At 47.1% G+C, this 144,179-nt stretch overlaps 1 protein-coding gene across 1 annotated transcript; it reads left to right on the forward strand.

The window, feature by feature from the left end:
• Nucleotides 1-68,366: 68,366 nt before the first annotated feature.
• LOC138383624 (conserved oligomeric Golgi complex subunit 5-like) lies at nucleotides 68,367-114,783 on the forward strand. Its single transcript, XM_069468622.1, has 3 exons — nucleotides 68,367-68,412; nucleotides 112,424-112,527; nucleotides 113,242-114,783. Exons 1-3 carry the CDS (start codon nucleotides 68,367-68,369, stop codon nucleotides 114,781-114,783), a joined length of 1,692 nt encoding a protein of 563 aa, XP_069324723.1.
• Nucleotides 114,784-144,179: the final 29,396 nt, after the last annotated feature.

Below are 144,179 nucleotides of genomic sequence, written 5' to 3' on the forward strand. Positions count from 1 at the left end.
TACTAAAGTCTGGTTTGGACGAAGTACGAGAATGATATATTGGAAATCTTACATTCACACAGAGAAAGCAATTATGGGGTGGTGTTTTTGTAGCCTTACTAATCTCTAGTTTGGAGAAAGTTCAAGAGTAATATAAAGGGAAGCGTACACTTATAGAAAGCAACTCTTTGGGGATGTTTTGTACGCCTGCAAAACTCAACTTTGGAAGAAGGGCGAGAGTCATATAGGGGACCGGGTACAGTCATTCAGAGAAATCAATGAAGGAGTTGTCATTTGTAGGCATACTAAACTCTAGTTTGGATGAAGTACGAGAGTCATATATAGGAATGCTTTCATTCACGCAGAGAAAGCAACTACCGGGTGATGTTTGTATGCCTGCTAATCTATAGTTTGGAGGAAGTTCGAGGGTCTTCTCTGGGAAGCTTACAGTCACTTAGAGAAAGCAACTCTTGGGGGTGGTTTGTCGGCCTGCTATACTCTATTTTCAATGAAGTGTTAGAATCACACATGGGGACGCTTCCGTTCACTTAGAGATAGCAACGTTTGGGTGGTGGTTCCTAGGCATACTAACCTGTAATTTGGAAGAAGCAATAGCATCACATACACAACGGCTTACATTCAAGCACTGAAAGCAAGCATGGGGTGGTGTTTTGTAGGCTTGCAAACTCTAATTTGGACGAAGTTTGAGAGTCATATATAGGAAAGCTAGAGTCACTTTTAGAGGAAGCAACTCTCTGGGTTTAGAATGTAGGCCTGCTAAACTCTATTTGGTTTAAGTGTGAGAATCAGATATAGGAACACTTACATTCACTCAGAGAAAACCACGTTGGGGTGGTGGTTCGTAGGCATACTAAACTCTAGTTTGGAAGAAGTGCGAGAATGATAAGTGGGAAAGCTTACATTCACACAGAGAAAGCAATTATGGGGTGTTGTTTTTGTAGTCATACTAATCTCTAGTTTGGAAAAAGTTCAAGAGTAATATATTGGAAAGTGTACAGTCACTAATAGAAAGCAACTCTCGCGGGATGGTTTGCATGCCTGTAAAGTCAACTTTGGAAGAAGGGCGAGAGTCATATATGGGAACGCTTATATTCACTCAGAGAAAGCAACGATAGTGTGGTTCTTCACTGGCATGCTAGTGTTCGGAAGAAGTTGGAGATTCTTATATAGGAAAGTGTACAGTCACCTAGAGAAAGCAACTCACAGGGGGTGCTTTGCAGGCCCGCTAACCTCTAATTTGGATGAAGTGAGAGAGGCATATATGGAAACGCTTACATTCATTCAGAGAAAGCAAAGCTGGGGTGCCGGTTTGTAGGCATAATAAACTCTAGCTTGAAAAAAGTACCATAGTCATATATACAAACACTTATACTGACGCAGAGAAAGCAACTGTGGGGTGGTGTTTTATAGTTTGGAAGAAGTTCAAAAGCTGACAGTCTCTTAGAGAACGCAACTCTCAGCGGGTGATTTTTTAAGGTCTGCTAAATTGTATTTTGAAAGAAGTACCAGAGTCATATATACAAGCGCTTACATTCACGCAGAGAAAGCAACTATGGGGTGATGTTTGTATGCCTGCTAAGCTATAGTGTGGAGGAAGTTAGAGAGTCGTATCTGGGAAGCTTATAGTCACTTAGAGAAAGTAACTGTCAGAGCTGGTTTGTAGGCCTTCTAGTCTCTATTTTCAATGTAGTGTTAGAATCATATATGGGAACGCTTCCATTAACTCAGAGAAAGCAACGTTTGCCTGGTGGTTCGTAGGCATGATAACATGTAATTTGGAAGAAGCAAGAGAATCACATATAGAGCCGCTTACATTCAGGCACTGAAAGCATATATTTGGTGGTGTTTTTGTTGGCTTGCAAATCTCTACTTTGGACCAAGTTTGAGAGCCATGTGTAGGAAAGATTAGAGTCACTTAGAAAAAGCAACTCTCTGCACGTGGAATGTAAGCCTGCTAAACTCTGTTTTGGTTTTACAGTGAGAGTCCTCTGTGAGAAGCCTTATATTCACTCAGAGAAAGCACCGACGGCGTGGTGCTTTGTAAGCATACTAACTCTAGTTTGGAAGAAGTAGGAGAATGATATATGGGAATGCTTACATTCACGCAAAGAAAGCAATTATGGGGTGGTGTTTTTGTAGCCATGCTAATCTCTAGTTTGGAAGAAGTTCAAGAGTAATATATAGGAAAGCTGACAGTCACTTAGAGAAAGCAACTCTCGGCGGGTGATTTTTAGGTCTTCTAAATTGTATTTTGAAAGAAGTACCAGAGCCACATATATATATACACAAACTCTTACATTCACGCAGAGAAAGCAACTATGGGGTGACGTTTTGTGGGCATGCTAAACTGTAGTTTGGAAGAAGTTCGAGTGTCTTATAGAGGAAAGCTTACATTCACCTAGAGAAAGCAACTCTCGGGAGACGGTTTGTAAGCCTGGGGAACTCTAACTTGCACCAAGTGTGAGAGACATACATGGGAACTCTTACATTCACTCAGAGAACCCAACTTTTGGGTGGTGGTTTTTAGACATACTAAACTGCACTTTAGAGGAAGTACGAGAGTCATTTGCAAATGCTTACATTCACGCAGAGAAAGCAACTCTGGGGTGGTATTTTGTTGGCATGCTAAACTGTGGTTTGGAAGAATTTCGAGTCTTATATAAGAAAGATTACAGTGACACGGACAAAACAACACTCTGTAGTTTGTCGGTAGACCTGTTAAACTCTAATTTGGATGGTGTGAGAACGCTTGCATTCACTCAGAAAAAGAAACGTTGTCATGGTGGTTTGTAGGCATAATAACTGTAGTTCGGAAGAAGTAGGAGAGTCATATATACGAACGGTTACATTCACGCAGAGAAAGCAACTGTGGGGTGGTGTTTGTACGCATGCTAATCTATAGTTTGGAGGAAGTTCAAGAGTCATATTTGGGGAAAATTACAGTCACTTAGAGAGCAACCTTCGGGGACTGGTTTGTAAGTCTAAATTCTATTTTGGAAGAAATGTGAGAGTCATACATGGGAACGCTTATGTTCACTCAGAGAAATCAAGGATTGGGTGGTGCTTTGTTGGCATGCTATACTGTAGTTTGGAAGACGTTCGAGAGTCTTATATAGGAAAACTTACAGTCACCTAGAGAAAGCAACTGGTGGTTTATAGGCCTGGTAAACTCTAATTTGGATCAACTGTGAGAGTCATATATGGGAGTTCCAAAATACAGTTTAGTATGCCTACAAACCACCAGCCCAACATTGCTTCTCTGAGTGAATGTAGGCATTTCCATAGTGAGCTCCTACACACATCCTCAGGGACTGTGTGCACATTATGATGCTAGAGCTATTCCCTGACCAGGCAACACAGCTAAAATGCAACGTTCAGTTTTGCCTGACGATCTCGCCCAGCGCACCACCGATTGCACCCCCTGGGACGCCTGCTGTGGTGCTGAAATCCAAAATGCTATTTTTTCTTCAGCTAACTCAGAAAACATCGGTCCCTCCCCAAGAACCTGTTAGTATTATAGTTCCAATCATTTATGACATGGTTTCAGGTACAACCCAGCAGGCAGACATTCTCAGACAGCAGAACTCTTCTGTTGCTGCTCCCATGATGGTCAGCAAGATTCTGAAGAGGTTTGCAGAGATGAATCCACCACGACAAGGTGAATGCACAATGTTTGCAGTTGTTCGTGATTTAATGGCTAATCTTACACTGCTCCCTGGTGGGCGGCCATAGACACTATTGTTTTTAAACCAGGAAGGCTGACAAATGACAAAACAATAACAAAAAAAATCTGAATTCAGCCTTCAGTTTAAAAAAGAAAAAGGACTTTTTTTTTGTCTTCGTCTTCTTCTTCTTCTTCTTTTTTTTACATTAAGAGCTAAATATTCTAAACTGGCCAAAATTTTCATGGTGCACTTCTTTTATCAAAAAGAGCATCAATCTTTTGTATAGTGAACTTGTATAGTGTGTTTAAATGGGACACATTTTAAGCTAGGAAATACATCACTGTCTGTTTGCCAGTAACAGATTTAATATTCTGTTTTATACTATAAAATTATGAAAATGCCAATCTTGTTTATTTAATTGTTTTCTTATGTTTTGGGTGTAATAGGATCCTTTTTTGGTTTTTATTTTGTTTTTTTAAGGCAGGTCTATCATTTTTGAATACTGTAAAACTGTGATAAACTTTATATTGAAGCTGTATTTTAATATGACCACTTTGAATCTTACATGAAAATGTTCTGGGAGTTGTTATAAACACATCCCAAAGGAGCGATATTTAACGAAATTAGGTTAAAAAAATGAAAAATATTTCATCCAAATTAGTGTTTAGCAGGCCTACAAACCACCCCCCTTGAGTTGCTTTCTCCAGGTGACTGTAAACTTTCCTATATAAGAATCTCCAACTTCTTCCAAAGTATAGCATGCCAACAGAACACCACAGCATAGTTGCTTTCTCTGAGTGAATATAAGCTTTCCCATATATGACTCTCACACTTCTTCCAAAATAGAATTTAGCAGACCTGCAAAGCACCCCCCGAGAGTTGCTTTATCTAGGTGACTGTAAGCTTTGCTATATATTATTCTTGAACTTCTTCCAAACTAGAGATTTGCATGCCTACAAATCACCACCCCATAGTTGCTTTCTCTGTGTGAATGTAAGCGTTCCTATGCATGACTCTCGTACTTCTAAACTATAGTTTAGAATGCCTACAAAACACTACCCCATAGCTGCTTTCAGTGTGCGAATGTGAGCGTTCCTATATGTCATTCTCGTGCTTCTTCCAATCTACAGTTTAGTATGCCTAAAAACCACCACCCCAACGGTCCTTACTATGCATGAATATAAGCTTTCCCATATATGACTCTCACACTTCAACCAAAATAGAGTTTTGCAGGCCTAAAAACCACCCACCAAGATTGCTTTTTCTAAGTGGCTGTTACTTTTCCTATATAGGACTCTGGAACTTCTCCCAAACTAGAGTTTAGGATGCCTACCTAACACTACCCTGTAATTGCTCTCTCTGAGCGAATGTAAGCATTCCTATATATGAGTCTCGTACTTCTTCCAAAATAGAGTTTAGCATGCCAAAATAACACCCCCCCATAGTTTTCTCTGAGTGTATGTAAACCTTCCTATATATGACTCTCACACTTCTTCCAAACTAGACTTGAGTAAGCCTACACACCACCCCCCATTCATTGCTTTCTCTAAGTGACTGTAAGCTTTCCTATACATGGCTCTCGAAATTTTTCCAAACTAGAGTTTAGCATGCCTACTATATTCCCACTAACAGTTGCTTTGTCTGAGTGAATGTAAGCCTTCCTATATATGACTGTCGCACTTTTTCCAAACTAGAGTTTAGCCAGCCTGAAACTATCCCGATTGTTGCTTTCATTGAGTGAATGTTAACATTCCTATATATGAATCTCGCATTTTTTCCAATCTAAGATTTTAGCAACGCTACAAATCCCCCGCAGAGAATTACTTCCTCTAAGTGTATGTAAGCATTCTTATACATGAGTTTCCCCTTTTTCCAAATGAGAGTTTAGGAAGCCTAGAAATCACCCCCCCCATAGATGCTTTATGTGAATGTAAGCGTTCCTATATATGACTCTCGACTTCCTCCAAACTAGAGCTTAGCAAGCCTACTATCCCACACCCTATAATTGCTTTCTCTGAATGAATGAAATTGTTCCTATATATGATTCTCAAACTTCTTCCAAACTAGAGGTTAGCAAGCCTAAAAAGCACCAGCCATAGATGCTTCCTCTAACTCAATGCTAACGTTCTTGTATAGGAGTCAGCCACTTCATCCAAACTAGAGTAAGGCAAGCCTACAAAGCATACCTCAATAGTTGCTTTCTATAAGTAAATGTAAGCATCCCTATGTATGACTATCGCAATTCTTCCAAACTGGAGTTTAACAAGCCTACAACCCCCAGGACCAAACTCCATGGTACCCTGGGCATTGGCCCCTGCTTGTCACGCAGGACACAGGGGCGGAGCCTCATCTCACACATGGCATGGGTGGATTGTAGGCTTCCTTAACTTTTCGAATTGAAGAAGTCTGAGAATTAGATTTCAGTTTAAGGTAAGGGGTTAAGATTAACGTTAAGGTTAGGTGTTAGTGACTAGGATTAGGTTTAGGGGTTAGGGTTCGAGGTTACAATTAGGGTTAGGGTTATCATTAGGGTTAGAGATTAGGATTATGTTTAGTGGTTAGGTTTAGGTTTATGTTGAGCGGCAAGGGTGAGGGTTAAGAATTAGGGTTACTGTTAGGAGTTAGATTCAGGGCTTACGGTTAAGACTAGGGGTTTGGGTTAGTGTTAGTGTTAGGGCTTAGGTTTAATGCTTAGTGTTAGGGCACAGGCCCTGTCTAATCTACAGGGCACTGTCGGTGTGGAGCAGGGCTGCATCCCCACTCCATCGTACCCTGGGTTTTGAGCTCTGACTGTCATGCAGGATTCAGGCAGAGCCTCATCTCACGCATTGCATGGCTGTATTGTAGGCTTCCTAACTCTGAGAATGGAAAAAGTGTGAGAAATCGGGTTAGGGTTAGAGTTAGGTGTTTGGGGTTAGGGGTTAGGTATAGAATGAGGGTTAGGGGTTAGGGATTAGGGGTTAGGGTTAGTGTTAGGGTTAGGGGGTTAAGTGTTAGAGTTAGGGTTAGGGACTAGGGTTAGGCTTAGGGTTGGGGGGTTAGTGTTAGGGTGAGGATTAGGGGTTACTGTTAGGGTTAGGGTTAAGGAATAGGGTTAGGGTTAAATGTTAGGCTTACAGTTAGGGTTAAGGGCTAGGGTTGGGGCTAAGGGTTAGGGTGAGGGTTAAAGGTTAGGGTTAGGGGTAGGGGTTAGGGTTAGGTGTTAGGGTTAGTGTTAGGTTTAGGTCTAGTCGTTAGGGTAAGAGTTAGGGTTAAGGTTTAATGTTAGGCTTAAGTGTAAGGGTTAGGATTAGGTTTAATGGTCAGGGTAAGGGAGTTAGTGTTAAGGATTAGGGTTATTTTTAGGTGTAGGTTTAGGGTTAGAGGTTAGAGTTAGGGTTAGAGTTAGAAGTTTTGGTATGGTTAAGGTTAGGGTTAGTGGTTTAGAATGAGGGTTATGGATTAGGTGTTAAGGTTATGGCTAGGAGTTAGGGTTAGAATTATGGGATAGGGGTTGTTCTCAGGGTAAGTGTTATGCATTAAAGTTAGGATAAGTGGTTAAAGTTAAGGTTACAGTGAGGTTTACATGTTAAGGTGAGCAATACGATCAGGGTTCAGTGTTATGTTCAGGGTTAGGGTTATGGGTTAGGGATAGTATTTATGCTTAAGACATGTCCTCTTTCTGCACTAGGCGGGGAGTTAGGGGGCTGACATTGTGCCGGGAACCCACTCTATCGTACGCTGGGTATGGGCCCATGGATTTCATGCAGAACACAGTGGCAGAGCCTCCTTTCACGCATGGCATGGGAGGATAGTAGGCTTTCTAAACTCTCAGAAAGCAAGAAGTCTGAGAATTATATTTGTGGTTAGGGTTAGGGATGAAGTTTAGTGTTAGGGTGAGGCCTTAAGGTTCGGGTTAGAATTAGGGTTAGGGTTAAAATTTAATGTCAGGTTTAATGGTTACAGTTAGGTTTAGGGTTAAGTTTTAGGGTTAGGGTTAAGGTTAGGGGTTAGGGTTTGGTATTGGGTTAGGTTTAAGTTTTAGGTTTAGTGTTAAAGATTAGGATTAGGGTCAGGGTTAAGGGTTAGTGTGAAGGTTAATCGTTAGGGTTAAGGTTAAGTGTTAGGGTTAGGAGTTAAGGTTAGGGTTAATGGTTCGTGTTAGGTTTAGGGTTAGAGTTAAGCATTATGGTTATGGGTAGGGGATAGGGTTAGGTTTAGGTTTCATGATTAGGGTTATGTTTAGGGGTTTAGCGTTCGGGTTCAGGGTTAGCTTTAGGGTAAGCATTTAGAGTTAGTGTGGGCATTAGTGTCAGTGCTTATTTTTCTATGTTAGGGGTTAGGGTTAGTGTTAGGGCTGAGATTTAGCAGTTAGTTTAAGGGCACAGGACCTGTTTAATCTATGGTGAGAGGCATGTGGACAAGGTCTCTGTGACACCACACAATCGTACCGTGGGCCTTGGGCGAAAACCTACATGCAGAAGTCAGGCGGAGCATCTTCTCACTCATGGCATGGCTGTATTGTAGACTTGCTTAAGCCTGAGAATGCAAGAAGTGTGAGAAATAGGGTTAGGGTTAGGGTTAGGGGTTTGGGGTTAGCGGTTAAGGTTAGAGGGAGTGTAAGGGGTTAGGGGTTAGGGATTAGGGTTAGTGTTAGGGTTAGTGATTGGGAGATAGGGTTGGGTTAGGGGATAGGGTTAGGTTTAGGGTTGGGGTTAGTGTTAGTGTTAGGGTTAGGGGTTAGTGTTACGCTTAGGGTTAAGGGATAGGATTAGGGTTAAGGGTTGGGCTTAGGGTTAGGGTTAAGAGTTAGGGTTATGGTTAAGGTTTACGTTTAGAGTCAGGGTTAAGGGTTAGGGTTAGGGTTAACGGTTAGTGTTGGGGGTTAGGGATAGATTTAGGGTTAAGGTTTAGGGTTAGGTTTAGGTTTCAGGGTTAGGGTTAGTATTAGGGATTAGGGTTAGGGTTAGGTGTTAGGTTAGTGTTAGGGTTAGGTTTAGGCGTTAGGGTAAGGGTTAGGGTTAGTGTTAAGAGGTAGGGGTAGGTTTGATGCTTAGGATTAGGATTAGGGTTAAGGGTTCAGGCTAAGGTTAGGGGTTAGGGTTAAGAATCAAGAGCTAGAGATATTTTTAGTTATAGGAATAGGGTTAGGGTTCCTGTTAGGGTTGATGGTAGGGTTAAGTTTAGGTTTAGCAGTATAGAATTAGGGATTAAGAGTTACGATATGGCTAGGAGTTAGGGTTAGGATTATGGAATAGGGGTTGTTCTCTGGGTAAGTGTTATACATTAACGTTAGGATAAGGGGTTAAGGTTAGGGTTCCGGTGAGGTTTATGTGTTAAGGTGAGCAAGAGGATCAGGGTTAGGAGTTATGTTCAGGGTCAGGGTTATGGGTTAGGAGTAGTATTTATGGTTGGGGCACAGGACCTGTCTGCACTAGGCTGTGGGGTTAAGGGGCTGGCATTGTCACTGAGAACCCACTCTATTGTACGCTGGGTATGAGCCCCTGGGTTTCATGCAGGACACAGTGGTACAGCCTCCTTTCACTCATGGTATGGGAAGATTGTTGGCTTTCTAAACTCTGAGAAAGCAAGAAGTCTGAGAATTAGATTTAGGGTTAGGATTATGGATAGGGTTAGGGACAAAGGTTACTGTTAATTTTAACGGTTACAGTTAGGTTTAGGGTTAAGGTTTAGGGTTAGGGGTTAGGGTTTGGTACATGGTTAGGGTTAAGTGTTAGTGTTAGAGTTAAAGATTAGGATTAGGGTTAGGTTTAAGGATTACTGTCAGGGTTAATGTTAACGGTTAGTGTTAGTGGTTAGTGTTAGGGTTAAGGGTTCGTGTTAGGTTTAGAGTTAGAGTTAAGTGTTATGGTTAGGGTCAGGGTTTAGGTTTAGGTTCAGGGGTGCGTGTTCAAGTGAGGGTTAGTAATTAGGTGTTTCGGTTATGGCTAAGAATTACGGTTAGAATTATGGGATAGGGGTTGTTCTCCCATCAAGTGTTATGCATTAACGTTAGGATAAGTGGTTAAAGTAAGGGTTACGGTGAGGGTTACATGTTAAGCTGAGTAATAGGATCAGGGTTAGGTGTTGTGTTCATGGTTAGGGTTATTGGTTAGTGGTAGGCTTTATGGTTAGGGCACGGGCCCTGTGTGCACTAGGCAGGATGTTAGAAGTCTAGGATTGTCACCGGGAGCCCAATCTATCCTTTGCTGGGTATGGGCCCCTCGGTTTCATGCAGGACACAGTGTCAGAGCCTCCTTTAACGCATGGCATGGGAGGACTGTAGGCTTTCTAAACTCTGAGAAAGAAAGAAATCTGAGATTTAGATTTAGGGTTAGGATTATGATTAGGGTTAGGGATGAAGGTTAGTGTTAGGGTGAGTGCTTAGGGTTCAGGGTTAGGGTTAGGGTTAGTGATAAAGGTTAGTGTTAGGTTTAAAGGCTACAGTTAGGTTTAGGGTTAAGGTTTAGGGTAAGGGTTAAGGTTAGGTGTTAGGATTTTGTACACGGTTAGGGTTAAGCGTTAGGATTAGGGTTAAAGATTAGGATTAGGTTTAGGTTTAAGGCTTAGAGTGAGGGTTAATGGTTAGGGTTATGGTTAAGGGTCAGGGTTAAAGTTTAGGGTTAGGATTAAGGGTTGATGTTAGGTTTACAGTTAGGGGTAAGTGTTATGGGTTGGGTTAGGGTTTAGGTTTCGGTTCAGGGTTCATGGTTAGGGTTACGTTTAGGGGTTAGGGTTACGTTTAGGGGTTAGGGTTAGGGTTTAGGTTTAGTGTAAGGGCTTAGAGTTAGTTTTGAGTGTTAGGTTCAGGGTTTAGGTTTAGGGTTGGCCGTTAGGGACAGTGTTAGGTCTTAGATTTAGTGGTTAGTGTAAGGGCACAGGACCTGTTTAATCTATGGTAAGAGGGGTGTGGACAGGGTCGCCACGACACCACACCATCGTACCCTGGGCCTTGGGCCCAGAAGTACATGCCGGACTCAGGGGTAGCCTCTTCTCATGCATGGCATGGCTCTACTGTAGGCTTTGTTAATTCCGAGAATAGAAGAAGTGTGAGAATTAGGGTTAGGGGTTTGGGGTTAGGGGCTATGGTTCGAGTGAGGGTAAGGAATTATGGATTAGGGGTTAGGGTTAGTGTTAGGGTTAGGGGTTAGGTGTTTATGTTGGGTTTTGGGCTAGCGTTAGGTTTAGGGCTGGGGTTAGTGTTAGGGTTAAGGTTAGCGGTTAGAGTTAGGGTTGGGTTAAGAAATAGGATTAGGGTTAAGGTTTAGTCTTAGGGTTAGGGTTAGGGTTAATGATTATTTTTAGAGTCAAGGTTAAGGGTTAGGGTGAGGGTTAACGGTTAGGGTTAGGGTTAGGGTTTAGGGTTACTGTTAGGGGTAGGTCTAGGCATTAGGTTAAAGGTTAGAGTTAGGGTTAAGAGTTAAGGTTAGGTTTAATGGTTAGAATTAGGATCAGGGATATGTGTTAGGGTTAGGGTTAGGGATTATGGTTAGGGTTAAGTGTCAAGTGTCAGGGTTATTTATAGGCACAGGGTTAGGTTTAGTGGTTAGGTTTAAGGTTACTGTTAGGGTTCTTTGTACAGTTAAGGTTAGTGTTAGTGGTTTAGAATTAGGATTAGGCATTAGGTGTTATGGTTATGGCTAGGTGTTAGGGTTAGAATTATGGGATAGGGGTTGTTCTCAGGGTAAGTGTTATGCATTAACGTTTGGGTAAGTGGTTATAGTTAGGGTTACGGTGAGGTTTACATGTTAAGGGGAGCAATAGGATGACGGTTAGGTGTTATGTTCCGGGTTAGGTATATGGGATAGGGGTAGAGTTTATGCTTAAGACACGGGCCCTGTCTGCACTAGACGGGGGTGTTAGGGAGCTGGGATTGTCGCCGGGAACCCACTCTAATGTACGCTGGGTATGGGCCCCTGGGTTTCATGCAGTACCCAGTGGCAGAGCCTCCTTTCACACATGACATGGGAAGATTGTAGGCTTTCTAAACTCTGAGAAAGCAAGAAGTCTGAGAATTATATTTATGGTTAGGGTTAGGTATGAAGTTTAGTGTTAGGGTGAGGCCTTAAGGTTAGGGGTTCGGGTTAAGGTTAAAGTCTAGTGTTAGGTTTAAAGGATACAGTTAGGTTTAGTGTTAAGGTTTAGGGTTAGAGTTAAGGTTAGGGGTTAGGGTTTGGTACAGGGTTAGGGATAAGTGTTAGGGTTAGGGTTAAAGATGAGGATTAAGGTTAGAGTTAAGGGCTAATGTGAGGTTTAACGGTTAGTGTTAAGGTTAAGGTTAGGGTTAGGGTTTAGGGTTAGGGTTTAGGTTTAGGGTTAAGGGTTCGTGTTAGGTTTAGGGATAGAGTTAAGTGTTATGGTTAGTGTTAGGTGTTAGGGTAAGGGTTAAGGGTTAAAGGGTTATGGTTATTTTTTGGCGTAAGGTTAGATTTAGGGGTTAGGGTTAGGGTTGGTGTTAGGTTTGTTTGTACGGTTATCATTAAGGTTAGCGGTTTAGAATTGGGATTATGTGTTAGGGTTATGGCTTGGAGTATGGTTTAGAATTATGGGATAGGGGTTGGATCCGGGTAAGTGTTATGCATTAAGTTTTGGATAAGTGGTTAAAGTTAGGGTTAGGGTGAGGTTTCCGTGTTAAGGTGAGCCATAGGATCAGGGTTAGGTGTTATATTCAGGGTTAGGGTTCTGGGTGAGGGGTAGAGTTTATGCTTAGGGCACGTGCCCTGTCTGAACTGGGCGGGGGAGTTGGGTGACTGGGATTGTCGCCGGGATCCCACTCTAGAGTACGCTGGGTATGGGCCTCTGGGTTTCATGCAGGACACAGTGGCAGAACCTCCTTTCACCCATGGCATGGGAGGATTGTAGGCTTTCTAAACTCTGAGAAAGCAAGAAGTCTGAGAATCAGATTTAGGGTTAGGATTATGGTTAGTGATAGGGATGAAGGTTAGTGTTAGGGTCCGTGCTTAGGGTTAGGTGTTAGGGTTAGGGTTTGGGTTAAAGGTTAGTGTTAGGTTTAATGGTTACAGTTAAGTTTAGGGTTTAAGGTTTAGGGTTACGGTTAAGGTTAGGCATTAGATTTTGGTACAGGGTTAGGGTTAAGTGTTAGGATTAGGGTTAAAGAAGAGGATTAGGGTTAGTTTTAAGGGTTAGTGTGAGGGTTAACATTTGGGTTTAAGTTTAAGTTTTAGGGTTAGGGTTTAGTGTTAGGGCCAGGATTAAATGTTCGTGTTAGGTTTAGAGTCAGAGTTAAGTGTTATGGTTAAGGTTAGGTTTTAGGTTTTAGGTTTAGGTTGAGAGTTCATGATTAGGGTTACGGTTACGGGTTAGTGGTAGGGGTTAGTTTTAGTGTAAGTGCTTAGAGTTAGTGTTGGGCATTAGGGTCAGGGTTTCTGTTTAGGCTTAGGGGTTATGTTTTGCATTAACGTTAGGGTAAGTGGTTATAGTTAGGGTTACGGTGAGGTTTATGTTTTAAGGTGAGCAATAGGATGAGAATTAGGTGTTATGTTCTGGGTTAGGTTTAACTTAAGACATGGGCCTTGTCTGCACTAAGCGGGGGTGATAGGGAGCTGGGATTGTCGCCGGGAACCCACTCTAACATACACTGGGTATGGGCCCCTGGGTTTCACACAGGACACAGTGGCATAGCCTTTTTTCACGCATGGCATGGGAGGATTGTAGGCTTTCTAAATTCTGAGAAAGCAAGAAGTCTGAGAATTAGATTTAGGGTTAGGATTATGGTTAGGGTTAGGGATGAAGGTTAGTTTTAGGGTGAGGGCTGAGGTTTAGGGGTTAGGGTTAGGGTTAGGGTTAAAGGTTAGTGTCAGGTTTAACGGTTACTTTAGGTTTAGGCTGAGGGTCAGGGTTAGGGGTTAGGTTTTGGTATAGGGTAAGGGTTAAGTGTTAGGTTTAGGGTTAAAGATTAGGATTGGGGTTAGGATTAAGGGTTAGTGTGAGAGTTAACAGTTAGGGTTAATGTTAAGGTTTAGGGTTATGGGTTAGTGTTCAAAGTTCGTGTTAGGCTTAGGGTTAGAGTTAAGTGTTATGGTTAGGGTTAGGGGTTAGTGTTAGGGTTAAGGGCTAAGGGTTAGGGTTATTTTTAGGCATAGGGTGAGGGTTAGGGGTTCAGGTTAGGGTTACTGTTAGGGTTCTTGGTAGGGTTCAGGTTAAGGTTAGCTGTTTAGAATTAGGGTTGGGGATTAGATGTTATGGTTATGGCTGGGAGTTAGGGTTAGAATTAAGGGATAGGGATTGTTCTCAGGGTAAGTGTTATGCATTAACGTTAGGATAAGTGGTTAAATTTAGGGTTATGTTGAGGTTTCCGTGTTAAGGTGAGCCATAGGATCAGGGTTAGGTGTTATGTTCAGGGTTAGGGTTATGGGTGAGGGGTAAAGTTTATGCTTAGGGCACGTGCCCTGTCTGCACTAGGCGGGGGAGTTAGGTGACTGGGATTGTCGCCGGGAACCCACTCTAGCGTACGCTGGGTATGGGCCCCTGGGTTTCATGCAGGACACAGTGGCAGAGCATCCTTTCACCCATGGCATGGGAGGATTGTAGGCTTTCTAAACTCTGAGAAAGCAAGAAATCTGAGAATTAGATTTAGGGTTAGGATTATGGTTAGGCTTAGGGATGAAGGTTAGTGTTAGGGTCAGTGCTTAGGGTTAGGTGTTAGGGTTAGGGTTTAGGTTAAATGTTAGTGTTAGTTTTAACAGTTACAGTTAGGTTTAAGGTTTAAGATTTAGGGTTATGGTTAAGGTTAGGTGTTAGGGTTTGGTACAGGGTTAGGGTTAAGTGTTAGGATTAGGGTTAAAGATGAGGATTAGGGTTAGTTTTAAGGGTTAGTGTGAGGGTTAACATTTAGGTTTAAGTTTAAGTTTTAGGGTTAGGGTTTAGTGTTAGGGTTAGGGTTAAGTGTTCGTGTTACGTTTAGGGTTAGAGTTAAGTGTTATGGGTAAGGTTAGGTTGAGAGTTCATGGTTAGGGTTACGTTTAGGGGTTAGTGGTAGGTGTCAGTTTTAGGGTAAGTGCTTAGAGTTAGTGTTGGGCGTTAGGGTCAGGGATTCTGTTTAGGCTTAGTGGTCAGGTTTAGTATTAGGTCTGAGATTTAACAGTTAGTTTAAGGGCACAAGACCTGTTTAATCTATGGTGAGAGGGGTGCAAATATGGTCGCCACGATACCACAATATCGTACCCTGGGCCTTGGGCCCAGAAGTACATGCAGGACTCAGGCAGATCCTCTTGTCACGCATGGCATGGGTGGATTGTAGGCTTGGTTAACTCTGAGAATGAAAGAAGTGTGAGAATTAGGGTTAGGGTTAGGGTTAGGTGTTTGAGTTTAGGGGTTAGGGTTCGAGTGAGGGTTAGGGTTTAGGGATTAGAGGTTAGGGTTAATGTTAGCGTTAGGGGCAAGGTGTTATGGTTGGGTTAGGGGCTATGGTTAGATTTAGTTTGGGGTTAGTGTTAGGTTTAGGGTTAGGGGATAGGATTAGGGTTAAGGGTTAGGCTTAGGGTTAGGGTTAGGGTTAAGTGTTAGGGTTAGTGTCCGGGTTAAAATTTAGGGTAAGGTTTAATGGTTAGGGTTAGCATTGTGGTTTAGGGATAGAGTTAGGGTTAAGGGTTAAGGCTTAGGTTTACGGTTCAGGGTTAGGGTTAGCATTAGGTTTATGTGTTAGGATTATGGTAAGAGTTAGGTCTGGACGTTAGGGTAAGTGTTAGTGTTAGGATTAAGAGTTAGGTTTAGGTTTAATTGTTAGGATTAGGATCAGGGATTAGAGTTAGGATTACCGTTATGTGTTCTGGTTAGGGGTAAGTGGCAAATGTTAGGGTTATATTAGGTGTAGGGTTAGGGTTAGGGTTTAGGTTTAGGTTTACTGTTAGCGTTTTTAATAGGGTTAAGGTTACACTTAGTGGTTTAGCATTAGGGTTAAGGATTAGCTGTTACAGTTATGGCTAGGAGTTAGGGTTAGAATTATGGGATAGCGGTTGTTCTCAGGGTATGTGTTATGCATTAGCGTTAGGATAAGTGGTTAAAGTTTGGGTTACGGTGAGGTTTACATTCTAAGGTGAGAAATAGGATCACGGTTAGGTGTTATGTTCGCAGTTAGGGTTAAGTGTTAGGGTTAGTGTTTATGCTTAGGAAATGTCCTCTTTCTGCACTAGGCGGGGGGGGTGTGGGTTACGGGGCTGGCATTGTCACCGGGAACCCACTCTATCGTACGCTGGGTATGGGCCCATGGGTTTCATGCAGGACAGAGTGGCAGAGCCTCCTTTCACGCATGGCATGGGAGGATTGTAGGCTTTCTAAACTCTGAGAAAGCAAGAAGTCTGAGAATTAGATTTAGGGTTAGGATTATAGTTAGGGTTAGCGAGGAAGGTTAGTGTTAGGGTGAGAGGTTAGGGTTAGGGCTTAGGGTTAAGGTTAGGTATAAGGTTAGGGGTTAGGTTTTGTTACAGGGTTAGAATTAAGTGTTAGGTTTAGGATCCAAGATTAGCATTAGGTTTAGGGTTAAGGGTTAGTGTGAGGGTAAACGGTTAGTGTTAAGGTTGAGGTTTAGGATTAGAGGTTAGGGTTAGGCTTAAGTGTTCGTTTTAGGTTTAGGGTTAGAGTTAAGTGTTAGGGTTAGGGGCTAGGGTTAGGTTTAGGGTTCATGGTTAGGGTTACATTTAGGGGTCAGTGTTCCAGGTTAAGTTGAGGGTAAGGGTTCAGTGTTAGTGTTGGACATTAGGGTCAGGGCTTAGGTTTAGGATTAGTGGTAGGGTTAGTGTTAGGGCTTACATTTAGCGGTTATTTTATGGCACAGGACCTGTTTAATCTATGGTGAGAGTGGTGTGGACAGGGTCGCCATGACACCACACCATCGTACCCTGGGCCAAGGGCCCTGACCTCCATGAAGAGTTCACACAGAGCCTATTCTCATGCATGGCATGGCCGTATTGTAGCGTTGCTGAACTCTGAGAATGGACTAAGTGTGAGAATTAGGTTTAGGGCTAAGATTAGGGGTTCGGGGTTTGGCGTTAGGGTTTGAGTGAGGTTTAGGTGTTACAGATTAGCAGTTATGGTTAGTGTTAGGTTAGGTGTTAGGGGTTAGGTGGTAGGGTTGGGCTAGGGACTAGGGTTAGGTTTAGGGTTGGGGTTAGTGTTAGGTTTAGCGTTAAAGTTTAGGGTTAGGGTTAGGTTTACAGTTAGCATTAGGGGTTAGGGTTCGGGTTAGGGGATAGGGTTACTGTTAGGGTGGGTCTAGGCGTTAGGGTAAAGGTTAGTGTTAGGGTTAAGAGTCAGGGTTAGGGTTAGGGGTTAGGTTTAGGGTTAAGGGTTTGTGTTAGGTTTAGGGTTAGAGTTATGTGTTATGGTTAGTGTTAGGGTTATGGTTTAAGGGATAGGGTTATTTTTAGGCATAGGGTTAGGATTAGGCGTTAGGGTTACGGTTACTGTTGGGGTTTTTGGTAAGGTTAATGTTAGGGTTAGCGGTTTAGAATTAGGGTTAGTGATTAGGAGTTATGGTTCTGGCTAGCATTTAGGGTTAGAATTATAGGATAGGGGTTGTTCTCAAGGTAAGTTTTATGCATTAAAGTTAGGGTAAGTGGTTAAAGTTAGGTTTACGGTGAGGTTGACGTGTTAAGGTGAGTCATAGGATCAGGGTTAGGTGTTATGTTCAGGGTTAGGGTTATGGTTAAAGGGGAGTGTTTATGCTTAGGTCACGGACTCTGTCTTCACTAGGAGGGGGGTTTAGGTGGCTGAGATCATCGCCAGATCCCACTCTATTTCACACTGGGTATGGGTCCCTGGGTTTCATGCTGGACACAGTAGCAGAGCCCCCTTTCACGCATGGCATGGGTGGATTGTATGCTTTCTAAACTCTGAGAAAGCAATAAGTCTGAGAATTAGATTTAGGGTTAAGATTATGGTTAGGGTTAGGGATGAAGGTCAGTGTTAGGGTGAGGGCTTAGGGTTAGGGGTTAGGGTCAGGGTTAGGGTTAAAGGTCAGTGTTAGGTTTAATGGCTACAGTTAGGTTTCAGGTTAAGTTTTCGGGTTAGGGTTAAGGTTAGGGATTAGGGTTTGGTACAGAATTAGGGTTAAGTTTAGGTTTAGGGTTAAAGATTAGGGTTAAGGGTTAGTGTTAGGGTTAAAGTTTAGGCTTAAGGTTAAATGTTAGGGTTAGGGGTTAGGTTTAGGGTTAAGTGTTCGTGTTAGGTTTAGGGTTAGAGGTAAGTGTTATGGTTATGGATAGGGATTAGGGTTAGGGTTAAGGGTTAAGGGTTTGTGTTACTTTCAGGTATTGGGTTAGGATTAGGGGTTAGGTTTAGGGTTAGTGTTAGGGTTTTTGGTAAGGTTCAGGTTAGGGTTAGCAGTTTAGAATTAGGTTTAGTGATTAGGTGTTACTGTTATCGCTATGTGTTAGGTTTGGAATTATTGGATAGGGGTGTTCTCAGGGTAAGTGTTCTGCATTAACGTTAGGATAAGGGGTTAAAATAGGGTTACAGTGAGGTCTACATGTTAAAATGAGCCTTAAGTTCAGGGTTAGGTTTTATGTACAGGGTTACGGTTATGGGTTAGGTGTAGTGTTTATGTTGAGGGCACGGTCCCTGTCTGCACTAGGCAGGGGGGTTAGGGGTCTAGGGAGACCACTCTATCGTATGCTGGGAATGGGCCCCTGGGTTTCATGCAGAACACAGTGGCAGATCCTCCTTTCATGCATGGCATGAGAGGACTGTAGGCTTTCTAAAATCTGAGAAAGCAATAAGTCTGAGAATAAGATTTAGGGTTAGGATTATGGTTAGGTTTAGGGATGAAGGTTAGTGGTAGGGTGAGGGCTTAGGGTAGAGGTTAGGGTTAGAGTTAGGGTTAAAAGTTAGTGTTAGGTTTAACAGTTACAGTTACGTTTAGGGTTACAGTTTAGGGTTAGGGTTAAAGTTAGTGGTTAGGATTTTGTACAGGGTTAGGGTTAAGTGTTAGGTTTAGGTTTAAAGAGTAGGATTAGGGTTAGGGTCTAAGGTTAGTTTGAGGGTTATTGGTTAGGTTTAAGTTTCTAGGTTAGGGATAGGGTTAAGTTTTCGTGTTAGGTTTAGGGTTAGATTTAAGTGTTATGTTTAGTGTTAGGGGTTAAGGGTTAGGGTTATTTTGAGGCATAGTATTAGAATTAGGGGTTAGGGTTAGATTTACTGTTAGGGTTTTTGGTAGGGTTAATGTTAGGGTTACCAGTTTAGAATTAGGATTAGGGATTAGCTTTTAAGGTTATGGCTAGATTTTAGGGTTAGAATTATGGGATAGGAGTTGTTCTCAGGGTAAGTGTTATGTATTAACGTTAGGATAAGGGGTTAAAGTTAGGGTTATGGTGAGGTTTACATTCTAAGGTGAGCAATAGGATCAGGTTTAGGTGTTATGTTCATTGTTAGGGTTATGGGTTAGGGGTAGGGTTTATGCTTAGGACATGGGCCCTGTCTGCACTATGCGAGGTGGTTAGGGGGCTAGGATTGTAGCCGGGAACCCACTCTATCGTACCCTGGGTATGGGCCCCTGGTTTTCATGCAGGCCACAGTAGCAAAGCTTCCTTTCACGCATGACATGGGAGGAATGTAGTCTTTCTATACTCTGAGAAAGCAAGAAATCTGAGATTTAGATTTAGGGTTAGGATTATGGTTAGGGTTAGGGATGAAGGATAGTGTTAGGGTCAGCTCTTAGGGTTAGGGGCTAGGGTTAAAGTTAGGGTTAAAGGTTAGCATTAGGTTTAACGGTTACACTTAGGTTTAGGTTAAAGTTTAAGGTTAGGGTTAAAGTTAATGGCTAGGGTTTGGTACATGGTTAGGGTTGAGTGTTAGAGTTAGGGTTAAAGATCAGGTTTAGGGTTAGGGTTAAGGGTTAGTGTGAGGGTTAACTGTTCGGGTTAAGGATAAAGGTTAGGGTTAGGATTATTTTTAGGCATTGGTTTAGGATTAGGGGTTAGGTTTAGGGTTGTTTGCAGGGTTAATGTTACGGTTAGCGGTTTAAAATTAGGGTTAAGGATTAGGTGTTATGGTTATGGCTAGGAGTTAGGGTTAGAATTATTGGATAGGGGTTACTCTCAGGGTAAGTGTTGTGCATTAACGTTACGATAAGGGGTTAAAGTTAAGGTTACGGTGAGGTTTACATGGTAAGGTGAGGAATAGGATTAGGGTTAGGTGTTATGTTCTTGGTTATGGTTATGGGAGAGGGGTAGTGTTTATGCCCAGGGAACGGGCCCTTTCTGCACTAGGCCGGGTGGTTAGGGGTCTAGGACTGTCACCGGGATCCCACTCTATCGTACGCTGGGTAGGGGTCCCTGGGTTTCATGTAGGACACAGTGGCAGAGACTCCTTTCACGCATGGTATAGGAAGATAGTAGGCTTTATAAACTCTGAGAAAGCAAGAAGTCTGAGAATTAGATTTAGGGTTAGGATTATGGTTAGGGTTATGGATGAAGGTTAGTGTTATGTTTAGGGCTTAGATTTAGGGGTTATGGTTAGGGCCAGTGTTAAAGTTTAGTGTTAAGTTTAATGGTTACAGTTAGGTTTAGGGTTAAGTGTTTGGGTTAGGGTTAAGTTTAGGGGTTAGGGTTTGGTACAGGGTAAGGGTTAAGTGTTAGCTTTAGGGCTAAAGATTAGGATTAGATTTTGGTTTATTGTTAGTGTGAGGGTTAACGGTTAGGGTTAAGGTTAATTGTTAGGGTTAGGGTTTAGTGTTAGGGTTCAGGGTTCGTGTTAGGCTTAGGGTTAGAGTTAAGTGTTATGGTTAGGGTTAGGGGTTAGGGTTAGGTTTAGGGGTCATGGTTAGGGTTAGGGTTAGGGGTTGGTGTTAAGGTGTAGGTTTAGTGTAAGGCTTTAGATTTAGTGCTGGGCGTTAGACTCAGGGATTAGGTTTAGGGTTGGGGTTATGGTTAGTTTTAGGGCTGAGATTTAGCGGTTAGTTTAAGAGCACAGGACCTGTTTAATCTATGGGGAGAGGGGTGCGGACAGGGTCACCGCAACACTACACCATCGATCCCTGGGTCTTGGGGCCAGACTTAAAAGCAGGACTCTGGCAGACCCACTTCGAACCCATTTCATGGCTGTATTGTAGCCTTGCTGAAGTCTGAGAATGGAAAAGTGTGAGAATTAGGGTTAGGGTTAGGGTTAGGGGTTTGGGGCTTGGGGTTAGGGTTCGAGTCAGGGCTAGGGGTTAGGGGTTAGGGATTAGGTGTTAGGGTTAGTGTTAGTGGTAGGGGTTAGGTTTAGGGTTGGGTTAGAGCCTACAGTTAGGTTTAGGGTGGGGGTTAGTGCTAGGGTTAGGGTTAGGGTTAGGGTGAGGGTTCACGGTGAGGGTTAGGGTTATGTGTTAGGGATAGAGTTAGGCTTAAGGGTTAGGGTTAGGGTTAAGTCTAGGGTTAGCATTAGGGGTTTGGGTCAGAGGTTAGGGTTACTGTTAGGGTTATGGTTGTCAGGGTTAGGTTTAAATGTTAGGACTAGGTTCGGGGTTAAGGATTAGGTTTAAGGTTAGCGTTTAATGTAGAGTTAAGGGTCAATTTTTAGGGTTATTTTTAGGCATTGGGTTAGGGTTAGGGGTTAAGGTTAAGGTTAGTGTTAAGGTTGTTGTTAGGGTTAAGGTTATAGTTAGCAGTTTAGAATTAGTGTTAGGGATTAAGTGTTACGGTAATGGCTAGGAGTTAGGGTTAGAATTAAGGGATAGGGGTTGCTCTTAGGGTAATTGTTATGCATTAACGTTAGGATAAGGGGTTAAAGTTAGGGTTACGGTGAGGTTTACGTAGCAAAATGAGCAATAGGATCAGGGTTAGGTGTTATGCTCAGGGTTAGGGTTATGGGTGAGGGGTAGTGTTTATGCTTAGGGCACGGGCCCTGTCTGCATTAGACGGGGGGCTTAGGGGGCTGTGATTGTCGCTGGAAACACACTCTATCATACTCTGGTATGGGCCCCTGGGTTTCATGCAGGACACAGTGGCAGAGCCTCCTTTCTCTCATGGTATGGGACAATTGTAGGCTTTCTAAACACTGAGATAGCAAGAAGTCTGAGAATTAGATTTAGGGTTAGGATTATGGTTAGGGTTAGGGATGAAGGTTAGTGTTAGGGTGAATGCTTATGGTTAGGAGTTAGGGTTAAGGGTTAGTGTTAGGTTTATCGGTTACAGTTAGGTTTAGCGTTAAGTTTTAGGGTTAGGGTTAAGTTTAGGGGTTAGGGTTTAGTATAGGGTTAGGGTTAAGTGTTAGGTTCAGGGTTAAAGATTAGGATTAGTGTCAGGGTTAAGGGTTAGTGTGAGGGTTAACGGTTAGTGTTAAGGTTAAGGTTTAGGGTTAGGGTTCAGGGATAGGTTTAAGAGTTTGTGTTAGATTTAGGGTTAGTGTTAAGTGTTATGTTTAAGGTTAGGGGTTAGGGTTAGGTTTACAGTTCATGTTTAGGGTTATGGTTAGCGGTTATGCTAGGGGTTAGGTTTAGTACATGGGTTTAGAGTTAGTGTTGGGCGTTAGGGTCAGGTCTTAGGTTTAGTGTTATTGGTTAGGGTTCATGTTAGGGCTTAGATTTAGTGGTTAGTTTAAGGGCAGAGGGGCTGTGTAATCTATGGTGAGAGGGGTGCGGACAGGGTCGCCGTGACACCACACCATCGTACCCTGGGCCTTGGGCCCAGACCTGCATGCAGGAATCAGGTGGAGCCTCATCTCATGCATGGCTTGGCTGTATTTTATGTTTGCTTAACTCAGAGAAAGGAAGAAGTGTGAGAATTAGGGTTAGGGTTAGGGGTTTGTGGTTAGGGGTTAGGGTTAGAGTGAAGGTTAGGGTTTAGCGATTAGGGATTAGGGTAAGTGTTAGGGTTAGGGCTTAAGTGTTACAGTTGTGTCTCGGGCTAGGCTTAGGTTTAGGTGTGGGTTTAGTGTTAGGGTTAGGAATACGGATTAGGGTTAGGCTTAAGGGATAGGATTAGGATTAAGGGTTAGGGTTATGATTAAAGGTTAGCATTAGGGTTAAGGGTTAGTGTTAGGGTGATGGGATAGGGTTAGGGTTAGGTTTAGGGTTCAGGGTTAGGGTTAGCATTAGGGGTTAGGGTTAGTATTAAGGTTAGGTCCAGACGTTAGTGTAAGGGTTAGTGCTAGGGTTAAGAGTTAGGGTTAGGATTAATTGTTAGGATTAGGGTCAGGGTTAAGGGGTAGAGTTAGGGTTAGGGTTAGTGTTTAGGATTAGGATTAGAGTTAGGGTAGATGGTAGGGTTAAGGTTAGGTTTAGCAGTTTAGAATTATGGTTCGGGATTATGTGTTACGGTTATGGCTAGGAGTTAAGTTAGAATTATGGGATAGGGGTTGTTATCAGAGTAAGTGTTATGCATTGACGTTAGGATAAGGAGTTAAAGTTAGGGTTATGGTCTGGTTTACATGTGAAGGTGAGCAATAGGGTCAGAGTTAGGTGGTATGTTTAGGGTTCGCGTTATTGGTGAGGGGTAGTGTTTATGCTTCGGGCCTGGGCCCTGTCTGTACTAGGAGGGTGGTATAGGGGTTGGGATTTTTGTCAGGAACCCACTCTATCATACGCTGTGTAAGCCTAAACCTAAACCCTGACCCTAACGCCAAACACTAACTCAAAACCCTTACCCTAAACCTAACCTGAAGCCCAACACTAACCGCTAAAAGTAACCCTAACAATGAACCCTAAACCTAACCATAACCCCTAACCCTAACCATAACACTTAACTATGATGCTAAACCTAACACGAACACTAATTCCTAACCCTAACCCCTAACCCTAACACTTAACCTTTACCCTAACCGTTAATGCTCACACTAACCCTTTACCCTAATCCTAATTCTAATCTTTAACCCTAAACCTAACACTTAAAACTAACCCTGTACCAAAACCTAACCTGTAACCTTAACGCTAACCCTAAACCTTAACCCTAAACCTGATTGTAACCATTAAAACTAACACTAACCTTTAACCATAACGCTAACCCTAACCCTAAGCCCTCACCCTAACACTAACCTTCATCCTTAACCTTAACCATAATCCTAACCCTAAATCTAATTCTCAGACTTCTTGCTTTCTCAGAGTTTAGGAAGCCTACAATCCTCCCATGCCATGTGTGAAAGAAGGCTCTGCCACTGTGGCCTGCAGAAAACCCAGGGGCCCATACCCAGCATACCATAGAGAGCGTTCCCGGCAACAATCCCAGCCCCCTAACCCCCCTGCCTAGTGCAGACAGGGCCCATGCCCTAAGCATAAACACTACCCCTCACCTATAACCCTAACCCTGAACATAACACCTAACCCAGATCCTATTGCTCACCTAAAAATGTAAACATCATATAACCCTAACTTTAACACCCTATCCTAACTTTAATGCATAACACTTACCAGGAGAACAATCCCTATCCCTGAATTTTAACCCTAACTCTTAGCCATAACTGTAGCACCTAATACCTAACCCAAATTGTAAACCACTAACCCTAACCCTAACCTTACCAACAACCTTAACCCTAACCCTAACCCTAAACCTAACACTAACACTTAACACTAACCCCTAACACTAACACTTATCCTTAACCCTAACCGTTAACCCTCACACTAACGCTTAACCCTAATCCTAATCTTTAACCCTAAACTTAACACTTAACCCTAACCCTGTACCAAACCTTAAACCCTAACGTTAACCCTAACCTTAAGCCTTAACCCTAAACCTAACTGTAACTGTTAAACCTAACACTAACCTTTAACCCTAACTCTAACCCTAACCCCTAAACCTAATCCCTGACTGTAACCCTAATCTTCTCCCTAACCCTAACCACAATCCTACCCTAAATCTAATTCTCAGACGTCTTGCTTTCTCAGAGTTTAGAAAGCCTACAATCCACCCATGCAATCCGTGAAAGGAGGCTCTGCCACTGTGTCCTTCATGAAACCCAAGGGCCAATATGCACCATAGGATAGAGTGGGCACCCTGCGCCATTCACAGCCCCCTAACCCCCGGTCTAGTGCAGCCAGGGACTGTGCCCTCAGCATAAACACTACCCCTAACCCATAACCCTAACCCTGAACATAACATCTAACCCTGATCCTATTGCTCACTTTAACACATAGACCTCCCTGTAACCTTAAATTTAACTTCTTATTTTAGTGTTAATGCGTAACACTTACCTTGAGAACAAACCCTATCCAATAATTCTATAACTAACTCATAGCCATAACTATAACACCTAATCCCTAACCCTAATTCTAAACCGCTAAACCTAACCTTCACCCTACCAACAACCCTAACACTAACCCTAACCCTAATAACTAATCCAAAACCTATGCCTAAAAATGACGCTAAACCTTAAATCTTAACCCTATCCCTAACACCTAACACTAACCATAACACTTAACTCTAACCCTAAACCTAACACAAACCCTTAATCCTAACCCTAACCAGAAACCCTAACCCTTAAACTTAACCCTAACCGTTAACCCTCACAGTAACCCTTAAACCTAACCCTAATCCTAATTTTTAACCATAAACCTAACACTTAAACCTAACCCTGTATGAAACCCTAACCCCTAACCTTAACCCTAACCTTAACACTAAACCTAACTGTAATCCTTAAACCTAATACTAACCTTTAACCCTAACCCTTACCCTAACCCTTAAACCTAAGCCCTCATCCTAACACTACCCTTCATCCCTAACCCTAACCATAATCCTAACCCTAAATCTAATTCTCAGACTTCTTGCTTTCTCAGAGTTTAGAAAGCCTACAATCCTCCCATGCCATGGGTGAAAGGAGGCTATGCTACTGTGTCCTGCATGAAACCCAGTGGCCCATACCCAGCGTACGATAGAGTGGGTTCCCAGACACAATCCCAGCCGCCCAATCCCCCCGACTAGTGCAGACAGGGCCTGTGCCCTAAGCATAAACAGTACCCCTAACCCATAACCCTAACCCTGAACATAACACCTAGCTCTGAACCCATTTCTCATCTTAACATGTAAACCTCACCATAGCCCTAACATTAACCCCTTATCCTAACGTTAATGCATAATACTTACCCTGAGAACAACCCCTATGCCACAATTCTAACACTAACTCACAGCCATAATTATAATACCTAATTCCTAACACTAATTCTAAACTGCTAACCCTAATCTTAACCCTATCCACCACATTAACACTAACCCTAACCCTAACCCTAACCCCTAATCTTAACCTAAAATACACGTGCACCTAAAAATAACCCTACCCCTTAATCCTTAACCCTAACCACTAATGCTAACCATAAAGGGGCCCTGTCTGCACTAGCTGTTTAGAATTAGGGATTAGGTGTTACAGTTATGGCTAGGGGTTAGGGTTAGAATAATGGGATAAGGATTGTTCTCAGGGTAAGTGTTATGCATTAACGTTAAGATAAGGGGTTAAAGTTAGGGTTACAGGGAGGTATACGTGTTAAGGTGAGCAATAGGATCAGGGTTAGGTATTGTGTTCAGGGTTAGGGTTATGGGTTAGGGGTAGTGTTTATGCTGAGGGCACGGTCACTGTCTGCACTAGTCAGGGGGTTTAGGGGTCTAGGGTTGGCACCAGGAGACCACCCTATCATACGCTGGGTATGGGCCCCTGGCTTTCTTTCAGGAAACAGTGGCTAAGCGTCCTTTGATGCATGGCATGGGAGGATTGTAGGCTTTCTAAACTCTGAGAAAGCAAGAAGTCTGAGAATTAGATTTAGGATTAGGATTACGGTTAGGGTTAGGGATGAAGGTTACTGCTAGGGTGAGGGATTAGGGTTAGGGGTTTGGGGTAGTGTTACATTTAAAGTTTAGTGTTACGTTTAACGGTTACAGTTAGGTTTAGGGTTAGGGTTAACGTTAGGGGTTACGGCTTGGTAGACTGTAAGGGTTAAGTGTTAGGGTTAGGGTTAAACATTAGGATTAGGGTTAGGGTTAAATGCTAGTGTGAGAGTTAAAGGTTAGGGTTAAGGTTAAGAGTTTGGGTTAGGTGTTAGGTTTAGGGTTAAAGGTTCGTGTTAGGTTTAGGGTTAGAGTTAAGTGTTATGGTTAGGGTTAGGGGTTATGGTTAGGTTTAGGGTTCATGTTTAGAGTTACGTTTAGGGGATAGTGTTAGGGGTTAGGATGAGAGTAAGGGTTTAGTGTTAGTGTTGGGCATTAGGGTCAGGGCTTAGGTTGAGGGTTAGTGGTAGGGTTAGTGTTAAGGCTTAGATTTAGCGATTAGTTTAAGGGCACAGGACCTGTTTGATCTATGGTGAACGTGGTGCAGACAGGGTAGCCATGACACCACACCATAGTACCCTGGGCCAAGGGCTCAGACGTACATTCACGAGTCAGGCAGAGGCTGTTTTCATGCATCGCATGGCTGTATTGTAGGCTTGCTTAACTCTGAGAATGGAAGAAGTGTGAGAATTAGGGTTAGGGTTAGGATTAGGGGTTAGGGGTTAAGGGTTAGTGTTCCGGTGAGGGTTAGGGTTTAGGGATTAGGGGTTAGGGTTAATGTTAAGGTTAGAGGAGAGGTGTTATGGTTGGGTTAGGGGCTAGGGTTAGGACTAGGATTGGGGTTAGTGTTAGGGTCAGCATTAAGTGTTAGGGTTAGGGTTAGGGTTAAGGGCTAGGATTAGGGTTAAGGGTTAGGCTTAGGGTTAGTATTATGGGTTAGGGTTAGGGTTAAGTGTTAGGGTTAGGGTCAGGGTTAAGGGTTACGGTGAGGGTTAATGGTTAGAGTTAGAGTTATGGGTTAGGGATAGACTTAGTGTTAAGTGTTAGGGTTAGGGTTAAGTTTAGGGTTCAGTTTTAGGTTTAGAATTAGGGGTTACTCTTAGGGATTGGGGTTACTTTTAGGGTAGGTCTTGGTGTTAGGGTAAGGGTTAGTGTTAGGGTTAAGAGTTAGGGTTAGGTTTAATTGTTAGGATTAGGATCAGGGTTAGGGTTAGGGTTAGGGTTAAGGGTCAAGTGTTAGGGCTATTTTTAGGTGCAGGGTTAGGGTTGTCATTTAGGGTTAGGGTTAGTGTTAGGTTTTTGGTTGGGTTAAGGCTATGTTTAGTGGTTTATAATTAGTGTTAGGGATTAGGTTTTACGGTTATGGCTGGGAGATAGGGTTAGAATTAAGGGATAGAGTTTTGTCTCAGGTAAGTGTTATGCATTAATGTTAGGATAAGGGGTTAAAGTTAGGGTTACCATGAGGTTTATGTGTTAAGGTGAGGAATAGGATCAATTTTAGGTGTTATGTTCAGGGTTAGGGTTATGGGTGAAGCGTAGTGTTTATGCTTAGGGCACGGGCCTTGTCTGCACTTGGAGCGGGGGTGAGGATGCTGTGATTTTTGCTGAGAACCCACTCTATCATACGCAGGGTATGGGCCCCTGGATTTCCTGCAGGACATTGTGGCAGAGCCTCCTTCCCGCATGGCATGGGAGGATTGTAGGCTTTCAAATCTCTGAGAAAGCAAGAAGTCTGAGAATTAGATTTAGGGTTAGGATTATGGTTATATTTTGCGATGAAGTTTAGTGTTAGCGTCAGGGCTTAGGGTTAGGGGTTAGAGTTAGGGTCAGGGTTAAAGTTTAGTGTTAGGTTTAATGGTTCCAGTTAGGTTAGGGTTAAATTTTAGGTTTAGGGTTAAGGTTAGGGGTTATGGTTTGGTATAGGGTAAGGGTTAAGTGTTAGGTTTAGGGTTAAAGATTAAGATTAGGGTTAAGTTTAAGGGTTAGTGTGAGGGTTAATGTTACTAGTTAGGGTTAGGGTTCAGGGATAGGGTTCAGGGTTCGTGTTAGGTTTAGGGTTAGAGTTAAGTGTTATGGTTAGGGTTAGGGGTTAGGGTTAGGTGTAGGGGTCATGTTTTGGGTTATGTTTAGGGGTTACGTTAGGGGTTAGGTTTACGGCATGGGTTTAGAGTTATTGATGAGCATTAGGGTCAGGGCTTAGGATTAGATTTAGGGGTTAGGTTTAGTGTTAGGGCTTAGATTTAGCGGTTAGTTTACGGGCAATGGGCCTGTTTAATCTATGGTGAGAGGGGTGCGGACAGGGTCACCGTGACACCACAGCATCGTACCCTGGGCCTTGGGCCCAGACTGACATGCAGGTTTCAGGTGGAGACTCATCTCACGCATGGCTTGCCAGTATTTTAGGCTTGCTTAACTCTGAGAATGGAAGAAGTGTGAGAATTACGGTTAGGGTTACGGGTTTGTGGTTAGGGGTTAGGGTTAGAGTCAAGGGTAGGGGTGATGGATTAGGGGTTAGGATATGTGTTAGGCTTAGGGGATAAGTGTTAGGGTTGGGTTGCGGGCTAGGCTTAGGTTTAGTGTTGGGGTTAGCGTTAGGGTTAGGGATAGGGGTTAGGGTTAGGGTTAAGGGATAGGATTAGGGTTAAGGTTAGGGTTAGGGTTAAGGGTTAGGTTTAGGGTTATGTGATAGGTTTAGGGTTAAGGTTATGTTTAGGGTTCAGGGTTAGGGTTAGCAGTAGGGTTTAGGGTTAGTATTAGGGTTAGGTCTAGGCTTTAGAGTGAGAATTAGTGTTAGGGTTGAGTTAGGGTTAGGTTTAATTGTTAGGATTAGGATCGGGGTTAAGGGTTAGGGCTAGGGCTTAGGGTTATTTTTTAGGCATGGGGTTAGGATTAGGGTTTAGGATTAGGATTAGGGTTAGGGTTGTTGGTAGGGTTAAGGTTAGGGTTAGCGGTTTAGAATTAGGGTTAGGGATTAGATGTTATGGTTATGGGTAAATGTTAGGTTTAGAATTATGGAATAAGGCTTGTTATTAAGGAAAGTGTTATGCATTAACGTTAACAAAAGGGGTTAAATTTAGGGTTATGGTGAGGTTTTCGTGTGAAGGTGAGCAATAGAGTCACAGTTAGGTGTTATGTTCAGGGTTAGCGTTATGGGTGAGGGGTAGCATAAAGCTTAGGGCACTGGCCCTGTCTGCACTAGGAGCGGTGTTTAGGGGGCTGAAATTGTCGCTGGGAACCCACTCTATCATACGCTTTGTAACCCTAAAGCTAAACCCTGACCCTAATGCCCAACACGAACTCTAGGCCGTTATCCTAAACCTAAAAGCTAACCCTAACCATAGCACTTAACTCTAACCCTAAACCTAACACAAAGCCTGAACCTTAAGCCCTAACCCTAACTGTAACCCTTAACCCTAATCGTAAGCCTAACTATTAAACCTATCCTTAACTCTTAACCCTAACACTAACCTAACAGCTAACACTAACCCTAACCCCTAATGCTAACCCTAACACTGAGCCCTAAACCTAACCCTTAACCCTAACACTATCCCTAACCCCAACCCTAACCCTATCCCTAAGCCAAAGCATTAACCCTAATCCTATCCCTTAACCATAACCCTAACCCTAACCACTAACCCCAACACTAAACCTAACCCTAGCCCCTAACCCCACCCTAACGCCTAACCACTAACCCTAACACTAACCCTAACCCCTAATCCCTCTCCCCTAACACACACTCTAAACTTAACCCTTAACTGCAAACCCCTAACCCTACCATAACCCTAATTCTCAGACTTCCTCCATTATCAGAGTTAAGCAAGCCTACAATATAGCCATGCCATGCATGAGATGAGGCTCCCCTTGAGTCCTGCATGTAGGTCTGGGTCCAGGCGCAGGGTACGATGGAGTGGTGTCTCAGTGACCCTGTCTGCACCCCTCTTACTATAGATTAAAAGGGTCCTGTGCCCTTAAACTAACCACTAAATCTAAGCCCTAACACTAACCCTAACCCGTAACTCTAAAACTAAGCCCTGACCCTAATGCCCAACACTGACTCTATACCCTTACCCTAAACCTAACCCCTAAGCCCAACCCTAACCCCTAAAAGTAATCCTAACCATTAACCCTATACCTAACCCTAACCCCTAACCCTAACCATAACACTTAACTCTAACTCTAAACCTAACATGAACCCTTAATCTTAACCCTAACCCCTAACCCTAACCCTTAACCTTTTTTTTTTTTTTTTTTTTGAGACAGAGTCTCACTCTGTTGCCCAGGCTAGAGTGAGTGCCGTGGCATCAGCCTAGCTCACAGCAACTTCAAACTCCTAGGCTCAAGCGATCCTCCTGTCTCAGCCTCCCGAGTAGCTGGGACTACAGGCATGCACCAGCATGCCCAGCTAATTTTTTCTATATATATATATATTTTTTTTTTTTAGCTGTCCATATAATTTCTTTCTATTTTTAGTAGAGATGGGGTCTCGCTCTTGCTCAGGCTGGTGTCGAACTCCTGAGCTCAAACGATCCGCCCAAGTCGGCCTCCCAGAGTGCTAGGATTACAGGCATGAGCCACCGCGCCCGGCCCCTAACCCTTAACCTTAACACTAAAAGTTAACCCTCATATTAACCCTTAACCCTAACTCTAATCCTAATCTTTAACCTAAACCTAACACTTAAACCTAACCCTCTACCAAACCCTAACCCCTAACCTTAATCCTAACTCTAAACATTAACACTAAACCTAACTGTAACCGGTCAACCTAACACTAACCTTTATCCCTAACCCTAACGCGAACTCCAAAACCTAAGCCCTCACCCTAACACTAACCTTCATCCCTAACCCTAACCATAATCCTAAACCTATATCTTATTCTCAGAGTACTTTCTTTCTCAGAGATTAGATAACCTACAGTCCTCTCATGCCATTCGTGAAAGGAGGCTCTGCCACTGTGTCCTGCATGAAACCCAGGGACCCATACCCAGTGTATGATAGAGTGGGTTCCCGGCGACAATCCCAGCCCCCTAACCTGCCTGCCTAGTGCACACAAGGCCCATGCCCTAAGCATAAACACTAACCCTCAACCATAACCCTAACCCTGAACATAACACGTAACCCAGGTCCTATTGCACATCTTAACATGTAAACCTCAGCGAAACATTAACTTTAACCCCTTATCCGAACATTAATGCATAACACTTACGTTGAGAACATCCACAATCCGATAATTCTAACCCTAACTCCTAGCCATAACCGTAACACCTAATCCCTAACCTTAATTCTAAACCAGTAAACCTAACCTAAACCCTACCAACAACCCTAACCCTAACCCTTAACCCTAACACCTAACCCTAACCATAACACTTAATCTAATGCTAAATCCAACACGAACCCTTAACACTAATACCAACTCCTAAATCTAACCCTTAACGTTAACACTAAACCTTAACACTCACATTCACCCTTAACCCTAACACTAATCCTAATCTTTTACCCTAAACCTAACACTTAACCCTAGCCCTGTCCCAAACCCTAACTGCTAACCTTAATCTTAACCCTAAAACTTAACTCTAAACTTGACTGTAACAGTTAAACCTAACACTAAACTTTAACCCTAACCCCTAAACCTAAGCCCTCACCCTAACACTAACCTTCATCGCTAACCCTGACCATAATCCTAACCTTATATCTAATTCTGAGACTTTTTCCTTTCTCAGAGTTTAGAAAGCCTACAGTCCTCTCATGCCATTCGTGAAAGGAGGCTCTGCCACTGTGTCCTGCATGAAACCCAGGGGCCCATACCCAGCGTATGATAGATGGGGTTCCTGGCGACATTCTCAGACCCCTAACCCCCCCGCCTAGTGCAGACAGGGCATGTGTGCTAAGCATAAACTCTACCCCTCACCCATAACCCTTACCCTGAACATAACAACTAACCCTGATCCTATTGCTCACCTTAAAACGTAAACATTACCGTTACCCTAATTTTAACCCCTTATCCTAATTTTAGTGCGTAACACTTACTGTGAGAACAGCCCCATTCCTTAATTCTAACCTTGAATCCTAGCCATAACTGTAACACCTAATCCCGAACCCTAATTCTAAACCTCTACCCCTAACCTTAACCCTACCAACAACACTAACACTAACCCTAACACCTAACCCTAACCCTACGCCTAAAAATAACCCTAACCCTTGACCCATAACCCTACTCCTCACCCCTAACCCTAACCCTTAACCATGATCCTAATCCTAACAAACCTAACCCTAACTCTGAACCCTAAACCTAACCCTTACCATAACGCCTAGACCAAAGCCTAGAAATAACCCTAACCCCTAACCCTAACCCTAACCCCTAATGCTAACCCTAACCCTGAACACTAAACCTAACCCTAACCCTTAACCTTAACCCTATCGCTAAACCCTAACCCTAACACTTACCTATAAACATCACCCTAACCCTAATCCTAACCTTTAACCCTAAACCTAACACTTAACCCTAACCCTGTACCAAACCCTAAACCCTAACCTTAACTCTAGCAATAAAACTTAACCATAAACATAACTTTAACCATTAAAACTAATACAAACCTTTAACCCTAACTCTAAACCTAACACCTAAACCTAAGCACTCACCCTAACACTAACCTTCATCCCTAACTCTAACCATACTCATAACCCTAAATCTAATTCTGAGACTTCTTGCTTTCTCAGAGTTTGAAAAGCCTACAATGCAACCATGCCATTCGTGAAACGAGGCTCTGCCACTGTATCCTTCATGAAACCCAAGGGCCAATACCTACCATATGATAGAGTGGTTTCCCCGTGACAACTGCAAACCCCTAACCCCCTCGCCTAGTGCAGACAGGGACCGTGCCCTAATCATAAACCCTACCCCTCACCCATAACCTTAACCCTGAACATAACACCTAACCCTGATCCTATTGCTCCTTTTAACATGTAAATATCACCGTAACCCTAACTTGAACGTCTTATCCTAACGTTAATGCATAACACTTACCTTGAGAACAATCCCTATCCCCTAATTCTAAAACTAACTCATAGCCATAACGATAACACCTAATCTGTAACCCTAATTCTAAACTGCTAAACCTAACCTTAACCCTATCAACAACCCTAACACTAACCCTAACCCTAACCAATAATTCTAATCCTATGCCTAAAACTAACCCTAACCCTTAAACCTTAACCCTAAACCTAACACCTAACACCAACCACAACACTTAACTCTAATGGTAAACCTAACATGAACCCTTAACCCTAACACCTAACCCTAACCCTTAACATTAACCCTTACTGTTACCCCTCACACTAACCCTTAAACCTCACCCTAATCCTAATCTTTAACCATAAACCTAACACTGAAACCTAACCCTGTACCAAACCCTAACACCTAAACTTAACCCTCACCTTAAAACTTACCCATAAACCTAACTGTAACCCTTACACCTAACACTAACCTTTAACCCTAACTCTAACCCTAAGGCCTCACCCTAAAACTAACCTTCATTCCTAACCCTAACCGTAATCCTAACCCTAAAAGGTAACCTTAAACCTAAATGTAACCGGTCAAGCTAACAGTAACATTTTACCCTAAACCTAACCGTAATCCCTAACTCTAAGCCCTCATCCTAACACTAACATTCATCGCTAACGCTAAAAATAATCCTAACCCTAAATCTAATTCTGAGACATCTTGCTTTCTCAGAGTTTAGAAAGCCTACAATCCTGCCATACCATGCGTGAAAAGTGGGTTTGCCACTGTGTCCTGCATGAAACCCAGGGGCCCATACCAAGCAAATGATATAGTGTGTTCCCTGCAACAATCCCAGCCCCCTAAACCCCCAGCCTAGTGCAGACAGGGCCCATGCCCTAAGCATAAACACTACGCCTCACCCATAAACCTAACCCTGAACATAACACCTAACGCTTATCCTATTGCTGATCTTAACATGTAAACCCCACCGTAACCCTAACTTTAACCCCTTATCCTAACGTTAATGCATAACACTTATGCTAAGAACAGACCGTATCCAAATTCTAACCCTAACTCCTAGCCATAACCGTAACTCCTAATCCCTAACCCTAATTCTAAACCACTAACCCTAACCTTAACCCTACCAAAAACCCTAACACTAACCCTAACCCTAACCCCTCATCCTAACCCTACACACCTAAAAATAACCCTAACCGTTAACACTTAACCTTAACCCTAAATCCAACACACACCCTTAACCCTAATCCTAAACACTAACCATAACACTTAATATTAACACTAACCATTAACCCTCACATTAACGCTTAACCCTAACCCTAATCTTTAACCCTAATGCTAAGTCTTAACCCTAATCCTGTACCAAACCCTAACCCCTAACGTTAACCCTAACCTTAAGCCTTAACCCTAAACCTAACTGTAATCATTAAAACTAACACTATACTTTAACCCGAGCTCTAACCCTAACCCCTAACCCTAAGCCCTCACCTACGACTAAACTTCATCATTAACCCTAACCATAGTGCTAACCCTAAATCTAATTCTCAGACTTCTTGCTTTCTCAGAGTTTAGAAAGCCTACAATCCTCCCATGCCATGCGTGAAAGGAGGCTCAGCTACTGTGTTCTGCCTGAAACCCAGAGGCCTATAACCAGCATACGATAGAGTGGGTTCCCAGAGATAATCCCAGCCTCCTAATCCCCCCGCCTAGTGCAGACAGGGCCCTTGTCCTAAGCATAAAAACTACCCCTAATCCATAACTCTAACCCTGAGCATAACACCCAACTCTGATCCCATTGCTCATCTTAACATGTAAACCTCACCATAACCCTAGCTTTAACCCCTTATCCTAATGTTAATGCATAACACTTACCCTGAGAACACCCCTATCTCATAATTCTAACTTTAACTACCAGCCATAACTGTAATACCTAATTCCTAATTCTCAACCGGTAACCCTAATCTTAACCCTACCAACAACACTAACACTAACAATAACCCTAACCACTTATCTTAACCTAAAAATAATCTATGCCTAAAAATATCCCTAACCCTTAACCCTTAACCCTAACCCCTAAACCTAACCAAAAATTGGCCCTGTCTGCACTAGACAGGGAGGTTAGGGGCTGCGATTGTCACCGGCAACCCACCCTATTGTACGCTGGGTATGGGCCCCTGGTTTCATGCAGGACACAGTGGCAGAGCCTCCTTTCACGAATGGCATGAGAGGACTGTAGGCTTTCTAAACTCTGAGAAAGGAAGAAGTCTGAGAATTAGATTTAGTGTTACGATTATGGTTACTGATATGGATGAAGGTTAGTGTTAGGGTGAGGGCTTAGGGTTGGGGTTATGGTTATGGTTATGGTTAAAGGTTAGTGTTAGGTTTAACGGTTACAGTTAGGTTTAGGGTTAAGGTTTAGTGTTAGGGTTAAGGTTAGGGTTTAGGGTTTGGTACAGGGTTAGGGTTAAGTGTTAGGTTTAGGGTTAAAGATTAGGATTAGGGTTAGGGTTAAGGGTTAGTGTGAGGGTTAACGGTTAGGGTTAACATTAAAGGATGGTGTTAGGGGTTAGGGTTAGGGTTAAGGGTTCGTTTAGGTTTAGGGTTAGAGTTAAGTGTTATGGTTAGGGTTAGGCATTAGGGTTAGGGATAAAGGTTAAGGGTTATGGTTATTTTTAGACATAGGTTTAGGATTAGGGTTAGGGTTAGGGATGTTGGTAGGGTTAAGGTTAGGGTTAGCGGTTTAGAATTATCATTAGGGTTCAGGTGTTACGGTTTTGGCTAGGAGTTAGGGATAGAATTAAGGGATGAGGTGGTTCACAGGGTAAGTGTTATGCATTAACATTAGGATAAGGGGTTAAAATTAGGGTTATGGTGAAGTTTATGTTTTAGTGTGAGCAATAGGATCAGGGTTAGGTGTTTTGCTCAGGGTTAGGGTTATGGATGAGGGTTAGCATTTATGCTTAGGGCATGGGCCCTGTCTGCATTAGGCGGGGGGGTAAGGGGGCTGCGATTGCCGCTGGGACCACACTCTAATATGCACTTGTATGGGCCCCTAGTTTTCATGCAGGACACAGTGGCACAGCCTCCTTTCACTCATGGCATGGGAGGAATGTAGGCTTTCTGAACTCCGAGAAAGCAAGAAGTCTGAGAATTAGATTTAGGGTTAGGATTATGGTTACGGTTATGGATCAAGGTTAGTTTTAGGGTGAAGGCTTAGTTTTAGGGGTTAGAGTTAGAGTTAGTGTTAAACGTTAGCGTTAGTTTTATCGGTTACAGTTAGGTTTAGGGTTAAGTTTTAGTGTTAGGGTGAAGGTTAGGTGTTAGGGTTTGGTATAGTGTTAGGGTTAAGTGTTAGGTTCAGGGTTAAAGATTAGGATTAGGGTTAGGGTTAAGGGTTAGTGTGAGGGTTAACCGTTAGGTTTAAGGTTTACGGTTAGGGTTCCTGGGCACGTATAGGGTTAAAGGTTCGTGTTATGTTCAGGGTTAGAGTTAACTGTTATGATTAGGGTTATGGGTTAGGGTAAGGTTTAGGGTAACTTTTAGGGGTTACTTTAGGGGTTAGGTTTAGAACATGGGTTTTGAGTTAGTGTTGGGTGTTAGGGTCAGGGCTTGGGTTTAGAGTTAGTTGTTAGGGTTAATGTTTGGGCTTAGATTTAGCGGTTAGTTTAAGGGCACCGTGCCTGTTTAATCTATGATGAGAGGGGTGCGGTCAGGGTCACCGTGACACCACACCATCGTACCCTGGGCCTTGGGCCCAGATCTACATGCAGGACTCAGGCAGAATCTCATCTGACGCATCGCTTGGCTGTATTTTAGGCTTGCTTAACTCAGAGAAAGGAAGAAGTGTGAGAATTAGGGTTAGGGTTAGGGGTTTGTGGTTTGGGGTCAGGATTACAGTGAGGGTTCAGGTTTAGGGATTAGGGGTTAGGGTAAGTGTTAGGGTTAGGGCTTAAGTGTTAGAGTTGGGTTTGAGGCTTAGCTTAGGTTTAGGAATGGGTAGGGTTAGGGTTAGGGATAGGGGTTAGGGTTAGGGTTAAGGGATAGGATTAGGGTTAAGGGTTAGGGTTAGGATTAAGGGTTAGCGTTAGGGTTAAGGGTTAGGGTTATGGGATAGGGTTAGGATTAGGGTTAGGTTGAGGGTTCAGGGTTACAGTTAGCATTAGGGTCTAGGGTTAGTATTAAGGTTAGGCTAGGCATTAGGGTAAGGGTTATTGTTAGGGTTAAGAATTAGGGTTAGGTTTAATTGTTAGGATTAGGATCAGGGTTAAGGGTTAGCGTTAGGGTTAGGAGTTAGGGTTACTTTTAGGGGTTAGGTTTAGGGTTAAGTGTTAAGGGTTAGGCTTATTTGTCAGTGTACGGTTAGGATGAAGGTTTAGGGTTAGGGATAGTGTTAGGGTTGTTGGCAGGGTTAAGTTTAGGTTTAGAGGTTTAGAATTAGGATTCGGGATAAAGTACTACACTTATGGCTAGAATTATGGGATGGGGGTTGTTATCAGGGTAAGTGTTATGCATTAACGTTAGGATAAGTGGTTAAAGTTAGGGTTCCGGTCAGGTTTACTTGTGAAGATGAGCAATAGGATCAGAGTTAGGCGTTATGTTCAGGGTTAGCATTATGGGTGAAGGGTAGTTTTTATGCTTAGGGCATGGGCCCTGTCTGTACGAGGAGGGGGGTTTAGGGGGCTGGGATTGTCACCGGCAACCTACTCAATCATACACTGTGTAACCCTAAACCTCAACTCTGACCATAACGCCCGACACTAACTCTAAACGCTTACCTTAAACCTAATCCCTAAGCCCAACACTAACCCCTAAAGGTAACCCTAACAATGAACCCTAAACCTAACTTTAACCCCTAACCATAACCATAACACTTAACTCTAACACTAAACCTAACACAAACACTTAATCCTAACCCTAAACCCTAACCCTTACCCTTAACCTTAACCCTAACCATTAACCCTCACAATAACCATTTACCCTAATCCTAATCCTAATCTTTAACCCTAAACCTAACACTTAAACCTAAACCTGTACCAAACCCTAACCCCTAACCTTAACGCTAACCCTAAACCTTAACCCTAAACCCAAATGTAACCGTTAAAACTAACACTAACCTTTAACCCTAAACCTATCCCTACGCCCTCACCTTAACACTAACCTTCATCCCTAATTGTTACCCTAATCCTAACCCTAAATCTAATTCTCTGAGTTCTTGCTTTCTCAGAGTTTAGAAAGGCTACAATCCTCCCATGCCATGCGTGAAAAGAGGATCTGCTACTGTGTCCTGCATGAAACCCAGGGACCCATACCGAGTGTACGATAGAGTGGGTTCCCAGTGACAATCGCAGACCCCTAACCCCCCGCCTAGTGCAGACAGGGCCCTTGCCCTAAGCATAAACACTACCCCTCACCCATAACCCTAACCCTGAACATAACACCTAACTCTGATCCCATTGTCATCTTAACATGTAAACCTCACCATAACCCTAACTTTAACCCCTTATCCTAATGTCAATGCGTAACACTTACCCTGAGAACACCCCTATTCCATAATTCTAACCCTAACTACTAGCCATAACTGTAATACCTAATTCCTAACCCTAATTCTCAACCAGTAACCCTAACCTTAATCCTACCAGCAGCACTAACACTAACAATAACCGTAACCCCTAATCCTAACCTAAAAATAACCTATGCCTAAAAATAACTCCAACCCTTAAACCGTAACCCTTCCCCCTCAACCTAACCATAAATCGGCACTGTCTGCACTAGGCGGGGAGTTAGTTGGCTGAGGTTGTCACTGGGAACCCATTTTATTGTACGCTGGGTATCGGCCCCTGGGTTTCATGCAGGATACAGCAGCAGAGCCTCCTTTCACGCATGGCATGGGAGGTTTGTAAGCTTTCTAAACTCTGAGAAAGGAAGAAGTCTGAAAATTAGAATTAGGTTTAGGATTATGGTTAGAGTTGGGGATGAAGTTTAGTGTTAGTTTTCATGGTTACAGTTAGGTTTAGGGTTAAGGTTTAGGGTCCATGTTAAGATTAGGGGTCAGGGTTTGGTACAGGTTTAGGGTTAAGTGTTAGCGTTAGGGTTAAAGATTAGTATTAGGGTTAGGGTTAAGGGCTAGTGTGAGGGTTACCAGTTAGGGTAAAATTTCAGGGTTAGGATTATGGGTTAGGGTTAGGGTTAAGGATTCGTGTTAGGTTTAGGATTAAAGTTAAGTGTTATGGTTAGGGTTAGGGGTTACGGTTAGGTATAGGGTTCATGGTTAGGGTGACGTTTTGGCATTAGTGTTAGGGTTAGGGGATAGGTTTAGGGTAAGTGGTTAGAGTTAGTATTAGGCGTTAGGGTCATGGGTTAGGTTTAGAGTTAGGGGTTAGGTTTAGTGTTAGGGCTTAGATTTTGTGGTTAGTTTAAGGGCACAGGACCTGTTTAATCTATGGTGAGAAGTGCGTGGACAGGGTCACCGTGACACCACATCATTGTACCCTGGGCCTTGGGCCTAGACTTACATGCAAGACTCAGGTGGATCCTCACCTCACGCATTACATGGCTGTATTGTAGGCTTGCATAACTGTGTGAATGGAAGAATTGTGAGAATTAGGGTTAGGGTTATGATTAGGTGTTTGGGGTTAGGGGTTAGGGTTAGAGTGAGGGTTAGCGGTTAGGTATTAGGGGTTAGGGTTAGTGTTAGGGTTAGGGGTTAGGCTGAGGGTTAATGGTTAGGGTGAGGGTTAGGGGTTAGGTATAGGGTTAGGGTTAAAGGTTAGGGTTAGTGTTAAGGGTTCGTGTTAGGATTAGGGTAGAGTTAATTGTTATGGTTAGGGTTTAGGATTCATTGTTAGGGTTACATTTAGGGTTAGGTGTTAGGGGTTAAGTTTAGGGTAAGGGTTTAGAGTTAGTGTTGGGCATTAAGGTCAGGTCTTAGGATTAGGGTGGGTGGTTCGGGCTAGTGTTAGGGCTTAGATTTAGTGGTTAGTTTAAGGGCACAGGACATGTTTAATCTATGGTGAGAGGGGTGCAGACACAGTTGCTGCAACACCACACCATCATACCCTGGGCCTTGGGCCCAGACCTACATGCAGGACTCAGGCGGAGCCTCATCTCACGCATGGCATGGCTGTATGGTAGGCTTGCTTAACTCTCAGAATGGACGAAGTGTGAGCATGAGGGTTAGGGTTAGGGTTAGGGGTTTCGGTTAGGGGTTAGGGTTCGAGTCAGGGATAGGTGTTAGGGCTTAGGGGTTAGGGTTAGTGTTAGGGTTAGGGGTTAGCTCTTAGGATTGGGTTAGGGGGTAGGGTTAGGTTTAGGTTTGAGGTTACTGTTAGGGTTAGGGTTAGGTGTAAGAGTTAGTGTTAGTGTTAAGGGTTAGGGTTAGGGTTAAGGTTAGTGTTAGGGCCAGGGTGAAGGGTTAGAGTGAGAGTTAACGGTTAGGGTAAGGGTTATGGGTTAGGGATAGAGTTAGGGTTAAGGGTTAGGGTTAAGGTTAGGTTTAGGGTTAGCATAAGGGGTTAGGGTCAGGGTTAGGTGTTAGGGTTACTGTTAGGGTCAGGTCTAGGCGTTAGGGTAAGGTTGGTGTTAGGGTTAAGAGTTAGGGTTAGGTTTAATTGTTAGGATTAGGATCAGGGTTAAGGGTTAGGATTAGGGTTAAGGGTCAAGTGTTAGGGTTATTTTTAGGTGTAGGGTTAGGTTTAGGTGTTAGGGGTAGGGTTAGGGTATTAGGGTTAGGGTCAGGATTAGGGTTAGGGTTAAGGTTAGTATTAGGGGCTAGGGTTAGGTTTAGGGGTTAGGGTTAGTGTTAGGGTTAGGTCTAGGAGTTAGGGTAAGGGATAGGGTTAGGGTTAAGAGTTAGGATTAAGATCAGGGTTAAGAGTTAGCTTTAGGGTTACGGGTTAGGGTTAGGTATAAAGGTGAAGAGTTAGGGTTATTTTTAGGCACAGGTTTAGGGTTAGGGGTTAGGGTTAGGGTTAGTGTTAGGGTTGTTTGTCGGGTTAAGGTTAGGGTTAGCGGTACACAATTAGATTTACGGAGTAGGTGTTACTGTTATGGCCAGGAGATAGGGTTATTATTATGGGATAGGATTTAGAAAGCAAGAAGTCAGAGAATTAGATTTAGGGTTAGGATTATGGTTAGGGTTACGGATGAAAGTTAGTGTTAGGGTGAGGGTTTAGGGTTAGGAGTTAGGGTTAAAGGTTAGTGTTACATTTAATGGTTACAGTTAGGTTTAGGATTAAGGTTTAGGGATAGAGTTAAGGTTAGTGTTTAGGGTTTGGTACAGGGTTAGGTTTAAGTGTTAGGATTTGGTTAAAGATTAGAATTAGGGTTAGGGTTAAGGGTTAGTGTGAGGGTTAATGGTTAGGGTTAATGTTAAGGGTTAGGGTTAGGGCTTAGGGTTAGCATTAGGGGTAGGGTTAGGGTTAAGGTTTAGGGTTACATTCAGCTTTAAGGGTTAGTGTGAGGGTTAATGGTTAGGGTTAGGGTTAGGGGTTAGGGATACAGTTAGGGTTAAGTGTTAGGGTTATGGTTATGTTTAGAGTTCAGGGTTAGGGTTAGCATTAGGAGTTAGGGTTAGGTTTAGGGGTTAGGGTTACTGTTAGTGTTAGATTTAAGTGTTAGGGTAAGAGATAGGGTTAGGGTTACGAGTTAGGATTAGGTTTAAATTTTGGGATTAGGATCAGGTTTAAGGGTTAGGTTTAGTGTTAGGGATTAGGGTTAGGTTAAGGGTCAAGGGTTAGGGTTATTTTTATGCGTAGTGTTAGTGTTATGCGTTAGGGTTAGGGTTTTGTTAAGATTCTTGGTAGGGTTAATATTAGGGTTAGCAGTTTATAATTAGGGTTACAAATTAGGTGTTATGGTTATGGCTAGGAGTTATGGTTAGAATTATGGGATAGGGGTTGTTCTTAGGATAAGTGTTATCCATTAACGTTAGGATAAGGGGTTAAATTTAGGGTTAGGGTGAATTTTATGCATTAAGGTGAGCAATAGGATCAGGGTTCGGTGTTATGTTCAGGGTTAGGGTTATGGGTTAGGGGTAGTGTTTATGCTTAGGGCACTGGCCCTGTCTGCACTAGTCGCGGGGCTTAAAGGGGCTGGGACTGTCGCTAGGAATCCACTCTATCATACCCTGCGTATGGACCCATGGGTTTCATGCCGGACACAGTGCCAGAGCCTCCTTTCATACATGGCATGGGAGGATTGTAGGCTTTCTAAACTCTGAAAAAGCAAGAAGTCAGAGAATTAGATTTATGGTTAGGATTATGGTTAGGGTTAGAGATGAAGGTTAGTGTTAGTGTGAGGGCTTAGGGTTAGGAGTTAGAATTAGAGTTAGGGTTAAAGGTTGTTGTTAGCTTTAACGGTTACAGTTAGGTTTAGGGTTAAGTTTTAGTGTGAGGGTTAATGTAAGGGGTTAGGTTTTGGTACAGGGTTACGTTTAAGTGTTAGATTTAGGGTTAAAGTTTAGGATTAGGTTTAGTGTTAAGGGTTAGTGTGAGGGTTAATGGTTAGGGTTAAGGTTTAGTATTATGTTTAGGGGATAGGATTAGGTTCAGGGTTCATTGTTAGGGTTACATTTAGGGGTTAGCGTTAGGGTTTGGGGTTACGTTTAGGGTAAGGGTTTAGAGTTAGTTTTGGGCGTTAGGGTCAGGGCTTCGTTTTAGGGTTAGGGGTTAGGGTTAATGTTAGGGCTTAGATTTAGCGGTTAGTTTAAGGGCACAGGACCTGTTTAATCTATGGTGAAAGGGGTGCGGACAGGGTCACCACGACACCACACCATCATATCCTGGGCCTTGGGCCTAGACCTACATGCAGGAGTCAGGCAGAGCCTCATCTCATGCATGGCATAACTTTATTGTAGGCTTGCTTAATTCTGAGAATGGAGGGAGTGTGAGATTTGGGTTAGGGTTAGGGTTAGGGGTTTGGGGTTAGGGGTTAGAGTTTGAGTGAGTGTTAGGGTTAGGGATTAGGGGTTAGGGTTAGTGTTAGTGTTAGCAGTTAGGTGTTAGAGTTGGGTTAGGGGCTAGGGTTAAGTTTAAGATTGGGGTTAGTGTTAGGGTTAGGGTTAGGTGTTAGGGTTAGGGTTAATGGATAGGATTAGCGTTAAGGGTTGGACTTAGGGTTAGGGTTAAGGTTTAAAGTTAGGGTTAAGATTTAGGGCTAGGGTCAGGGTTAACAGTTAGGGTTATGGTTAGGGGTTAGGGATAGAGTTAGGGTTAAGGGTTAGGGTTAGGGTTAGGGTTAGTGTTCAGAGTTGGGGTTAGCATTAGGGGTTAGGATTTGGTTTAGGGGATAGGGTTAGTGTTAGGGTTAGGTCTAGGAGTTAAGGTAAGGGTTACGATTAGGGTTAAGAGTTAGTTTTAGTTTTAATTTTTAGGATTAGGATCATGGTTAGGCGTTAGGTTTAGGGTTAGGGGTTAGGGTTAGGGTTAAAGGTCAAGGGTTAGGGTTATTTTTAGGCATAGTGTTAGGGTTGGGGTTAGGGTTAGCATTAGGCTTGTTGGTAGGGTTAAGGATAGGGTTTGTGGTTTAGAATTAGTGTTAGGGATTAGGTGATACAGTTATGTCCAGGAGTTAGGGTTAGAATTATGGGATAGGGGTTGTTCCTAGGGTAAGTGCTATGCATTAACGTTAGGATAAGGGGTTAAAGTTAGGGTTATGGTGAGGTTTACATGTTAAGGTCAGCAATAGGATCAGGGTTAGGTGTTATGTTCAGGGTTAGGGTTATGGGTGAAGGATAGTGTTTATGCTTAGGGCACGGGCCCTGTCTGCACTAGGCGTGGGGTTTAAGGGGCTGGGAACCCACACTATTGTACGCTGCATATGGGCCTCTGGGTTTCATGCATGACACAGTGGCAGAGCCTCCTTTCACGCATGGCTTGGGAGGATTGTAGGCTTTCTAAACTCTGAGAAAGCAAGAATTCTGAGAATTAGATTTAGGGTTAGGATTATGGTTAGGTCTAGGGATGAAGGTTAGTGTTGGGGTGAGGGCTTAGGGTTCGGGGTTAGGGTTAAGGTGAGGGTTAAAGGTTAATATTAGGTTTAATGGTTACAGTTAGGTTTAGGGTTAAGGTTTAGGGTGAGGTTTAAGCTTAGGGTTTAGGGTTTGGTATAGGGTTAGCATTAAGTGTTAGGTTTAGGGTTAAAGATTAGTATCAGTGTTAGTGTTAAGGGTTAGTGTGAGGGTTAATGGTTAGGGTTAAGGTTAAGGGTTAAGGTTAGGGGTTAGGGTTAGGGTTAAGGGTTCATGGTTAGGGTTACGTTTAGGGGTTATTGTTAGGGGTTTGATAGAGGGTAAGGGTTTAGATTTAGTGTTGGGCATTTGGTTCAGGGCTCAGTTTTAGTGTTCGGGGTTAGGGTTAGTGTTAGGTCGTAGAGTTAGTGGTTAGTTTAAGGGCACAGGACCTGTTTAATCTATGGTTATAGGAGTGTGGACAGGGTCTCCTTGACACCATGCCAATGTACCCTGGGCCTTGGGCCTAGACCTACTTGCAGGATTAAGGTGGAGCCTCATGTCCCGCATGGTATGGCTGTATTGTAGGCTTGCTTATCTCAGAGTGAAGAAGTGTTACAATTAGGGTTAGGGTTAGGGGTTTGGGGTTAGTGGTTATGGACAGGGGAGTGTTAGGGGTTAGGTATTAGGGGTTAGGGTTAGTGTTAGTGTTGGGTTAGGGGCTAGGGTAAAGTTTAGGGTTGGGGTTAGTGTTACGATTAGGGTTAGGGGTTAGGGTTAGGGTTAGTGTTAAGGGATAGGGTTAGGGTTAGCATTTTAGGGTTAGTGTGTTTGTGGTTGGGTATTATGGGTTTGATTATGCGTTAGTGTTAGTGTTACGGGTTAGGGGTTGAGTTTAGGGTTAGAGTTAGGGGTGAGGGTTACAGTTTGGGGTTAGGTTAAGTTTAGTGTTAGGTTTAGGGGTTAGGGTTACAGTTAGGGTTAGAGATGGGTGTTATTATTGGGGTTAGAGTTATGGGAGAGTTAAGGATTAGGGTTAAGGCTTGGGCCTTATCTGCTCTATGCGGGGTCGGGACTAGGTGTATCACTGGGACACCACTCCATTGTATGCAGGGCATGGGACGCTGCCTCTCATCTGGACACATGGGCGGAGCCTCAACTCATGCATTGCATAGGTAGGATGCAGGCTTGATATCTCTGCGAATGTAAGAAGTGTGAGAATTACATTTCAGGTAAGGGTAAGGGGTTAGGATTATAGTTAGTGTTAGGGTTGGGGTTCAGGGTTAGCCCTAAACCCTAACCCTAACGCTAACTCTAACCCCTAACTCCTAACCTTAACACTAACCATAACGCCTAACCCCTAACCCTAACCCTAACCCTATATCTCATACTTCTTCCATTCTCAGAGTTAAGCAAGCCTACAACCAACACAACCCATGCATGAGATGAGACTCCACAACAGGGTCAAAAAGAGGCAGGATCCCATGCCCTGGGTACAATGGAGTGGGGTCCGGGTGATACTCCCTGTCCCTGAAGCCACATAGAGCAGATAGGGCCCATGCATTAACTATAATCCCCAGCCCAAACTGCTACCCCAGATACTAACCAAAAAAACTAACCCTAACCTTATTGCAAAACCTAACCCTAACCCTAACACTAAACCCAACCCCTAACCCTAGCCCCTAACACTAACCCTAACCTTACCCTAACCCTAACACTACTGTAACCCTAACCCGAACCCAAAACCCTAAACCCATCCCCTAACCCTGACCCTAACCCCAACCCATATCCCTACCACGAAACTTACCCTTAACCCTAACCCTAACCCTAACCCCCTAACACTAACCCTACCCCTACACCTAACGCCTAACCCTAACCCCTAACCCTAACCTTAAACTCTAACCCTATCCGTAACCCTACTCTAACCTTACCCTACCCCAACACTAAACCTACCCTAACCCTACACTTACCCTAATGCTAATCCCAACCCTAACCCTAACCCTACCCTAACCATAACCCTAACCCTAACACAAACCTACTCCTACACTAACAATAATCCTAACCCCTAAATTTAACCCCTTACCCATACTCTAACCCTAAACCTAAACCCAGACTCTGCCACAGCCCCAAAACTAACACAACCCTAACCCTAACCCCAACCCAAACCACAACCCTAACACTAACCCTACCATAAACCTACCCTCGCCCTAACCCTTCCCTACGCCTATCAATACCTTAAACCTACCCATAACCCTAACCGTACACCTATGCCTAACACTACCCCTATGCTACCCCCTAACCCTAATCCTAACCCTACCCTAACACTATCGTAACCCAACCCTAACCCTACCCTAACACTAACTCTAACCCTAACCACTAACACTTAACCCTTACCCTAACCGTAACCTGACCCTAACCCTACCCTAACCATAACGCTAACCCTAACTCTATCCTACTTATATGCTACCCTATCCCTACCCCTGACACTGACCCTGACCCTGACCTCTAACCCTAACCGAAACCACTAACCCTAAACCTAAACCTACGCCTAACCCTACCACCACACTAACCCTAATCCTAACACCAACCTCAAACTCAACCATAAACCCTAACAACCTAACCCTAACCCTACCCTAAGACTATCCCTACCCTAACCCTAACCATAACCCCCAAACCCTAACCCTAACCCCTAACCCTAACTTTGATCCTAACCCTAACCCTACCCTAAACATAACCCTCCCCTACCCCTAACACTAACCCAAACACAACCCCACCCTAACCCTACACTAATCCTAACCTAAACCTAAACCAACCCTAACCCTAACCCGAACCCCAGCCCCAACCCCTAGCCTAACCCCTAACACTAAACCTAACCCCAACCCCAACCCCAACGTGAACCCCAACCATACACCTACCCTTAACCCTACCACTAACCCTAAACCCTAACCCTAACACTAACCCTACACCTACCCCTACCCCTAACACAAACCTTGCCTCCCTACTCATAACCCTAGCCATACCCCTACCTTATGCCTAACCCCAACCCCCACCCCAAAGCCTAAAGCTAACCCTACCCTAATCCTGTCCTAACCTAACCCTAAACTTACCTTACCTTAATGCTAACACTAATCTCTAACCCTAAACCTACACGTACCCTAACCTAACCACAACCCCAACCCTAACACCTAACCCTAAAGCTAACCCTACCCAACCCTACCCAACCCTATGCAAATCTTACGCCAACACCAACCCCAACACCGAACCCCAACCGTATACCCAAACCCTAACCCAAACCCTACCCTAACCGTAACCTTACCCTTACCCTAACCCTTAACCTATCCTACCCAAACCATAACCCTAACCCTAACCCTACCCTACCCTTAACCCTAACCCCTAACCCTAACCCTAAACCCCTACCCTAACCCTACCCTAATGCTAACTACAACCCTAGCCTCAACCCCAACCCCAACGAGAACCCTAACTCCACCGCCACCTCTAACCCTAACCCTAAACCCATAGCACCCTAATCCTAACTCTAACCCTACCCCAGCAATATCCCTAACCTCTACCCTCTGCCCTCTACCCTTTCTCTAACCCTAACCCCAACCCCAACACCTACCCCTACCCCTAACCCTAAACCTACACCCTAACCCGAACCCTACCGGTAACCTCACCCTACACTAACCCTAACCCTACCCTAACCCTAACCCTAAACTTAACCTCTAAACCTAACCCTAACCCTACCTTGACCCTAAACCTAAACCTAACCCTACCCTGACTCTACCCTAACCCTAATCCCTAACCCTAAACCTAACCTGAACCCTAATCCCAACCCCTAACAGTAACCCCAACCCCAACACCAACAGTAACACAAACCCTATCTCCAACCCCTAAACCTAACCCTAACCCTGTCCTTCAATCTAACCCCTAACTCCAACCCCGGTGCCGACCCTTACCCTAACCCCAAACCCGAACCACTCACCCTAAACCCTAACCCTAGCCAAGCCTAGGCAACCTACCCTAACCCCTACTACCCTAACCATAACCCTACCCTAACCTTAATTTCCACTTAGCCGAACCTGAAACCTAACACTACCCCAACCACAAACCCCATCCCCCACCCTATCGCTTACACTAACTCTAACCCTACTCTAAACATAATCATCACCCCTAACCTTAACCCAGCCCTACCCTGCCCTACCTTAACCCTAAACCATAAACCTAAACCTAAGACTACCCCTACGTCAACCCCAACCCTAAGCCCCAAACATAACTGTATCCCTAGCCCTAAACCTACCCTTATCCTTACCCTTACCCTAACCCTAATCCTAATACCAATCATACCCTACCCTAACCACAACACCAAACACTAACCCTCAGCCTAACCCCCTAACACCCTAACCCTAACACTGACCCCTAACTGTAACTTCTAATGCTAACCCTAACACCAACCCCAATTCCCAAATCCAACCCCTAACCCTAAACCCTACCCTAACCCTAACCCTAATGCTAACACCTAACCCTAACCCAAACCCCAACCCACCCACCCCTAATCCTAATCCTAACCCAATACCTAAGCCAAACCCGAAAATCGACCCTGACCTCGACCCTGACCCTAACCCATAACCCAAACCCCTAACCCCTAACCCTAACCCTAATCTCTAACCCTAACCCTAACCATACCATGCACCACATATGCATAACGAGCATTTTGCGCACCAAGTGCAACACCGGAATAGCACACGATCTGCCCACCGAGCATGACACGGACATACTGCACACAGCACACTGCATGCAACACTCGAATATAGAGCACTACATGCACCGCTCGCAACATGCGCATATTGCCTGTCCAGCAAACAGTGCACTACATGTGGATACCAGGCACCGCACACCACGTGTGAAACACGCATAATGCACCCTTCGAGGACCATGCATGACACTTGCACATAGCACGTTCCACGTACCATGTGCTGCACGTGCATACCACGCATTCCGTGCACCGTGTCCGACACACACATACTGCATGCGCCGCCCGCCACATGTTGCCCACGCATACCCCAAGCTCCGTGCACCACGTGCCACATGCGCATATGTGGGATCTGTGCACCAAGCGCTGCACATCACAGGCGACACATGCATAATGCACGCACCATGCACTGCGTGGGACAAGCACATACTGCACGCTCCATGCATTGCGTGCGATACTCACATACCATGTGATCCTCACACCATGCACCAAACACGCATAATTCCCACACCGTGCACTGTGATAGAAATGCACTTGCTGCGCACCAAGCGCCACATGTGCATACCGCATACCGATCTCCGAGCGCAACACATAGTTACTGCACACTGCATACTGTGCATGACCACAGCATACCACGTGCTCTGTGCACCCCGCGTGACAGGCACACACAGCGCAGTCTGTGTACCATGAATATCTGTACACTGTGTGCCACACACGCATAACACACATCCCACACACCGCATGCAACACTCACATACCATGTGATCCAGGCACCGAGTGCGACACACGCATACTGTGTGCTGCACCCTGCGGACCACATGCGCATGACACACACTCTATGCACTATGTGGGACACACACATACCATGTGATCCATGCACAGTGTGCCACATGTGCATAACTCATGCTCTGCGCCCCGTGTGCAACACCCACATACATGTCATCCATGCACCAAACTCTGCACACCGTAGATGATATGTGCATAATGCATGATCCACGCACTGCATGGGACATATGCATACCGCGTGACCTGTGCACCACGTGAGACACGCACATACCACGCGATCCTCACATCATGCACCAAACACACATAAGTTGCGCACTGTGCCCCATGAACCAAACGCACTTATTGCAGACCATGCACCATGAGTGACATGTGCATACCGACAGCACAACATACCATGTGTGATGCGCGCATAACACATGCTCCGTGCACTGAGCGCGACATGTGCATACTGCACGCTGCTCTCTGCATGCAACACGCACTTACTGCACACTCTGCATACCATGTGCGACCACAACATACTATGTGCTCCATGCACCAAGCGTGATAGGCGCATAACGCATGCTCAGTGCAACATACATGACACGTGCATACCACGTGATGCACGCACTGTGCACCACACACACATAACGCATGTTCTGTGCACCGTGTGCAACACCCGCATACCACACGATCCGTGCACCATGCACCACAAGTGCATAACACCTTTTGCACGCACTACATGCAACACATGCATACCACATGATCCACAAACCCAGCATGACATGTGCATAATGCACACCATACAGCATTGGCAACACGTGAATAACGTACGCCCCATGCACTGCGTGTGACACACACCTACCATGTGCTCTGTGTACTGTGTGTGACACACACCCACCACACGATCCGCACACTGTTAGTCAAACATGCATAACATGCATTCCATGCACCACATGCAAAATGCGCATACCAGGTGATCAGGGCTACAAGTGCAATAGGCACATACTGCGTGCTCAGAGCACCACGCCCATAACGCAAGCTCCATGTACCATGCACCACCAGTCCATACCACATGCTCTGCATACTGCGAGCAAGAGGTGCATACCACATGCTCAGCCCACCACGTGTGACACATGCATATCACACGATTCGTGCACTGTGTACTGCATGCACATAATGCGTGTTTTGTGCATCACGCGCATTCTCGTGATCCACCTACTGACTGTGACACATGCATACCAAGCACCAGACACTGTGGGCGACATGCACATAACGCATGCTCCATTTGCTTCGTGGGACATGCCCATACTGCATGCTCTGGCACCATGTGTGACACATGCATACCACGTGATCCATGAACCATGCACCAAACACACATAATGTGTGCAGCATGCACTGTGAATGAAATGTGCTTGCCGCACACTGCGTATGACATGCACATACCAAATACACCACACAATAATGAGTGACACATTCTTAACGTGTGCTCTGTGCACCGACTGTGACATGCATATAGCACACACCACACTCCGCATGCAATACACACATACTGTGCACTCCGCATATCATGTGTGACCAGAGCATACCACATGCTCCGTGCACCATGCATAACAGGCGCATAAAGTGCACACTGCACACTGTGTGCAACAGGCACATACCACGCCGTGAGTGCACCTCTCATGACCAGCTCATAATACATGTTCTACCACCGTGCGTGACATGTGCATAAAACGCAATCCGTACCAGGTGCACCAAACATGCATTATGTGCATTCCACATACTGTGTGCTACACGTGCATACCACGTGATGTGTGCACTGAGCATGACATGCGCATGCCATGCACCGCACACCATGGGCAAGACGCACATCACACATAATCCATGTACTGCATGGGACACACACATACCATGCACTCTGTGCACAGTATAGCCACAGGCATGCATACCATGAGATCTGCGCACCATGCACCAAACATGCATATGGCGAGTTCCATGCACTGCATGCCCAATGAGCATACCACGTGATCCGGGCACTCAGCGCGACAGGCACATATCGTGCGCTCAGCACACCACAAACGACACATGCATAATGTGCGCTCTGTGTAAAATAGGCAACCAGTCAATACCGTCTTCTCTGTGCACCGCACAAGACAGGCACATACCACACACTCAGTGCACATCATGCTACATGCACATACCACATGCACTGCACACCCTAACACCACCTCAATGCCAACCCAAACCGCTAGGCCTACCACTGACCCTGACACTTACCCTTATGCTAACACTAACACATATCCTTACCCTGACCCCAACTGCGACCCCGATCCGGAACACAACCGCTAACACTGAACCACAAAACTAACCCCAAAAGCCAACACTAACCCTAACCCTTAACCCTAAACCTAAGCCCACTCTACCCCTGACCCTAATCCTACCCTAACCCTAAACCTAGGCTTAGCCATAACCCTAACCCTAACCCTAACCCCAACGCAACCCTACCCTTAACCAACCCTAACCCTAAACCCAACCTGAACCCCAACACTAACACTAACACCTAACCCTAAACCTACCCTAACCCTAACCCTTACCCTACCCCCTACTCCAACCCTTACACTAGCCTACCATAATGCTAATCCTATCCCTAACCCTAACCCTAAATGCAACCCCCAACTCCAAACACTAACCCTAAACCTAACACCCTAACATCCTAGCACACTATCCCTACCCTGACTCTAAACCTAAGCCTACCCCTACCCTTACCCCTAACCCTACTGTAACCCTAACCCTAACCCTAACACCAACCATACCCTACCCTACACTAACCCTATTCCCAACACCAACCCCAACCCCTAACCCTAACCCAAACCCTGTCCTTCACCCTAACATCTAACCCCAACCCTGGCCCTGACCCTGACCGTTGCCCTGACCCTGACCCTAACCCAAATTCGAACCCCTCACTCTAAACCCCAACCCTAACCAAGCCTACCCACCCTACCCTAACCCACCCTACCCTAACCTTAACCTTCCCCATACCCGAGCCTGAAACCTAACACTAACCCCACCACCAATCCCAACCCCCCACCCTATCACTAACACTAACCCTAACCCTACCCTAAACATAACCCTCAACCCTAACCCTAACCATACCCTACCCTAGTTAACCCTAACCCATAAACCTAAACCTAAGACTACCCCTACCCCCAACCCCAACCCTAACCCCCAAACATAACTGTAACCCTAGCCCTAAATCTACCCTTAACCTTACCCTTACCCTTACCCTAACCCTAACCCTAATACGAATGCTACCCTACTGTAACCCTAACCACAACCCCAAACACTAACCCTCAGCCTAACCCCTTAACACTCGAACCCTAACCCTAACCCCTAGCCCTAACTTCTAACACTAACCTTAACACCAACCCCAATCCCCAAATGCAACCCCTAACCCTAACCATAACCCAAAACCCTAACCCTAATGCTAACACCTAAGCCTTTCCGAAACCCCAACCCACCCACACCTAACCCTAATCCTAACCCTATATCTAACTCAAACACCAAAGCCAACCCCGACCCCGACCCTGAACCTAACCCATACCCCAAACCCCTAACCCCTAACCCTAACCCTAATCTCTATCCCTAACCCTAACCATACCATGTGCCACATGTGCATAATGAGCATTTTGTGCACCATGTGCAACACGCGAATAGTACAGGATCTGCCCACCGAGCATGACACTCACATACCACACACAGCAAACCTCATGCAACATGTGAATATAGAGTGCTACACGCACCACTTGCAACATGTGCATATTGCCTGTCCAGCAAACAGTGTGCTATACACAGATAGCAGGCACCGCACACTGTGCGTGAAATGCGCATAACCCACCATTTGTGGACCACATGTGACACACACACCACGAGTTCCAAGCGCCGCGTGCTGCAGGTGCATACCATGCATTCCGTGCACCACTCCTGGCACACGCATACCGCATGCGCTGCCCACCACATGCTGCCCGTGCTAACCCCAAGCTCTGTGCACCACATGCCACATGCGCACACACGGGATCCATGCACCGAGCACCGCAAACCACAGGCGACACGTGCATAATGCACGTGCTGCGCACTGCGTGGGACAAGCACATACCACACGTTCCGTGCACTGTGTGCGAAACACACATACTACATGATCCTCGCTCCATGCACCAAACACGCATAATGCTTGCACCAAGCACCGTGAATGCAACACGCTTGCCGTGCACCATGATCTGAGCACCACACATGCATACCGCACACTGCTCTCTGAGTGCAACACACACTTACTGCACACTCTGTGTACTGTGCGAGAGCAGAGCATAATGCATGCTATTTGCACCCCATGTGACAGGCACACACAGCGCAGTCAGCGCACTGCTAATGACATCCGCGCACCGTGTGCCACGCGTGCATAAAACACGTCCCACGCACCGAGTGCAATGCACGTTATATACTTGTGGCGCATGGTGCATGGATCATGTGGTATGCGGGTGTTGCACATGGTGTGCAAAACGTGCGTTCTGTGTGTATGGTGCATGGCACAGGGATCACATATGCACATGTCACGCATGTTGCACTGAGCGCGTGATATGTGCGTGTCACACGTGGTGCACAGAGCATGCAGTACGCTGTGGTTGTGCTCGGTATGTGGAGTGCGCAGTAAGTGCATGTTGCACGCGGAGAGTAACGTGCGGTATGCACATGTCGCACTCGGTGCATGGAGCATGTGTTATGCACGCATCACGCATGGTGCGTGCTGCAGTTGGTATGTGCATGTCACTCACGGTGCGTGGTCTGCGGTAAGTGCGTTTGGTTCATGGGGCGTGGTGCATGCCTTATGTGTGTTTGGTGCATGGTGCAAGGATCGTGTGGTATACACATGTCTCACGTGGTGCACGGGTCACGCGGTATGTGCATGTCCCATGCAGTGTGTGGATGGTGCATTATGCACGTGTCGTCCACAGTGTGTGGTGCTCGGTGCATGTATGACATGTATGCACGTGTTTTACATGGTGCGCAGAACGCGAGTTATGCACATGTGGCTCACTGTGCACTGATTGCGTGGTATGCACATGTCCCACATACTGCATGGAGTGTGTGTCATGCGCGTGTGGTCTGCAGGGTGCAGCACATGGTATGCACGTGTCACACTCCGTGACCAGATCACGTGGTATGTCAGTGTTGCATGCGGTGCGTGGGACATGTGTTATGTGTGTGTGGCACACGGTGCATGGATGTCGTTCACGGTGCATGGACCACGCTGTGTGTGCCTGTCACATGGGGTGCACAGAGCACACGGTATGCTCTGGTCGTGCACAGTACATGGAGTGTGCAGTGTGTGTTGCACTCAGAGAGTGGTGTGCGGTATGCATGTGTGGCACTTGGCGCACAGTGCACAGCAAGTGCGTTTCGTTCACGGTGCACGGTGTGGGCATTATGCATATTTGGTGCATGGTGCAAGGATCACGTGGTGTGTGCATATCGCATGCAGTGCACAGAGCGTGCGGTATGTGCTTGTCCCACGCAGTGCACAGTGCGCGTGTTATGCGCATGTCGTCTGTGGTGTGAGGTGCTTGGTGCACAGATCCTATATATGCACATGTGGCACGTGGTGCGCAGAGCTTGGGGTATGCATGGGCTGCATGTGGTGGGTGGTGCATGCAGTATGCATGTGTGGGCACGATGCATGGAATGCGTGGTATGCACGTGCAGCATGCGGCGCATGGAACACGTGGTGTGTGTGTCACACATGATCCTTGAAGGGTGTGTTATGCGCATTTCACGGGTGGTGTTCAGTGCCTGGTATCCGGGTGTAGCGCACTGTTTGCTGTTCAGGCAATATGTGCGTGTTGCGAGCAGTGCATGTAGCACTCTATATTCGTGTGTTGCATGCAGTGTGCTGTGTGAGGTATGTGCATGTTGTGCTCGGTGGGCGGATCGTGTGCTATTTGTGTGTTGCACACGCTGCACAAAATTCTCGTTATGCACATGTGGCACACGGTATCATTAGGGTTAGGGTTAGAGATTCAGGTTAGGGTTAGGGGTTAGGGGTTTGGGTTATGGGTTAGGGTCAGGGTCGGGGTCAGGTTCGGCTTTGGGGTTTGGGTTAGGTATAGGGTTAGGATTAGGGTTAGGGGTGGTGGGTTGGGGTTCAGGTTAATGTTAGGTGTTAGCTTTAGGGTTAGGGTTAGGGGTTGGATTTGAGGATTGGGGTTGGTTTAGGGTTAGCATTAGAAGTTAGGGTTGGGGTTACAGTTAGGGTTAGGGTTAGGGTGTTAGCAGATTAGGCTGAGGGTTAGGGTTTGGGGTTAGGGTAGGGTAGGGTTGGTATTAAGGTTAGGGTTCGGGTAAGGGTAAGGATAAGGGTAGGTTTAGAGCTTGGGTTACAGTTATGTTCGGGGGTTAGGGTTGGGGTTGGGGTATGGGTAGTCTAATGTTTAGGTTTATGGGTTAGGGTTAAGGCAGGGTAGGGTAGGGTTTGGTTAGTGTTAGGGGTGAGGGTTATGCTTAGGGTAGGGTTAGGGTTAGTGGTAGCGATAGGGTGAGTGTTGGGGTTGGTGATGGTGTTAGAGTTAGGTTTTGAGTTTGAGTAAGGGTAAGGTTAGGGTAGGGTTACGGTTAGTGTAGGGTGGGTTAGGCTAGGGTGGGTATGCTTGGTTAGGGTTAGAGGTTAGGGTGAGGGGGTCGGATTTGGGGTTAGGGTCAGGGTCAAGGCAAGAGTCAGGGTTGGGGTTGGGCTTGGATTTAGATATTAGAGTGAAGGGCAGGGTTAGGGTTAGGGTTAGGGGTTGGGGTTCGTGTTAGTGTTAGTGTTAAGGGTTAGTGTTACTGTTACAGTTTGGGATTAGGGTTAGGGTTAGTGTTGGTGTTGGGATTGGGTTTAGGGCTAGGGGTTGGGGTTAGGGTTAGTGTAGGCTAGGGTAGGGTTGGTGTTAGGGTTAGGGTTTGGGTTACGGTAGGATTAGGGGTAGGGGTAGGGGTAGGGTTATGGTTGGATTTAGAGTCACGATAGGGTCAGGGTGTTAGGGTGTTAGGGTTAGGGTTAGTGGTTGGAGTTGGGGTTGTAGTTAGGGTTAGGGATAGGGTTAGCGTTAGGGTAGGGTAGTGTAAGGGTAGGGGTAGGGGTAGAGTAAGGGTTAGGATTAGGGTATGGGTTAGGGTTAGGGGTTAGTGTTAGGGTTGGGGTTGAGGTTGGGTTTAAGGTTAGGGTTTCATAAGTTTAGGGTTGCATTGGGGTTAGGATTAGGGTTAGGGTTATGGCTAGGGTGAGGTTTAGGTTTAGGGTAGGCTTAGTGTCGGGGTAGGGTAGGGTTAGGTTTAGTGTTGGGGTTTGGGGTTAGTTTTGCGGTTTGGTGTTAGTGGTTGTGTTCCGGGTTGAGGTTGCGGTTGGGTTCAGGCTACGTGCATATGTTATGGTTAGGGTAAGGGTAAGTTTCAGGGTCAGTGGTAGGCCTAGCGGATGTGATTGGCGCTGGGGTTGGTGTTAGGGTGTGCGGAGCGTGTCCTATGTCCATGTAGCGTGAGGTGCGCTGAGCGTCCGGTATGTGCCTTTCATGAGCGCTGCACAGAGCAGGTGGTATGGTCCGGTTGCCTATTTTACACGGAGCTCACGTTATGTGCATGTCGTGTGTGGTGTGCCGAGTGCACGGTATGTGCCTGTCGTGCTCAGTGCCCGGATCATGTGGTATGCGCATTTGGCATGCGGTGCATGAACGTGCCATATGCATGTTTGGCACATGGTGCACGGATCATGTGGTATGTGCCTGTGGCACACAGTGCGTGGAGTGCACGGTATGCCCATGTCCCACGCAGTACGTGAATCGTGCATGATGTGTGTGTTGCCCATGGTGTGTGGTGCGTGGTTTGCACATGTCATGCTCAGTGCACACATCATGTTGTCTACACTTGTTGCACATGGTACGCGGGAGGCGTGTCATGTGTGTTTGGTGCATGGGGTATGGATCGCATTTTATGCACATGTCATGCACGGTGGCAGAACGTGCATTATGAGCCGGTCATGCGAGGTCCGTGCATGGCTTGGTATGGCCTGTTGTGCACTGTGCGCTGTGTGCATGTTTTGTGCCTGCTGTGCATGGTGCACGGAGCATGCGTTATGCTCAGGTCGTCCATGATATGCAGAGTACACAGTATGTGCGTGTTGAGTGCGGAGTGTGGTGTGTGCTATATGTGTGTCATGGTCGGTGTGCAGAGCGCGTGTTAAGCGTGTGTCCCACATCGTTGTGTAGTGCAGTTGGTATGTGCATGTCATACGCAGTGCGTGGTGCACGGCAAGCACGTTTTGTTCACAGTGTACACTGCACAGGTTATGTGTGTTTGGTGCATGGTTCGCAGATCAGGTGGTATGCGCGTGTCGCACGCGGTGCAAGAGCATGTGGTATGGGCGTGTTCCATGAAGAAAATGGAGCATGCATTATGCGCATGTCGCCCATGGTGTGATGTGTGTGGTATGTGCATGTCACGCTCGGTGGGTGGATCACATGTATGTGCGTGTTGCACACAGTGCACACAATGTTCATTAAGAGCGTGCGCCACATGGTGCGTGGATCGTGTGATATGCATTTGTCGCACATGGTGGTCTGAGCCCACAGTATGCGCTTTTTGCTTGCAGTTCATGGAGCACGTCGTATGGCCCGGTGGCACACGGTACATGGAGCATGCATTATGGGTGTGTCACTCATGGTGCACCGAGCGCACGGTATGTGCCTATCGCACCTGTAGTCCTGATCACCTGGTATGTGCATTTTGCATGCGGTGCACAGAATGTACATTATGCATGTTTGGTGAACAGTATGCAGATTGCGTGGTAGGCATGTGTTACACACAGTGCACAGAGAACATGGTAGGTTCATGTCCCACACAGTGCATGGGGCGTACGCTATTCATGTGCTGCCCACGCTGTATGGTGCGTGTTATGTGCGTGTCGTGCTCGGCTCATGGATCACGTGGTATGCACATGTTGCATGCGGTGCATGCAATGTGCGTTATGTACTTGTGGCACACAGTGCATGGATTGTGTGGTTTGTGGGTGTTGCACACGGTGTATGGAACGTGTGTTATGTGTGTGTGGTGCACAGTACGTGGATCACGTGGTATGCACGTGTCACACGTGTTGTGCTGAGCATGTGATATGTGCCTGTTGTGCGTGGTGCACAGACCACGTGGTACGCTATGGTCACGCATGGTACGCGCAGTGTGCATTAAGTGCGTGTTGCACATGGAGAGCAGCATGCTGTATGCACATGTCGCTTTCTGTGCATGGAGCATGCATTATGCACACGTCATGCATGGTGTGTGGTGCAGTCAGTATGCGCATGTCACTCACAGTACATGGTCTGCAGTAAGTCCATTTGGTTCATGGGGCTCAGTGTGCACCTTATGTGTGTTTGGTGCATGGTGTGAGGATCATGTGGTATGTACATGTGTCATGTAGTGCACGGGTCATGCGGTATGTGCATGTCCCACGCAGTGCTCAGATCATGCATTATGCATGTGTTGTCCACAGTGTGTGGTGCTCGGTGTGCAGATGATGTGGATGCACGTGTTGCACATGGGATGCAGAATGCGAGTTATGCACACGTGGCACACTGTGCACAGATCACGTGGTATACACGTGTCCCACGTAGTGTGTGGAGTGTGTGTCATGCATGTGTCATCTGCAGGGTGTGGCACACAGTATGCGCATGCCACATGCCATGCCCGGATCACGTGGTATGTGCATATTGCACACAGTGCGTGGGACGTGTGTTATGCATGTGTGGCACATGGTGCATGGATGTTGTTCATGGTGCACAGACCATGCTGTGTGTGCCTGTCACATGGGGTCCACAGAGCATGTGGTATGCTCTGGTCACGCACAGTAAGCGGAGTGTGCAGTAAGTGTGTGTTGCGCTCGGACAGTGGTGTGCAGTATGCACGTGTGGTGCTCGGTGCACGGTGTGTGGCAAGCGCGTTTCATTCACGCTGCATGGTGTGGGCATTATGCATGTTTGGTGCATGGTACAAGGATCATGTGGTATGTGTGTATCTCACGCAGTGCGCGGAGTTGCGATATGTACCTGTCCCATGAAGTGCACGGTGCGTGCATTATTCACGTGTCACCTGTGGTGTGCGACGCTCGGTGCACAGATCCCATGTATTCACACGTGGCATGTGCTGCACGGAGCTTGGGGTATGCGTGGGCAGCACGTGGTGGGCGGCGCATGCGGTATGCGTGTGTTGGGCGCGGTGCATGGAATGTGTGGTATGCACGCGCAGCATGCAGCGCGTGGAACGCGTGCTGTGCATGTGTCACACGTGGTCTTTGAAGGGTGCATTATGCATGTTTCACACGTGGTGTGTGGTGCCTGGTATCCGCGTGTAGCGCACTGTTTGCTGGACAGGCGATATGTGCATGTTGCAAGCGGTGTGTGTAGTGCTCTGTATTTGCATGTTGCATGTGGTGTGCTGTGTGTGGTATGTGCGTTTTGTGCTCAGTGGGAGGATTGTGTGCTAATCATGTATTGCACACGGTGCACAAAATGCTTGTTATGCACATGTGGCACACGGCATGGTTAGGGTTAGGGTTAGAGATTAGGGTTAGGGTTAGGGGTTAGGGGTTTGGGTTATGGGTTAGGGTGAGGGTCGGGGTCAGGGTCGGTTTTCGGGTTTGGGTTAGGTATAGGGTTAGGATTAGGATTAGGGGTGGGTGGGTTGGGGTTCGGGTTAGGGTTAGGTGTTAGATTAGGGTTAGGGTTAGGGTAGGGTTTAGGGTTAGGGGTTGGATTTGGGAATTGGGGTTGGTGTTAGGGTTAGCGTTAAAAGTTATGGTTAGGGGTGAGTGTTAGGGTTAGGGGGTTAGGGGGTTAGGCTGAGGGTTAGTGTTTGGTGTTGTGGTTAGGGTTAGGGTTGGAGTAAGGGTAAGGATAGGGTAGGTTCAGGGCTATGGTTACAGTTATGTTTGGAGGTTAGAGTGGGGTTGGGGTAGGGGTAGTCTTAGGTTAAGGTTTATGGTTTAGGGTTAAGGTAGGGTAGGGTAGGGTTGGGTTAGGGTCAGGGTTGAGGGTTATGTTTAGGGTAGGGTTAGGGTTAGCGGTAGTGATAGGATGGAGGTTGGGGTCGGTGGTGGTGTTAGTGTTAGGTTTCGGGTTTGGGTAAGGGTAAGTTTAAGGTTAGGGTAGGGTTAGGGTTAGGGTTAGTGTAGGGTAAGTTAGGGTAGGGTGTGTATGCTTGGTTAGGGTTAGAGGTTATGGTGAGGGGTTCGGGTTTGGGGTTAGGGTCAGGGTCAAGGCAAGGGTGAGGGTCGAGGTTGGGCTTGGATTTAGATGTTAGAGTGAAGGACAGGGTTAGGGTTAGGGGTTGGGGTTCGTGTTAGTGTTAGTGTTAAGGGTTAGTGTTATTGTTACGGTTTGGGATTAGGATTAGGGTTAGTGTTGGTGTTGGGGTTGGGTTTAAGGTTAGGGGTTGGGGTTAGGGTTAGTGTAGGGTAGGGCAGGGTTGGTGTTAGTTTTAGGGTTAGGGTTATGGTAGGGTTAGGGGTAGGGTTAGGGGTAGGTTTAGGTTTAGGTTTAGAGTCAGGGTAGGGGCAGGATGTTAAGGTGTTAGGGTTAGGGTAGTGGTTGGAGTTGGGATTGCGTTTAGGGTTAGGATTAGGGATAGGGTTACCGTTAGGGTAGGGTAGTGTAACAGTAGGGTAGGGGTAGGGTAAGGGTTAGGGTTAGGGTAGGATTAGGGTTAGGGTTTAGTGTTAGGGTTTGTGTTGATTTTGGGATTAGGGTTAGTGTTGGTTAAGGGTAGGGTTGCGTTATGGTTAGGGTTAGATTTAGGGTTATGGCTAGGTCTAGGTTTAGGGTTAGGGTAGGATTAGGGTCGGAGGTAGAGTAGGATTAGGTTTCGGTTTAAGGGTTAGTGTTTAGCCTAATTATACTGAGTTACAGAAATGCCACCTATATTTCTGCAGACAAGATTTGATTTCAGAAGTCAAATAAGGCTTTTCCTTACAGAAAAAATAAATGTGTTAGTACAAAATCTGCCTCGTCTCAGGAGGGCATCTCATTGGTCAGTAATAGCTGCACTTCAAAGAGACAGCTGTAAACTGGGCCTATGGTTCTCACCTGTTTTGAAAGACAAGGCAGGCCTCTCCCTTAGAACCAAAAGTTTGCCGGAGCTGACAGGTGTAGACCCCCAGAGATGAGAGTTGATGAGATAGATATGCTAATGCCCAAGCCGGGCCCAGGCAGGAACCATGTGGTTAAAGTAATTAACACAAAGCACAGCCCATGTTGACTTCTGGGATCATCTCTGTCTCCAAAGACACAATCACCGGAGCCAAGATGTCTCTGTTTTTTGCTAAAGTAATAGCCCTATCATAAAACTTAGAAGTTTGCCCCAAGAAGGTTTTATAACTCATTGTTCCCCTAGTTAGAGTTAGTTAAAGGATCTGTAGTAGCCTTTTAGGAGACTTTGACCCTAAAGCAAACTGCCTGTTAGTATGTAAATCCCATTACCCTTGGCAATGGGAGCCTGTATCTACCCTATAAAATACCTGTGTGGTGTTTCAGTCACGGATATATTTTATGCGGGAAGAAATATATCCATCGGGATACTCTCTTTTTATCTATTTTTATAAACCTTTACTTTATAAACTATATCTTTGGCTGTGTGTATTACTATCATTATTTTACTTTTATTTCTGTTTCCTACTATTTTTTCATCCTTTGTGATGACCACTGCCTGAGAGACCTAATCGGAAGAAAAAAACCTCCTTGCAGGGAGCATAGCTAACTCCCCGCAGGTTAGGGTTAGTGTTGGGGTTTGTGGTTAGTTTTGCGGGTTGGTGTTAGTGGTTGTGTTCTGGTTCGGGGTCACGGTTGGGGTCAGGGTAAGGTAAGGGTAAGTGTCAGGGTCAGTGGTAGGCCTAGCGGTTGGGGTTGGCGTTAGGGTTGGTGTTAGGGTGTGCAGAGCATGTTGTATGTGCATGTAGCGTGAGGTGCGCTGAGCATGTGGTATGTACCTGTCATGTGCAGTGCACAAAGCAGGTGGTATGGTCTGGTTGCCTATTTTACATGGAGTGTGCGTTATGCACGTGTCATGTGTGGTGTGCCGAGCATGGGGTATGTGCCTGTCACCCTCGGTGCGTGGATCATGTGGTATGCACATTTGGAATGCAGTGCACGGAACGTGCCATATGCATGTTTGGCTCATGGTGCGTGGATCGCATGGTATGCGCCTGTGGCACACTGTGCGTGGAGCGCACGGTATGCGTGTGTCCCACGCAGTACATGGATTGTGCGTGATGTGTGTGTTGCCCACGGTGTGCGGTGCATGGTTGCGCATGTCATGCTCAGTGCATGCATCATGTGGTATGCACATGTAGCACATGTTATGCAGAATGCGCATCATGTGTGTTTGGCTCACGGTGTATGGATCACATTTTATACACATGTCACGTATGGTGATGGAACCTGCATTAAGAGCCAGTCATGTGAGGTGCACGCACGGCGTGGTATGCGCCTGCTGTGCACGGTGCACGGATAATGCAGTATGCTCCAGTCGCGCATGATATGCGTAGTGCACAGTATGTGCATGTTGCATGCAGAGTGTGGTGTGCACTATATGCATGTCACGTTCGGTGCACGGAGCGTGTGTTAAGTGTGTGTCACGCATCATCTGGTGCAGTCAGTATGTGCATGTCATACGCAGTGCACGGTGCGCGGCAATCACATTTCATTCATGGTGCGTGCTGCACACATTATGCATGTTTGGTGCATGGTTTGCAGATCACGTGGTATGCACATGTCACACGCGGTGCCAGAGTGTGCGATATGGGTGTGTACCACGAAGCAAATGGAACATGTGTTATGCGCATGTTGCCCACTGTGTGCAGTGCACAGTATGCACGTGTCACGCTCAGTGGGCAAATCACATGTATGTGTGTGTTGCACATGGTGCACAGAATGCATGTTATGAGCATGTGGCACACAGTGCATGGTTCGTGTGATACGTGTGTGTTGCACGTGGTGGACTCAGCATGCAGTATGCGCCTCTTGATCGCGGTGTGCAGAGCACGTGGTATGGACCAGTGGTGCACGGTACACGGAGCATGCATTATGGGCGTTTCGTGCATGGTGCACCGAGCACGTGGTATGTGCCTATCACGCTTGTAGTCCTGACCACCTGGTATGCGCATTTTGCATGCAGTGCACGGAATGCACATTATGCATGTTTGGCAAACAGTGTGTGGATCGTGTGGTAGGCGGGTGTCACACACAGTGCACAGAGCACATGGTAGGTGCGTGTCCCACACAGTGCATGGGGCGTACATTATTCACGTGTTGCCCACGCTGTATAGTGTGTGTTATCCGCATGTCGTGCTCGGTTTGCAGATCATATAGTATGCACGTGTTGCACGCAGTGTGTGGATTGTGCATGATGTGTGTGTTGCCCACAGTGTGCGGTGCGTGGTTTGCACATGTCATGTTCAGTGTGTGTATCATGTGGTATGCACATGTACCACAAGGTATGCAGAATGCACGTCATGCATGTTTGATGCACGGGGTATGGATCGCATTTTATGCACATGTCACGCACAGTGATGGAACATGCATTAAGAGTGAGTCACGCGAGGTGTGCGCACGGCGTGGTATGTGCCTGTTGCGCACGGTGCACAGTGTGCACATTATGCACCTTTTGTGCATGGTGCATGGAGCATGCAGTATGATCCGGTTTTGCATGATATGTGGAGTGCACAGTATGTGCATGTTGTGTGTGGAGTGTGGTGTGCGCTATACGCGTGTCACGGTTGGTGCGCAGAGCGTGCGTTAAGCATGTGTCGTGCATCATTGTCTGGTGCAGTCAGTATGTGCATGTCGTATGCAGTGCGCGGTGCGTGGCAATCACATTTCGTTCACGGTGCACGCTGCACATGTTATGCATGTTTGGTGCATGGTTTGCAGAAAACGTGGTATGTGCATGTCACACGCGGTGCCAGAGCGTGCGGTATGGGTTTGTCCCATGAAGCAAATGGAACATGCATTATGTACATGTCGCCCACTGTGTGCGGTGTGCAGTATGCACGTGTCATGCTCGGTGGGCAGATCACGTGTATGTGCGTGTTGCACAAGGCACACAGAACGCGCATTATGAGTGTGTGGCACATGGTGCACAGTTCGTGTGACATGCGTGTGTCACACATGGTGGACTGAGCGCACGGTATGCGCCTCTTGATCGCAGTGCGTGGAGCACGTGGTATGAACCACTGGTGCATGGTACGCGGAGCGTGCATTATGGGCATGTCACGCGTGGTGCACCGAGTGTGTGGTATGTGCCTATCACGCTTGTAGTCCTGACCACCTGGTATGCGCATTTTGCATGCAGTGCACGGAATGCACATTATGCATGTTTGGCAAACAGTGTGTGGATCATGTGGTAGGCGGGTGTCACACACAGTGCACAGAGCACATGGTAGGTGCGTGTCCCATGCCATGCATGGAGCGTACATTATTCATGTTTTGTCCATGCTGTATGGTGCGCGTTATGCGCATGTCGTGCTCGGTTCACAGATCATGTGGTATGCGCATGTTGCACGCATTGTGTGCAATGTGCGTTATGTGCTTGTGGCACACAGTGCACGGGTCACGTGCTTTGTGTGTGTGGCACATGGTGCATGGATGTCATTTGCGGTGCGTGGACCGTGCTGTGTGTGCCTGTCACATGGGGCATACAGAGCACGCGGTATGCTCTGGTCACACACAGTACATGGAGTGTGGTGTGTGTGTTACGCTTGGAGAGTGGTGTGCGGTATGCACATCTGGTGCTTGGTGCATGGTGCGTGGCAAGCACTTTTCGCTCATGGTGCGCGGGGTGGGCATTATGCGTGTTTGGTGCATGGTGCGAGGATCATGTGGTATATGCGTATCACACGCAGTGCGCAGAGCATGCAGTATGCGCTTGTCCCACACAGTGCACGGTGCATGGGTAATGCAGGTGTCGCCTGTGGTGTGCGGTGCTAGGTGCACGGATCCCGTGTATGTGCATGTGTCACGTGGTGCGCGGAGCTTGGGGTATGTGCAGGCAGCATGTGGTGGGCGGTGCATGGGGTATGCATGTGTCGGGCATGGTGCACAGAATGCGTGGTATGCACCTGCAACACGCAGCACATGGAACACGCGGTGTGCGTGTGTAACATGTGGTCCTCGAAGGGTGCGTTATGTGCATTTCACACGTGGTGTGTGGTGCCTGGTATCCACGTGTAGCACACTGTTTCCTGGACAGGTGATATGCACATGTTGTGAGTGGTGCATGTAGCACTCTATATTCACATGTTGCATGTGGTGTGCTGTGTGTGGTATGTGTGTGTCATGGTCGGTGTGCGGAGAGTGTGCTATTCGCGTGTTGCACGCACTGCGCAAAACACTCGTTATGCACATGTGGCATACAGTATGGTTAGGGTTAGGGTTAGGGTTGGAGATTAGGGTTAGGGTTAATGGTTAGGGGTTTGGGTTATGGATTAGGATCAGGGTCGGGGTCGGGGTCGGCTTTGGGGTTTGGGTTAGGTATAGGGTTAGGATTAGGGTTAGGTGTTAGCGTTAGGGTTAGGGTTTCGGATTAGGGTTAGGGTTAGTGGTGGGATTTTGGGATTGGGGTTGGTGTTAGGGTTAGCATTAGAAGTTAGGGTTAGGGGTTAGGGTTAGGGTTAGAGTGTGGGTTTGGCTGAGGGTTAGGGTTTGAGGTTGAAGTTAGGGTTAGGGTAGGGTAGGGTTGGTATTAGGGTTAGGGTTAGGATAAGGGTAAGGGTAGGTTTAGGGCTAAGGTTACAGTTATGTTTGGGGGATAGGGTTGGGGTTGGGGTAGTCTTAGGTTTAGGTTTACGCCTTAGGGTTAAGGTAGTACCCCTAGGGTTAGGGTTGGGTAAGGGTTAGGGGTGAGGATTATGTTTAGGGTAGGGTTAGAGTTAGCGGTAGCAATAGGGTGGGGGTTGTGGTTGGTGGTGGGGTTAGTGTTAGGTTTCAGGTTCGGGTAAGGATAATGTTAAGTTTAGGGTAGGGTTAGGGTTAGGGTAGTGTGTGTTAGGGTAGGGTGGTTAGGCTTGGTTAGGGTTAGGGGTTAGGGTGAGGGGTTCGGGTTTGGCGTTAGGGTCAGGGTCAGGGCAAGAATCAGGGTTTGGATCTGGGTTGGAGTCAGGGTAAGGGTATGTGTTAGGGTGAGCGTAATGGTGTCAGGGTTGGTGGTAAGCCTAGCAGTTGGGGTTGGTGTTGGAGTTGGTGTTAGGGTTTGTGGAGCATGTGGTATCTGCATATAGTGTGAGGTGCGCTGAACGTGCGGTATGTGCCTGTCATGCTCGGTGCACAGAGCAGGCGGTATGGTCCGGTTGCGTATTACACACGGAGTGCACATTATGTGCGTGTCATGTGTGGTGTCCTGAGCATGCGGTATGTGTCTATCGTGCTTGGTGTGCGCATCACCTGGTATGCTTATTTGGCATGTGGTGCACGGAATGCACCATATGCATGTTTGGTGCATGGTGCGTGGATTGCATGGTATGAGCCTGTGGCGCACCGTGCACAAAGCGCACAGTATGCGTGGGTCCCACGCAGTGCATGGGTCATGCGTGATGTGTGTGCTGCCCATGGTGTGCGGTGTGTGGTATGCACATGTCATGCTGAGTGCACGCATCATGTGGTATGCAAGTGTAGCACCTGGTACGTGGGATGCGCATCATGCGTGTTTGGTGCACCGGGTACGGATCACGTTTTATGCACATGTCACACGTGGTGCACAGAGCATGCAGTATGGGCACATCCCATGCAGTGCGTGGAGGGTGTGTTTTGCACGTATTGCCCATGGTGTGCAGTTCTCAGTGCATGGATCATGTGCTATGTGCATGTTGCATGTGGGGCGTGGGACATGCGTGATGCACATGTGGCACAAGGTGTGTGGATCATTTGGTATGTTCATGTCATGTATCGTGCGTGGTGCAGTCATTATGCACATGTCGCATGGGGTGCACAGAGCATGCACTATGCGCATGTCCCATGCAGTGCACGGAGGGTGAATTATGCGTTTCACCGTGGTGGGCGGTACTCGGTGTGCAGATTGCATGTATGCACCTGTTGCCTACGGCGCACAGAACACATGTTATGCGTGTGTGGCTCACGGTGCGTGGATTGTGTCATATGCGTCTGTTGCATGTGGTGGGCTAAGCGCATGGACTGCGCCTGTTGCTCGCGGTGCACGGAGTATGTGGCATGGAGTGGTGGTGCCGGGTATACGGAGTGTGCATTATGGGCATGTGGTGCATGGTGCCCAGAGCACGTGGTATGTGCCTATCATGCTCAGAGTCCTGATCGCCTAGTATGTGCATTTTGCACGTGGTGCACAGAATGTACGTTATGCATGTTTGATGAACAGTGCGCGGATCGCGTGGTAGGCGCGTGTCACACACAGTGCACAGAACATGCAGTATGTGCCTGTCCCATGCAGTGCATGGGGCGGGCATTATTGACGTCGTGCCCACGGTGTATGGTGCGGCACAATGGCATTCTGGCATGGCACCAGCGGCAGCGTGATTGAGCAAGAAGGTAGGGGGGAGGGGCAGCGAAAAAAAAGTCAAACCTTTGGCCACGTAGTGAGGAATGGAGAGACGGGGAGTTGAGAAGTCTGCAAATGCAGAGCCCTCTGGTCGTGACCCCCTCCATAGCGTTGACGAGGCCGGCCCCACAGAGACTAAGTGTGAAGGGGACATCTTGTCAGCCCCGTACACCATGGTGTCTACGCACCACACTGGCAGAGGCACGAGCGCGTGAGCATGTGAGAGAGCGGTCGGAGGGTGGGAGGAAAAAATAAAGTCCCGCCTTCAACCACGTAGTGAGGAAGGGAGGGAGGGAGGGAGGAGGGAGAGGGAGTCGAGAGGCCCGCAACCACAGAGCCCTCTGGCAGTGACCCTCTCCATAACGTCCACCAGGCCAGCCCCGCAGAGACTGTGACATCACACTCACGCCCTCACCTTACACTTGCACTCATGCCCACTCAACTCACTCTGACACTCAGTCACACTTGCACTCACGCTCACTCATGTCCCACTCATGCCCAGTCACACTCGCACCTATGCCCACTCACACTTGTACTCACACTCACCTCCCACTCACTCCCACTCACCTAATACTCACACTGACTCACACTCACACTCACGACAACTCGCACTCACACTCACTCACCTCCTTTTCATGCCCAATCACACTCGCAATAATGCCCACTCACACTCGCACTCATGCCCACTCACCTCCCACTCACGCCCACTCACACTCACACTAACGCCCATTCACACTCGGACTCACGCTCTCACCTCACACTCACAGCCACTAACCTCACACTCACGCCCTCACCTCACACTCGCACTCACGCCCACTCACCTCCCACTCACAACAACTGACAATGGCAATCATTCTCACTGACCTCCCACTCACGCCCACTCAAACTCCCACTCACGCCCACTCACACTAGCAATCACGCTCACTGACCTCCCACTCATGCCCACTCACACTTGCACTCATGCCCACTGACCTCCGACTGACGCCCACACACACAGAGTCACGCCCACTCACACTCAGACTCACGCTCTCACCTCACACTCACGGCCACACATTTCACACTCATGCCCTCAACTAACACTCGTTCTCATGCCCACTAACCACCCACTAACGCCCACTCACACTCGCACTCATGCCTTCACCTCACACTCGAACTCACGCTCACTCACCTCCCACTCATGCCCACTCACACTCTCACTCACACCCACTCACCTAGCACTCCTTCCCACTCACAATCACACTCATGCTACTCCAACCAACTCACGCCCACTCACCTCAACTCATGCCCACTCACCTCCCACACACGCCCACTCATATTTGCACTCATGCCCACTCACCTCGCACTCATGCCCACTCACCCTGCCTCACGCCCACTCACTCTCACACTCACACTATAACCTCACACTCATGCCCTGTCACACTCACACTTACGGCCTCACCTAACACTTGCACTCACACCCACTCACCTTGCACACATTCCCACTCACACTCGCATTCACTGTGACTCACCTCCCACTCATGCCCAGCCAAACTCGCACTCATGCCCATGGACCTCACACACCGACTCACCTGCCACTCATGTCCACTCACACCCACACTGATGCCCACTCACACTCGCACTCTCACTAACTCACCTCCCACTGACGCTCACTCACTCTCACACTAATGCCCACTTAAACTCACACTCACTCACACTCACCTCCCACTCACATCCACTGACACTCGCATTTACCTCCCACTCAAGCCATCTCACACTCACACTAATGCCCACTCACACTCGGACTCACGCTCTCACCTCATAATCACGGCCACTCACCTCACACTAACACATTCACACTTGCACTCATGTCCACTCACCTCCCACTCATGCCCAATCACACTTGCACTCATGCTCTAACCTCACACTAATGCCCTCTGACACTCACACTCACACCCTCACCTGACATGAGCACTCATGCCCACTCACCTCACACTAATGCCAACTCACACTCGTACTCAAGCCCACTCACGCCCACTCACCTTGCACTCACGCTCTCACCTCACACTGACACCCACTATCCTCCCGCTAGCACCCATTAACACTCACACTCACGCCCACTCACCTCCCACTCATGCCCACTCACCTCACACTCACACTCTCTCTTCACACTTACACCCACTATCTTCCCACTAACGCCCACTGACACTTGCACTCATGCCCACTCACCTTCTACTCATGGCCACTCACCCTCGGACTCACACTCTCACCTCACACTCACGGCCACTCATCTCACACTCACGCCATCACCCCACACTCGCACTCACACCCACTCACCTCCCACTAATGCCCCCATTCACACTTGCACTCATGCCCAATAACCTCCCACTCAAGCCCACTCACACTAACACTAACGCCCACTCACACTCGGACTCACGCTCTCACCTAACACTCACGGCCACTCTCCTCGCACTCATGCCCTAACCTCAAACTCGCACTCATACCCACTCACCTCCCACTTGCACCCACTCACACGCACAATAACACCCACTCACAGACTCACGCTCTGACCTCACATGGCCACTCACCTAACACTAATGCACACTGACACACGCACTCATGCTCACTCACCTCACCATCACATCCACTCACCTCGCACTCATGTTGACTCACACTCACACTCACACTGACTCACCTCCCACTCTCACCCACTCACACTCAGACTGACATCCACTCACACTGGCACTCACGCCCACTCACCTTGCTCTAATGCCCACTCACCTCCCACTCACACCCTCTCACACTCTCACTCACGCCCACTTACACTCGGTCTCAGGCCCATTCACACCCGCACTCAGGACCTCACCTCACAGTCACACCCACTCACCTCCCACTCATGCCCACTCACACTCACACTAACGCCCACTCTCACTCAGACTCACGCTCTCACCTCCCACTCACACCCACTCACCTCAGACTCATGTCCACTCACACTCCCTCTCACCCCACTCACACCCTCTCAATCCCACTCATCTTACACTCACTACTACTCACATCGCACTCACACCCTCTCACCTCCCACTGATGCCCACTCACACTTGCACTAACACTCACTCACACTCGCACTCACGCTCATTCACCTCCCACTCACATCTCACTCAAGCACTCTCACCTCCCTCTGGTGCCCACTCACATTCGCATTCATGCTGACTCACCCTCACACTTACACTCACGCAACTCAAACCCACTCACCCAGTCACCTCACTCTCATGCCCACTGACACCGCACTCACGCCCGCTCACCTCCCACTCATGCCCACTCACACTTGTACTCATGCTGACTCACCTCCCACTCACGCCCATTCAGAATCGCACTCACACCCACTCACACTCACATTGATGCCCACTCACATTGCACTCATGCTACTCACACTCACTCATGCCCACTGACCACACACTCATGCCCACTCACATTGCACTCATGCCTGCTCACCCCACACTCACGCTCACTCACACTCACGCCCACTCACACTCAGATTGAAGCCCACTCACCTTGCACTCATGACTGCTTACCTCCCACTTATGCCCTCTCACACTCTAACTCATGGTCACTAACACTCGGATTCATGCCCACTCACCTCTCACTCATGCCCACTCATGCCCACTCATGCCCCGTCACCTCTCACTCACGCCCACTCACCTCCCACTCATGCGCAGTAACACTGGCACTAACGCTCACTGACCTCGCACTCATGCCCACTCACACTCGCACTCATCCTCTCACCCCAACGGACACCCACTAACCTCCCACTAATGCCCACTGACACTCGGACTCACACCCACTCATTTCTCACTCATGCATACTCACACCCACTCATGCCAATTCACCTCTTGCTCACACCCACTCACCCCCGACTCACGCCTACTCACACTCACACTGTTGCTCACACACACCCCTAACACTGAGTCACACTCACGCTCAAATTCTCACCTCACACTCATGGCCACTACCATTCCACTCATGCTCACTCCCCTCCCACTCATGCCCACTCACACTCACACTCATGCCCACTCACCTCTCACTCCTGCCGACCCACCATCACACTCACACTACTCCAACCAACTCACGCCCACTCACCTCGACTCACGCCCACTCACCACCCACACAGGCCCACTCATATTAGCACTCATGCCCACTCACCTCGGACTCACGACCACTCACCGTGTCTCACACCCACTCACTCTCACATTCACGCTGTAACCTCACACTCACGCCCTGTCACACTCATACTTATGGCCTCACCTCACACTCGCACTCACACCCACTCACCTCGCACACACTCCCACTCACACTCGCACTCACTCTGACTCACCTCCCATTCATGCTCACCCAAACTCCCACTCACGCCCACAGGCCTCACACTCACGCCGACTCACCTGCCACTCATGCCCACTCACACTCACACTGATGCCCACTCACATCTGCACTCTCGCTAACTCACCTCCCACTGATGCTCACTCACACTCACACTAATGCCCACTCACACTAGCACTCACTCCCACTCACCTCCCACTCACGCCGACTCACCTCCCATTCACGCCTCACCTCACACTCGCACTCACGCCCACTCACCACCCACTAACGCCCACTCACACTTGTACTCACACTCACTGACTTCGCAATCATGCCCACTCACACTCACATTCATGCCCACTCCCACTCACACTGATGCTCACTCTCCACCCACTCACGCCCACTCACCTCACACTCAAGCCCAATCACACCTCACTCACGTCCGCACACCACCAACTCAAACCCACTCACACCCACTCACCTACCACTCATGCCCACTCACACTAATGCCTAATCACACACCCGCTCACGCTCACTCCACTCCCACTTACACTCACTTACTCCCACATTAACACCAACTGACACTCACACTCACTCCCACTCACCTCCCACTCATGCCTCACCTCACACTCTCACTCATGCCCATTCACCTCCCACTCACGCCATCTCACACTCACATTAACGCCCACTCACATTCGGACTCATGCTCTCACCTCATAATCATGGCCACTCACCTCACACTCGCACTCATGACCACTCACCTCCCACTAACACACTTTCACACTTGCACTCATGCCCACTCACCTCCCACTCATGCCCAATCACACTCACACTGACGATCTAACCTCACACTAATGGCCTCTGACACTCACACTCACACCCTCACCTGACACGCGCACTCATGCCCACTCACCTCACACTAATGCCCACTCACCTCGCACTCATGCTCTCACCTCACATTGACACCCACTATCCTCCCAATAATGCCCACTAACACTCATACTCATGCCCACTCACCTCCCACTAACGCCCACTCACACTGGTACTCACACTCACTGACTTCCCACTCATGCCCACTCACACTCACACTGATGTCCACTGACACTCGCACTCATGCTCACTCACCTCCCACTGATGCTTACTCACTCTCATACTAATGCCACTCACACTCGCACTCACTCCCACTCACCTCCCACTCACGCCCACTCACCTCCCACTAATGCCCACTCATACTGGTACTCACGCTCACTGACTTCCCACTCACTCCCACTCACACTCTCACTAACATCGACTTACACTCACACTCGCGCAACTCAAGTCTGCTGATGCCCACTCACCTCCCATTCACACCCACTCACCTCGCACTCATGACCAATCACATTGCACTCACGCCCGACCACCACCAACTCATACCCAATCACACTCACACTAATGCAACTCAAACCCACTCACGCCCACTCAGCTCACACTCACACCCACTCACATCACACTCACGCCCACTCACACACCCACTCATGCTCACTCACCTCCCACTGACACCCTCTCACTAACACACTAACAACAACTGACACTCACACTCACTCCCACTAACCTCACACTCATGCGCACTCACTTCCCACTCACACCTCACCTCACACTCGCACTCATGCTGACTCACCTCCCACTCATGCCCAGTCATCTCTCACTCATGCCCACTCACACTCGCACTCATGCCCACTCATACTCGCACTCATGCCACTCACACCCATTCATGCCCACTCACCTCACACACCCACTCACATTGCAATCACGCCTGCTCACCCCTGACTCACGCCCACTCACACTCGCACTCATTCCCTCTCACACTTGCATTGATGCTCATGCACATTGCACTCACGACCACTCACCTCCTACTCATGCCCTCTCACACTCTGACTCATGACCATTCACACTCGGAGTCACGCCCACTCAATTCTCACTCATGCCCACTCAAGCCCACTCACACCCAGTCACCTCGCACTCATGCCCCCTCACCTCCCATTAGTGCCCACACACTTGCACTCATGCCAACTCACACTCACACTCACGCTCTCACCTCCCACCTAAGCCCACTCACCTCCCACTCATGCCCACTCACACTCTCGCCCATTCACTCTCGCACTAACGCTCACTCACCTCCCTCTCAAACCCACTCACTATCACACTAATGGCCACTCACACATCCATCTGACACCTCACCTCACACTCGTACTCACGCTGACTCACCTCCCACTCATGCCCACCCATCTCTCACTCATTACCCCTCACACTCGCACTCATGCCCATTCATACTCGCACTCATGAGACTCACACCCATTCACACCCAATCACCTCACACTCACGCCCACTCACATTGCAATCACGCCTGCTCTTCCCTGACTCACACCCACTCACACTCGCACTCATGCCCATTCACACTCAGACTCATGCCCACTCACACCCACTCATGCCCACTCACCTCGCACTCTTTCCCCCTCACCTCCCATTAGCGCCCACACACTTGCACTCACGCCAACTCATGCGCTCAGTCATGCTCCCACCTCCCACTCCCACCCACTCACCTCCCACTCATGCCCACACACACTCACACCCACTCCCTCTCGCACTAATGCTCACTGACCTCCCACTCACACCCGCTCACTATCTCAAAAATGGCCACTCACACTTGGACTCATGCTCTGACCTCACACTCATGCCCACTCACCCCCATTCATGCCCACTCACCTCACAGTCACGCCTTCACCTTTCACTTGCACTCACACCCACTCACCTCCCACTCACGCCCAGTAACACTGGCATTAATGCTCACTGACCTCCCACTCATGCCCACTCACACTCGCACTCACGCTCACTGACCTCCCACTCATGCCCACTCACCTCGTACTGACGCCTACTCACGCCCACTGACACTGACTCACCTGACACTCACGCCCACTCACCTCCCACTCAGGTCCACTAACACTCACACTCACGCCCACTCACACTGACACTCACACCCACTCACCTCGTACTCATACCTACTCACACGCCCTGAAGTGGACTCACCTCACACTCATGCTGACTCACCTGCCACTCAAGCCCTCTCACGCTTGCACTCATATCCACTCACACTCACACTCATGCCACTCACACTCACTAACGTCCATTCACACGTGCACTCACGCCCACTCACCTCCCACTCATACCCACACACACTCACACAAAGGCCCACTCACACTCGCACTCATGCTTTCAGCTCACACTCACGGCCACTAACCTCACACTCATGCCCTCTCCTTACACTCGCACTCATGCCCACTCACCGCCCACTAATGCCCACTTGCACTCGCACTCACGCTGACTCAACTCCCACCCACGCACACTCACACTCACACTCACGCCCACTGACTTCACACTGATGAACACTCACCTCCCACTCACGCCAACTCAGATCGCACTCACGCCTACTAGGACTCACACTCACACCCACTCACCTCGCACTCATGCCCACTCACACTTGCAATCTTGCTCTCACCTCACACTAACACGCACTAACCTCCCACTAATGCCCACTGACACTCTCATTCACACCCACTCACCTCGCACTCACAACCACTCACATTCGCATTCACGCCCACTCACATCCCACTCACACCCACTGGCAATCACACTCATGCCCACTCACACTTGGACTCATGCTCACTTACTTTCCACTCATGCCCACTCACACTCACACTCACCCCCACTCATCTCCCATTCACACCCGCTCACACACACATTAATGCCCAATCACACTCCAACTCATGCTCTCACCTCACACTCACGGCCACTCACCTCACACTCATGCCCTCTCCTCCCACTCGCCCTCATGCCCACTCACCTCCCACTATTGGCCAGTCACACTCTCACTCACACTCACTCACCTCCCACTCACACCTACTCACACTCGCTCTCACGCTCTAACCTGACACAAAGCCACACATGACCCACTCTTGCCCATTCACCCGCACACTAACGCCCACACGCACTGACGCCCAGACACTTCTGACTCACGCCCACACACACTCACACTCTTACCTCACACTCACGTCCACGCACCTCCCACTGCCACTCACTCACACTCCCACTCATGCTCACTCACCCCCCTCTCAAGCCCACTGACACACTAGTGCACACTAACACTCGCCCTCTTGCCCACTCACCTCCTACTAATGCCCACTCACACTCACACTATTGCCCACTCACACTCAGACTCACACTCTCACCTCACATGGCCACTCACCTCACACTCATACCCTCACCTGACACTCGCACTCATGCACACTCACCAGACCTCACACCCATTCACACTTGCACTCACGCCCACTCACCTCCCACTCACAACCACTCACCTAGCACTCATGCCCATGCACATCGCACTCACACCCACTCACTAGTGACTCACGTCCACTCACACTTGCACTTATGCTCACTCACCTCCCACTCATGTCCGCTCACACTTGCCCTCACCTTCTGACATCCCAATCACCCTCACTCACCTGGAACTCACGCCCACTCACACTCATGCCCACTCACGTCCCAATCACACACACTCACACACACACTATCACCCACTCACACTCAGACTCATGCTCTCACCTCAAACTCAGAGCCACTCACATCTCACTCAAGCACTCACCTCACACTCGCACAGATGCCCACTCACACTCACACACACTCCCACTTGGACTCAGGCTCACTCAGCTCCCTCTCATGCCCACTCACACTCTCACTCACGCTTTCACCTCACACTCACACCCACTCTCCTCCCAATAATGCCCACTCACACTTGCACTCACGCTTTCACCTCACACTCGGACTTATGCCCACTCACCTCCCACTCACTCCCACTCACACTCGCACACAAGCACGCTCACCTCCCTCTCACAACCACTCACACACACACAAATGCCCACTCACACTCCAACTCATGCTCTCACCTCACACTCACGGTCACTCACCTCCCACTCATGCCCTCTCTTCCCACTCGCCCTCATGCCCACTCACCTCCCACTATTGCCCAGTCACACTCTCACTCACACTCACCTCCCACTCACACCTACTCACACTCGCTCTCACGCTCTAACCTGACACAAAGCCACTCATGACCCACTCACACCCACTCACCCTCACACTAACGCCTACTCACACTTGCACTGATGCTCAGATACCACCCACTCACCCCTATGCACACTCACACTCTTCCCTCACACTCACGTCCCCTCACCTCCCACTCATATGCACTCACTCTTGCCCTCACGCTCACTCACCCCCTCTCAAGCCCACCGACACACTAATGCAAATGATCACTCGCACTAATGTGCACTCACCTCCCACTAATGCCCACTCACACTCACAGTATTGCCCACTCACACTCAGACTCACGCTCTCACCTCACACTCATGCCCTCTTCTCCCACTCGCACTCATGCCCACTCACCTCCCACTTTTGCCCACTTACACTCACACTCTCACTCACCTCCCACTCACACCCACTCACACTCGCACTCACGCTCTAACCTGACACAAAGCCACTCATGACCCACTCACACCCACTCACCCTTACACTAACACCCACTCACAATTGCACTGACGCTCAGACACCTCTGACTCACGCCCATGCGCACTCACACTCTTACCTCACGCTCACGTCCACTCACCTCCCACTCACACCCACTCACACTCTTACGCCACTCACACTCACACCCACTCACCTCACACTCACACCCACTCACACTCACACCCACTCACACTCGCACTCACGCATTCACCACACAATGAGGCCCACTCACATCCCACTCATGCCGACTCACACTTGCACTCACTCTCTAATCTCACACTAGCGCCCTCTTTCCCTTGCACTCATGCCCTCACCTGACACTCACACTTACGCCCACTCACCTTGCACTCATGCCCACTCGCACTCGCGCTCACACTGACTCAACTCTCACTGCCACCCACTCACACTGGCACTCGTGCCCACTCACCTCGCACTCATGCCCACTCACCTAGCTCTCATGCCCATTCACACTCACACTCACACTCTCACCTCACACTCACACACAATTACCTCCCACGAACGCCCGGAACACTCGCATTCATGCCCACTCCCCTCCCACTAATGCCCACTCAACTGGTACTCATGCTCACTGACGTCCCATTCATTCCCATTCACCCTCTCCCTCACGCTCACTCAACTCGCAGTCACTCCCACTCACACCACACTCAGGACCTCTCACCTCCCACTCATGCCCACTCAAATTCACACTCAGGCTGACTCACACTCAAACTCACACTCACTCACCTCCCACTCACGCCCACTCACCACCCACTCATGCCAGCTCACCTCGCACTCTTGCCCACTCACACTCACGCTTATGCAACTCAAACCTGCTGATGCCCACTCACCTCTCACTCACTCATGCCCAATCACATCACACTCATGCCCAATCACATTGCACTCACGCCTGCTCACCACCAACTCATGCCAACTCACACTCACACTCACGGAATTCAAACACACTCACGCCCACTCACACTTGGACTCATGCTCACTTACCTCCCACTCAGGCCCACTGACAATTGCACTCATGCCCAGTCACCTCCCACTCACACCCTCTCACACTCACATTAACGCCCACTCACACTCAGACTCATGCTCTCACCTCACACTCATGGCCACTCACATAACTCTCATGTCCTCTCCTAACACTCACACTCACGCTCATTCACCTCACACTCATCCCCACTCACACTCGCACTCACGGACTCACCTCACACTCACACCCAAAAACCTCCCACTAATGCCCACTAACACTCTCACTCACGCCTGCTCACACTCATGCTAACGCCCCTTCACACTCAGACTCACCTTCTAACCTCAAACTGATGCCCTATCAGCTCCCACTCACACCCACTTACACTCGCACTCACGTCCACTCACACTCACACTCACGCTCACTAACCTCCCACTCACGCCCTCTCAAACTCACACTAACGCCAACTCACACGCAGACTCATGCTCTGACATCACACTCACATACAGTGACCTCACACTCACGCTCTCAGCTCACACTATCACTGATGCCCACTCACCTCCCACTAATGCCCACTCACACTCGCACTGATGCCCACTCACCTCACACTCACACCCACTCACACTCATGACCACTCACTCTTGCACTCAGGCTCACTCACCTCCCACTGACACCCACTCACACTCATGACCACTCACTCTTGCACTCAGGCTCACTCACCTCCCACTGACACCCACTCACACTCACATTAATGCCCACTCACACCCCACCTGATGACCACTCACCTCCAACTCATGCCGACTCACATTCACACTCATGCTTTCAGCTCTCACTCATGGCCACTAATCTCACACTCACACTCTCAAGTCACACTTGCACTCACGCCCACTCACCTAGCACTCACAACCACTCACCTTGCACTCATGCCCACTCACATCACACTCATGCCCACTCACCACTGACTCACATCCACTCACACTTGCACTCACGCTCACTCACCTCCCACTCATGCCTGCTCACACTTGCATTCACCTTCTGACGTCCCAATCACACCCACTCACCTGGAACTCATGCCCACTCACACTCATACTCATGCTCACTCACACCCCTCTCAAGCCCACCCACACTCACACTAATGCACACTGACACTCGAACTCATGCCCACTCACGTCCCAATCATACACACTCACACACACACTATCGCCCACTCACACTCAGACTCATGCTCTCACCTCACACTCAGAGCCACTCACATCTCACTCAAGCACTCACCTCACACTCGCACAGATGCCCACTCACACTCGCACTCAAACACACTCCCACTTGGGCTCAGGCTCATTCAGCTCCCTCTCATGCCACTCACACTCACACTCATGCTTTCACCTCACACTCACACCCACTCTCCTCCCGATAATGCCCACTCACGCCTTCACCTTACACTCGGACTCATGCCCACTCACCTCCCTCTAATGCCCACTCACACTCAGTCTCACGCTCTCCCCTCACACTCATGGTCACTCACCTCACACTCATGCCTTCTCCTCACACTCGCACTCATGCCCACTCACACTCGCACTCACGACCACTCACCACCCACTGACGCCCACTCACCTCGCACTCATGCCCAATCACATTGCACTCATGCCCACCCACCACCAACTCATACCCACTCACACTCACACTAACGCAACTCAAACCCACTCACACCCATTCACCTCACACTCACACCCACACACCTCGCACTTGTGCCCAATCACATCGCACTCACCCCCACTCACCATCAACTCATGCCCACTCACACTCACACTCATGCAACTCAAACACACTCACACCCACTCACCTCACACTCACACCCACTCACATTGCACTCACGCACGCTCACCTCCCACTCATGCCCACTCACATTCACACTCACGCTCACTCACATTGCACTCATGCCTGTTCACCCCCCACTCATGCCTATTCACAGTCGCACTCACACCTACTCACACTCGCATTGATGCCCACTCACATTGCACTCATGCCACTCACACCCACTCATGCCCACTCACCTCACACTTACGCCCACTCACATTGCACTCATGCCCACTCACCCTGCACTCATGCCCACTCACACTCGCACTCAAGCCCACTCACACTCGCATTGAGGCCCACTCACCTTGCACTCATGACCACTCACCTCCCACACATGCCCTCTCACACTCTAACTCATGCCCACTAACACTCGGACTCACGCCCACTCACCTCTCACTCATGCCCACTCACGCCCACTCACGCCCACTCACCTTTTGCTCATGCCCACTAATCTCCCACTCACAGCCAGTAACACTGGCACTAACGCTCATTGTCCTCCCACTCACACCCACTCACGCCAAGTCACCTCTCACTCATGCCCACTCACCTCCCACTCACGGCCAGTAACACCGGCACTAACGCTCACTGTCCTCCCACTCATGCCCACTCACACTCACACTCATGCCCACTCACACTCACTCTCACCCTCACTCACCACCTACTCATGTCCACTCACCTGGCACTAAGGCCCACCCACCTCCTACTCACACCAACTCACACTCACATTCATGCTCACCCACCTAGCACTCATGCACACTCACCTCCCACTGACACACACTGACACTCGCACTCATGCTCTCACCCCTCTCTCAAGCCCACTCACCTGCCACTCACGCCCACTCACCTGGCACTCAGGCACACCCACCTCCCACTCACACCAACTCACACTCGCAATCATGCCCACTAACACTCACATTCATGCTCACTCACCTCCCACTCAAGCCCACTAACACACACTGACGCCCACTCACACTCACACTCATGCCACCTCACCACATAGTCACACACACTTACACCGACTCACCTCACACTCACGCCCACTCACCTCCCACTCACGCCCTCTTTCCCTCGCACTGATGTCCACTCACACTCACACTCATGCCACTCACATCCACTAACATCAATTCACACGTGCACTCACCTCCCACTCACGCCCACACAAAATCTCACAAAGGCCCACTTACACTCACACTCACGCTCTCACCTCACACTCATGGCCACTCACCTCACACTCATGCCCACACCCCACACTTGCACTCATGCCCACTCACTTTGCACTCACAACCATTCACCTCCCACTCACTCCCTCTCACACTCGCATTCATGCCTACTCACACTCAGACTCACGCTCTCACCTCACACTCACGGCCACTCACCTCACTCTCATGCCCTGCCCTCACACTCGCACTCATGCCCACTCACCGCCCACTGAAGCCCACTCACACATGAACTCACATTCCCTCAACTCCCAATCACGCCCACTTACACTCACGCTCTCACCTGACACTCACACCCACTCACGACCCACTCACGCCCACCCACCCTCACACTAACACCCACTCACACTTGCACTGAGGCCCATTCAGTTCCTACTCATGCCCACTCACGTCCCAATCATGCCCATTCCCACTCACACTCATGCACACTCGCACTCACACCCTCTCACACTCACACTAATGCCCATTCACACTCGGACTCACGCTCTCACTTCACACTCACGGCCACTGACCTCACACTCACACCCTCACCTCACACTTGCACTCATGCTGACTCAACTCCCAATCATGGCCATTCCCACTCACACTCATGCACACTCACACTCGCACTCACCTCCAACTCACACCCTCTCACACTCACACTAATGCCCATTCACACTCAGACTCACACTCTCACTTCACACTCATGGCCGCTCACCTCACACTCACACCCTCACCTCACACTTGCACTCATGCTGACTCAACTCCCACTCACGCCCAAACACACACTCATGCCCACTCACCTCCCACTCATGCCAACTCACATGGACACTAAAGCCCACTCACACTCAGACTGATGCTCTCACCTCACACTCATGCCCACTCACCTCACACTCACACTCACACTCTCACCTCACATTAAAGCTGCCTCACCTCCCACTCATGCCCACTCAACACCCACTCACGCCCATTCACACTCACACTAACACCCTCTGACACTCGGACTCATGCTCTCACCTCTCACTCACACCTACTCACACATACTCAAGCCCACTCACCTCGCACTCACGCCCACTCACATCGCACTCATGCCTGGTCACCTCTCACTCATGCCTAGTTATATTCGCACACACACCCACTCACACTTGCACTCATGCTCACTCATCTCCCACTCACACCAACTCACACTTGCACTCACGCTCTTACCTAACACTCATGCCCACTCACCTCCAACTCACACTCACTAACACTCACGCCCAATCTCACACTCATGCCCACTCACCCTCACATTAACCCGCACTCACACTCAGACTCACGCTCTCACCTCACACGGACAGCCACTCACCTACCACTCATGCCCTCACCTCACACTCGGGCTGACGCATGCTCACATCCCACTGATGCCCACTCACACTGCACTCACACTCACTGACCTCCCACTCATGCCTACTCACACTCGCACTCACACCCACTCACACTCACATTCACGCCCACACACCACCCACTTACGCCCACTCACCTCGCACACATGCCCACTCACACTTGCACTCACAGAACTCACACACACTCACGACCACACACCTCTCACTCACGCCCCCTGATATTGCAGTCATGCCCACTCACCACCCAATCACGCCCACTCACACACGCACTCATGCCTACTCACACCCGCTAATGCCCACTCACCTCATATTCATGCCCACTCACCTCCCACTCACACTCACACCCACTCACACTCGCACTCATGCTCTCACCTCACACTCACAGCCACTAATGTCATACTTATGCTAACTCACCTCCCACTCACGCCCACTCACATTCTCACTCACACCCACTCACACTCGCACTCATGCCCACTAATCTTGCAATCACTCCCACTCATGATCATACTCACACTGAGTCATCTCCCACTAATGACCACTCACACTCAGACTCATGCCCACTGACCTAGCACTCATGCCCACTCATCTCCCACTCATGCCCACTCACCTCGCACTCACACCCACTCACACTCGCAGTAATTCCCACTCCCACTCGGACTCACGCCCACTCACCTTGCACGCATGCACACTCACACTTGCACTCATGCTCTCACCTCACACTCTCGCCCACTAACCTCCCATTAACGCCCACTAACACCCGCACTCATGCCCACTCACCTCTGACTCATGCACACTTACACTCACTAACACCCACTCACACTCGGACTTATGCTCTCACCTCACAATCACGGGCACTCACCTCACACTCATGCCCTCACCCTACACTCACACTCATGCCTTCACATCACAGTCGCCCTCACGCCCACTCACCTCACACTCATGCCCACTCACACTCGCATGCACGTCCCCTCCCCTCCCACTCACGCCCACTCACCTCGCACTCATGCTCAGTCACCTCACACTCACGCCATCTCACCACCCCCTAACGCCCGCTCACCCCCAACTCACGCCCACTAAACTTGCACTCACGTGCACTCAACTCCCACTCACGGCCTCTCACATTCGGACTCACACTCCCTCACACTCGCACTCACGCTTTCACCTCACACTCATGGCCACTCACCTAACACCCATGCCCTCACCTCACACACTCATGCTGACTCTCCTCCCACTAACGCCCCCTGACACTCGCACTCACACACTCGCCTCACACTCACACGCAGGCCCACTCAACTTGCACTCACGCCTACTCACACTCACACTCACGCACACTCACACTCATGCACACTCAGACTCCCAGTCATGCCCAATCAGCTCCCACTCATGCCCACTCACACTGACACTCATGCCACTCCTACTGACTCATGCTCTCTCACCTCGCACCTACGCCCACTCACCTATCATTAATGCACCACATGAAATTCTCACTCATGATCACTCACCTCCCACTGAAGCTCACTCAGCTCACACTCATGCCCTCACCTCACACTGGCAGTCATATCCACTCAACTCTCAATCACGCCCACTCAAACTCACTCATGCCCACTCACTTCACACTCACGGCCACTCACCTCACACTCACACCCTCACCCTAAACTTGCACTCAGGCCGACTTACCTCCCACTCACGCCCACTCACCATCACATTAAGGACCACACACACTGGAACTCATGCCCACTTACCTCCCACTCACGTCCACTCACACTCGCATTCACGCTCACATCTATGCCTCTTTAAACCCAACATGGCTTCTGTGGACAAAAGTATGCTGAGGGCTACCTCACTTGGTATTGCCAATACCTGGCAAGAAGCCATTATTTTAAGTATCATTCCACCATCATTTCTCCATTATTTCAAAAAGCAGAGCACCTTTCACCAGTTAGCATAAGAATGAGTCGCTGAAGGGGACGTGTTTGTGTAGGGTGGTGGGGGGAGGCCTTCTGTCAGTCTGGTGTTTATTTTTATTATCTTCAGAGAGGAGAAGTGGGCATGAGTGTGACAGGTGAAAAGTGCGCTTCCTATATCAGTCTTAGACTGAAATATGATCCGCACTTTTCTCCCCGTTACTTTAAGGATCATTTGATTCATCAGCTGGGAATCCACCATGGTTCTCTAGAATCCTCTATGTGTAGGCCCAGGTAACTGGCTAGTTCGAAGAACTATGCCACAGAGCTTTTGAAATAATCACTATGTTGAGAATTATTTGCCAGTTTTTGCAGCACCTTTCACCATAATTGTGATAAGGTTCATCTCTGTCTCCTTGAAACCAAGAGGGCTTCCATGGAAAAACTATGCTGAGGCCCAGCTCACTTGGTGTGGCCGATACTTGATCCTGGAGCCTGGCAAGAAGCCATTCTTTTAAGTATCATTGCACCATCCTTTTTCCATTATTTACAAAAGCAGAGCACCTTTCACCATTTAGCATAAGGATCAGTCGCTGGAGGGTAGCTTTTCATGTGGGGTTGGGGGGTGGTGGGAGGCAGACCATCTGTCAGTATGGTGGTTTGTTTATATTATCCCCAGAGAGGAGAAGTGGGCATGTGTGTGGCAGTTGAAAAGTGTGGATCCTGTTTCAGTCTTAGACCCCTCTATGCGTGGGCACAGGTAACTGGCTTGTTCCAAGAAGTATGTCACAGAGCTTTTGAAATAAACACTACATTGAGAGTTATTTGCCAGGTTTTGCAGCACCTTTCACGATAATTGTGATAAGGTTCATCTCTCCCTCCTTAAACCCAAGATGGCTGTGAAGGAAAAAACTATGGTGAGACCTAGCTAGCTTGGTCTTGCCGATACTTGGTATTGGAGCCTGGCAAGAGACCACTCTTTCAAGTATCATTCCACCATCCTTTCTCCATTATTTTAAAAGGCAGAGCACCTTTCGCCAGTGAGCATAAGAATGAGTTGCTGGAGGGGATGTTTTTATGTCGAGTCAGGGGGTGGTGGAGGGGCAGGCCCTCTGTCAGTCCGGTGATTTGTTTTTATTATCCCCAGAGAGGAGAAGTGGATATGTGTGTGGCAGGTGAAAAGGGCAGATCCTGTTTCAGTCTTAGACTGAAACAGGATCCGCAGTTTTCAGCCCGTTCCTTTAAGAATCATTTGATTCATCAGCTGGGAATCTACCAAGGTTCTGTAGACCCCTCTGTGCGTGCGCCCAGTAAACTGGCTGGTTCCAAGAAGTATACTGCAGAGCTTTTGAAATAACTACTACGGTGGGAATTATTTGCCAGTTTTTGCAGCACCTTTCACCATAATTGTGACAAGGTACTTCTCTGCCTCCTTAGTCCCAAGATGGCTGCCAGGGAAAAAACTATGCTGAGGCCTAGCTCACTTGGTGTTGCCGATACTTGGTACTGGAGCCTGGAATAAAACCAGTCTTTCAAGTATCATTCCACCATTCTTTTTTCCATTATTTTAAAAGGCATAGCACCCTTTGCCAGTTAGCATAAGAATGAGTCACTGGAGGGGACGTTTTTGTGTGGGGTCGTGTGGTGTGTGTGGGGGGGGCAGGCCCTCTGTCAGTCTGGTGGTTTGTTTTTATTATGCCCAGAGAGGAGAAGTGGGCATATGTGTGGCAGGTGAAAAGTGCGGATCCTGTTTCAGACTTAGACTGAAACAGGATCCGCACTTTTCAGCCCGTTCCTTTAAGAATCCTTTGATTCATTCTCAATGATGGTGGAATGGTGGTGACCTCCTGGATTCGTGCTCCTGGAGTGGAAGGCATGGGTCTCCCACTGCCACAACCCTAGAGGTTCACTTCCCCACAAGAACGGTGGTGTGAATCCATGGAGAATCAGCGTGGGACAGAGAGAGAGAGAGCAAGAAAAGACTGAGGTGATTAGGGAAATAAATCACCAAAATCTGGAGAGTGCGGGATGGCCAATAGAGAAGGGAGCGCGGGACAGCTGTACCCACCTCACCAGAAAGTGGGGTGGGTTCAGCCCCACAGGAAAGCATCTTGTTCCCCCTCTGACCTCCACACCCACTCAATTGAGGATCTGCCTGAAGTCGGTGCAGAATTGCCACGGGAGACGTGGGGCTCTGCAGAGAGGAGACATTGGCAGGAGGCATTTTGGACCCTTGAGTGCTGTGCGCAGCCGAGGTGCCTAGCAACTGTCTCCTATACGCGGGCGATGGGGCTGCTTTGGTCCCAGCTCTAGCAGACGCCAAACTGTCTTGTATAGGTGGGCGGCTGGATTCTCCCGCTCCCCGGCTCCTCTGGCCTCTGCCAGTCCCTGAGCATTCAACCCCAGCGACAGTGATCTGCAGACGGGCGGCCGCCATTGTCGGGGTCCACAGCCTAAATGCTGAGGAGCGATTGGGTACTGGGCGGCTCCCTGGTGGCTCCCTTCCCTAGTCCACGGACCCTGACTAGGAGCTCCACCTTTGTGTGAACACTGAGTGGCTCCCCAGTCACGAGAGAGTGGAGCGTGGACCTTGCAGACATTGGGGTGGGGCAGACCATCGCCCACAGGAACTGCAGTGGCTGGGGCACTGGGCGAATGAGGGCACCGCTCCCCTCTCCCTATCCACTGTCTTTCTCGCAGAGAGAGACAGAAGCCACCTCGGGAGAGGAAGAGGAGCAGCCCCCCCAGGGGAGCTAGCAAAATCCTGAACAATATGCGAAGGGCTCCCCCTAGTGACAGAGGAGGCAGCTTACCTGGCACTCATGGTGTGCCCCTATCCAGACTAAAGCTGAAAGAAGGGATCTTAAGGATTCATTCAGATGGGAAGGGCTCAGTGAAGGAACTCTAGGAGTATAAAGAATCAAGCTGAAACCATGCCCTCAAAGAGGATTACTAGTTCTCCACCAATTAACACAAACCAGATTCCAAATAGCAACATGTCACAGGAAGAATTTCAAACATGGATCATAAATACGCTGAACATTATGCAAGAAAAAATGGATAATCAACACAAAGAAACCACAAAAAAGATCCAGGACTTGGAAGAAAAATTCACCAAAGAAATTGAAATACTGAAGAAAAATCAAACTGAACTCCTGGAAATGAAGAATTTATTCAAGGAGCTACAAAACACAGTGGAAAGTCTCAAGAGCAGGGTAGATCAAACAGAAGAAAGAATCTCAGAGATCGAAGATAACACTTTCCAATTAAATAAGACAGTCACAGAGATAGAGCAAAGAAACAAGAGAAAAGACCAGAGTCTACAAGAAATGTGGGATTATGTGAAGAAGCCTAACGTCAGAGTTATCGGCATTCCTGAGGGTGAAGAAGACAATAAGCAAGGGTTGAATAAACTATTTGAAGATATAATTGAGGAAAATTTCCCAGGCCTTGCCAAATCTCTAGATATACAGGTTCAAGAAGCTCAAAGAACCTCTGAGAGATTCATACCAAATAGAAAGACACCACGTCATGTAGTTATCAGATTGACCAAAATATCCACTAAAGAGGCCCTTCTTCAATCCGTAAGGAGAAAGAAACAAGTAACATACAAAGGAAAGCCCATCCGAATCACGCCAGATTTCTCAACTGAAACCTTACAAGCAAGAAGAGATTGGAGCCCCATTCTCACTCTTCTGAAACAGAATAATGCCCAGCCTAGAATCCTGTACCCAGATAAGCTCAGTTTTATATATGAAGGTGAAATTAAGACATTCTCAGATAAACAAAAACTCAGAGAATTCACCAAGACAAGACCAGCTCTCCAAGAAGTATTCAAAACAGAGTTACACGTGGTCCAGCACAAGAAGGACCCTCGAATGTAACACTAATCAAGAGATAAATATAAAAACCCAGTTATCATAATGGCTCAAGAGAGAAAACAGATCAATGAAATTCATCCCAACATGAGGAACAGCAATCTGTCTCACTTATCAGTTCTCTCATTAAATGTGAATGGATTGAATTCCCCACTCAAGACACATAGACTGGCCCGATGGATAAAAAATATATAAGCCAAGTATCTTCTGTCTTCAGGAAACTCATCTAACATACAAGGATGCATTTAGACTGAAAATAAAAGGGTGGAAATCAATATTCCAAGCAAATGGAACCCAAAAGAAAGCTGGCGTGGCAGTTCTAATCTCCGATAACGTAGTTTTTAAATCAACAAAAGTAAAGAAAGACAAAGATGGTTACTATATACTGGTGAAGGGTACAATTCAACAAGAAGACATAACTATACTTAACATATATGCACCCAACCTAGGTGCACCCAGATTCATAAAGCAAAACCTACTTGATCTGAACCAAATGATAGATAACAACACTTTAGTAGCCAGAGATTTTAACACGCCGCTGACAGTTCAAGACAGATCCTCCAAACAAAAAATAAACAAAGAAATATTGGATGTAAATAGAATGCTAGAACAAATGAGCCTGACTGACATCTACAGGACATTCTACCCAAATACCACTGAATATAAGTTCTTCTCATCAGCTCATGGGACATTCTCCAAGATTGACCATATCTTAGGACATAAAGCATGTCTTAAAAAATTTAAAAATATAGAAATAATACCATGCATCTTCTCAGATCACAGTGGAATAAAAGTAACAATGAACCCTAACAGAAATCTTCATTTCTACTCAAAGTCATGGAAGCTAAATAACCTTCTCCTGAACAATCATTTTATAAATGAAGAAATCAAGTCAGAAATCAAAAGATTATTTGAATTAAACGACAAAGGAGATACAACTTATCAAAATCTGTGGGACACAGCTAAAGCAGTCCTGAGAGGAAAATTTATTTCCATAAATGCCTATACCAAAAAGACAGAAAACTTACAAATAGACAATCTAATGAATAGACTCAAAGAGCTGGAGAAGGAAGAAGAGACTAACCCCAAACCCAGCAGAAGGAGAGAAATTATTAAGATTAAATCAGAACTAAATGAAAAGGAAAACAATCAAACCATAAGGGAGATTAATAAAACCAAAAGTGGTTCTTTGAAAAAATAAACAAAATTGACACACCTCTGGCTAAACTAACCAAGAGCAGAAAAGAAAAATCTCTTATAACCTCGATCAGGAACACGAAAGGAGTAATCATGACTGATGCCACAGAGATACATGATATCATCTATGAATTCTACAAAAATCTTTATGCACACAAATTAGAAAACCTGGAGGAAATGGACAAATTCTTATAAACACACAGCCTTCCCAGGCTAAACCAGGAAGAAATAGAATTCCGAATAGACCGATATCTAGATCTGAAATTGAAACAGCAATAAAAAACCTTCCCAAAAAGAAAAGCCCTGGACCAGATGGGTTCACACCTGAATTCTACCATACCTACAAAGAAGAACTGGTGCCCATCGTACATAAACTATTCTCCAATATAGAGAAGGATGGGATTCTCCCCAACACTTTTTACCAAGCCAACATAATCCTGATACCAAAACCAGGAAAGGATGCAACTAAAACAGAGAACTATAGACCAATTTCTCTTATGAATATAGATGCAAAAATTCTCAATAAAATTCTAGCAAATCGAATCCAAGTGCTTATCAAAAAAATAATCCATCACGACCAAGTGGGCTTCATCCCAGAGATGCAGGGATGGTTTGACATATGTGAATGTAATTCATCACATAAATAGAAGCAAAAATAAAGATCATATGATCCTCTCAATAGATGCAGAGAAAGCATTTGACAAAATTCAACACCCTTTTATGATAAGAACACTTAACAAAATAGGCATAGATGGGGCCTATATAAAAATGTTACAAGCCATATACGACAAACCCTCAGCCAACATCATACTGAATGGGGAAAAACTGAAAGCATTCCCACTTCAAACTGGAACCAGACAAGGCTTACCACTGTCCCCATTACTTTTCTACATAGTATTGGAAGTCCTTGCAAGAGCTATCAGGCAAGAGAGCAGAATCAAGGGAGTCCAAATAGGGACAGAAGAGATCAAACTCTCACTCTTTGCTGATGATATGATGTTATATCTAGAAAACCCCAAGGTTTCAACCAAGAGATTCCTGGAATTGATCAATGAATTCAGTAAAGTCTCAGGATACAAAATCAATACACATAAATCAGAGGCATTCATATACGCCAATAACAGTCAAATGGAAAACCAAATTAAGGACTCAATACCCTTCAAAATAGCAACAAAGATAATAAAATACCTAGGAATATATTTAACTAAGGAGGTAAAGGACCTCTATAGGGAGAACTATGAAACACTGAGGAAGGAAATTGCAGAACATGTAAATAGGTGGAAAACCATACCATGCTCATGGATCGGTAGAATCAACATTGTTAAAATGTCTATACTGCCCAAAGTTATCTACAGATTCAATGCAATCCTTATTAAATTACCAACATCTTTTTTCACAGACATAGAAAAAATAATTTTACGCTTTGTATGGAACCAGGGAAGACCCCGTTTAGCAAAAGCAATCTTAAACAACAAAAACAAAATGGGAAGTATTAATTTGCCAGACTTCAAACTATACTACAAGGTTGTGGCTCTTAAAACAGCCTGGTACTGGCACAAGTGCAGGGACACAGACCAGTGGAACAGAACAGAAAATCCAAATATAAAACCATCCTCATATAGCCATCTAATCTTTGACAAAGCAGACAAAAACATACTCTGGGGAAAAGATTCCTTATTTAATAAATGGTGCTGGGGAAACTGGATATCCACATGTAGAAGACTAAAACAGGACACACAACTCTCACCCCTCACAAAAATCAAATCACGGTGGTTAACAGACTTAAACCTTAGGTCAGAAACTATTAGAATTCTAGAAGAAAATGTAGGAAAGACTCTTACAGACATTGGCCTAGGCAAAGAATTTATGAAGAAGACCCCTAAAGCAATCACAGCAACAACAAAAATAAATAAATGGGACCTGATCAAATTAAAAAGCTTCTGCACAGCCAAAGAAACAGTCATGAGAGTAAACAGACAACCTACAGAATGGGAAAAAATTTTCGCATACTACACATCAGATAAAGGACTGATAACAAGAATCTATTTAGAACTCAGGAAAATCAGTAAGAAAAAATCAAACAACCCTATCAAAAAGTGGGCAAAGGACATAAATAGAAATTTTTCAAAAGAAGATATAAAAATGGCTAACAAACATATGAAAAAGTGTTCAACATCTCTAATCATCAGGGAAATGCAAATCAAAACCACAATGAGATATCACTTAACTCCAGTGGGAATGGCCTTTATCAAAAAGTCCAAAAACTATACATGTTGGCGTGGGTGTGGCGAAATAGGTACATTCATACACTGCTGGTGGGACTGTAAACTAGTGCAGCCCCTGTGGAAAGCAATGTGGAGATACCTTAAACAGATTCAAGTAGACCTACCATTCGATCCTGCAATTCCATTATTGGACATCTACCCAGAAGAACAAAAGTCATTCTATAAAAAAGACACCTGCACCTGAATGATTATAGCAGCACAATTCACAATCGCAAAGATGTGGAAACAACCCAAATGCCCATCAATTCATGAATGGATTAGCAAAATGTGGTATATGTATACCATGGAATATTACTCAGCTATTAGAAATAATGGCGATATGGCATCTCTTTGGTTCTCCTGGAGAGAGCTGGAACCCATTCTATTAAGTGAAGTATCCCAAGAATGGAAAAATAAGCACCACATGTACTCACCAGCAAACTGGTTTCCCTGAGTGCACATTTGGGAACAACACCAATTGGGTATCGGACAGAGGTCAGGGCTGGGTGGAACGGATGGGTGTATACCTACTTGATGAATGTGATGTGCACTGCCTGGGGAATGGACACCCTTCAAGTTCTAACTGGGGGGGGATGGGGTGGGGGAGGAGAGGGATGCACACCTACATGATGAGTGTGATGTGCACTGATTAGGGAATGGACACAATTGAAGCTCAGAATCGGGGGGAAGGGGAGGCATGGGCAATGTATATAGCCTGATCTTTTGTACCCCAATAATGAGCTGAAAAACAAACAAACAAACAAAAAAGAATCCTTTGATTCATCAGCTGGAAATACACCATGGTTCTTTAAAGACCTCTATGCGTGGGCCCAGGTAACTGGCTAGTTCCAAGAAGTATGCCACAGAGCTTTTGAAATAACCACTACGTTGAGAATTATTTGCCAGTTTTTGCACCACCTTTCACCATAATTGTGATAAGGTTCGTCCGTGCCTCCTTCAACCCAAGATGGCTGGGGCGGACAAAACTATGCTGAGGCCTAGTTCATTTGGTGTTGCCGATAGTTGGTACTGGAGCCTGGCAAGAAGCCATGCTATTAAGAGTCATTCCACCATCCTTTCTCCATTATTTTAAAAGGCAGAACACCTTTTTCCAGTTATCATAAGAATGAGTTGCTGGAGGGGATGTTTTTGTGTGGGGTCGGCTGGTGTGTTGGGGGGAAGGCTCTCTGTCTGTCCGGTGGTTTGTCTTTATTATGCCCAAAGAGGAGATGTGGGCATGTGTGTGGCAGGTGAAAAGTGCGGATCCTGTTTCAGTCTTAGACTGAAACAGGATCCGCACTTTTCAGCCAGTTCCTTTACGAATCCTTTGATTCATCAGCTGGGAATCCACCATGGTTGTCGAGACCCCTCTATGCGTGGGCCCAGGTAGCTGGATAGTTCCAAGAAGTATGCCATAGGGCTTTTGAAATAACTGCTACGTTGAGAATTATTTGCCAGTTTTTGCAGCACCTTTGACCATAATTGTGATAAGGTTCATCTGTGTCTCCTGAAACCAAAGCAGGCTGCCACAGACAAAACTATGCTGAGGCCTAGCTCCTTTGGTGTTACCGATACCTTTTACTGGAGCCTGGCAAGAAGCCATTTTTTTAAGTACCATTCCACCATCCTTTCTCCATTATTTTAAAAGGCAGTGCACCTTTAGCCAGTTAGCATAAAGATGAGTCACTGGAGCGGCTTTTTGTGTGGGGTTGGGTGTGTGTGGGAGGGCAGGCCCTCTGTCAGTCCGGTGGTTTGTTTTTATTATTCCCAGAGAGGAGAAGCGGGCATGTATGTGCAAGGTGAAAACTTTGGATCCTGTTTCAGTCTTAGACTTACAGGATCTCCACTTCTGAGCCTGTTCCTTTCGGAATCCTTTAATTCATCAGTTGGGAATCCACCATGGTTCTCTAGACCTCCCTGAGCATGGGCCCAGGTAACTGACTAGTTCCAAGATGTATGCTGCAGAGCTTTTGAAATAACCACTACATTGAGTATTATTTGCCAGTTTTTGCAGCAACTTTCACAATGATTGTGAAAAGGTTAGGCAGTGCATCCTGAAACCCAAGCTGGCTTCCACGGAAAAAACTATGGTTTGGCCTATCTCCCTTAGAGTTGCTGATAATTGGTACTGGTCCGTGGCAAGAAGTCATTCTTTTAAGTATCATTCCACCATCCTTTCACCACTATTTTAAAAGGCAGAGCACCTTTCGCCATTTAGCTTAAGGATGAGTCGCTGGAGGAAACGTTTTTGTGTGGGGTGGGGGAGGCAGAGCCAGGCCCTCTGTCAGTCCGGTGGTTTGTTTTTATTATCCCCAGAGAGGAGAAGTGGACATGTGTGTGGCAGGTGAAAAGTGCCTATCCTGTTTCAGTCTTAGACTGAAACAGGATTGGCACTTTTCATCCTGTTCCTTTAAGAATCCTTTGCTTCATCAGCAGGGAATCCACCATAGTTCTCTACACCCCACTATGCGTGGGCCCAGTTAACTGGCTAGTTCAAAGAAGTATGCCACAGAGCTTTTGAAATAAGCACTACCATGGAAATTATTTGCCAGCTTTTCCAGCACTTTTACCATAATTTTGATAAGGTTCATCTGTGCTTCCTTAAACCCTAGATGGCTGCCACGGACAAACCTATACTGAGGGTTCTCTCGCTTGGTGTTGCCAATACTTGGTATGGGAGTCTGACAAGAATCCAGTCTTTTAATTATCATTTCACCATCCTTTCTCCCTTATATTAAAAGACAGAGCAACTTTCGGCAGTTAGCATAAGGCTGAGTCAACGGAGGGGACGTTTTTGTGTGGGGTCAGGGTGGGTTGGGGGACAGTCCCTCTGTCAGTCTGGTGGTTTGTGTTTATTATGCCCAGACAGGGAAATGGATATGTTTGTGGCAGGTGAAAAGTGCGGATCCTGTTTCAGTCTTAGACTGAAACAAGATCCGCACTTTTCAGCCTGTTTCTTTAAAAATCCTTTGTTTCATCAGCTGGGAATCCACCATGGTTCCTTAGAACCCTCCATGCATGGGCCCATGAACTGGCCAGTACCAAGATGTATGCCACACAGCTTTTTAGATAAACACTACGTGTAGAATTATTTGCCAGTTTTTTCACCACATATCACCATAATTGTGATAAGGTTCGTCTGTGCCTCCTTAAACACAAGATGGCTGCCACGGAGAAAACTATGCTGAGGCCTAGGTCACTTGGATTTCACGACACTTGTTACTGGAGGCTGGAAGGAGGCCTTTCTTTTAAGTATCATTCCACCATCCTTTCTCCATTATTTTAAAATGCAGAGAAACATTTCCAAGTTAGCATAATAATTAGTAGCTGAAGGGGACATTTTTATTGTGGGGTCAGTGTGGGTGGGGGGCGCAGGCCCTCTGTCAGTTCGCTGGATTGTTTTGATTTTCCCCAGAGAAGAGAAGTGGGCATGTGTGTGGCAGATGAAAAGTTCGGATCCTGTTTCTGTCTTAGACTGAAACAGGAACCGCACTTTTCACTCCGTTCCATTAAGAATCCCTTGCTTCATCAGCTGGGAATCCACCATGGGCCTCTAGACCGCTCTAGGCGTGGGCCCAGTTAACTGGCTAGTTCAAAGAATTATGCCGCAGCGCTTTTAAAGACACCACTACCATGAGAATTATTTGACTGCTTTTGCAGCACCTTTCACCATAATTGTGATAAGGTTCATCTGTGCCTCCTTAAACCCAAGATGGCTGCCAGGGACAAACGTGTGCTGAGGCCTAGGTCACTTGCTGTTGCCAATACTTGGTATGGGAGTCTGGCAATAAGCCAGTCTTTTAGGTATAATTCCACCATCCTATCTCCATTATTTTAAAAGGCAGAGGACCTTTCGCCAGATAGCATAAGGATGAATCGCTGGAGGGGACGTTTTTGTTTGGGGTGGTGGGGAGCGGGGAAGGCCATCTGTGAATCCTATGGGTTGTTTTTGTTATCCCTAGAGAGGAGAAGTGGGCATGTGTGTTGGAGGCAAAAAGTGCGGATCCTGTTTCAGTCTTAGACTGAAACAGGATCCGCACTTTTCAGCCTGTTCCTTTAAGAATCCTTAGATTCATCACCTTGGAATCCACCATGGTTCTCTAGACGCCTCTATGCGTGGGCCCAAGTAACTGGCTTGTTCCAAGAAGTATGCCACAGAGCTTTTGAATTAACCAGTATGTTTAGAATTATTTGCCAGGTTTTCAGCACGTTTCACCATAATTCTGATAACGTTTGTATGTGCCTCCTTAAACCCAAGATGGCTGCCATGGGCATAACTATGCTGAGGCGTAGCTGACTTGGTGTTGCCTATTTTTGTTAGAGGAGACTGACAAGAAGCCATTATTCTAAGTATCACTCCACCATCCTTTCTCCATTGTTTAAAAATGCAGGGAAATTTTGCAAGTTAGCATAATAATTAATAGCTGGAGGGGACTTTTTTTTTGTGGGGTCGGTGTGGGTGGAATGGGGGCAGGCCCTTTGTCAGTTTGCTGGTTTGTTTTTATTATCCCCAGAGAGGAAAAGTGGGCATGTGTGTGGCAGGTGAAAAGTGTGGATCCTGTTTCAGTCTTAGACAGACACAGGATCCGCACTTTTCACCCCGTTCCATTAAGAATTCTTTGCTTCATCAGCTGGGAATCCACCATGGTTCTCTAGACCCCTCTATGCGTGGACCCAGAAAACTGCCTGGTTCCAAGAAGTATTCCACAGAGCTTTTGAAATAACCACTACGTTGAGAATTCTTTGCCAGTTTTTGCAGCACCTTTCACCATAATTGTCATAAGGTTCATCTCTTCCTCCTTAATCTCGAGATGGCTGCCATGGACAAAACTATGCTGAGGCCTAGCTCACTTGGTGTGGCTGATACTTGGTACTGGAGACTGGCAAGAATACATTCTTTTAAGTATCATTCCACCATCCTTTCTCCACTATTTTAAAAGCCAGAGCACCTTTCGGCAGTTAGAATAACAAGGAGTCGATGGAGGGGAAGTTTTTATGTGGGGTCTGGGGTCTGGTGCGGAAAGCCCTCTGTCATTTCTGTGGATTGTTTTCATTATCCCCAGAGAGGAGAAGTGTGCATGTGTGTGGCATGAGAAAAGTGCGAATCCTGTTTCAGAGACTGAATCAGGATCTGCACTTTTTGTGCCATTCCTTTAAGAATCCTTTGCTTCATCAGCTGGGAATCCACCATGGTTCTCTACACCCCACTATGCGTGGGCCCAATTAACTGGCTAGTTCAAAGAAGTATGCCGGAGAGCTTTTGAAATAAGCACTACCATGGAAATTATTTGCCAGCTTTTCCAGCACTTTTACCATAATTTTGATAAGGTTCTTCTGTGCTTCCTTAAAACCTAGATGGCTGCCATGGACAAACCTATGCTGAGGCCTAGGTCACTTGCTGTTGCCAATACTTTGTATGACAGTCTGGCAATAGGCCAGTCTTTTAGGTATAATTCGACCTTCCTATCTCCATTGTTTTAAAAGGCAGAGGACCTTTTGCCAGATAGCATAAGGATGAGTTGCTGGAGAGGACATATTCGTGTCAGGTGTTGGGGGATGGGGGCAGGCCATCTGTCAATCCGATCTGTTTTTTTTCTTATCCTTAGAGAGGAGAAGTGGGCATGTGTGTTTCCAGGAAAAAGTGCGAATCCTGTTTCAGTCTTAGACTGAAACAAGATCTGCACTTTTCAGCCTGTTCCTTTAAGAATCCTTTGATTCATCACCTGGGAATCTACGATGGTTATCTCATCCCCTCTATGCATGGGCCGAGGTAACTGGCTTGTTCCAAGAAGTATGCCGCAGAGCTTTTGAATTAGCCAGTACGCTAGAATTATTTGCCAGGCCTTCAGCACGTTTCACCATAATTGTGACAACTTTTGTATGTGCCTCCTTAAACCCAAGATGGCTGCCACGGACATAACTAAGCTGATGCGTAGCTGACTTGGTGTGGCCTATTTTTGTTAGTGGAGACTGACAAGAAGTCATTATTCTAAGTATCACTCCACCATCCTTTCTCCATTGTTTAAAAATGGAGGGAAATTTTGCATGTTAGCATAATAATTAATAGCTGGAGGGGACTTTTTTTTTGTGGGGTCGGTGTGGGTGGAATGGGGGCAGGCCCTTTGTCAGTTTGCTGGTTTGTTTTTATTATCCCCAGAGAGGAAAAGTGGGCATGTGTGTGGCAGGTGAAAAGTGTGGATCCTGTTTCAGTCTTAGACAGACACAGGATCCGCACTTTTCACCCCGTTCCATTAAGAATTCTTTGCTTCATCAGCTGGGAATACACCATGGTTCTCTAGGCCACTCTATGCTTGGGCCCAGAAAACTGCCTGGTTTCATGAAGTATTCCACAGAGCTTTTGAAATAACCACTACCATGGAAATTATTTCCCAGCTATTCCAGCACTTTTACCATAATTTTTATAAGGTTCATCTGTGCTTCCTTAAAACCTAGATGGCTGCCATGGATAAACCTTTAATGAGGGCTACGTCGCTTGGTGTTGCCAATACTTGGTACGGGAGTCTGACAAGAATCCAGTCTTTTAATTATCATTGCACCATTCTTTCTCCCTTATATTAAAAGGCACAGCAACTTTCCGGAGTTAGCATAAGGACGAGTCACTGGAGGGGACGTTTTGTGTGGGGTCGTGGTGGGTTGGGAGACAGGCCCTCTGACAATCCGGCGGCTTGTATTTATTATGCCCAAACAGGGGAAGTGGATATGTGTGTGGCAGGTGAAAAGTGCAGACCCTGTTTCAGTCTTAGACTGAAACAGGATCCAGACTTTTCATCCCATTCCTTTTAGAATCCTTTGCTTCATCAGCTGGGAATCCACCATGGTTCTCTACACCCCACTATGCATGAGCCCAGTTAACTGGCTAGTTCAAAGAAGTATGCCACAGAGCTTTTGAAATAAGCACTACCATGGAAATTATTTGCCAGCTTTTCCAGCACTATTACCATAATTTTGATAAGGTTCGTCTGTGCTTCCTTAATCCTAGATGGCTGCCATGGACAAACCTATACTGAGGGCTATCTGGCTTGGTCTTGCCAATACTTGGTACGGGAGTCTGACAAAAATCCAGTCTATTAATTATGATTGCACTATCCTTTCTCCCTTATATTAAAGGGGAGAGCAACTTTCGGCAGTTAGCATAAGGATGAGTCACTGGAGGGTACGTATATGTGTGGGTCGGGGTCGGTTGGGGGACAGGCCCTCTGTCAGTCCGGCGGTTTGCATTTATTATGCACAGACAGAGGAAGTGGATATGTGTGTGGAGGGGAAAAGTGCGGATCCTGTTTCAGTCTTAGACTGAAACAGGATCCGTACTTTTCAGCCTGTTCATTTAAAAATCCTTTGATTCATCAGCTGGGAATCCACCATGGTTCCCTTGACCACTCTATGCATGGGCCCATGTAACTGGCCAGTATCAAGATGTATGCCGCAGAGCTGTTGAAATAAACACTGCGTGTAGAATTATTTGCCAGATTTTGCAGCACATATCAACATAATTGTGATAAGGTTCATCTACGCCTCCTTAAACACAAGATGGCTGCCACGGAGAGAACTATGCTGAGGCCTAGCACACTTGGATTTCACGACACTTGTTAATGGAGCCTGGAACGGGGCCATTCTTTTAACTATCATTCCACCATCCTTTCTCCATTATTTTAAAATGCAGGGAACCTTTTGCAAGTTAGCAGAATAATTATTAGCAGGAGGGGAATTTTTTTTTGTGGGGTCATCATGAGTGGGGGGGCGCAGGCCTTCTGTCAGTTCGCTGGTTTCTTTTTACTTTCCACAGAGAAGAGAAGTGGGCATGTGTGTGGCTGGTGAATAGTGCACATCCCGTTTCTGTCTTAGACTGAAACAGGACCTGCACTTTTCACCCCATTCCTTTAAGAATCCTTTGCTTCATCAGCTGGGAATCCACCATGGGTCTCTAGATGGTTGTATGCGTGGACCCAGTTAACTGGCTAGCTCAAAGAATTATGCCACAGAGCTTTTGAAATAACCACTACCATGAGTATTTTTGACAGCTTTAGCAGCTCCTTTCACCATAATTGTGATAAGGTTCAACTGTGCCTCCTTAATCCCAAGCTGGCTGCCACGGACTAACCTATGGTGAGGCCTAGGTCACTTGCAGTTGCCAATACTTGCTATGGGAGTCTGGCAATAAGCCAGAATTTTAGGTATAATTTCACCATCCTATCTCCATTATTTTATAAGGCAGAGGACCTTTCCCCAGATAGCATAAGGATGAGTCGCTGGAGTGGACGTTTTTGTGTGGGGTGGGGGTGGAAGGGGCAGGCCATTGTCAATCTGATGGGTTGTTTTTGTTATCCCTAGAGAGGAGAAGTGGGCATGTGTGTTGCAGGCAAAAAGTGAGGATCGTGTTTCACTCTTAGACTAAAACAGGATCCGCACTTTTCAACCTGTTCCGTTAAGAATCCTTTGATTGATCACCTGGGAATCCACCATGGTTCTGTAGACCACTCTATGGGTGGGCACAGGTAACTGACTTGTTATAAGAAGTATGACGCAGAGCTTTTGAATTAACCAGTATGTTTAGAATTATTTGCCAGTTTTGCAGCACGTTTCACCATAATTTTCATAACGTTTGTATGTGCCTCCTTAAACCCAAGATGGCTGCCACGGACATAACTATGCTGAGGCGTAGCTGACTTTGTGTTGCCTATTTTTGTTAGTGGAGACTGACAAGAAGCCATTCTTCTAAGTATCATTCCAACATCCTTTCTCCATTATTTAAAAATCCAGGGAAATTTTGCAAGTTAGCATGATAATTATTAGCTGGAGGGGACTTTTTTTTTGTGGGTTCGGTGTGGGGGGGCAGGTCCTCTTTTAGTTCGCTGGTTTATTTTTATTATCGTCAGAGAGGAGAAGTGGGCATGTGTGTGGCAGGTGAAAAGTGTGGATCCTGTTTCAGTCTTAGACAGAAACAGGATCCACACTTTTCACCCCTTTCCATTAAGAATCCTTTGCTTCATCAGCTGGGAATCCATCATGGTTCTCTAGATCCCTCTTTGCTTTGGCCCAGAAAACTGCCTGGTTCCAAGAAGTATTCCACAGAGCTTTTGAAATAACCACTACGTTGAGAATTCTTTGCCAGTTTTTGCAGCACCTTTCACCATAATTGTCATAAGGTTCATCTCTTCCTCCTTAATCTCGAGATGGCTGCCATGGACAAAACTATTCTGAGGCCTGGCTCACTTGGTGTGGCCGATACTTGGTACTGGAGACTGGCAACAATACATTCTTTTAAGTATCATTGAAGCATCCTTTCTCCACTATTTTAAATGCCAGAGCAGCTTTTGGCAGTTAGAATAACAAGGAGTAGCTGGTAGGGAAGTTTTTATGTGGGGTCTGGGGGGCTGGTGGGGCAAGCCCTCTGTCAGTTCTGTGGTTTGTTTTTATTATCCCCAGAGAGGAGAAGTGGGCATGTGTGTGGCACGTGAAAAGTGCATATCCTGTTTCAGAGACTGGAACCGGATCTGCTCTTTTCATCCCGTTCCTTTAAGAATCCTTTGCTTCATCAGCTGGGAATCCACGATGGTTCTCTACACCCCACTATGCGTTGGCCCGGTTAACTGGCTAGTTTAAAGAGGTATGCTGCAGAGCTTTTCAAATAACCACTACCATGGTAATTATTTGCCAGCTTTTCCAGCACTTTTACCATAATTTTGATAAGGTTCATCTGTGCTTCCTTAAAGCGTAGATCGCTGCCATGGACAAAGTTATACTGAGGGCTATCTCGCTTGGTGTTGCCAATACTTGGTACGGGATCTGACAAGAATCCAGTCTTTTAATTATCGTTGCACCATCCTTTCTCCCTTATATTAAAAGGCAGAGCAACTTTCAGCAGTTAGCATAAGGATGAGTCCCTGGAGGGGACATTTTTGTGTGGGGTCTGGGTCGATTGGGGGAAAGGCCCTCTGTCAGTCCGGCAGTTATTTTTTTTATGCCCAGACAGGGGAAGTGGATATGTGTGTGGCAGGTGAAAAGTGAGGATCCTGTTTCAGGCTTAGACTGAAACAAGATCCGCACTTTTCAGCCTGTTCCTTTAAAATCCTTTGATTCATCAGCTGGGAATCCACCATGGTTCCCTAGACCCCACTATGCATGGGTCCAGGAAACTGGCCAGTACCAAGATGTATGCGGCAGAGCTTTTGAAATAAAGACTACGTGTAGAAGTATTTGCCAGTTTTTGCAGCACATATCACCATAATTGTGATAAGGTTCGTCTGTGCCTCCTTAAACACAAGATGGCTGCCACGGAGAAAACTATGCTGAGGCCTAGCTCACTTGGATTTCACGACACTTTTTACTGGAGCCTGGAAGGAGGCCATTCTTTTAAGTATCATGCCACCATCTTTTCTCCATTTTTTCAAAATGCAGGGAAATTTTGCAAGTTAGCATAATAATTAGTTGCTGGAGGGGACTTTATTTTTGTGGGGTCGGTGTGGGTGTGGGGGGGCAGGCCCTCTGTCAGTTCGCTGGTTTGTATTTATTATACCCAGAGAGGAGAAGTGGGCATGTATGTGGCAGGTGAAAGGTGTGGATCCTGTTTCAGTCTTAGACAGAAACGGGATCAGCACTTTTAAGCCCGTTCCATTAAGAATCCTTTGCTTCATCAGCTTGGAATCCACCATGGGTCTCTGAACCGCTCTATGCGTGGGCCCAGCTAACAGGCTAGTTCAAAGCATTATGCCGCAGAGCTTTTGAAATAACCACTACCATGAGAATTATTTGACAGCTTTCACAGCAGCTTTCACCATAATTGTGATAAGGTTCAGTTGTGCCTCCTTAAACCCAAGATGGCTGCCATGGACAAACCTGTGCTGAGGCCTAGGTTACTTGCTGTTGCGAATACTTGGTATGGAAGTCCTACAATAAGCCAGTCTTTTAGGTATAATTCCAACATCCTATCTCCATGATTTGAAAAGGCAGAGGACTTTTCGCCAGAGAGCATAAGGATAAGTTGCTGGAGGGGACGATTTTGTGTGGGGTTGTGGGGGGCTGGGGCAGGGCATCTGTCAATTGGATGGGTTGTGTTTGTTATCCCTAGAGAGGAAAAGTGGGCATGTGTGTTGCAGGCAAAAAATGCGGATCCCGTTTCAGTCTTAGACTGAAACGGGATCCGCACTTTTCAGCCAGTTCCTTTAAGAATACTTTGATTCATCACCAGGAACCCACCATGGTTCTCTAGACTCCTCTATGCATGGGCACAGGTAACTGGATTGTTCCAAGAAGTATACCACAGAGCTTTTGAATTAACCAGTACGTTGAGAATTATTTGCGAGGTTTTCAGCACGTTTCACCATAATTGTCATAACGTTTGTATGTGCATCCTTGAACCCAAGATGGCTGCCACGGACATAACTATGCTGAGGCGTAGCTGACTTTGTGTTGCCTATTTTTGTTTGTGGAGACTGACAAGAAGCCATTCTTCTAACTATCATTCCACCATCTTTTCTCCATTATTTAAAAATGCAGGGAAATTTTCTAGTTAGCATAATAATTAGTAGCTGGAAGGGACCTTTCTTTTTGTGGCGTCGGTGTGGTGGTTGGGGGGGCAGCCCTTCTGTCAGTTTGCTGGTTTGTTTTTATTATCCCCAGAGGGTATGTGTGTGGAAGGTCAAAAGTGGGGATCCTGTTTCAGTCTTAGAAAAACCGGATCCACACTTTTCACCCCGTTCCATTAAGAGACCTTTGCTTCATCAGCTGGGAATCCACCATGGTTCTCTAGACCCCTCTTTGCTTTGGCCCAGAAAACTGCCTGGTTCCAAGAAGTATTCCACAGAGCTTTTGAAATAACCACTACATTGAGAATTATTTGCCATATTTGCAGCACCTTTCACCAAAATTCTCATAATAATCATCTCTTCATCCTTAATCTCGAGATGGCTCCCATGGACAAAAATTTGCTGAGGCTTAGCTCTCTTGGAGTGGCCGAAACTTCATACTGGAGAGTGGCAAGAATACATTCTTTTAAGCATCATTCCACCATCCTTTCTCCACTATTTTAAAAGCTAGAACACTTTCGGCAGATAGAATAACAAGGACTCGCTGGTGGGGAAGTTTTTATGTGGGGTCTGGGGGGCAGGTGGGGCAAGGCCTTTGTCAGTTCTATGGTTTCTTTTTATTATCCCCAGAGAGGAGAAGTGGGCATGTGTGTGGCAGGTGAAAAGTGCGGGTCCTGTTTCAGAGACTGAAACGGGATCAACACTTTTCATCCCGTTCGTTTAAGAATCCTTTGCTTCATCAGCTGGGAATCCACCATGGTTCTCTAGACCCTTCTATGCGTCGGCCCAGAAAACTGCCTCATTCAAAGAAGTATTCCACAGAGCATTTTAAATAGCCACTACGTTGAGAATTATTTCCCAGTTTTTGCAGCACCTTTCACCATAATTTTCATAAGGTTTGTCTCTTCCTCCTTATTGTCGAGATGGCTGCCATGGACAAAACTATGCTGAGGCCTTGCTCGCTTGGTGTGGTGGATACTTGGTACTGGAGACTGGCAAGAATACATTCTTTTAAGTATCATTCCTCCATCCTTTCTCCACTATTTTAAAAGCCAGAGCAACTTTCGGCAGTTAGAATTACAAGGTGTCACTGGAGGGGAAGTTTTTATGTGGTGTTTGGGGGGCTCGTGGGACAAGCCCTATGCCAGTTCTGTTGTTTGTTTTTATTATCCCCAGAGAGGAGAAGTGGGCATGTGTGTGGCAGGTGAAAAGTGCGGATCCTGTTTCAGAGACTAAAACAGGATCAACACTTTTCATCCCGTTCCTTTAAGAAGCCTTTGCTTCATCAGCTGGGATTCCACCATGGTTCTCTACACCCCACTATGCGTGGGGCCCAGTTAACTGGCTAGTTCAAAGAAGTATGCCACAGAGCTTTTGAAATAACCACTACCATGGTAATTATTTGCCAGCTTTTCCAGCACTTTTACCATAATTTTGATAAGGTTCATCTGTGCTACCTTAAACCCAAGATGGCTGCCACAGACAAACCTATAATGAGGGATATCTCGCTTGGTGTTCCCTATACTTGGTAGGGGAGTCTGACAAGAATCCAGTCTTTCAATTATCATTGGACCATCCTTTCTCCCTTATATTAAAAGGCAGAGCACCTTTCAGCAGTTAGCATAAGGATTAGTCACTAGAAGGGACGTTTTTGTGTGGGTTGGTTGGGGGAGAGGTCCTGTGTCAGTCCGGCGGTTTGTATTTATTATGCCCAGACAGGGGAAGTGGATATGTGTGTGGCAGGTGAAAAGTGCGGATCCTGTTTCAGTCTTAGAGTGAAACAGGATCCACACTTTTGAGCCTGTTCCTTTAAAAATGCTTTGAATCAGCTGGGAATCTACCATGGTTCCCTAGACCCCTCTATGCATGGGCCCAGTAAACTCGCCAGTACCAAGATGTATGCCGCAGAGCTTTTGAATTAAACACTACGGATAGACTTATTTGCCAGTTTTTGTAGCACATATCACCATAATTGTGATAAGGTTCGTCTGTGCCTCCTTAAATACAAGACCGCTGCCATGGAGAAAAGTATGGTGAGGCCTAGTTCACTTGGTTTTCATGACACTTGTTACTGGAGCCTGGAAGGAGGCCATTCTTTTAAGTATCATTCCACGATCCTTTCTCCATTATTTTAAAATGCATGGAACCTTTTGCAAGTTAGCATAATAACTAGTAGCTGGAGGGGACTTTTTTTGGGGGGGGGGTCGGTGTGGGTGGGGGGCGCAGCCCCTCTGTCAGTTCGCTGATTTCTTTTTATTTTCCCCAGAGAGGGGAAGTTGGCATCTGTGTGGCAGGTGAAAAGTGCGGATCCCGTTTCTGTCTTAGACTGAAACAGGACCTGCACTTTTCACCCCGTTCCTTTAAGAATCCTTTGTTTCATCAGCTTGGAATCCACCATGGGTCTCTAGACTGCTCTATGCGTAGGCCCAGTTAAAAGGCTAGTTCTAAGAATTATGCCACAGAGCTTTTGAACTAACCACTACCATGGGAATTATTTGACAGTTTTTGTAGCTCCTTTCACAATAATTGTGATAAGGTTCATCTGTACCTCCTTAAAACCAAGATGGCTGCCACAGACAAAGGTGTGCTGAGGCCTAGGTCACTTGCTGTTGCCAATACTTGGTATGGGTGTCTGGCAATAAGCCAGGCTTTTAGGTATAATTCCACCATCCTATCTCCATTATTTTAAAAGGCAGAGGACCTTTCGCAAGACAGCATAGGGATGAGTGGCTGGAGAGGACTTTTTTGTGTGGGGTTATGGGGGGTGCAGGCAGGCCATCTGTCAATTCAATGGGTTGTTTTTGTTATCCATAGAGAATAGAAGTGGGCATGTGTGTTGGAGGCAAAAAGTGCGGATCCTGTTTCAGTCTTAGACTGAAACAAGATCCATACTTTTCAGCCTGTTCCTTTAAGAATCCTTTGATTCATCACCTGGGAATCTCCCATGGTTCTCTAGACCCCTCTCTGCGTGGGCACATGTAACTGGCTTGTTCCAAGAAGTATGCCGCAGAGCTTTTGAATTAACCAGTACGTTGAGAATTCTTTGCCAGGTTTTCAGCATGTTTCACCATAATTGTGATAACGTTAGTATGTGCCTCCTTAAACCCAAGAAGGCTGCCACGGACATAACTAAGCTGAGGCGTAGCTGACTTGGTGTGGCCTATTTTTGTTAGTGGAGACTTACAAGAAGCCATTCTTCTAAGTATCATTCCACCATCCTTTCTCCTTTGTTTAAAAATGCAGGGAAATTTTGCAAGTTAGCTTAATAATTAGTAGCTGGAGGGGACTTTTTTTTTTTTGTGTGGGGTCGGTGTGAGTGGGGGAGGGCAGGTCCTCTGTCCGTTCACTGGTTTGTTTTATTATCCCCAGAGAGGAGAAGTGGGCATGTGTGTGGCAGGTGAAAAGTGCGGATCCTGTTTCAGTCTTAGACAGAAACAGGATCCGCACATTTCACCCCGTTCCATTAAGAATCGTTTACTTCAACAGCTGGGAACACACCATGGTTCTCTAGGCAACTGTATGCTTGGGCCAGAAAACTGCCTGGTTCCATGAAGTATTCCACAGAGCTTTTGAAATAACCACTATGTTGACAATTATTTGTCAGTTTTTGCAGCACCTTCCACCATAATTGTCATAAGGTTCGTCTCTTCCTCCTTAATCTCGAGATGGCTGCCATGGACAAAACTATGCTGAGGCCTAGCTCACTTGGTGTGGCCGATACTTCGTACAGGAGACTGGCAAGAATACATTATTTTAAGTATTATTCCACCATCCTTTCTCCACTATCTCGAAAGCCAGAGCACGTTTCGGAAGTCAGAATAACAAGGAGTCGCTGGAGGGGAAGTTTTTATGTGGGGTCTGGGTGGCTGGGGCAGCAAACCCTTTGTCAGTTCTGTGGTTTCTTTTTATTATCCTCAGAGAGGAGAAGTGGGCATGTGTGATGCAGGGGAAAACTGCGGATCCTGTTTCAGAGACTGAAACAGGATCTGCACTTTTCATCCTGTTCCTTTAAGAATCCTTTGCTTCATCAGCTGGGAATCCAGCATGGTTCTCTACACCCCACCATGCATGGGCCCAGGTAACTGGCTAGTTCAAAGAAGTATGCCGCAGATCTTTTGAAATAACCACTACTATGGAAATTATTTGCCAGCTTTCCAGCACTTTTACCATAAATTTTATAAGGTTCATCCGTGCTTCCTTAAACCCTAGATGGCTGCCACGGGAAAACCTATGCTGAGGCCTAGGTCTCTTCCTGTTGCCAATAATTGGTATGGGAGTCTGGCAAAAGGCCAGTCTTTTAGGTATAATTCCGCCATCCTATCTCCATTTTTTTAAAAGGCAGAGGACCTTTCACCAGATAGCATAAGGATGAGTCAATGGAGGGGACGTTTTTGTGTGCGGTTATGGGGAGTGGGCGCAGGCCATCTATCAATCCAATGGGTTGTTTTAATTATCCCTAGAGAGGAGAATTGGGCATGTGTGTTGCAGGCAAAAAGTGCATATACTGTTTCAGTCTTAGACTGAAACAGAAGCCGCACTTTTCAGCCTGTTCCTTTAAGAATCATTTGATTCATCACCTAGGAATCCACCATGGTTCTCTAGACCCCTCTATGCGTGGGCCCAGAAAACGGCCTGGTTCCAAGAAGTATTCCACAGAGCTTTTGAAATAAACACTACGTTGAAAATTATTTGCCAGTTTTTGCAACACCTTTCACCATAATTGTCATAAGGTTCATCTCTTCCTCCTTAATCTCGAGATGGCTGCCATGGACAAAACTATGCTGAGGCCTAGCTCACTTGGTGTGGCCGATACTTGGTACTGGAGACTGGCAAGAATACATTCTTTTAAGTATCATTCTGCCATCCTTCTACACTATTTTAAAAGCCAGAGCACCATTCGGCAGTTAGAATAAGAAGGAGTGGCTGGAGGCGAAGTTTTTTGTGGGGTCTGGGAGCTGGTGGGGGAAGCCCTCTATCAGTTCTGGGGTTTGATTTTATTATCCCCAGGGAGGAGAAGTGGGTATGTGTGTGACAGGGGAAAAGTGCGGATCCTGTTTCAGAGAGTGAAAGAGGATCCGCAATTTTCAGCCCGTTTCTTTAAGAATCTTTCGCTTCATCAGCTGGGAATCCACCATGGGTCTCTAGACCGCTCTATACGTGGGCTCAGTTAACTGGCTAGTTCAAAGAATTATGCCACAGAGCTTTTGAAATAACCACTACCATGAGAATTATTTGACAGCTTTTGCAGCACCTATCACCATAATTGTTATAAGATTCATCTGTGCCCCCTTAAACACAAGATGGCTGCCACAGAGAAAACTATGCAGAGGCCTAGGTCACTTGGATTTCACGATACTTGTTACTAGAGCCTCAAGGAGGCCATTCTTTTAAGTATCATTCCACCATTCTTACTCCATTATTTTAAAATGTAGGGAACCCTTTGCAAGATAGCGTCATAATTAGTAGCTGGAGGGGACTTTTTTTTGTGGGGTCGGTGTGTGTGGGGGGCGCAGGCCCTCTGTCAGTTCGGTAGTTTGTGTTTATATTCCTTAGACAGCCGAAGGGGGCATGTATGTGGCAGGTGAAAAGTGCAGATCCCGTTTCTGTCTTAGACTGAAACAGGACCTGCACTTTTCACCCCGTTCCTTTAAGAATCCTTTGCTTCATCAGCTGGAAATCCACCATGTGTCTCTAGACCGCTCTATGCGTGGGCCCAGTTAACAGGCTAGTTCAAAGAATTATCCCGCAGAGCTTTTGCAATAATCACTACCATGAGAATTATTTGACAGCTTTTGCAGCACCTATCACCATAATTGTTATAAGGTTTATCTGTGCCTCCTTAAACCCAAGATGGCTGCCACGGACAAAGGTGTGCTGAGGCCTAGGTCACTTGCTGTTGCCAATACTTGGTATGGGAGTCTGGCAATAAGCCAGTCTTTTAGGTATAATTCCACCATCCTATCTCCATTATTTTAAAAGGCAGAGGACCTTTCGCCAGATAGCATCAAGGATGAATCGCTGGAGGGGACGTTTTTGTGTGGGGTGGTGGGGGTGGGGGCAGGCCATCGGTCAATCCGATAGGTTGTTTTTGTTATCCCTAGAGAGGAGAAGTGGGCATGTGTGTTGCAGGCAAAAAGAGCGGATCCTGTTGCAGTCTTAGACTGAAACAGGATCCGCACTTTTCAGCCTGTTCCTTTTAGAATCCATTGATTCATCACCTGGGAATCCACCATGGCTTTCTAGACCCCTCTATGAGTGGGCACAGGTAACTGGCTTGTTCCAAGAAGTATGCCGCAGAGCTTTTGAATTAACCAGTACGTTGAGAATTATTTGCCAGGTTTTCAGCACGTTTCACCATAATTCTGATAATGTTTGTATGTGCCTCCTTAAACCCAAGATGGCTGCCACGGACAAACCTATGCTGAGGCGTAGCTGACTTGGTGTTGCCTATTTTTGTTAGTGGAGACTGACAAGAAGCCATTCTTCTAAGTATCATTCCAACATCCTTTCTCCATTATTTAAAAATGCAGAGAAATTTTGCAAGTTGGCATAATAATTAGTAGCTGAAGGGGACTTTTTTTTTGTGGGGTCCGTGTCGGGGAAGGGAAGGCCCTCTGTCAGTTCTCTGGTTTGTTTTTATTATCCCTTGAGAGGAGAAGTGGGCATGTGTGTGACAGGTGAAAGTGCGGATCCTGTTTCAGTCTTAGACAGAAACAGCATCCGCACTTTTCACCCCGTTCCATTAAGAGTCCTTTGCTTCATCAGCTGGGAATCCGCCATGGTTCTCTAGACCCCTCTATGCGTGGGCCCAGAAAACTGCCTGGTTCCAAGAAGTATTCCACAGAGCTTTTGAAATACCACTACGTTGAGAATTATTTGCCAGGTTTTGCAGCACATTTCACCATAAATGTCTTAAAGTTCATCTCTTCCTCCTTAATCTCGAGATGGCTGTCATGGCAAAAACTGTGCTGAGGCCTAGCTCACTTTGTGTGGCCGATACTTGGTACTGGAGACTGGCAAGAATACATTCTTTTATGCATCATTCCACCATCCTTTCTCCACTATTTTAAAAGCCAGAGCACCTTTCGGTAGTTAGAATAACAAGGAGTTGCTGGAGGGGAAGTTTTTATGTGGGGTGTAGGGGGCGGGTGGGGCAAGCCCTCTGTCAGATCTGTGGTTTTTTTTACTATTTCCAGAGAGGAGAAGTGGGCATGTGTGTGGCAGGTAAACAGTGCGGATCCTGTTTCAGAGACTGAAACAGGATCCGCACTTTTCATCTTGTTCCTTTAAGAATCCTTTGCTTCATCAGCTGGGAATCCACCATGGTTCTCTACACCCCACTAAGCGTGGGCCCAGTTAACTGGCTAGTTCAAAGAAGTATTCCACTTAGCATTTTAAATAACCACTACCATGGAAATTATTTGCCAGCTTTTCCAGCACTTTTACCATAATTTTGATAAGGTTCATCTGGGCTTCCTTAAACCCTAGATGTCTGCCACGGACAAACCTATACTGAGGGCTATCTGGCTTGGTGTTGCCAATACTTGGTACGGGAGTCTGACAAGAATCCAGTCTTTTAATTATCTTTGCACCATCCTTTCCACCTTATATTAAAAGGCAGAGCAACTTTTGGCAGTTAGCATAAGGATGAGTCACTGGAGGGGACGTTTTTGTGTGGGGTCGGGGTGGGTTGGGGGACAGGTGCTCTGTCAGTCTGGCAGTTTGTATTTATTATGCCCAGACAGGGGAAGTGGATATGTGTGTGGCAGGTGAAAAGTTCGGATCCTCTTTCAGTCTTAGACTGAAACTGGATCCGCACTTTTCAGCCTGTTCCTTTAAAAATCCTTTGATTCATCAGCTGGGAATCCACCATGGTTCCCTAGACCCCTCTTATACTTCTCCATCTATTCACCAAGCTGCAATTGCTGAAAAACTAGCAAAACTTGCCCAAGTAATCAGTCAGTTGGATAAAGAACTACACCTACAGGTTGTTGCAAGACATGAAGATTTACTGGCACAAGCAACTGGTATTGAGTCTTTGTAAGGTGTTCTTCAGATGATGCAGACAAGAATTGGCGCTTTACAGGGAGCTGTTGATAGGATGAAAGCAAAAATTGTTGAGCCATACAATAAAATAGTAGCCTGTACTGCACAACTAGCAAGACTTCAGGTTGCCTGTGATTTGCTTCGGAGAATTATTCGCATTTTGTATCTCTGTAAGAGACTCCAAGGACAACTACAAGGAGGAAGTAGAGAGATAACAAAAGCTTATCAGAGTCTCAATGAACTTGATTATCTTTCTCAAGGAATAGATCTTTCTGGAATAGAAGTAATAGAAAATGATCTGCTTTTTATTGCAAGAGCTCGACTTGAAGTGGAAAATCAAGCTAAGCACCTACTGGAGCAAGGTGTGGAGATTCAGAATCCTACTCAAGTCGGAACAGCTCTTCAGGTTTTCCATAATCTTGGAATTTTGAAGGATGCTATTATCAGTGTTGTGGATGGATGTCGTGTTACTTTAGAGGAAAATATCAAGAATGCGTTAGACATCAAAGTTTTGACTCAGCCTTCCCAGTCAGCTGTGAGAGGGGGTCCTGGACGATCTACCATGCCAACCCCAGGAAATACTGCAGCATTTCGTGCTTCCCTCTGGACCAATATGGAGAAACTTATGGATCTTATTTGCTCTGTTTGTGGACAGGTACAACATCAAAAAAAAGTATTAGCCAAAAAGAGAGATCCTGTTTCTCATATTTGTTTCATTGAAGAAATACTTAAGGATGGACAACCTGAAATTTTCTACAAGTTTTGGAATTCAGTTACTGAGGCACTTCCTTCTCAATTTTATGGGACAATAAACACTTCTGCGTTTTTGAAACAGGCATGTGAAGGAGAATACCCTAAATTATTGCGTCTCTATAATGACTTCTGGAAGTGTCTTCAACAATACAGTCAAAATATCCAAGGGAATTTTAATGCAAGTGGAACTACAGACCTCTTTGTTGACCTACAGCACATGGAAGATGATACACAAGATATATTCATACCAAAAAAGCCAGATTATGATCCAGAAAGGGCTTTGAAAGACTCACTGCAGCCCTATGAGGCTGCTTACCTGTCAAAATCCTTATCCCGGCTCTTCAATCCTATCAACTTGGTGTTTCCCCCTGGTGGTCTAAATCCTCCTTCCTCTGATGAACTTGATGGTATCATTAAAACTATAGCAAGTGAACTAAATGTAGCTGCTGTTGATGCAAACCTCACATTAGCTGTGTCAAAAAACGTGGCAAAGACCATTCAGTTATATGGTGTAAAATCAGAGCAGCTTCTTTCCACACAAGGAGATGCAAGTCAGGTGATTGGGCCTCTTACTGAAGGACAGAGAAGAAATGTGGCAGTAGTGAATTCACTGTACAAGTTGCACCAGTCAGTAACAAAGGTAGTTTCCAGTCAGAGCTCGTTCCCACCAGCAGCTGAGCAAACTATAATTTCAGCCCTAAAGGGGATCCATGCTCTTATGGAAAATGCTGTGCAACCCTTACTGACTTCAGTGGGAGATGCTATAGAGGCCATCCTCGTCACCATGCATCAGGAAGATTTTTCTGGGTCACGATGCAGCTCAGGAAAGCTCGATGTTCCTTGTTCTCTGTACATGAAGGAGCTACAAGGTTTCATTGCCAGAGTTATGAGTGACTATTTTAAACACTTTGAATGCTTAGATTTTGTCTTTGATAACACTGAAGCTATTGCCCAAAGAGCAATTGAACTTTTTATCCGCCACGCCAGTCTCATCAGACCTCTTGGTGAAGGTGGGAAAATGCGACTTGCTGCTGATTTTGCACAGATGGAGTTGGCTGTGGGTCCCTTCTGCAGACGAGTTTCCAACTTAGGAAAGTCCTATCAAATGCTGAGGTCATTCAGACCACTGCTCTTCCAGACAAGTGAAAATGTGGCCAATAGTCCTACACTCGGGGACATCATTCCTTTCAGCATCGTCACTCAGTTTTTGTTCACAAGAGCACCTGCTGAGATGAAGTCCCCGCTCCAGAAGGCAGAGTGGTCCCACGCACGCTTCTCTCAGTGGCTGGACGACCATCCGTCTGAAAAGAACAGGCTCCTCCTCATCAGGGGAGACCTGGAAGCTTACGTCCAGACAGTGAGAAGTAGAGAAGGCAAAGAATTTGCACCAGTTTATCCCATAATGGTTCAGCTGCTTCAAAAAGCTATGTCTGCTCTTCATTAACAATATGAAATCCAATCTCCACTTCATGCTAACCCATTCATAGTCGGCAGTTAAGTAACACATACTCTAAAATTTAGACAGCAACTATTTACTATTTTCAGAATGTAATGGATTTTTCTGTATTTCCTGTTGATCTTTATTTACCTCTTTAGCACTTCTACTTTAAGTAGCATAAAATGTCAAAAGATTCATCATCACAGCCTTTAAAATTCATGGACCTGATTATTCCAGAGAGATTCTTTTTTTCCTTTCAGACTTTTGTACAAGGCTAAAATTTCTTTATCACCTAAGTTCCACTATGGGTACATCCACACAAAGTCCCCATTGCTTCTAAAGGGATATGAACAAGTTACAGGTAGCCTGTTTTTCCCAAGCTACCCTCTTCCTGAGCTCAGTGGTTCCCAAATATGGCTGCACACTGACAACACCAGGGGAGTTTTAAAAAAATCCTGATGTGCGACTTACACTCCATAGTAATTAACCTGTCTGGGAGAGGGAGTGGGAGCCAGGCATCAGTATTTTTTTTTTTTAAATCCCCACAGTGATTCCAATATGCAACAAAAGTTTGGGAACCACTAACATATTCAAAATTAAGATGTAGGGTTAAATGTTCTTGTTTAAATATGTCATACTGAATCTTTAAATAAAGCAAGGCTTTCTCAAAAAAAAAAAAAAAATACAACTTGGCCAGTACCAAGTTGTATGCCACAGAGATTTTGAAATAAACACTACATGTAGAATTATTTGCCAGTTTTTGCAGCACATATCACCATAATTGTGATAAGGTTCATCTATACCTCCCTAAACACAAGATGGCTGCCACGGAGAAAACTATGCTGAGGCCTAGCTCACTTGGATTTCACGACAGTTGTTACTGGAGCCTGGAAGGAGGCCATTCTTTTAAGTAGCATTCCACCATACTTTCTCCATTATTTTAAAAGGCAGGGAAACTTCTGCAAGTTAGCATTATAATTAGTAGCTGGAGGGGACTTTTTTTTTGTGGGGTCAGTGTGCGTGTGGGGGGCAGGCCCTCTGTCAGTTCACTGGTTTGTTTTTATTATCCCCAGAGAGGAGATGTGGGCATGTGTGTGGCAGGTGAAAAGTGCGGATCCTGTTTCAGTCTTAGAATGAAACAGGATCCGCACTTTTCACCATGTTCCTTTAAGTATCCTTTGCTTCCTTAGCTGGGAATCCACCATGATTCTCTAGACCGCTCTATGCGTGGGCCCAGTTAACTGGCTAGTTCAAAGAAGTATGCCGCAGAGCTTTTGAATTAACCACTACGTTTAGAATTATTTTCCCGTTTTTGCAGTAAGTTTACCCATAATTGTGATAACGTTTTATGTACCTCCTTAATCCCAAGATGGCTGCCACGGACATAAATATGTTGAGCCGTAGTTCACTTGGTGTTGCCGATACTTGTTACTGGAGACTGACAAGAAGTCATTCTTTTAAGTATCATTCCACCATCCTTTCTCCATTATTTTAAAAAGTAGAGTACCTTTCTAGAATAGCATAATAATGAGTCACTGGAGGGGAAGTTTTTATGTGGGGTCTGGGAGGCTGGTGGGGCAAGCCCTCTGTCAGTTCTGTGCTTTGTTTTTATTATCCCCAGAGAGGAGAAGTGGGCATGTGTGTGGCAGGTAAACAGTGCGGATCCTGTTTCAGTCTTAGTCTCAAACAGGATGCGCCATTTTCACCCCGTTCCTTTAAAATCCTTTGATACATCAGCTGGGAAACCACCATGGTTCTCTAGACCCCTCAATGCATGGGATCAGGAAACTGGCTAGTTCCTAGAAATAATCCGCAGAGCTTTTGAATTAATCACTAAGTGGAGAGTTATTTGCCAGTGTTTGCAACACCTATCGCCAAAATTGTGATAAGTTTCTTCTGTGCCTCCTTAAACCCAAGATGGCTTCCACGGAGAAAACTATGCTGAGGCCTAGCTCTCTTTGTTTTGACAATACTTGTTACTGGAGCTTGGAAGGAGGCCATTCTTTTAAGTATCATTCCACCATCCTTTTTCCATTACTTTAAAATGCAGGAAATCTTTTGCAAGTTAGCATAATCATTAGTAGCTTGAGGGGACTTTTTTTTGTGGGGTGCGGGGCGCAGGCCCTCTGTCATTTTGCTGGTTTGTTTTTATTATCCCCAGAGAGGAGAAGTGGGCATGTGTGTGGCAGGTGAAAAATGCAGATCCTGTTTCAGAGATTGAAACAGGATCCGCACTTTTAACCCCGTTCCATTAAGAATTCTTCGCTTCATCAGCTGGGAATCCACCATGGTTCTCTAGAGCCCTCTATGCGTGGGTCTAGTTAACTGGCTAGTTCAAAGAAGTATGCCGCAGATCTTTTGAAATAACCACTACCATGGCTATTATTTGTCAGCGTTCCAGCACCTTTTATCATAATTTTGATAAGGTTGATCTGCGCTTCCTTAAACCCAAGATGGATGCCACGGACAAACCTATACTGATGGCTAGCTCGCTTGGTGTTGCCAATACTTGGTACAGGAGTCTGGCAAGAAGCCAGTCTTTTAAGTATCATTGCACCATCCTTTCTCCATTATATTATAAGGCAGAGCAACCTTCGGCAGTTAGCATAAGGATGAGTCCCTGGAGGGGACGATTTTGTGTGGGGTCAGGGTGGGTGGTGGGACAGGCCCTCTGTCAGTCTGAAGGTTTGTATTTATTATGCCCAGCCAGGGGAAGTGGATATGTGTGTGGCAGGTGAAAAGTGCGGATCCTGTTTCAGTCTTAGACTGAAACAGGATCCGCACTTTTCAGCCTGTTTCTTTAAAAATCCTTTGATTCATCAGCTGGGAATCCAATATAGTTTCCTAGACCCCTCTATGCATGGGGCCAGGTAACTGGCCAGTAACAAGATGTATGCTGAAGAGCTTTTGAAATAATCACTACGTGTAGAATTATTTGCCAGTTTTTGCAGCACATATCACCATAATTGTGATAAGGTTCGTCTGTGCCTCCTTAAACACAAGATGGCTGCCACGGAGAAAACTATGCTGAGGCCTAGCTCACTTGGTTTTCACGATACTTGTTACTGGAGCCTGGAAGGACGCCATTCTTATTACTATCATTCCACCATCCTTTCTCCACTATTTTAAAATGCAGGGAACCTTTTGCAAGGTTGAATAATAATTAGTAGCTGGAGGGGACTTTTTTTTTTTGTGGGGTCAGTATGGGTGGGGGGCACAGGCCCTCTGTCAGTTCGCAGGTTTGTTTTTATTTTCCCCAGAGATGAGAAGTGGGCATGTGTGTGGCAGGTGAAAAGTGCAGATCCCGTTTCTGACTTAGACTGAAACAGGATCCGCACTTTTCAGCCTGTTACTTTAAAAATCCTTTGATTCATCAGCTGGGAATCCAACATGGTGTTTTACACCCCTCTATGCATGGGCCCAGGTAACTTGCTAGTTCCAAGAAGTATTACCCAGAGCTTTTGAAATAATCACTACGTGGAGAATTATTTGCCAGTTTTTGCAGCACCTATCACCATAATTGTGAAAAGGTTCGTCTGTGCCTCCTTAAACCCAAGACGGCTGCCACAGAGAAAACTATGCTGAGGCCTAGCTCACTTGGTTTTGATGATAATTGTTACTGGAGCCTGGAAGGAGACCATTTTTTTTAAGTATCGTTCCACCATACTTTCTCCATTATTTTAAAATGCAGAGACCCTGTTGCAAGATATCATAATAATTAGTAGCTGGCGGGGACGTTTCTTTCTGGTGGGGTTGGGGTTGGTGGGGGCGGGATGGTCCTCTGTCAGTTCGCTGGTTTGTTTTTATTATCCCCTGAGAGGGGAAGTGGGCATGTGTGTGGCCGTTCCTTTAAGAATCCTTTGCTTCATTAGCTGGGATTCCACCATGGTTCTCTAGACGACTCTATGTGTGGGCTCAATTAACTGGCTAGTTCAAAGAATTATGCCACAGAGCTTTTGAAATAACCACTACCATGAGAATTATTTGACAGCTTGTGCAGCACCTTTCACCATAACTGTGATAAGATTCATCTGTGCCTCCTTTAAACCCAAGATGGCTGCCACGGACAAACCTATACTGAGGCCTACTTCACTTCGTGTTGCCAATACATGGTACGGGAGTCTTGCAAGAAGCCATTCTTTTAAGTGTAAATCCACCATCCTTTCTCCATTATTTTAAAAGACAGAGGACCTTTTGCCAGATAGCATGAATATGAGTCGCTGGAGGGGACGTTTTAGTGTGGGGTGGTGGGGGACGGGGGCAGGCCATCTGTGAATCCGATGGGTTGTTTTTGTTATCCCTAGAGAGGAGAAGTGGGCATGTGTGTTGCAGGAAAAAAGTGCGGATCCTGTTTCAGTCTTAGACTGAAACAGGATCCGCACTTTTCAGCCTGTTCCTTTAAAAATCCTTTGATTCATCACCTGGGAATCCACCATGGTTCTCTGGAACACTCTATGCATGGGCACAGGTAACTGGCTTGTTCCAAGAATTATGCTGCATAACTTTTGAATTAACCACTACGTAGAGAATTGTTTGCCAGTTTTTGCAGAACGTTTCACCATAATTCTGATAACGTTTGTATGTACCTCCTTAAACCCAAGATGGCTGCTCTGACATAACTATGCTGAGGGTTAGGTCACTTGGTGTTGCCAGTCCTTCTTACTGGAGACTGACAAGAAGCCATTATTTTAAGTATCATTGCACCATTCTTTCTCCATTATTTTAAAAGGCAGGGCACCTTTCGCAAGATAGCATAGTAATAAGTCACTGGAGGGGAAGCTTTTGTGTGGAGTCGTGGGGGATGTGTGGGCAGGCCCACTGTCAGTCCAGCGGTTTTTTTTTGTTATCCACAGAGAGGAGAAATTGGCATGTGTGTGGCAGGTAAAAAGTGCAGATCACATTTCAGTCTTAGTCTGAAACAGGATCCGCACTTTACAGCCCGTTCCTTTAAGAATCCTTTGCTTCATCAGCTGAGAATGCACCATCGTTCTCTAGACCGCTCCATACCGGAGCGTGGCAAGAAGTCATTCTTTTAAGTATCATTCCACCATCGTTTCACCATTATTTTAAAAGACAGAGCACCTTTCGTCATTTGCCATAAGAATGAATGGATGGAGGGGACGTTTTGTGGGGGATCCTAGGTGAGGTGGAGGGCCAGGCCCTATGTCAGTCCGGTCGTTTTTTTTTTTATTATGCCTAGAGTGGAGAAGTCGGCATGAGTTTGACAGGTGAAAAGTGTGAATCCTGTTTCAGTCTTAGATTGTAACAGGAGCCGCAATTTACAGCCCATTCCTTTAAGAATCCTGTGCTTCATCAACTGGGCATCCACCATGGTTCTCAAGACCCCTCTATGCGTGGGCCCAGAAAACTGCCTGGTTCCTGAAGTATGCCACAGATCTTTTGAAATAACCACTAAGTTGAGAATTATTTGCCAGTTTTTGCAGCACCTTTCACCATAATTGTCATAAGGTTCATCTCTTCCTCCTTAATCTCGAGATGGATGCCATGGACAAAATTATGCTGAGGCCTAGCTCACTTGGTGTGGCCAATACTTGGTAGTGGAGACTGGCAAGAATACATTGTTTTCAGTATCATTCCACCATCCTTTCACCACTATTTTAAAGGCCAGAGAACCTTTCGGTATTAAGCATAACAAGGAGTCACTGGAGGGGAAGTTTTTATTTGGGTTCTGGGGGTTGGTGAGGCAAGCCTTCTGTCAGTTCTGTGGTTTGTTTTTACTATCCCCAGAGAGGAGAAGCGGGCATGTGTGTGGCAGGTGAAAAGTGCAGATCCTGTTTCAGAGACTGAAACAGGATCTGCACTTTTCACCCCATTCCTTTAAGAATCCTTTGATTCATCAGCTGGGAATCCACCATGGTTCTCTAGATCCCTCTATGCATGAGCCCTGTTAACTGGCTAGTTCAAAGACGTATGCAGCAGAGCTTTTGAAATAACCACTACCATAGGAATTATTTGCCAGCTTTTCCAGCACCTTTTACCATAATTTTGATAAGATTCCTCTTTGCTTCCTTAAACCCAAGATGGCTGCCACGGACAAATCTATACTGAGGGTTAGCTCGCTTGGTGTTGCCAATACTTGGAACGGTAGTCTGGCAAGAAGCCAATATTTTAAGTATCATTGCACCATGCTTACTCCCTCATATTAAAAGGCAGAACAACTTTCGGCTGTTAGCAAAAGGATGAGTCACTGTGGGGACGTTCTTGTGTGGTGTCGGTGTGGGTGGGGGGACAGGCCTTCTGTCAGTCCGGCGGTTTGTGTTTATTATGCCCCGACTGGGGAAAGGGATATGTGTGTGGCAAATCCGCACTTTTGAGCCCATTTCTTTAAAAATCCTTTGAATAATCAGCTGGGAATCCATCATGATTCTCTAGACCCCTCTATGCATAGGCCTAGGTAACTAGCTAGTTCCAAGAAATATGCCGCAGAGCTTCTGAAATAATCACTATGTAGAGAATTATTTGCCAGTTATTGCAGCACCTATCACCATGGCTGTGGTAAGGTTCATGTGTGCCTCCTTAATCCCAAGATGGCTGCCACAGACAAACTTATGCTGAGGCGTAGGTCACTTGCTGTTGCCAATACTTGGTACGGGATTCTGGCAATAAGCCAGTCTTTTAAGTATCATTCAACCATCCTTTCTCCATTATTTTAAAAGGCACAGGACCTTTCACCAGATAGCATAAGGATGAGTCGCTGGAGGGGACGTTTTTGTGTGGGGTGGTGAGGGGTGGGGGCAGGCCACCTGTCAATCCGATGGATTCTTTTTGTTATCCTTAGAGAGGAGAAGTTGGCATGTGTGTTGCAGGCAAAAAGTGGGGATCCTGTTTCAGTCGTAGACTGATACATGATCTGCACTTTTCATCCTGTTCCTTTAAGAATCCTTTGATTCATCACCTGGGAATCCACCATGGTTCTCGATACAAATCTATGTGTGGGCACAGGTAACTGTCTTGTTCCAAGAAGTATGCTGATGAGCTTTTGAAATAACCACTAACATGGGAATTGTTTGCCAGGTTTTCCAGCACCTTTTACCATAATTTTGATAAGGTTCATCTGTGCTTGCTTTAAACGAAGATGGCTGCCATGGACAAACCTATACTGAGGCCTAGCTCGCTTGGTGTTGCCAATACTTGGAACGGCAGTCTGGCAAGAAGCCAAACTTTTAAGTATCAATGCACCATCCTTACTCCCTTATATTAAAAGGAAGAACAAATTTCGGCAGTTAGCATAAGGATGAGTCGCTGGAGGGGAAGTATTTGTGTGGGGTGATTGTAGGTGGGGGCAGGCCATCTGTCAATTCGATGGGTTCATTTTGTTATTCATAGAGAGGAGAAATGGGTATGTGTGTTGCAGGAAAAAAGTGTGGATCCTGTTTGAGTCTTAGACTGAAACAGGATCTGCACTCTTCAGCCTATTCCTTTAAGAATCCTTTGCTTCATCACCTGGGAATCCACCATTGTTCTCTAACCCCTCTATGCATGGGCACAGGTAACTGGCTTGTTCCAAGAAGTACGCTGCAGAGCTTTTGAATTGACCACTATGTTGAAAATTGTACGCCAGTTTTGGCAGCATGTTTCACCATAATTGTGATAACGTTTGTATGTACCTCCTTAAAACCAAGATGGCTGCCACGGACATAACTAGGCTGAGGGGTAGGTCACTTGGTGTTGCCGTTCCCTGTTAATGGAGACTGAAAAGAAGCCATTCTTTTAAGTATCATTCCACCATCTTTTCTCCATTATATTAAAAGGCAGAGCACCTTTCGCCAGATAGCATAATTATCAGTTCCTGGAGGGGACGTTTTTGTGGGGCGTCAGGGGGGATGTGTGGGCAGTCACACTGTCAGTCCGGTGGTTTGGTTTTATTGTCCCCAGAGAGGAGAAATGGGCATGTGTGTGGTAGGTAAAAAGTGCGGATCCTCTTTCAGTCTTAGTCTGAAACAGGATCCGCACTTTACAGACCGTTCCTTTAAGAATCCTTTGCTTAATCAGCTGGGAATCCACCATGGTTCTCTACACCCCACTCTGAGTGGGCCCAGTTAACTGGCTAGTTCAAAGAAGTATGCCGCAGAGCTTTTGAAATAACTACTACCATGGAAATTATTTGCCAGCATTTCCAGCACTTTTACCATAATTTTGATAAGGTTCATCTGTGCGTCCTTAAACCCTAGATGCCTGCCACGGACAAACCTATACTGAGGGCTATCTCGCTTGGTGTTGCCAATACTTGGTATGGGAGTCTGACAAGAATCCAGTCTTTTAATTATCATTGTACCATCCTTTCTACCTTATATTAAAAGGCAGAGCAACTTTCGGCAGTTAGCATAAGGATGAGTCACTGGAGGTTTCTGTGTGGGGTCGGGGTGGGTTGGGGGACAGGCCCTCTGTCAGTCTGAAGGTTTGTATTTATTATGCCCAGACAGGGGAAGTGGTTATGTTTGTGGCAGGTGAAAAGTGCGGATAATGTTTCCGTCTGAGACTGAAACAGGATCCAAACTTTTCAGCCTGAGATGGAAACAGGATCCACACTTTTCAGCCTGTTCCTTTAAAAATCCTTTGATTCATCAGCTAGGAATCCACCATGGTTCCCTAGAGCCCTCTATGCATGGGCCCAGGTAACTTGCCAGTACCAAGATGTATGCCGCAGAACTTTTGAAATAAACATTACGTCTAGAATTATATGCCAGTTTTTGCAGCACATATCACCCTAATTGTGATAAGGTTCGTCTGTGCCTCAATAAACACAAGATGGCTGCCACGGAGAAAACTATGCTGAGGCCTAGCTCACTTGGATTTCATGACCCTTGTTACTGGAGCCTGGAAGGAGGCCATTCTTTTAAGTATCATTCCACCATCCTTTCTCCATTATTTTAAAATGCAGGGAACATTTTGTAAGTTAGCATAATTATTAGTAGCTGGAGTGGAAATTTTTTCTTGTGGGGTCGGTTGGGGGGGTGGCAGGCCCTCTGTCAGTTCGCTGGTTTGTTTTTATCATCTGCAGAGAGGAGAAGTGGGCATCTGTGTGGCAGGTGAAAAGTGCAGATCCTGTTTCGGTCTTAGACAGAAACAGGATCTGCACTTTCCATCCCATTCCATTAAGAATCCTTTGCTTCATCAGCTGGGAATCCACCATGGTTCTCTAGACCGCTCTATACGTGGGCCCAGAAAACTGCCTGGTTCCAAGAAGTATTCCACAGAGCTTTTGATATAACCACTATGTTGAGAAATATTTGCCAGTTTTTGAAGCACCTTTCGCCGTAAATATCATGAGGTTCATCTCTTCCTCCTTAATGGCGAGCTGGCTGCCATGGACAAAACTATGCTGAGGCCTAGCTCACTTGGTGTGGCCGATACTTGGTACTGGAGACTGGCAAGAATACATTCTTTAAAGTATCATTCCACCATCCTTTCTCCACTATTTTAAAAGCCAGGGCACCTTTGGGCAGCTAGAATAACAAGGAGTCGCTGGAGGGGAAGTTTTTAAGTGGGGTCTTGGAGGCTGGTGGGGCAAGCCCTCTGTGAGTTCTGTGGTTTGTTTTTATTATCCCCAGACAGGAGAAGTGGGCATGTGTGTGGCAAGTGAAATGTGCGGATCCTGTTTCAGAGACTGAAACAGTATCTGCACTTTCCATCCCGTTCCTTTAAGAATCCATTGCTTCATCAGCTGGGAATCCACCATGGTTCTCTACACCCCACTATGCGTGGGCCCAGTTAACTGGCTAGTTCAAAGAAGTATGCCGCACAGCTTTTGAAATAACCACTACCATGGAAATTATTTCCACCTTTTCCAGCACTTTTACCATAATTTTGATAAGGTTCATCTGTGCTTCCTTAAACCCTAGATGGCTGCCACGGAAAAACCTATACTGAGGGCTATCTGGATTGGTGTTGCCAATACTTGGTACGGGAGTCTGACAAGAATCTAGTCTTTTAATTTTCATTGGACCATCCTTTCTCCCTTATATTAAAAGGGATAGCAACTGTCGGCAGTTAGCATAAGAATGAGTCACTGCAGGGGAGGTTTTTGTGTGGCATCGGGCTGGATTGGGGGACAGGTCCTCTGTCAGTCTGGCGGTTTGTATTTATTATGCCCAGACAGGGGAAGTGGATATGTGTGTGGCAGGTGCAATGTGCGGATCCTGTTTCAGTCTTAGACTGAAACAGGATCCGCACTTTTCAGCCTGTTCCTTTAAAAATCCTTTGATTTATCAGCTGGGAATAGACCATGGTTCCCTAAAACCCTCAATGCATGGACCCAGGTATCTCGCCAGTACCAAGATGTATGCTGCAGAGCTTTTGAAATAAACACTACATGTAGAATTATTTGCCAGTTTTTGCAGCACATATCACCATAATTATGATAAGGTTCATCTGTGCTTCCTTAAACACAAGATGACTGCCACGGAGAAAACTATGCTGAGGCCTAGCTCACTTGGATTTCACGACACTTGTTACTGCAGCCTGGAAGGAGGCCATTCTTTTAAGTATCATTCCACAATCCTTTCTCCATTATTTAAAAATGCAGGGAAATTTTGCAAGTGAACAAAATAATTAGTGGCTGGAGAGGACTGTTTTTTGTGGGGTCTTTGTAGGTGGGGGATGCAGGCCCTCTGTAAGTTGCCTGGTTTGTTTTTATTATCCCCAGAGAGGAGAAGTGGGCATGGGTGTGGCAATTGAAAAGTGCGGATCCCGTTTCTGTCTTAGACTGAAACAGGACCCTCACTTTTCACCCCGTTCCTTTAAGAATCCTTTCCTTCATCAGCTGGGAATCCACCATGGGTCTCTAGACCGTTCTATGCGTGGGCCCAGGTATCTGACTAGTTGAAACAATTATGCCGTAGAGCTTTTGAAATAACTACTCCCATGAGAATTATTTGACAGCTATTGCAGCACCTTTAACCATAATTGTGATAAGGTTCATCTGTGCCTCCTTAAACCCAAGATGGCTGTCACGGACAAACCTATGCCGAGGCCTAGGTCTCTTGCTGTTGCCAATACTTGGTATGGGAGTCTGGCAATAAGCCAGTCTTTTAGGTATAATTCCACCATCCTATCTCCATTATTTTAAAAGGCAGAGGACCTTTCGCCAGATACCATAAGGATGAGTCGCTGGAGGGGACTTTATTGTGTGGGATGCTGGGGGGCGGGGGCAGGCCATCAGTCGATCCGATAAGTTGTGTTTGTTATCCCTAGAGAGGAGAAGTGGGCATGTGTGCTGCAGGCAAAAAGTGTGGATACTCTTTAAGTCTTAGACTGAAACAGGATCAGCACTTTTCAGCCTGTTCCTTTAAGAATGCTTTGATTCATCACCTGGGAGTCCACCATGGTTCTCGAGACCCCTCTATGCGTGGGCACAGGTAACTGGCTTGTTCCAAAATTATGCTGCACAGCTTTTGAATTAACCAGTACGTTGAGAATTATTTGACAGTTTTTCAGCACGTTTCACCATAATTGTGATAACGTTTGTATGTGCCTCCTTAAACCAAAGTTGGCTGCCACGGACATAACCTCAGCTATGCTGAGGCGTAGCTGACTTGGTGTTCCCTATTTTTGTTAGTGGAGACTGACAAGAAGCCATTCTTCTAAGTATTATTTCACCATCCTTTCTCCGTTATTTAAAAATGCAGGGAAATTTTGCAAGTTAGCAAAATATTTAGTAGCTGGCGGGGACGTTTTTTTTCATGGGATCGGTGTGGGTGGGGGAGGCAGGCCCTCTGTCAGTTCGCTGGTTTGTTTTTATTATCCCTAGAGAGGAGAAGTGGGCATGTGTGTCGGGTAAAACGTGCGGATCCTGTTTCAGTCTTAGACAGAAACAGGATCCGCACGTTTCACCCCGTTGCATTAAGAATCCTTTGCTTCATCAGCTGGGAATCCACCATGATTCTCTAGACCCCTCTATGCTTGGGCCTAGAAAACTGCATGGTTCCATGAAGGATACCACAGAGCTTTTGAAATAACCACTAGGTTGAGAATTATTTGCCAGTTTTTGCAGCACCTTTCACCATAATTGTCATAAGGTTCCTCTCTTCCTCCTTAATCTCGAGGTGGCTGCCATGGACAAAACTATGATGAGGCCTAGCTCACTTGGTGTGTCTGATACTTGGTACTGCACACTGGCAGGAATACATTCTTTTAAGTATCATTCCACCATCCTTTCTCCACTATTTTAAAAGCCAGAGCACCATTCGGCAGTTAGAATAACCAGGATTCGCTGGAGGGGAAGTTTTTATGTGGGATCTGGGGGGCTGGTGGGGCAAGCCCTCTGTCAGTTCTGTAGTTTGTTTTTATTATCCCCAGAGAGGAGAAGTGGGCATGTGAGTGGCAGGTGAAAAGTGCGGATCCCGTTTCAGAGACTGAAACAGGATCCACACTTTTCATCCCGTTCCTTTAAGAATCCATTGCTTCATCAGCTGAGAATCCACCATGGTTCTCTACAACCCACTATGCGTGGGCCCAGTTAACTGGCTAGTTCAAAGAAGTATGCCACACAGCTTTTGAAATAACCACTACCATGGAAATTATTTGCCAGTTTTTCCAGCACTTTTACCATAATTTTGATAAGGTTCATCTGTGCTTCCTTAAGCCCTAGATGGCTGCCACGGACAATCCTATACTGAGGGCTATCTGGCTTGGTGTTGCCGATACTTGGTACGGGATTCTGACAAGAATCTAGTCTTTTAATTATCATTGCACCATCCTTTCTCCCTTATATTAAAAGGCAGAGCAACTTTTGGCAGTTAGCATAAGGATGAGTCACTGGAGGGGACTTTTTTGTGTGGCATTGGGCTGGATTGGGGGACAGGTCCTCTGTCAGTCTGGCGGTTTGTATTTATTATGCCCAGACAGGGGACATGGATATGTGTGTGGGAGGTGAAAAGTGTGGATCCAGTTTCAGTCTTAGACTGAAACAAGATCTGCACTTTTAAGCCTGTTTCTTTAAAAATCCTTTGATTCATCAGCTGGGAATCCACTATAGTTTCCTAGACCCCTCTATGCATGGGCCCAGGTAACTGGCCAGTACCAAGATGTATGCAGCAGAACTTTTGAAATAAACACTACGTGTAGAATTATTTGCCAGTTTTTGCAGCACATACCACCATAATTGTGATAAGGTTCGTCTGTGCCTCCTTAAACCCAAGATGGCTGCCATGGAGAAAACTATGCTGAGGCCTGGCTCACTTGGATTTCATGACACTTGTTACTGGAGCCTGGAAGAAGGCCATTCTTTTAAGTATCATTCCACCATCCTTTCTCCATTATTTTAAAATGCAGGGAACATTTTGTAAGTTAGCATAATTATTAGTAGCTGGAGTGGAAATTTTTTTTTGTGGGGTTGGTGTGGGTGGGGGGCGCAGCCCCTCTGTCAGTTCGCTGGTTTGTTTTTATCATCTGCAGAGAGGAGAAGTGGGCATGTGTGTGGCAGGTGAAAAGTGCGAATCCCGTTTGTGTCTTAGAATGAAACAGGACCTGCAACCTTCACCCCGCTCCTTTAACAATCCTTTGCTTCATTACCGGGCAATCTACCATGGGTCTCTAGACCGCTCTATGCATGGGCCCAGTGTACTGACTAGTTCAAAGAATTATGCCGCAGAGCTTTTGAAATAACCACTACCATGAGAATTATTTGACAGCTTTTGCAGCATCTTTCACCATAATTGGGATAAGGTTCATCTGTGCCTCCTTAAACCCAAGATGGCTGCCAGGGCAAACGTGTGCTGAGGCCTAGGTCACTTTCTGTTGCCAATACTTGGTATGGGAGTCTGGCAATAAGCCAGTCTTTTAGGTATAATTCCACCATCCTATCTCCATTATTTTAAAAGGCAGAGGACCTTTTGCCAGATAGCATAAGGATGAGTCGCTGGAGGGGACGTTTTTGTGTGGGGTGGTGTTGGGCGGGGGCAGGCCTTCTGTCAGTCCGGCAGTTTGTATTTATTATGCCCAGACAGGGGACATGGATATGTGTGTGGCAGGTGAAAAGTGCGGATCCTGTTTCAGTCTTAGACTGAAACAGGATCCGCACTTTTCAGCCTGTTCCTTTAGGAATCCTTTGATTCATCAGCTGGGAATCCACCATGGTTCCCTAGAGCCCTCTATGCATGGGCCCAGGTAACTGGCCAGTACCAAGATGTATGCCGCAGAGCTTTTGAAATAAACACTACGTGTAGAATTATTTGCCAGTTTTTGCAGCTCATATCACCATAATTGTGATAAGGTTCGTCTGTGCCTCCTTAAACACAAGATGGCTGCCACGGAGAAAACTATGCTGAGTCCTAGCTCACTTGGATTTCACGACAGTTGTTACTGGAGCCTGGATGGAGGCCATTCTTTTAAGTATCATTCCACCATCGTTTCTCGATTATTTTAAAATGCAGGGAACCTTTTGCAAGTTAGCATAATAATTAGTAGCTGGAGGGGACTTTTTTTGTGGGGGCGTTGATGGTGGGGGGCACAGGCCCTCTGTCAGTTCCTTGGTTTGTTTTTATTTTCACCAGAGAGGACAAGTGGGCATGTGTGTGGCAGGTCAAAAGTGCGGATACTGTTTCAGTCTTAGACACAAAGAGGATCCGCACTTTTCACCCTGTTCCATTAAGAATCCTTTGCTTCATCAGCTGGGAATCCACTTGGGTCTCTAGACTGCTCTATTCGTGGGCCCAGTTAACTGGCTAGTTCAAAGAATTATGCCGCAGAGCTTTTGAAATAACCACTACCATGAGAATTATTTGACAGCTTTTCCAGCACCTCTCACCATGATTGTGATAATGTTCATCTGTGCCTCCTTAAACCCAAGATGTCTGCCATGGACAAACGTGTGATCAGGCCTAGGTCACTTGCTGTTGCCAATACTTGATATGGGAGTCTGACAATAATCCAGTCTTTTAGGTATAATTCCACCATCCTATCTCCATTATTTTAAAAGGCAGAGGACATTTCGCCAGATAGCATAAGGATCAGTCGCTGGAGGGGACGTTTTTGTGTGGCGCGGTGGGCGGTGGGGCCAGGCCATCTGTCAATCCGATAGGTTGTTTTTGTTATCCGTAGAGAGGAGAAGTGGGCATGTGTGTTTAAGGCAAAAAGTGCGGATATTGTTTCAGTCTTAGACTGAAACAGGATCCGCACTTTTCAGCCTGTTCCTTTAAGAATCCTTTGATTCATCACCTGGGAATCCACCATGGTTCTCTAGACCCCTCTCTGCGTGGGCACAGGTAACTGGCTTGTTCCAAGAAGTATACTGCTTAGCTTATGAAATAACGAATAAGTTGAGAATTATTTGCCAGGTTTTCAGCACGTTTCACCATAATTGTGATTATGTTTGTATGTGCCTTCTTCAACCCAAGATGGCTGCCACGGAGATAAATATGCTGAGGCATAGCTGACGTGGTGTTGCCTATTTTTGTTAGCGGAGACTGGAAAGAAGCCATTCTTCTAAGTATCATTCCACCTTCCTTTCTCCATTATTTAAAAATGCAGGGAAATTTTGCAAGTTATCATAATAATTAGTAGCTGGAGGGGACTTTTTTTTGTGGGGTCGGTGTGGGTGGGGGGCACAGTCCCTTTGTCAGTTCTCTGGGTTTTTTTTATTTTCCCCAGAGTGGAGAAGTGAGCATGTGTGTTGCAGGTGAAAAGTGCGGATTCTGTTTCTGTCTTAGACTGAAACAGGACCCGCACTTTTCACCCCGTTCCTTTAAGAATCCTTTGCTACATCAGATGGGAATCCACCATTGGTCTCTAGACCGCTCTATGCGTGGGCCTAGTTAACTGGCCACTTCAAAGAATTATGCTGCAGAGCTTTTGAAATAACCACTACCATGAGAATTATTTGACAGCTTTTCCAGCACCTTTCACCATAATTGTGATAAGGTTCACCTGTGCCTCCTTAAACCCAAGCTGGCTGCCACGGAAAAAACTATGCTGAGGCCTAGCTCACTTGGTGTTGCTGATACTTGTTACTGGAGCCTGGCAAGAAGCCATTTTTTAAGCACCATTCCACAATCCTTTCTCCATTATTTTAAAAGGCAGAGCATCTTTCGCTTGTTAGCATAAGGATGAGTTGCTGCAGGGCACATTTTGTGTGGGGTGTCCAGAGGGGGCGGGGGGCAGGCCTTCTGTCAGTCCTGTGCTTTGTTGTTATTATGCCCAGAGAGGAGACATGGGCATGTGTGTGGCAGGTAAAAAGTGCGGATCCCGTTTCAGTCTTAGACTGAAACGGGATCCGCAATGTTCAGCCCGTTCCTTTAAGAATCCTTTGATTCATCAGCTGGGAATTCACCATGGTACTCTAGACCCCTTTATGTGTGGGCCCAGATAACTGGCTGGTTCCAAGAAGTATGCCGCAGAACTTATGAAATAACCACTACGTTGAGAATTATTTGCAGTTTTTTCAGCACCTTTCACCATAATTGTGATAAAGTTCGTCTATGCCTCCTTAAATCCAAGAAGGCTGCTACCGGCAAAACTATGCTGAGGCCTAACTCACTTAGTGTTGCCGATACATTTTACTGGAGCCTGGAAAGAAGCCAGTCTTTTAAGGATAATTCCACCATTCTTTCTCCATTATTTTAAAAGGCAGAGCACCTTTTGCCAGTTATTATAAGAATGAGTCACTGGAAAGGATGTTTTTGTGTGGGGTCGGGTGGGGTGTGGGGCAGCAGGCCCTCTGTCAGTCTGGTGGTTTGTTTTTATTATGCCCAGAGAGCAGAAGTGGGCATGTGTGTGGCAGGTGAAAAGTGCGTATCCTTTTTCAGCCTTAGACTGAACCAAGATCCACACTCTTCAGCCCGTTCCTTTGAGTCGTGAGCTGGGAATCCACCAAGGTTCTCTAGACCCCTCTATGTTTGGGGCCAGGTAACTGACTAGTTCCAACAAGTATGCCACAGAGCTTTTATAATAACCGCTACGTTGAGAATTTTTTGCCAGTTTTTGCAGCACATTTCACCATAGTTGTAATAAGGCTCGTCTGTACCTCCTTAAAACAAAGAAGGCTTCCATGGACATAACTATGCTGACGCCTAGCTCCCTTGGTGTTGCCTAAACTTGTTACTGGAGCCTGGCAAGAAGCCATTCTTTTAAGTATCATTCCACCATCCTTTCTCCATTATTTTAAAATGCAGAGCACCTTTCGCCAGTTAGCATAAGAATGAGTCGCTGTAGGGGACGTTTAGTGTGGGGTTTGGGTTGGTTGCGGTGAGGCCCTCTGTCAGTCCGGTGGTTTGTTTTTATTATTCCCAGAGAGGAGAAGTCGTCATGTGTGTGACAGGTCAAAAGTTCGGATCCTGTTGCAGTCTTAGACTGAAACAGGATCCGCACTTTAAAGCCCGTTCCTTTAAGAATCCTTTGATTCACCAGCTGGTAATCAACCATGGTTCCTTAGACCCCTCTATGCGTGGGCTAATGTAAGTTTCTAGTTCCAAGAAGTATGCCGCAGAGCTTTTAAAGTAACCGCTACATTGAGAATTATTTGCCAGTTTTTGCAGCACGTTTCACCATAATTTTGATAAGGTTCGTCTGTACCTCCTTAAACCAAAGATGTGTTCCATGGACATAACTATGCTGATGCCTAGATCACTTGGTGTTGCTGATACTTGTTTCTGGAGCCTGGCAAGAAGTCATTCTTTTAAGTATCATTCCACCATCCTTTCTCCATTATTTTAAAAGGCAGAGCCCCTTTTGCCAGTTAGCATAAGAATGAGTCACTGGAAAGGATGTTTTTGTACTCGGTCGGGTGGGGTGTCGGGCGGCAGGCCCTCTGTGAGTCTGGTGGTTTGTTTTTGTTATGCCCAGAGAGGAGAAGTGGGCATGTGTGTGGCAGGTGAAAAGTGCGGATCCTGTTTCAGCCTTAGACTAAAACAGGATCCGCACTCTTCAGCCCGTTCCTTTGATTCGTCAGCTTGGAATCCACCATGGTTCTCTAGAGCCCTCTATGTGTGGGCCCAGGTAACTGGATAGTTACAGGAAGTATGCCACAGAGCTTTTGAAATAAGCACTACGTTGAAAATTATTTGCCAATTTTTGCAGCACCTTTCAACATAAGTGTGATAAGGATTGTCTGTACCTCCTTAAACCCAGGATAGCTGCCACGGACAAAACTATGCTGAAACCTAGCTCACTGGGTGTTGCCGATACTTGGTACAGAAGCATGGCCAGAAGCCATTCTTTTAAGTATCATTCCACCGTCCTTTCTCCATTATTTGAAAAGGAAGAGCACCTTTCCCCAGTTAGCATAAGAATGAGTCAATGAAGGGGAAGTTTTTTTTGTGGGGTCAGCGTGGGTAGGGGGGAAGGCCCTCTGTCATTCCTGTGCTATGTTTTTATTATCCGCAGGTAGGAGAATTTGGCATGTGTGTGGCAGGTGAAAAGTGCGGATCCTGTTTCAGGCTTAGAGTGAAACAGGATCCACACTTTTCAGCCCATTGCTTTAAGAATCCTCTGATTCTTCAGCAGGGAAACTACCACGGTTCTCTAGACCCCTCTATGCGTGGGCCCAGGTAACTGGCTGGTTCAAACAAGTATGTCGCAGAGCTTTTGAAATAACCACTATGTTGAGAATTTTTTTGCCACTTTTTGCAGCACCTTTCACCATAATTGTGATAAGGATCATCTGTGCCTCATTAAATCCAAGATGGCTGCCACAGACAAAACTATGCTGAGGCCAAGCTCACTTGGTGTTGCAAATACTTTGTACTAGAGCCTGGCCAGGAGCCATTTTTTAAGTATCATCCAAAATCCTTTCTCCATTATTTTAAAACTCAGAGCACCTTTCTCCAGTTAGCATCACGATGTGCCGCTGGAGGGGACGTTTTTGTGTGGGGTCGGGTTGCTTGGGGGGACAGGCCCTATGTCAGTCCTGTGGTTTGTATTTATTATGCCCAGACAGGGGAAGTGAATATGTGTGTGGAGGTGAAAAGTGCGGATCCTGTTTCAGTCTTAGACTGAAACAGGATCCGCACTTTTCACCCCGTTCCTTTAAAAATCCTTTGATTCATCAGTTGGGAATCCACTATGGTTCTCTGGACCCCTCTATGCGTGGCCCCAGGTAACTGGCTAGTACCAAGAAGTATGCCGGAGAGCTTTTGAAATAATCACTACGTGGAGAATTATTTGCCAGTTTTTGCAGCACCTATCACCATAATTGTGATAAGGTTCGTCTTGCCTCTTTAAACCCAAGATGGCTGCCATGGAGAAAACTATGCTGAGGCCTACCTCACTTGCTTTTGACGATACTTGTTACTGGAGCCTGGAAGGAGACCATTCTTTTAAGTATCATTCCACCATCCTTTCTCCATTATTTTAAAATGCAGGGAACCTTTTTCAATTTAGGTTGTGGAGGGGGGAAGAAAAAAAAACTCCCACCTTCGGACACGTAGTCAAGTACGGAGGGAGAGGGATTTGAGAAGCCATCAGCTCCAGAGCCCTCTGGCGGCGATGGCCCCTCAGAGGCTAAGAGTGTTGGGGACATCTGGTTGACCAACAAGGACCATGAGGTCCCAGCACGTCACCGGCTAAGGCGTAGGCGGAGGTGTGAGAGAGCCAGGGGAGGGGTTGGTGGTGGAGGGGGGGAGAAAAATAATTCCTACCTTCTGACACGTAGTCAGGTACAGAGGGAGAGGGATTCGAGAAGCCAGGAGCCGCAGAGCCCACTGGCGGCGACGGCCCCACAGAGACTAAGTGTGACAGAGACATTTGGTCGACCAACAAGGACCATGGGGTCCCAGCACGTCACCGGTGGAGGCATAGGTGAAGGCGTGAGAGAGCCGGGGGGGGGGTTGGTGGTGGAGGGGGAGAGAAAAAAAAAGTCCCACCTTCGGACACGTAGTGAGGTACGGAGGGAGAGGGATTCGAGAAGCCCGCAGCCGCAGAGACCTCTGGAGGCGACGGCCCCACAGAGACTAAGTGTGACGGGCACATCTGGTCGACCCCAAGGACCATGGGGTCCCGGGACATCGCCGGCGGAGGCATAGGCGGAGACGTGAGAGAGCCATCAGGCAGGGATTGGTGGTGGAGGGGGGGAGAAAATAAAGTCCCACCTTCAGACATGTAGTGAGGTACGAATGGAGAGGGATTTGAGAAGCCTACAGCCGCAAAGCCCTCTGGCGGCGACGGCCCCGCAGAGACTAAGAGTGAAGGAGATATCTCTTCGACCCCAAGGACCTTGGGGTCGCGGCAGGTCACCGGCAGAGGTGAGAGAGAGCCAGCGGGCGGGGGTAGTGGTGGAGGGGGGGAGACAAAACAAGTCCCACCTTTGGACCCATAGTGAGGTACAGAGGGAGAGGGATTGGAGACGCCTGCAGACTCAGAGCCCTCTCGCGGCGACAGCCCCGCAGAGACTAAGTGTGATGGGGAAATCTGGTCATGCCCAAGGACCATGGGGTCTCGGCAGGTCACCGGCGCAGGCGTGAGAGAGCCAGCGGGTGGGGGTTGGTGGTGGAGGGACGGAGGAAAAAAAAAGTCTCACGTTTGGACACGTAGTGAGGTATGTAGGGAGAGGGATTCGAGAAGCTCGCAGCTGCAGAGCCCTCTGGGGCGACGGCCCTGCAGAGACTAAGTGTGACGGGGACATCTGTTCGACTCCAAGGACCATGGGGTCCTGGCACGTCACCAGAGGAGGCGTACGTGGAGGCATGAGAGAGCCAGCGGGCGGGGGTCAGTGGTGGAGGGGGGGAGAAAAAGAAAAGTCCCACCTTCAGACACGTAGTGAGGTACGGAATGAGAGGGATTCGAGAAGCCTACAGCCGCAGAGCCCTCTGGTGGCGATGGCCCCACAGAGACTAAGTGTGACGGGGACATCTGGTCAACCCCGAGGACCATGGGGTCCCGGCATGTCACCGGCAGATGTGTAGGCGGAGGCGTGAGAGAGCCAGCGGTCAGGGGTTGGTGGTGAAGGGGGGGAGAAAAAAAAACATCCCACCTTCGGACACGTAGTGAGGTATGGAGGGAGAGGGATTCAAGAGGCCTGCTGCCGCACAGCTCTCTGGCGGCGACAGCCCCCAGAGACTAAGTGTGACGGGGACATCTGTTCGACCCCAAGGACCATGGGGTCCCGGCATGTCACCGGTGGGGGCGTAGGCAGAGGCATCAGGGAGCCAGCGGGTGGGGCTTTCTGGTGGAGGGGGGAAGAAAAAAAAAGTCCCACCTTCAGACACATAGTGAGGTATGGAGGGAGAGGGATTCGAGAAGCCCGCAGCCGCAGAGCCCCCGGCGGCGATGGCCCCACAATGTGTGACGGGGACATCTGGTCTACCCCGAGGACCATGGGTTCCTGGCAGGTGACCTGTGGAGGCGTAGGCGGAGGCGTGAGAGAGCCAGCGGGCGGGGGTCGGTGGTGGAGGGGGGCAGAAAAAAAAAGTCCCACCTTCAGACACGTAGTGAGGTACGGAGGGGGAGGGATTGGAGAAGCCCACAGCCGCAGTGTCCTCTGGCGGTGACAGCCCCGCAGAGACTAAGTGTGACGGGGACATCTGGTTGACCCCAAGGACCATGGGGTCTTGGCAGGTCACCTGCACAGGCGTGAGAGAGCCAGCGGGCGGGGGTTGGTGGTGGAGGGGGTAGAAAAAAAAACTCCCACCTTCGGACACATAGTGAGGTACTAAAGGAGAGGGAGTAGAGAAGCCCGCAACCGCAGAGCCCTCTGGCAGCGACCCCCTACATAGCTCGGGCCTGGCCCCGCTGAGACTAAGTGTGACAGGGACATCTGGTCGACCCCATGGATCATGGGGTCCCAGCACCGCACCGACGGAGGTATGGCAGAGGTACGGCAGAGGCGGAGGCGGAGGCAAATCGGAGGAGTGAGCCATCCAGCAGGCAGGGGGTTGTGGTCAGGGGTGGAGGAAAAAAAAAGTCCCACCTTCGGACACGTAGTGAGGTACAAAGGAAGAGGGAGTTCGGAAGCCCACAACCGCACAGCCCTCTGGCGGCAATCCCCTCCATAGCGTCAACGGGCCTGGCCTGTAGAGACTAAGTGTGACGGGGACATCTGGTCTATCCCATGGAAAATGGGGTCCCAGCAGGGCAGCGGCGAATGTGGCGGCGGAGGCGGAGGCGGAGGCGGAGGCGTGAGCGAGCCAGCGGGCGGGGGTGGTGGTATACAGGGACAGAAAAAAAATCCGACCTTCGGACCCGTAGTGAGGTACAGAGGGAGAGGGAGATTAGAAGCCCGCAACTGCAGAGCCCTCTGCGGCGACTGCCTACATAGCATCGATGGGGCCGGCCTGCAGAGAATAAGTGTGACGGGGACATCTGGTTGACCCCATGGAACATGGGGTCCCAGTATGACACCGGCGGATGTGGCGGCGGAGGAGTAGGTGGAGGCATGAGCGAGCAAGAGGGCGGGGGCTGGTGGTGGAGGGGGGGAAAAAATACTCCCACCTTCGGAAACATAATGAGGTACGGAAGCAGAAGGAGTAGAGAGGCCCGCAACCGCAGAGCCCTCTGGCAGCGACCCCCAACATAGCGTCAATGGAGCCGGCCCCACAGAGCCTAAGTGTGACGGGGACATCTGGTCGACCCCATGGAATATGGGTTCCAAGCACCGCACCAGCGGAGGTGGCAGCGGAGGCGGAGGCGGAGTCGTAAGTGAGCAAGGGGGTGGGGGGTGGCGGTGGAGGGGGCAAGAAAAAAAAGTCCCACCTTCGGACACGTAATGAGGTATGGAGGGAGAGGGAGTCGAGAAGCCTGCAACCGCAGAGCCCTCTGGCGGCGACCCACTCCATAGCGTCATCAGAGCCGGCCCCGCAGGGACTAAGTGTGACAGGGACATCTAGTCGACCCCATGGAACAAGCCAAAAGGAAAAATAAATAAATAAGTCAATAAATAAAACTACGAGAGACAGCCAGGAGACACCACAAGAAAGAAGGTGATCTTCCTAGAGTCGCTTTGTCAGAAGCAGCCTTTTTCTCCACAAGGCGCATCCTCTCGGTCACCTGTCCGGCCCCCCCCCCCGCCCCCGTTCCCTGTCCAAGTTTACAAGAAATTCACCATCTCATCTCTCCTTAAGGAGACACCAACATTTCTCTTGAAAAGAAATAAGTGCCACCAGCACGAAATCCTAGAATTCAAAGTGCTTCATGTGGAAGTCTCTGGGCCCACACAGACATACGTCCCATCCCGTGAAAGCCACACGGTTCCTTCAGGAGCTTCCCCTAGATCTCACTGACACCCGAGACGGTGACAGGAAGGAAGGGGGACAGTTTTTCCCCCAGCAGGGCTTCAGGTCTGTGCATCGGTAGTGGGTTGGAGTGCATCTTACGCTTTCTGTGGCCTCTCACACAACCACTACCGTGACACACGTTCCTGTGAAAATTTCTCTCCCTCACGAATGCGTACCACATTCCGAGACATCAGGGGCCGCCCACCCACACAAACTTCTCAAACATTCTGAATAGCCGGCTCTGTCTCATCACAGGTGCGGTCCCGTGATGAATCTTATGGGTGGATCACACCCAAAAGGGTGTTTCCTCAGAAATGGCTAGGAAGCCTCCCAGGATAACCTGGATAGCAGCATATGTTCCTCCTCCTCCTCCAGCTCCCTCTCTTGTGTTCGTGTTTGTTTTCTGTAAACGCCAAGATGGGGCAGGGGTGGGGGACACCATGCCGGGTGGGCGAGCAGATCACCCTGCCCACCACAGGAGAGAGCACACACACACACACACACACACACCCCGGGTCATCACTCTGTAGTCCGCGTGAGTGAGGTGAGGCCCGGAACGGTGCTAGTAGCTTTCCAAGTGGTCAAAAAGAATGCACAATAACTGGACCGAGGCCTGTCTGGACGCTGTAAAGGCCCACTTGAAAACTTATGCTTGCTCGCTAGGTGACCGATGTCCGCTTGACCTATGTCTGTAATTGGAAATACGTACCTTGCGGAGATAAAACAAAGCAATTAACTTGTAACTAAGTGTTTAAACTTTCCAGCTGCCTGTCATAAAATTGATTGTGCTTGCTTAAGGCCTGAAAGAATGTTCCTTAATTGGTGCTATCTGTTTCTGTAAACCTGCTCGCTTAAAGACTAACCGAAATGGGGGCCCGAGGCTGGTCCAGGACCACACAGCTGTGGAGTAGGTGGTATAGTGTTGTTTCAACCGCCGTGCCTAAAGTCACGTAGCTCTAGCTTAGGATAGTCTGAAACCTTCCTGCTTTTTTCGGCTCGGGGCCATTCTCTGTACCTGTGCCCTAACAGGGCAGGGGGTGGTCGCTGGCCAGCTAATATGGACTCATGACTTGGCTCAATTCGGTCTCTAGGTTGTCCTGTCTCGCACTCCGTACTATAACAGATGCCATACCGGTTCAACCCAGCTCTGAAGGAAAGAAATGCCGAGCGTTCCACTAGCCCGAGGAAGGCAAAACGCACCTCTGCCTTCCTCTGAGGGCACGTCTGAGTGAACGGGTCGTTCTCCCTGCTCGTCACCCCAAGCCCCTCATCCCGGACCCCACCACACCCAGCCTTGACCTCCTCGGCCCTCCCCACCAGGCCCCATCATGGCCTCTGGAGCCTGGGCTCTCTCTCTCTCCAGGCACTGCCCCCCGCCCCCACCCCGGGACCTGAGATCCAGGGCCTCTGTCTCCCAGGCCTCCCAGCTGTCTTGACTTGCGGACTCAGTGCCTGCTCTGCCAGAGAGACCTCTTGCTGCGGGGTGGCTCTCAGTGGCTGCATCTCAGCCGTCTAACGTGTCCCCCACCATCCACGTGGCCGCCGGCGTCAGGCTTCCGTGCCGTAGTGCCACCCTGCCTCCCTTCCGGGGGAATCCCACGCTGCCTCAGGCCCATTATGACCTGGAAGAGGCTGCACCTGTGGGGTCTGCCCATTTCCACTACCCCCCACACACACGTCACCCCCCGGTCCCCCCATAGGGGTTAGGAAGAAGGCAACACTTTCTGGTACAAGGGTTGAACTGAAGGGGCGAGTGAGTGGCCACCTGGCAGGGGCATCGCAACAGATGGCTGAAGAAGTCAGCCGCCGAGTGCAGAAATGTCACGGAACTTGGGGTGCCACTGCCTTGCTGAGATAGGGCCAGGGCAGGCTTTAAAAGGCTAAAATTCTCCCTGCCTTTGGTACGTTAATACAGAACCCATGGTCCTTTCTAATTTTTGATTCCCAGAGAGGCAGGAAGTATTCCAAATGGCCACGCCATGGCTTTTCTAAATTGCCCACAAGGCCTTCTCCGACCCAGCGGGTCAGGGGTTTGCTTTGGTGTTACATCGTGGTAAAAGAGACATCCCACAGCAGTGACCATGTCCATCGACTCCGTCGGCGCTCTCAGGCTCGTAGTCCCACTTTTCAGACAAGCCTGGATGGCCACTCCGTGTCACTCTTTGCCAAATGCCAGCCACTCTCCTCCCCGCCCCACATCCCCCATTTGGCCACCACAACTCTTCATCCCCAGGCGCCCTCCGGTAAAGTGTGCTCCTGTCTGTACACCTACTCCGTTGGGGGCGGGGGGGAGGTGGCACAAGAGGTGGCTGGTGGCCAGAGCAGGCCCGCCACCTTGAGTGTGTGGAACAGCGCTGAGGATTTCCTAAGGGAAGAAAGAGGGTGGGGACAGCGAGAGAGCACCTCCTCCTCGTGAACCTCACAGATGATTGAGGACAAACAGGCCTGCACGGGGAGGGGGGGTAGGGAGGGTACCGAGTCTGCACCAGAGAAAAGGGCTTTGTGGGGGGGTGGGAGGGGAAGAGGGCAGAAAGATTTTCTGTCTTTTTAAAACTTTCCCCAGGCTTTTGGGAACTTGCAGCCCGGCCTGCATCCCTGAGGCACGTTAACTCTTTGGTTATAACTCCAGGTGGCCCCCAGGGTGGGCGGCCCACAGAGTTCAAGGGCTTTCTTCTCAGCAGAGACGGACCGTTAGAACAGCTAACTGCAGTAATTGCCTGAAGCTGAGAACCAACCCTCCCTCCTTTAAAACCTCTGTATTTCTGCCTAGGCCTATGCTCATGAAATTTGGGGGTTTGAGTCTGAGAAGCTCTACCCTATTTATTTCCTCCTTTGTCAGCAAAGTAGACTCTCTGTTTTCTTACTCCTCATACCGCTTGTCCTCGTTATTCGGCCTCGTGGACAAGCAGCTGAGCTTTGGGTCACAAGTCCACACCCCAGGGTGGAGGGGTCCAATCCACCCCTGTCCAGACCTGGGCCCTTCCTGCCTCCCTCCCGAGACGATCTGTTTGGCAGCCCAGCCGCCTTGGACTGGGCCACAAGGAGGACACAAAGTAAAGACCCAGCCCCCCCCCGCCCCCCCCACACACGGTAGTGGCGGTGGGTGGCAGTTCTCCAAGGGTTTGGGGCTTTTCCTGAGGCAGGAGACGGAGGGGACTGATTTCTTTAGAGCTCCGTCCCCTCCCCCATGCGCTGTGCCGCCTGGAAGCGGCAGCTCGCGGGGCGGGGTCGGGGCTGAAAGCGGCTCCGCCCGAGAGAAGCCCGAGGCGGCTACGTGCGAGCGCGCATGCGCAGTCAGCGCAGTGAGTGGGGGAGGGGTGGAAAACGGCGGAAGGGCTCCGCCGAGGGCCCGGCCATCTGTGCGGCCAGGCTAGGGGTTTTCCTCTTGGGCCGGGAGCTCGTACCCCGCCCCCAGCCCGCAGGCAATCCCGAGCGGCAGAAGCACGACTTGCTGGGCACCTCCTCGGGCGAAGCGGTCGCGGTGGCTGGGTTACGTGGGGCCCAGACGAGTCTCTGGTTCTGGGAGCGGCACCTCCCCCACGCGCCTCTCCTCTTGGGCCTTCACCCCCCCCCCTCCGCTCCGGCCCCAGGGGAGGGGAGGAGTGGGGGGCAGGGAGACGACCTCAGGGAGGAGCCAGACCAACTGAATGAAAGCTTTTCATGAACTCGTGTGTCTTTCCCAGGGAAACACCATTTCTGGAGTCTATGAACTAAAATAAAATCTTAAGCCGCCCCCTGCCCGCCACCGCCAGCTGACCCGTCCCGTGGTTGGCCCAGGGAACCCTAGAAAAACCCTTAAACCTGAGCTGCTGCCCCGCAAGGACAGGGGAAGTCAGACACCCCTCCCTGATGGAGTCAGATTTTATAACAATGAGATACTGAATGTCCGACGGGCCTAAGGCCAGGCAAGGCAAAGCTTAACGCATATCTAGCAGGCCAACCGTTTACTGAACTACAGGGCACTTGAGTTTTGGGTAAACTGTCCAGTGGCTTGTCTGTGATTAGCAGACCTCCTTACCTTAACTGAAAACATGATGCAAAGCCTTTAGGCAGAGGTTCATTTATGTCATCAATTGCAAATCAAAGAAATCTTTAAACCCAGCTGTAAACCTGTAAACACCGCACCCTCCCTCCCCTGCCCCCCCCAACTGCCAGATGTCCTGCCTTTTCAGCCCAGACCAATGTACCCCTTCCATGTTTTGATTTGTGATTTTACATGTAATTCCTGTCTCCCTAAAATGTATGAAGCCAAACTGTAACCCACCCCACCACAATGGGTCCGCTTGCTCAAGGCTTCTTGGGCGTAGCTTTCTGGGCCATGATCACGGCCGTTGGGCTCAGAATAAAACTCTTTAAATTATTTTGCAGTGATTTGGGGTTCTTTTCCATGAACGAGTCAATCGTGTTCACATTATTTTAGCCTTGGGAGCTTTTTCTATTATGTCTGATCCTGATCGCTAGCCAGGTATTCATTCATATTTTTGGTTGTTGGTGGTGCTCAAGCTCGTCTTTGTACATCCCAAATTGGCGTAAGCCACCGTGAATATGTTTTACACCTTCCAAGAGCTAGCGCTTATTGCCGTATCATAACCAGGGCTCACAGCAATTTTTCTTTTTTTTTTTTAAAGCTGCTTCCACTTTTCACCTAGGTATACATACGAGTATACCCTTTAAATGAATGCTTGCATCGAGGAACCAGGAAGTGGTTTTTGTTGTTGTTGCTGTTGTTGTTTTCCCCCAGTCATTTATCTGCTCCTCAAACCTCATTATTTATCACACACACACACACACACACCCCCCATCTCTGTAGAAAAGCTCACGGAGATTGTTCATCCACCGCGTGCTTTCTGTTGACAGTATCTGAGACGATAAGGAGCACCATCATTCTGTTCTAAGAGAAAAATTGCATATATCAGTATGATTATATTTTACTCCTTGTGTGAATTTAGTGGATCTCATAAAAGCTGATCTTGATTTTCACAGCAGAGAAAAGTGGGCTTCTGTTTTGGTTTTGGTTTTGTTTTTCTGGAGGGGTGGTGTCTTCACATAAGTGATCATCTTTACAAGTATGCTATATCCGAGAAATTTCAGAAAGCTGCAAAGAGTGACTTGTTGACAATGCTTGCATTGAATGATGTATCTGAATCTGTGAATCGAAGGGGTCAGCATCTGACCAGAAAGCACTGTTAGAGGAAGAGGGGTTTCAGGTCTTTTCCTAAATTGTATCTGCCTAAGGTGGAAAATATTTCTATTTCCCTATGACATGGTATTTTCCTCACAAGCAGTGTTAATGGCTCCATATGTCTCTAGACTGGCTGCAGAGCAGAGACTCCATGGTCTCCACTACTTGACTCTGTCTGTCCAAGAATGGCCTTCACAGCTCTCCTCTGTGAGATATCCACTCTCAGAGGTGGCACGGTATGGTGGGTAGGGGGATATGCTGGATTTTGAAAACTCAGAGTTTGAATCCCAGTGCTTTATTTCTTAGCAACATGAACTTTGTCAGATCACATCACCCTGCTGAAGCCCAGTCACCTAAAGGGCAGAAAATGCAATGGATAGATTGACGCTTCTCTTCTCTTCTCCTCTCTTCTTTCTCTCTTTCTTTCCTTGTGTCTTCCTGTCTCTCTCTCTCTTTCTTTTTGTCTTTTTCTTTTTTTTCTTTTGACGGGCCCTCACTCTGTTTCCCAGACTAAAGTGCAGTAGCATCATCATAGATCACTGCAACTTCAAACTCCTGGCCTCAAGCGATCCTTTCCCCCTAGGCTTCCCAAAGTGCTAGGATGCAGTTTTATTTTTATCTGTGACACCATGGGAGGAAATATCTTTTAGGGTCATAGGGTCAGAAATTTAGATCTCTTCTTTGAACTCATGGTAGCGGCTAACTGGGATTTTCAGTGTGTAAACGTAGGCCACTTGTAATTTCACCAGTACTCCCGTTACTTGTCATCTATTCAGGAGGTGAACTCTTCTTCCCCTACCATCTACTGTTCAAACGCGTTGGCCACAAGGATAATTTGAATATCAGAATCAGAGCACAAATAATTAAGGTCCTGTAGCATTAATAAGTAAAAGGGGCCACACACAAACCTGTGGAAGTCTGTGTCCCTTCCGGTTTTTTTGTTTGTTTGTTTGTTTGTTTGTTTTTGGGTTCCTCCCCCCATGCCCCCCCCCCCCGAGACTGAGTCTCACTCTGTTGCCCGGGCTAGAGTGAGTGCCTGGCGTCAGCCTAGCTCACAG

This window comes from Eulemur rufifrons, chromosome 6 (assembly GCF_041146395.1).
Source record: "Eulemur rufifrons isolate Redbay chromosome 6, OSU_ERuf_1, whole genome shotgun sequence".
Lineage (NCBI taxonomy): Eukaryota > Metazoa > Chordata > Mammalia > Primates > Lemuridae > Eulemur > Eulemur rufifrons.

What these genes read in the sequence shown, in the direction of transcription:
- LOC138383624 (XM_069468622.1), top strand. Translation starts at nt 68,367, where the DNA reads ATGGCATTCTGGCATGGCACCAGCGGCAGCGTGATTGAGCAAGAAG. An exon ending in CAGCGTGATTGAGCAAGAAG is followed by an intron (nt 68,413 to 112,423) that starts GTAGGGGGGAGG and finishes ATGGTTCCCTAG; the next exon opens with ACCCCTCTTATACTTCTCCA. An exon ending in ATAAAGAACTACACCTACAG is followed by an intron (nt 112,528 to 113,241) that starts GTTGTTGCAAGA and finishes GTTTGTGGACAG; the next exon opens with GTACAACATCAAAAAAAAGT.